Raw genomic sequence first — 144,179 nt, 5'->3', positions numbered from 1 at the left:
CACAGTCTTATTTGGGGGTGATGGTCTCACAACAATGTGAATGTACTAAATGCCAACGAATTGTTCCCTTTAAAATGATTAATTTTAAATTATATAAATTTCATCTCAATTGAAACAATATCTGGGGCCCTCATTCTTAAATCTCAACTACATTTTTATGAGGCCCTATTTAATTATTGGTTTAAAAAAACTAACATTCAAAAAAAAAAGCATGCCTCTTTTTAAACAAAATTGCTTGTTAGCTGGTGCTATGATCTGAGCTGTTGGAAATAAAAATTCTGGCACTAAAAAGCCGTAAGAAATATTTTCAAACAAAAATAAATAAAAGTATATTAATAAATATGGATTTTTTAAATCGCAGGCTAAAAAGTTTCTTTTCTTGGGACTTCCCTGGTGGCTTAGTGGTTAAGAATCTGGCTGCCAATGCAGGGGACATGGGTTCGAGCCCTGATCCAGGAAGATCCCACATGCTGAGGGGCAACTAAGCCCACGTGCCACAACTACTGAAGCCCATGCGCCTAGAGCCTGTGCTCCACAACAAGAGAAGACACCGTTATGAGAAGGCTGCACAATGCCACGAAGAGTAACCCCCGCTCGACGCGACTAGAGAAAGCCTATACGCAGCAACAAAGATCCAACGCAGCCAAAAATTTTTAAAAATTAAAGTTTCCTTTCTTCTTAATACATGCTGTAAAAATGTTTTAAAATAAACTTACAACTTATTACAAGACACTGAGATAAGCTGACACTTTATCTTAACCATAAGACATAAATTATTATAAAACTATGAAAAACCAAGAAAAATGTATGACGACAGTTGGTGCAGGGCTGTGTTTGGGTATCAGAGGTCTGCTATGAGCGCAGTGAGAGATCTGAATTAATAGAGGCCTTTTGGATGTCCTGGAAGTGTGTCTGAAGTGTATCAAAGTCAAAGTCTGTGTTACTGGGAGCAGCTCTGCAATGACTGGGCTCCTGAGCAAAGTAACTGACAAATCTGATGCTTTCGGTGTGGTAGGTAACAGCTAGTCCTCAGCTACACCTGGACTTGTGATTGATCAGACATAATGATGCCCACTGACTTGAACTTGAAAGGATGAAATCTACTGAAGGTTGATATTTTTCCTCAAATCCTCACTGACTCTGTGGGGACACAGTGTACTCGGTTTCATCAGAAGTGCTGGTATATTATAACGTTATCAGCAGCGTTCTGCAGGACATCCTTGTATCCTCCATTTATTTTTGAGCTTAGACGGACAGAATCTTTTTCACGACCTTCATCCATTGCCACTTTCTTCTTCCCCTTTCTCCTTCTTCTCCCTCTAGTTCAACAGATAGTTTTGTTGCCAAGGGTTGAAGAAGGATGTGTTCTAGTTGGTACCCGTTGTTCACAAAATCAGACCCGAGCAGGGAGTCAGAGATGCCATTTCATACCCACTAAGATGACTATAATTTACAAAAACAACAGCAACAGAAAATAACAAGTGTTGAATACATAAAGAATTCTTACAACTCAACAACAACAAGACAACCTAACAAAAAGATGGACAATGGCTGCGCAATGCAACGAAGAGTAGCCCCCACTCGACGCGACTGGTAGCCATGGGAAACATTTCACACCCTCAGGACAGATCTTAAAACAATATGGGAACTTTTTTTCCACCAAGTTTAAGCTAATTTTTATCTGTCTATGATAATTGATGAAGATAATCTATGATAATGGATAAAAGAAAACCCAAAAGTTACCACTAGAATTTAACTTAGGTTCTCATTTTGATGCACTCTTTCCCAAATATTAAAAGGGATGAATTTTAGAGTTTTCCTCCTTGCAACATGTGAGAAATATAAATGAGGTGTGAAATGATAAGGGAGAAAGGTGAGAAAGAAAAATAAAAAAGCTTTGGTCTAACCACAGGTAGAATAATCAACTTCTGAAAGATTCAGCATGAGTATTTTTGAACTCCTATCTTAAGCCAAGCAGTGACCTAGACCCCTGGAGTGGGTAGGACAGGGGGTGCTAAAATGAATAGAGATAAAGAAGTCATGGTCACTACCTTCTAAGAGACAGAATTTGAGCTGGGACTTAAAGTGCATGATTTTTGACAGTTGGCGAGGTCAAGCGTGGTACAGCAAACCAGTAGTAAGCATACAATACCTGGCATAATAGACTCTTAAAAATTGAAGTTTGACTCTTGCTCATTTAGAGGCTGAGCACCTAGTCTGTTTATGGTCTTTAGTCATCTTAGAATTTAAGCTTTTCTTTCACTGGGACAGATTTTCACCATTCCAGCTTTGCATATATTTTGGAAATTTTGTACGGTCTTAAGCACTTTGCTGATTACAGCTGAAACTGATTCTTCCAGGCAGAGTAATTCATTCCCTCTTCGAAGTTCCCACAGTGCTCCGTTCACACCTTTATGGAGCAGAGATTACACTGTATATTAATTATCTGTCTCCTTCACAAGAGTGAGAGCTCCTCATGGACTGTGATTATGTCTTGTTGAGACAGGGAAACATAGCAGTTAGGCATTTGGGCGTTCAGTTCATTCTGCCCAAATTCAAATCTCTGTGCCTTTTCCTACCTTGCTGTATAACCTTGGACAAGGTATTAGTTAGCCTCTTTAGGTTTCAATTTCTTGCTGCAAATAAAAATGAACCTACCTCATGAGGATGTGTTGTGAGCATTAGATTAGATACGTAAGGTACTTTCTACGGTGATTGGCACACAGGAGGGCAATCAATAAATACAGGCTCTTATCCTGTAATCCACAGTTTCCTGCATACAGTAAGTATTGAATAAAGTTCGTAGAAATATGAAATGAATAAATTATTTTCCAAGAGCTGCCTAGATTGGGGAATAGTTTTTAGCCTATTTTTCCTGCCCAATTTCCTTCAGATGAAAAGAGAAATCCCCTTTCAGACTCCATGACGCTGGGGTGAATCACTTATTTCCCTTTGGTTTGGTGGGGAAGTGTCAGTCTCTGTTTCTTCCTCATCCTGCCCAGAAACTGCTGGACTCAGCTGAGAACTGAAGAAGAGAGCAATGGTCAGAGGTACAGCTGAAAAAAAAACAAAAGCAAAACCGTCCTTGGCCTTTCAGTTCTCTGAGGGCTGCTTCTGATCAATCTCACGGAAGAACATACTGTGGTCTGGTAAAGCGGTTTGGGATCTCTGTAAGAAGTTTCACCCACAAGAAAAGTTGTTTCTATACATCTCGATGTTGTGAATAAATGTAGATTACCACCTGCTCCTGAGATGAGCTAATGCTCCTCTCCTGTGCTCCCTTAATACCTAAAGCACAGCCATTACTAACCTCAACTGAGCCCATACTACATGCTAAGTGCTGTTCTAAACGCTTCACATGTATTAACTCATTAAATCCACACACAAATCTATGAGGTTGGCTTCACCCCCGTTTTACAGGTGAGGAGACTATGATACAGCAACGTGAAGTAACTTGCTCCAAATGACACAACAATAAATGGCAGAGCTGGGACGTGAACTGAGGCTGCCAGAGTTTGATGCACACGAAAAGTATATGAAACGCCTCTGCACCTGCTCTGTCACTTATTCCCCTGTTGAGTAGAAATCCTTCAATGGCAGGTTTCTTTATCTGCCTCTATAACCCATGTGAGCCTCTTGAGGGCACAGCCCATATCCCCACCGATTCCCCAGCTCCTGTCACAGTGCATGATGCATAGTAGGTGCTCAATACACATTGAGTAAGTGAATGAAGGATTAAGCACATTGAGGCAGCGTTTCAGGCAGAAGATAATTTGTTGGATTTGAGTAAAGGATGGGAAGCAGAGGAATCATGCCTGCCTCGGGCTCCTGTAACAGCTCGATATCCCTTCAGAAGAAGGCTTAACTCTTCCAGATCCAATGGCTCTGAGATGGTGAAACTGGAGCCCTCCTTTTCATACCCTCAGCAAAACATTTCATACAAGTCAGTAGATAGGAATTATTTAACTGATCTTTCACCACATTGGTTTCAGATCTCCATACGGAGCCTTCACTACAGGCTCTGAACGGTCCCTTGGCCTGTTCAGTGCCTCCTGGTTGGTTCCACTTCTCCATCTGCCATAGTAACTGAGATGCCAAACATCTGCCAAACTCTTTCAAGGGAAATAGTCCTCAGTGGCTGGAGATCAGTTTGTCCAAGAATTTGACTTCTGACAGTCTCTGAAGAAGGCTTCCTGCACAGGTCTTCCTTCCTTCTTTTTATCCCAAGAATTGAGCTCCTTTTCCTGCCTTTGGTGGCTTCTCTCCACAGATGTCTAAGGGCAGAACTGGGCCCTTCTACTAAGCTACCCAGATGGCTACAGATTTCATTAAGAATTTGATGAGGATTCAAGATCCCGAGGTATTTTGCTGAAGAATAAATCTTGACTTGTTTGCAGGAATCCAAGGGTTTACAGCAGGCTTTTCACGAACTGAAACCACATTTTCTCAACAACCTTCCTCATTACCCTCTGGGAGACGGTGCCCTGCTCGGGTTGAAGTTTCATTTCTTTCCAACTTCCTATGACCATACAACTGTTGAACAGAACTCCTTTCCTCCAAACAACACACACACGCACATACACACACACACACACACACACACACACCATGATCTGTTCCAAAAACAGCTGCATCCCAGCCTGACTCAAGTGATTTTGATACACATGTAAGTAAAGTGAAGAAGCCTGGCACGACAAGCATCTTTGGGTAGCCATGGGAAACATTTCTAACATTAACCTTCATAAAATTGAGTTCGCTTAATGCAACATTCTCAGAAAGAATCTCAGTGTTATTTAATTTGTAAAGAAAAAAGACAAATTACCAATTCACTCAAAAAATTTTTTTTTACCCTTCTCCTCCATGGTTTACTGACAGTAAAAAATGAAAATGACCCTTTCTGTTCACCTGGTATCATCAACCTTCTTTTGCTCATCAAATATTTGTTGACCCTCAATATGCAAAGCACAGGATACTATAGTGGTTCTTACCCATTGTTCTGAATAGCCAACTTAGAGATAAAACTAAAGAGGAGTTCATATTAATAATGGATGATAACTAAAGTTCAATGGAGAGGTGGTACCCTATCAGGAAAATTTAGAGAAACTCATGAGACCATCTATACCAGTGGTTTTTCTAAAATTTTCTTTAGCTTCAAAAACTCCTCACATAAAATTCTGTTTGGCAGTCTGCTACATCAAATAAAAGTCGTTTCCTAATTGAGACAGCTGATGTCCAGATAGGATTCAAGATTGGCCAGCACCTCCAAACCAGTTCATAGCGTTCCATTTGGTCTAGTCCTCTTATCTGTAGTCATGAAAGGTTGTGCTTTCCTGTTGAATTACAGGCTCCATTATTGCAATAAGCTGAGTCTTACAATGCTGTTAATAGACTCTGGAGACTTTAAACTCTGCATCCTGACTCCTGGATCTTGGCCTCAGTTACCAATAAAATATCTAATTAGGTTGAGCACTATTCTTCTCAGAACTTAGCAAATGTATCTATGGTTCAGGAAATCTTCTGGATTTAGTGGAAAGTATTTAGATCCTAAAGCATTTCAAGTGAGACTGGAGTGGAATGTAAGTGAAAGAACAGATTGCTTAGATGGCAGTAGGAAAACTGGAATAGTAGTATTATATGAAGAAATACAAAACTGTAACCCTACTTTATACCATATTCAAACATGGGCTTCAGGTAGATTAAGGACCTAAATGCTAAAGATAAAACTATAAAGCTGTCAAAAGAATATGTAGGATATTTTTGTGAAAGATAAAGAAAGTCTTCCAAAGGGACATCCCAAAGTACATACCATAAAGCTAAAAGTTGATGAGTTTGACTCCATCAAAATTAAGAATTTCAGCTCAGTAAAAGACACAATAGACTGAGGACAGACTGGAAGAATGTATTTGCGACATCTGTAACAGTCAAGGGATGAATATCTAGACTATGTAAGGAACTCCTACAAGTCAACAAAAAAAGAAACAGAAAAACAGATAGAAAAGTAGTCAGAGGATATGAAACAGTAATTGGTAAAAAGGAAAGACCTTAAGTAGGTCATTTAAGAATGAAAGGAAAAGATGTTAATAATCAGAAGAATGCAAACTATAGCAATGCAATTCCACTTTACACCCACCAAAATGGCAAAGTAAGAAAGAAAGATACTACCAAATGTTGACAAGGATTTGAGGAGATGGGAAAAATCAGGAATTGCTGGTTTTAGTGTAAAACGTACGGCCTTGTGGAAAGGAATCTGGCAATGCTTAGTCAAATTAAGAATGATGTATCCTATGACCCTACAATCCCACTAATGGGTGTACCCAGAGGATTTCTCCCATGAGTTCACTAAGGGATACATAAGAGGATGTTAATTGTTGAGTTGCTTGCAGTATCAAAAATAGAAGTTACCTACAATCCACAGAGGAGAATAGATAAGTAAAATGTAGTTAATACTCTGGAATACTAGGCTATAGTTAGAGTTATTTAACCAAATAAATATATAGCCACATAGCCTAAAAGCATAATGTTGAATGAAGATTTATAGCTCAAAATAATTAAGTAAAATACATACATAATACAGTATTTGCATAGCTAAGAAAATATCAAATACAGTAGAATGAGCATCTAAGGGAGAAAAAGGACTAGAAATTACAGCTGTGAATGAAAGAGAAAACATAAAAAAACAAGAGAGAGTCTTTGCATGGACTAATGATGATAGATAGTATTCTATGAACCAGTGACTATAAATTAAGTAAATTCTGCAAAACTAGGGTTAAAGAATAGAAAGGAAAACAGGGAAGGCTCTTGTTGGAGAGGTGATGATAGAGCTCACTAGCCCATCCTGTGGGCAGGACACCTGGGTTCCCATCCTGACTCAGCCTGTCACTTGTAGGTCACACGTGCCTACGATGCTCTTCTCTAGAGTTCCGTTTTCCCCATGGATGGAATAAAGATACTAGGCTAGAATTTCTAAGATCTTTTCCAGCTTTGTGTTTCGAGTACTCTGTTCTTCCTTTCCCATCAGTAACCTCCATAATGTCATAAGCAACAATAAAACAATATCACCCATTTAGAACATTTTTATTAACATTGAAAAATAATCTAACATGAGAAATGTCTTTGGCTGAAGGTGTGTTTTTATACTCCTGGCTGACAGAGTGACATCATTTCTTTGTGCAGGAGTTATCTCCTTAAAGCAACAGTTTCCCTTTTCATGGATCAATGAACAAAGGAAGAAAGTTAAAAAAATAATAATAAGACAAATAATATTCAGGAAGATTGGAGGTGCTATAGAACCAAAGAGTGATTTTTTAATAACCTGAGCCTGGCGGGTGATGTTGATGATACGACAGTGATGCCAACAGTAATAATGACTATGAGAGCAACCTAGAAAATTATCAGTCCAGAAGGGTTTCAGCTTGTCTCTGGACACCTAGCCCATAAAGGCCACTAGGCCCCTCTAGCTGACTCTAGGTTCCTTTGTATCCTACTTTACTTTGAGACACACCCATGAGATAAGAGTTGGAAAGTATTATAAAATGAAGGTCACTTTATAGAACTGTGCACTCCATTTGCAAAATAAAATAACAAAATGGAAGAATACAAACTATCAGAAAATCTATTCTGCATTGTGCTAGAAAAATCTTTTTGCCCTTTTAAGAGCTCATTAGAATGCAACAGTGTTCATTTCAACCAATTAATATTTTGGCTATGAATAGGAAAATATGTATGAATGGCCAGTCCAGTATAAACTAGAACATTTGCATAATGTCAGCTCTTTCTTTGGTTGCATAATTAATCATTGCAGATTATCCATTTGTAAGCATAATTTTTCACTGTCAGGGGACATTATGTTTTACTTATTGAAACACTCTAAATCATAATTACAGCTATCATTTATTGAGCACCAATTAAGTTCCAGGTATTCTACATATATTAATTGTTATGCTTACCACAATACTATAAAGTGAATATTATTATACTTGTTTTTAGGATTAGGAAGCTGAAGTTCAGAGAGGTTGATTAGCTCGTGCAAGCTGATAAGTACTTCAAAGCTAAGTCTTGACTGTCCACAAAGCTCATGTTCTTTTTACCATGCTGTGCAACCTCCTCTAAAGATTTTTTTTCTGAAAATTGGGACCCTATATTAACAGCTAATGTTTATTGTGTGCTCACTATAGGGCCACTGCACATACAACTTTGTATGCATTGCCTCATTCAGTTCACCAAACACCCCTATGAAACGTGGATACTCATATATGTGTTTGAGGTAATGAGAAAACTGGGGTTTAAAGAAAGTACCTGGTCCAATATAGCACACCCAGAAAGCAATGGAATCTGGATTCAAGGTCTCAGTATCAGTTCACATTTTTCTTAATTTAATTTTTTAACTAACATATAATGAAATTGACCTTCTTGGTGTACAGTTCCATGAATTCTAACACATGCATAGATTCATATAACCACTACCACAATTAGTATACAGAACAGTTCCATTGCCCTGAAAAATGCCCTCATGTTCGAAGCCACACCCTCCTCCCACGCTGACCTCTGCACTTAACTGATTTGGTCTCTGTCACTATAGGCTTGTGTGTTTTTTTTTTAAGGGAATTCCTCTTATTTATTTATTTATTTATTTATTTATTTATTTTTGGCTGTGTTGGGTCTTCATTTCTGTACGAGGGCTTTCTCTAGTTGCGGCAAGTGAGGGCCACTCTTCATCGCGGTGCGCAGACCTCTCACTGTCGTGGCCTCTCTTGTTGCGGAGCACAGGCTCCAGACGCGCACGCTCAGTAGTTGTGGCTCGTGGGCCTAGTTGCTCCACGGCATGTGGGATCTTCCCAGACCAGGGCTCGAACCCATGTCCCCTGCATTGGCGGACAGATTCTCAACCACTGCGCCACCAAGGAAGCCCCAGGCTTATCTTTTTGAGAATGTGATATAAATGGAATCATACAGCCTAGAAACTTTCAAATGGGCATCTTTCACTCAGTATAATGCCTTTGAGCTTTATCCATGTTGTTGCTTCCCTGTCTGTTTCTTTTTACCGCTGAGTAATTTTCCATTGTATGGATATACTGCATTTGTTTATCCACTCTTCTGTTGCAAGAAATTTAGATTATTTTCAGTTTGAGGTGGTTATGAATAGAGTTGTTATAAACATTTATGTACAGGTTTTTGTGTGAACCTAAGTTTTCATCTCCTTAGGGTAAACACCTAGGAGTGGGGTTGTTGAGTTATATGGTAAGCTTAATCTTATAAGAAACTGCTAAACTATTGTCCAGAATGGCTGTATCATTTTTGCCTTCTCTCCAACAATGCAAGCGAGTTCCAGTTTTTCTACATTGTCATCAAGACTTGGTAGTGCTAGTTGCTTTTGTAAATTAAAAAAAATTTTTAGCCATTCTAATAGGTGTGCAATGGTAATCTCATGACGATTTCATTTTCCTATTGCATCCCTTTATATGCTTATTTGTCATCCATATTTCCTCTCTAGCAAAGTGTTTGTTCAAATTGTTCAAGTTGCCCATTTTTAAAATTAAATTGTTTGTTTTCTTACACTTGAGTTTTAAGCGTTCTTTCCTAGTCTACATAAAAGTATTTTGTCAGGGATAAGATTTACAAATATTTTCATTCATTCACTTTTCTTTCATTATCTTAATAGTGTCTTTCACAAAGTATGAGTTTTTTATTTTGATGAAGTCCAATTTATTTATGTATCGATTTTTTTAATGGATCATGCGTTTGGTGTCATGTTGACAAATGAACTCTCTGACTGAAGGGGAAGGGGTAGAGAGAAAGAGAGAGAGAGATTGGAAGATGCTACAGTGCTGGCTTTGAGGATGGAGTAAGGGGGTTACAAGCCAAGGAATCTTTTAGAAGTTGGAAAAGGCATGGAAACAATTTCTTCCCTAGAGCTTCCAGAAGCACTGCAGCCCTGCTGACACCTTGATTTCAGCCCAGTGAAATCCAGATTTCGACCTCCAGAAATGTAAGATACATTTGTGTTATTTTTAACCACAATAAAAAGGACTGTACCTAACTCCAGGTCAAAAAAAATATCCTGACTTCTTCTAAAGGTTTTATAGTTACATGTTTTACATTTAGCTCTACAATTTGTTTTGAGTTTTCTTTTGTATAATGTATGAGGTTTAGGGCAAAGTTCATGTTTCTGCTTATGGATATCCCATTCTTCCATCATCGTTTGCGGAAAAGACCATTCTTTCTTCACTGAATTGCTTTTGGAACTTTGCCAAAATCAATTGGCCATATTTATATGGGTGTTTCTGGGTTCTCTGTTCTGTTCCATTGATCAATGTGCCTATCCTATCACCAGTCTAGGCCACACTGTCTTAATTCCCATAGCTTTATAGTAAGTCTTTTTCTAAATCTGGAGCTGTGTGTGATTCTTCAGCTGGTTCCTATTCTGAGCCAACAAACTGCAAGGCACAGGTGGATCAGCCTTGGTGCCCTCCTTTTCTTTGCCGCCTGGAAGGTGTTAATAACATATTTTTTGGTGTACAAAGGGGTAGAAAAGCAATGTACCTGGCCTACTTTCCAGCTCAAGAGAGAGAAGAAAGGCTGTCATTTGCAGCTTTTCCTCTGCCTGAACCACCTGGAAATTCCTGCCAAACACACTTACTATGTATTACACATTCATGTCATATATTTGTCAAGTGTGTTGTGTTGGGCACCACTATAGGCTCTGAGGAAGAACAGGAGAACAGGACACACATGGTTCTCCCTCCTGTGAGGTTTATGCCAAATGGTAAATGAATAACAACACGAGAACAACACTGGATGGCTATTCTCCAAAGAACTGCAATTGGGCCATGCCTAAAAGAGTGACTCAGGTATCTTAGACCACATGGCAGGGGAATGCTTCTCTTGAGAGATCTGAATGACAAGAAGAAATCGAATGGGTGAACATCGAGGGAAAGAGTATTCTGGGCTCTTAGTCTGAAGAGCCTTAGGTGAAGACAAGCTTGTTGCATTTAAGAAACAAAATAAATGACTGGTAGAGCTAGGAAGGGGTGAGCCGGGGAGAGGGGTGTAAAATAAGGACTGAGAGGTAACAGAAGCAGGTTGAGGAAGGGCTTTGTAACTGAGACAAGAAGTTGGGTTTAACTCTAAGTGCCTTGGGAAACCATTAGAGAGTTTAAACCAAGATGGGTCATGTGACCAAAGACAGACCTGGGCTCCCAGACAAACAAATGTGGAAAGGGAGTAGAATGAGTCTCCCCAATCCCCATCCCCACAGAAACATGTTCCCTGCTCACATTAACCTGTTCTCTGTACAAGGGTGATGTGCATGAGATTCTAAAGAAGCCAAGTTCAGGGCTTCAATCCTCATAATTTGCATATCACCATTTCCTAGCCTAGACTGCAAGGGGACTAAGAAGAGAGGGGAGAAGTCAGTCTCTCGCTGAACTGATGACTTGCTGAGGAACCCACTACCGAGGAGACTGGTCCCTGAGTCGGGGACAGGAGCCTGCTGTGTCACAGCCCTATGAAAAGTAGAAAGAGAGAACCCTGTTCGCGGGTAGTTGTTTCATCACAGCAACTGCCTCATGGTTTCCAATCTTCAGAAACAGTGAATTATAGGAAATTGGCTTAAAACTGCAGTATAATAAAGAGAAGACCTGCATGGAAGGGTTTTCCAACTATGAAGAGTTATAAGCACTGGATTGAATTTCTGATCAGAGGTGTGTGCAGAGTCTCCAAGAGACTGTGTCCATTCTGTTTATTTAAACTCCACTTTGGATAAATAACCACCTCTGGGGAAACATAAACACAGCACCTCTTCCCCATTATAGAGTCACAATTCCAACTCCATGTCATCCCTTCTACCATCAGGAGGTATATATAATTTTTATAGAGTTATAATCCATGTGATGCTTTCTTCCTAGTGCGGTTTTTTGCTTACCATTGTTTCACATACATTTTTCCATATAGCGGCACCATCTAAGTATGTGCCATTTTACAGAGCTACACAGTGATGCAGTAGATAAAAATAGCTCATACTTACCAAGTAATTACTATAATGTCAGGCACGGTTCTAAGCACTTTACCTATTTTTACTCATTTAATGTTTCTTCCGTTTAACCCTCCAAGGTGGGTACCATCTATCTTAGCCTGGCTTCAAAAGAAAGTAGAGCCTGAAGCCAAGGGTTCCATAGACTACTTTATTCAGGGTGCAATCCCAAGGAAGCAGGGGCGAGGGAAAAGTGAAATGAGGTAAGGAAACAGGGAGAGTCCATTTGAAGGTGGGTTATCAAGCTGGTTACCATCGAGTGTGACCAATTGCTCCATCTAACAAGATGGTCTTCCCATGAGACCATCCTGCAAAAAGCTGCATAAATTGCATCTCAGACGGTCATTCAGGGGGAGGAAGGAGGAACTGTTTATCCACCAGTTCCCATCTGTCACATGAAACTTTTTATTGCCACACACTTTGGGGTTGGCACATGTCACACTTGAGTATCAGCAGGGAAGCCTCAGGGTAGGTGATAAGAGGCAGGCTTAACGCCTCTTGAGGCATTAAGGGCTTAAGGCTAGGTGCTCTGTAGTTTGCCTGCACAAAGTCACGGAGTCAGTCAGAGCCTGCGTAAACCTGGTGGGGCAGCAATGGTAGAATATATAAGGGATTCTCTTACTGCACTGGTTTAGCTGATGGAACACAGAGATTAAGTACCTGCCCTAAGTCACTTAGCCAGTAACTGGTAGAGCCACGATTTGAACCCAGAAAGCCAGGTTCTTAACAATATGTTAAACTAGTTCTTTGATTTGGGGAGATCTGGGTTGTATTTAGCTTTTCACTGAAATGCCTCAGAGCATAGCAGAAAGATTCTTGGACAGAAATCTTAGATTCCAACCCTGGCTCAGAACCTTGGATATTCATTTCTCTGTGGGTCTCCATTTGCTCATATGTTTTTGAAAGAGCTCAGACAGCATGATCTTAGAGGTCTCGAATTCTGAATCACACTCTTCTAAAAATCTTTGAACAAATAATGTTAGTCTTTTAAAATTTACAAATCTTTAGGATGTAAGAATTAGACTACTGGGTCCCAGGTTAGGACCATTTTTATGACTCACGGTTTAAATTAGCAAATTGCCTTTGAAAAGAATCTTATCAGTTTAACACATTTACTATATCTTCAGTGGATGAATGTGCCTCTTTCTTTGCCTGATCATCAAGATAAAATATAATAATATATAAAATATTGAATTTTTGGTGACTCTATAGATGTGAAGTAGTGTCACTAGATTGCTTTGTTTTCTATTTCTTTAGTGACTAATTAAGCCAAACATGTCTCCAAGTGTTTTTCATGTCATTTCCTCTTGTGTTAATTTACTTTTAGCAAGTCATTTCCTCTCTCTGGGGGATCAGCTTTAACATCTCTCAAATGAGAAGGGCGACTGAGATCTCTAAGGTTGCTTTGAGAATTAAGTGAGACAATACCTACAAAAGTCCTACTTCAATTCTCCAAATACATAGGGGAAGGCTTTTCCATCTTTGTACAAGTGTAGAAACCGGTAGGGATTTCCCTTGACCAGACTCTAAGACATGTCTTGGTCAACCAGATCTCTTCTTTCTGGAATGGTTCCTATGTTAGTCCTTCCTAAAAGAAGGACAGATGAACTCAAATGACCAGCATGGTGGTTTTTTCCCCCGAATCTGAACAGTTTGTAATACTACTGTATGATGAGAACACATATCAAATGCCTTTCCCAAGGTAGTGGTTATCTCCATTGGCTAGGACTTCTAGATTTTCTCTAAGCCTAGAGCTTCTGAAACACTCGACACATTTGTTCTGAACTTGTGGTGACCTACTTATTCTAAGTTTCATTCTTTCAGCAGCTGAGATTAAAATGATCAAAGCAATGAAGTCATTGTTGTCATTCTTTGGAGATTTAAAAGAAATAGGACAAGACTCTCAGACACTAGGGGAGTTTGGGGCCTGGGGATTGGGAATCTGTGAGCAGATGACCATGTTTCCATTTTGGGACAGAATTAAAAGGAAAAAAAAAAAAAAAACAGGGGCTGATTCTTGAAGAGCTCCAGCCTCCTTTTTCTAAGCCTTTTCCTCCACTCTGCCAAGCTCCTCCTCTTTGCTTTTCTCTCCTGTGAAAACCTGTCTTCAGAACTAAACTAGGAGGCAGGAGAGATGGGTTCAAGCTCATTACCACCACTTGATAGCACTGTGGATTTCAGTATATCCCTTCTCTCCACTGAGGGTCAGTTTCTTCATCTGTTCCCATGATTACAGTCCCTTTTTATTGATTATTCATGATCTCCCATCAATTAATATGTAAGATTCTTGAGTTAGATGCACTACCTTGTTTATCTCTGTGCTACCAACAAAGGCTCACTATGGAATTTGTCATAGAAAGGTGCTTTCTCCTTGTTAGTATATTGAGTATTTATAAATCTCTCCTTGACCCTGACAGTGATCACCATCATTCGCTCTAAGATTTACCAGGTGGATTAGTTTCCTAGAGCTGCTGTAACAAATTACCACACAGTTGACGGCTTAAAACAACAGAAATTTATTCTCTCATGGTTCTAGGGGCTAGAAGTCCAAACTCAAGGTGTCCACAGAGCTATGCTCTCTGAAAGCTCTAGGGAAGGATCATTCCTTGCCTCTTCCTAGCTATTGATGGTTGCCAATAATCCTTGGTGTTCCTTGGCATGAAATAACATCACTTTAATCTCTACCTCCATTGTTACGTGGCCTTCTTCCCTCTGTGTATCTGTCTTTTCATGTCTTCAAATCTCTCTTGTCCTTGTAAGGACAACAGTCATTGGATTTAGGACCCCACCTAATCCAATATGACCTCATCTTAACTTAATTAGATCTGCAAAGACCTTATTCCAAATAAGGTCACAATCATGGGTGCCAGGTGGATGTGAATTTGGGAGGAACACTATTCAACCCAGCACCTCAGGACATCTCTGTATCCTTACTCCTCCCTTCCCATAGCTTTGGACCTTGTCTCCTGCCCTCATCATGAAGAATCCTTCCCCCAGAATGACCCCTCTTACTGGAGTCATGATGAGTGTATTCATTGTTCTCCTTGACAATCGGCTCTCCCTCCTTCGATCCATGTTCCACCAGAGCCTGCTGTCAGACTAACCTCATGAAAAGGACAGTTTTGTTGTCTTTGATTCCCAGCTCAAAAACTTTTTGATGGCCTCCATTACCTATAGCATAGAAGCTGCACTTCCTCAGAAAGACATTCACAGACTTTACCACCTGATGCCAACTCTCCTGTCCAGTCATAACATGACATCTCTCCCCCATGCACAGTTCAGATTATCCTTTAGCTCTACCATCTGCCCTTTTCCTCCTCCGTCATCATGTCTTTCTCTCCATCTAAAAGCCATTCTCTTGATCACAGGATGTATTATTTCCTTCACTCTTGACAATCTACCTCTTTTCCAAAGTCTACCAAGATCCCCACCCCCCACACACAGGCAGAATAGCACTTCTGCTCCAAACCCCCATAATATTTTGTACGTCAATTGACACTTTTCATCCTTACATTATTTGTGATCATGCTATTTCTCTTTTGATTAAAACATGAGCTCTTAAGAGCAGAATTCCTTTCTCATTCCCCAAGTTTCTGGTTCTTAGGAGAAGATTGTACATTTTGAAGAGAAGAAGGAAATATTCGAAAGTAATAATTTCAGAAGGTGCTTTAGGGGGTGTGCAAAAGTTTAGTATTTCATTAATAGTCACGCTGATAAAAAATTAAAATGCCGGGGCTTCCCTGGTGGCGCGGTGGTTGGGAGTCCGCCTGCCGATGCCGGGGATGGGGGTTCGTGCCCCGGTCCGGGAGGATCCCGCGTGCCGCGGAGCGGCTGGGCCCGTGAGCCATGGCCGCTGGGCCTGCGCGTCCGGAGCCTGTGCTCCGCAGCGGGAGGGGCCACAGCAGTGAGAGGCCCGCGTACCGAAAAATTAAAAAAAAAAAAAAAAAAAAAATTAAAAAAAAAAAAAAAAAAAAAAAATTAAAATGCCATCTTTACTCCTAATTTCAAATTTTCATATTTATAAAAACAGCTCATTTCTTTATACTAAGCAAATGCTACATATTTGGATTTACCATATAAATATATGTTAACACAATGTGTTTCTATCTTATAAGTCAGTTCTGGATAAGATTATTTTTGCATTTAAAAAATTATGAAAAGCACTGTAGCCTTGGGGTCCTGTATTGCCCTTGGAAATGAAGTATTTGCATTTCCTCTTAAATGCTCTTAATCCCCGGAGCTATAATGATGGTTGAGATTTTTTAATCCTACGTGTGAGACTAACGAATAAGGATGCTCTAAGGCCAGAGCAGAAACATAATGGACTTTGGAGTCACAAAGACTGTGAAAACTTTGCCATTTATTAACTGTGTGATTTGTGGGAAATTACTTAACATCCTCAAACCTGGTTTTTTCCTGTTCACATAGAAATGAGCTCTGACTCATAGGGTTGTTGAGAGGATTAAATAATATACCTAAAATGAATAACATATGAGACACTCAATAAATGACATCTACCTTAATTACAAAGATTAGTTCTGGCGAGAGTTGTCTTTTGTTTGCTTGTTTGTTTTTTTCTTCTTTGCCTGGTGAAATGCTGCCATAATTCTAACATCAGCTGAGAGTGGATGAGAAGGGCCTTAACCTCTAAATTGCCCTAAGGGAGAGTTAGCTAATGAAAAGCCACAGGAGTGAATTATCTGCTGACTACACCCTTTTGCTGAGGTAAAAAAATTACTTTTGTATAGATATCCAGTTTGCTAATTATCTTTTAAAAATCAAATGAGAGCTCTTTCTAAAGTCCTGGTAGTGACCAAGAAAATGTATTAAAGGAAAAGTATCGAATTTTACCCAAGAATCAAGAAGAACTCATTCTGCAATAAAATAAGGACTTGAATACTTAATGTTTGGACTGACTCTGGAATAGATAAAATATTTTCTTGATGTGGTCCCCTCCTTTAAGATTTGGGTGGAAAAATTTGACAGATGACTCTGGGAAACAGAGAAATCCACTTCCTGAATTAATTTGGATCTTTAAGAGGAAATCAGTGACTGATTTCTTCTCTTACTAGCTGGGTTTCAGATCGTCTTTTTCTCCTTTCATGAGGCTGCCCTTCTCTATTCTTTTGTGGACATTGGTACCTGTGGATGTTGGAGCCAAGAGTCTGTGTAAGCATATGCTCTGCTCTGTCCTGTAAAGGTCTGACTTCTTAGTCCTAGGGCTCTTACCCACACAACCAGCAACATCCATGAGCCTGTGGATATATTTTCACTTTTATGACCAGAGCATCTGGAAGTATTCACACCCTTATAGGGTTTTTCAGGAACCCTCCCCCTGCTACATGTTTTTTTCTCACAGTAAGTCCTCAGACCCAGGATCTTTTTCATCTTCATTGCCTTAGACCTCAAAGAACTACTGTCTCTCCCTTTCTAAAGGTTCCCACCACTTCCCACTCTACCCCTTGGACAAGCCACCAGAGCTCTGATTTTAAATGTTTTACTACCAAAAAAGAATAAGGAACAGTTATTAGCTAAGAAAAATTATACAGGAAAGATGGAAAGTTTCTGGCATCTTGCAAAGTACATAGAGCTAGTGTCCAGAGTTAGTGTTGATTTCCAACCCTTTGCTTTCTATCCTTTGCTCTCATTATTCCAGTAAATCATGATCCAATTTCCACCCTCGGAAATTACCCGGCCACACTTACATTCACACACACACAGAAGCAATCAGACAAAATAGATGTTCCTGGCTGCTATGAGCATACCCTTTGTCTCTGAAAACTCCAGATGGGGCGTCTCTAAATTTTCCTAGGAATGGTTGACACAGGGCGCTCAGTGCTATGGAGGTGACAAGACTAAAATAACTAGGGGATCAGATTAGTTAGAGGGACTTTATTCTGCTCATTCTTATACCCAGATCTCTTACCATCCTGCAAACCCCGCCATCAAGTTCGATTTTGAATCAAGCCAGCCCCTCCCTGGTGGTTCTTAAGTTGCCTAGCTTGGTGTCTCTGAGAAGTCTGCTGCTTTTCTCCCACCTTCAAACTGCCAGAGGGTACTCAAATCACCAGCTGAACATGACATATCTTCCTGGTCCACACATTCTACTCAAAGATAAGGAGCTTAAAATTCTATCTTCAGATGAAAATAAACACATGTATGTTGTCAATAGAAACTAAAATTCTTATGTTGGACTTTATGCAATTGCCAATATTCAACCATTTTTGACCTATAAAAATGGCAACTGCATATGGTTTAACCTAACACATTTTAAAGGTAACAAATGTTTTCTTTGGGCTTTATCCTCAGGCCCAGGGATAAAACTTCTCTTTCCATTGACATTAGGGATATTTCAAATAAAAGTTTGAAAAGCAGCATTTTGCACAGCATAATTTATTCAATGATTTTTGGAATATTCAGGGATGGTTGGAATAATTCGCTCTAACTCAAAAATGGCTAACTGTCAAATTCACCAGCACTGGATTCTGAGAGCAAACGGGAAGTGATAGGTTTCACTTTTCGAATTCTCTGAGAAGCATCAGCTTCTTTCGAGTCCTTCCATCTCTCACCCCGCACCAACATTTTCCCCGTTTCTCTTTCACGGGTCTTGTTCGTATAGATCTGTTCAGCTTCTCCTATTTTTTCCCCATTACCCAGAGCCTAAGAACTGATGAAACATAGATAAGTCCACATCACATCCGATGTGTCTCCAGGTGAATCTCTCTCTACACTTTCTCCTGGGAGTGAGGCAAACATAGTATTTTCTTAAAGGGCTGAGGGGAGAAGCTGTGTTGGAAAAAATAAAATGTCTTTATGAAATGTTGGCAGGGCAGACTGGAGGGTGTCCAGAAAACCTTCATCTATTATTCAAGTCTGCTTCTCATTTGCATTAAAGTTTTAGTCATGTGATAAGGAATCTCTTTCTCCCCTCTCAACCTCTCTCTTTTTTGTGTGTGTAGAATGTAAGTATTTAACTGAATGAGATAACCCTTCTAGGTTTGGCATTCCAAGACTCTGCAACCTAAGAGCATTCACCCTGTTAGTAAACTAAGAACAGTATAAAAATATATCAGGTGGGCTTACCATCAACAGAGGACATCAGTTGTTGTCTTTGGGGTGGGGTCGACACATTCTTTTTCATATTCTACTGCATATCTGCTTTATGTGCCTAGGTTTCAAGCTGTTTTGCAAAGATTACTAATCCATCATATCCACTAAATGCAAAGGCAAGGAAGGTATTGAAAGTGCTAATAAGAAGAGGCACATGATAATTCTGTAAACGAGGTAGGGTATATTTAAAATTTTTAAGTGACATAATTCACAAGACTGCAGAACATTTTCTGAAGACAAAGAGCTATTCACAAAGCAGGTGCAAGGATCTGTGTCTACCTGGGCAATCAGCAAGAATCACCAAGAGCAATAGAAAGTGACTGATGAACAAAATATCACTTGAGGGTAGGACTCTTAGTTTTAGTGGCAATGTGTTCATTCAGAACAGAGAAGGCCATGAGTTCGTAAAAGAACTTAAAGGGGAAGCAGGGTAAACTTGCTGATGAGATCTGTTACAAGCTATGAATAGTGTGTGGGATGAAGGATCTCAGTGAAGAGGGAGGGAGTGTAGGCACCATAACTACTGAAGGATTCCCCATACTTAGAGGAATTATTAAGGAAGGAGGTGGCCTGACTCGACAGATTTCCTGCATATGAAATAAATTGGTTATTTTTGGAAGCAATGCTGAAGGAAAGGTATATCTGTAAAAAGAAGTGAATACTTGGCTTTAAATTTTGAAGATCACACCCATGATTGTATGTGGTAGAAGTGAGGATGTGGACGATAAGTTTAAACCTCTTCTGTATTTGTTAAGGTAAGTTGCTAATTCCTGTTGGTTTAACACAATAAAGGTATATTTCTCACTCATGTAAGAATTCAATGCGGGTGATGCTTGCAGGATGACATTTCAGGTGCAGAGAGCCAGAAGCTCTGTTTCTCATGACTAAGCTCTCCGTTAGATCCTAGAAGCCTCTCCATTCAGTTAACAGATAGAGACAGGGGCTCTGGAAAAGGCACACCCACCTCTTAACCATCCCACCCAGAAGAGACACACATCACTTCCTCACGCTTCCCACTGGCAAGAACTTACCAGAGGCCTCCCACTCCAGACGCACAGGAGAAGGAGCAAGAAATATAATCCCAGGCTGGGCATCACTTCCTAGTGACAAACTTACACTATGAAGGTGTCTTCGGGGGCCAATTATCTAGCTTTGCTACACCTACTGATTCAGTTATGAACAAAAGTATTTACAACTAACTTTCAGAACCCAACCTATCTATGTATAGAGAAATAGGAAACTTCTGTGGTAGGTACTCAAAAATAGGAGCTATGGGGCTTCCCTGGTGGCGCAGTGGTTGAGTCTGCCTGCCGAGGCAGGGGACACGGGTTCATGCCCCGGTCCGGGAGGATCCCACATGCCGTGGAGTGGCTGGGCCCGTGAGCCATGGCCGCTGAGCCTGCGCATCCGGAGGCTGTGCTCCGCAACGGGAGAAGCCACAACAGTTAAAGGCCTGCGTATCACAAAAAAAAAAAAAAAGGAGCTATGTCTCACAGCATTGAATACCTATAAAATGAATGAATAAATGTAATTTTTAAAGGAACAAGCTACAGTTTAAAGAAAAGAGAGGTGCTCTATTTTAGACTGTAAATGTCTTCAAGTCAAGCTTGGGTGATACACGTGTGTGTGTGGGGGGGGGGGCGCACAGTATCTCTTCCTTTGAGAAACTACTCCACCCTCATTCTGTAAATATCTTACTCACTTCTTGCAGTTAAAGGAGGTGGGGGAAGGACTGACCAGAGCCACTTCCCTGCCTCAGGGCTTGCATGTGACCCAGTCCTGGCCAATCAAGCAGCTTCATCCCTCTGGTCACAGTGAGTTTTCGGAGATGAGCATGTGACCTAAGCTGGGCCAATCAGAGCTCACTTCGGTGCCTTTTCTGCAGAGGCTCTTTCTCTAGGGCCATAATCTCTAAAACCCATGTAAGCCTGGCAGACATTTTAATATTACATGGAGATAGACTAAGGATGAAGCCAATCGGGAGAGCTGATGACATTATTTGAATGCCTGGACAACCAACACCGAAGTCCATTACTTGAACTTCCTGTTATATGAGCCAATAAATTTCTCTACTTATACTTTTTCTTACTTTGCTTAATTTGATTTATTTCTGATAGTAAAGCCTTCAAAATTAAAAATGTCCTAACTATGACACTTGATTTGGATTTTTCATATCTTTTCATCATATTACTATTCTAAACCTTTAATGGCCTCATTAATTGCCCACAAAGCCAAATTAAATCTCCTCTGCTTCATTTTCAGAACCTTCCACAAAAAGTGTTCACCTTCCTAATCCAAGAACATAAACCTTAGAATGCCCAAGCATGTCTTTCTCATATTGACATCTGGTTTTGGTCAGGTGTTTTAACCTGTCTCAACCTCTAAAATTCCACTTGTTAGCACAGCTCCTGTGGAAATTATTACTGCTCTGACGTCAGGGACCAGGTCTCACAGACAATGGTAGTCAACATCGCCATCTACACCCTTACCGCTTGTAACAGTTCAATTCTTAGTGTGGTACAGAACCCATAAAACACTCAGCAAATACTTGTTGAACTACTTTTCTGCAGTGATATTTATTTGGGATGCAGACATTAAAAGTTTGAACAGTCTACATTTTTTTTTCTTTCTGAGAGGGAAATGACTATCTAAGTAGACAATATGGGGAGTAAATTTACAGCTTGAAAAAGGTGCTGAATTGACTGAAACCTTCTTGGAGGTTAGCATTAGGGTGACCTTTTTCTTTATTTCATTTTGAACACAGTTATAGCTCAGATAGCAATTCAGAGAGGGTTTCCCAGTAACTTATCTAAGCAGTCTTTTAAACATGAAAAAAGAAATCAGGTTCTCCATTAGGTCGTCACATGTTTTGGGAGGCAACCAGGAAGGCAGCCCAGTGTGGTGGTCAAGACCATAGAGTTTTACTGAAGTAGATACAGGTGAAAGTCCAGGTGTGCTGCTTATACAATGTGGCCTTGGACGAGTTACATGATCAATTCAAACCTCAGTTTTCTACCCTGAAAAATGGGAATAATCCAATAACCTTTTATGGAGATCGTGAGGTTTGAATGACATGCTGTCTGAGACTCAACAAGAGCTTGGAAATCACTAGCTATTAAGGACAAAGTTGTTGGGGAAATGAAGAGTCATGCAGGTACAGAGAGTGGGTACCACAAGTCTGAAAACTGGACTTCGATCTCCATTTGGATGAAATCAACTAGTTATCGTGTCTATTTGAGGCACTGTAAAGGACTGGACCGCTACTGTGAGAAATGCTCCCTCTCTGGAGGACATCAAGAAGTTGCTGGCATTCACCCTCCCCCTTCCATGGCTTTATCACTGAAATATTATCCCTCGATGAATATGCAAGGGAACCCACCTGAACAAACTCAGAGTAAAGTCTCCCAAGGAGGGCAATGGCAGGATTAGAATCCCGGGGTGGAGGGGCTGGATCTCTGCTAACCCCATTGCCACTTGGAACTTCCTGTTCCCAAAGGAATTTCTTGGTAAAGCACTTGTTGCACTCTCCCCACGTGACAGCACTTCCTCCTTTAATGATCAGCTACGTGGGCAGTTTTCCCACCCAGCTTTGTGGTGTTCTCAAGTCCTGGAAGAAACAGATGCCTCCCCTGGCTGCCACACCCCTGCGCACCCCACAGATGGGAGCCTGACCCATCCGGAAGTGACTTTTGACTTTTCATACTCTTCTAGTTCCAATATCAAGCAGGTGAGGCTTCTTATTTTCTACCTACCTCAGCCCTGATTTTTGTACTTTTCTGAGGCCCTCTACCCTGATGATTGTCTTTGAGAATGTACACTCTTTTCAGGGGATACTCTTCTCTCTATCTGAAGGGATGTGACCTTATCCTGAGACCAGAGTGAAAAACAGTAAGCTAAACCTTGTTACAGTAGATTAAAACCCACTCTTGAAGGAGAAATTTTATTTTATTTAACGTTAAATTTTATTTTATTTAACGTTAAATTTTATTTTATTTAACGTTAAATTTTATTTAACGAAGACCGTCAGTTAGTTAGTGTGATTACCATTTATCTTCACCAAGACGCTCCATGTCTATCTCTCCACACCAGCCCTTCTGAAATATACACAGGTACCTTCCTAGACACACAGCTAACCAGGTTATTCATGTGCTGAGGGTTGAACTCTGCCCTCCAAAATGTAATCCAATAGACTGTGAGGCTATGGTTTGCCTGTCCTACAGGATTGTTGTGGAGATTAGAAATAAGATGATATCGTACACAATACATCTAAAGCATTGTGTACATTTAAAGTAATGGGATTCTAAATCTTTAGACACTTTCTGATTCTCCCCACCCTTGGAAATAATAGGACATCGTCACAAGACAAATGTCCAGGCTATCCACTGAGGAAGTTGAACTTTGATCCCCCTTGAGCGGTCCACACATCTGTGAATATCCACTCCTTGGTGATGTCCATTTATCTAATACCTTTGATCAATAATCTCATTTCTCCCCAGCCTCCCTTTTACTAGCCTCTTTGATAGATTTAATTAAAGTAATGCACTTTATGGAGATATGAAACCAGACACTTGATGATGTCACTTCCTGGTTTGGGTCCTCAGCTTCCCTTTCATAAAGCGGAAAGTAGGAGGGGCAGAGGGGGAAGATAGGTCTACTTTGCTTCTGCTCAATTCACCGTGATATGAAACTGAGTAAAGACTTGCTTGGCAAATGTCTGGAATCCTCTAATTCCTATAATTCTCTTAATTTTTTAAAATGCAATACTAGTCTCAAAACCAGGCACATTGTTTTGAGTGCCATAAAACCATCAGTTTGGGGAACAAACCCACGGCTGGTGAGGCCATTGGTAGAAAACATGAATTCCTAGGTTAGCAAAAAGATGACTGACTTTAATGCAGGGATGGGGGAGGCTGGTAGTGTAGTAAGGCACGGGCAATATCTATTTCATAGTGACTTGCTAGACCAACAGCTATTCCTTGAAATAAGGGAGGGGCTTGGGGCATGGAAACGTGATGGCTGAAAGGAATTGTAACAAGTGGAATATAAAAAGCACACAACTGTGAAATAACAGGAGTCCTGGGTGAACTTGACTTTCTGGTGAACACAGTGGCTCCTATATGTACTTGCTTTCTGCATACCATTCCCCTGACCATGGCAATTTAATTACAGCACAAACCAAGGAATACCCTCGACTGAGTGCTAAAAGCAATAAGTTTTAATTTTATGATATATAAATCCCTGACCATCTTGTTCAGGGCATCGATCCCTATGAAAGCTAGGACCTAATAAATTTCTTCCACTTATTAAAGAATAACATGACTTTTTCAAAGGTAAGTAAATTGAAATAACAAAGATAAAGCATAGTCTCCTTTCTTAGGGATGGTAAAAATCATTTTTGAAGCGTCAGCTGTAGCTTCTGAAAGAAAATGGCACTGACTTGTATGTGAAAGTTTTCTGTGTGACTTTGGAGGAGACTCTTGATCTCTCTGTTTCATCTGCAAATGTTTTAATATCTTTGGAATAAGTACTCGAACAAGTACTGAGTAATCACTAGCTAAATAAAAGAGGTTTTGATGAATGCTTTTTATTTCCAGCCCAACTGAACCACTCCATGTTTCTATATACATCACACATTTTCCTGACTCTACACTTTTGCTTTTGCCATTTCTTCCACTAGGAAGTCAACCTCCTGTTTTCCTTGTTCTAATTTTACCTATTCTCTAAGGACAAGGTCAACTGTCTTTTGTGTTTTCAGCTTTTTCCAACTTCTCTACCTAAAAGTACTGTTTCTTTTTCCAGACCCTCAAAGTGAGCACTTGTTCTTTACCTCTCTTATAGATGTATAGAGCTTCATATTTTTATGTATTTATTGAAGTAAATGGTTTATGCCCTTCCTTCAGAGGGCAGGGACTGTGCATGATGTATCTCAGAACTTGGAATGTGATCAGCACTTAATAGATTTATAGGGTAGATGTGTGATGGTTAGTGTTATGTGTCAGGTTGGCTGGGCCATGGTACCGAATTCTTTTATCAAACACTAATCTAGCTGTTGCTGAGAAAGTATTTTGTAGAAGTGGTAAATATCTATAATCAGTTGACTTTAAGTAAAGGAGATTACCCTCAATAATGTGGATGGGCCTTATCGAATTAGTTGAAAGGTCTTAAGGACAAAAATGAAGTTTTCTAGAAGGAATTCTGCCTCAAGACTGCAAGGATCAAATTTTGCTTGAGTTTCCAGCCTGCCAGGCTGCCCTACAGATTTAGGACTTGTCTGCTGTACAGATTTTGAGTTTGTTAGTCCTCAGGATCACATAAGCCAATTCCTTGAAATAAATCTCTTTATGTACATATACACTATTAGCTCCATTTCTCTAGAGAGCCCTGACTGATATAGATAAAGAGGTTACTTGCAGCACAATATATCCAGTTTATCATTTAAATTAAGTGACTTACCAAAAAATCTCATCCATATCCATATAGACCGTTATTCTCCAAGTAACATTTTCTACTCAACCTGGAAAAAAAATTTAAGTGACTTACATGAACTGTAAACTCCAAGGGGACACGAATTTTTGCTTTGTTCAATGCTGTATTCCCAGTGCCTAGAACAGTGCCTGACACATAATAGAAGTTCAAGAAATACTTGCTGAAAGAATGAAGGAATAAGAAAGACTGCTTTATTGAAAATACCACTTTTGGCTATGTAGTAGGTTTCAACTTGCCCTTACATACTTTGGCTCTTGTGCTGACATATATAGCAGAAAAGATCCCAGTCCTGCCATCCGGTGTGTTCCCATAGGCAGTCACGTGCATTCTTTGTATCAATGCATCATCTTTTTTATCTGAATGATTAGGATTTTGATCTGGTAGAATTCTGAACTCCCTCCTGCCCTTCTTTGATACCTGTGATTTGCATGCATGGTGCATGGCTATAATATTGTTAATTTTGCATCTATTTGTGTTATTATACACATTTGAATATTATTTATTATGTGTTGATTGCTATTTCTTTCATGGCTCATCATGGTATCATCAATTACTACCTGAAATTTAGAAATTTGCTCTTCTCCAAAGTACCTAAAGAAAACTTCAGCCTAGATTTCTGGGACCAGACTTCTTTTATATCTTGGTTGTAAAGAAATAAAAAGCCTCCTTAAGGCTTTTTGCCAAAACCACAATTCCTTGTCTTCAAGCGCTTTATAAACCGGCTATAAAGGCCCATGTACACATTCATCCTGCACCTGAGCTTCAGAACATCAAACCTTTGCTTCTAATTTTAGGGTCAGAAAATTATTTTGTAACTGTTCTGCAGCCTCTTGTAAATACTTCTTAGGGTACTTTCTTTGGGTACCTTTGTTTCCTCTCATCTTGAAGGGAAAATTTCCAGAGTCTGAACATACCTGCTGAGCCCTGGCTGGTCCCTCAGAGCCCAGAGGCCATCTATCTGTGCCTCAGGGCCAAGCTGCTGAGTGAGTTTCCACAGCAGGCTTTGCTCTATCCTGCCCCCCAACAGAGAATAAGAGGCTATTAGCCAAGACATGCCAAGGAGGGGTTCTCCATGCACTTACAGATTCTCCTCTCTTGATTTCAGGTTAATTCTTTTAAAGCTAGGAACCTCAACAAAATTCTTAGGACGTCCAACTATGGAGTGTCCAACTGTGCAGGGAATGACTGGGGAAACATAAACAAACAAAATGTGCTAGAAATTGTACTGAGCACAAGATTGCTTTGCTTGTCTTTTCCTGTCAGAGTCACAGTCTCAGAACATCACAGCTGGATGACACCTTATTCTATTCATTTACACTTGAGGAAACGGAGTTTCAGAGAAGAGGAGAGGATTTTCCTCTGATCATGGAACTAACTAACGGCAAAATCCAGATTCGCATCTGTCTCCTGACTTCTGGCCCTTTGCTTTTATATGAATGTATTTATCCATAATGTGTATCTATATGGCTCCACCACCCCCTGCAAAAATTCTGAGGCACAATAAGGTGCGCATAACTCACATTCGCAGGGTAGTTTAAATAGACATGATTCATCAGAAATTAAATAGAGAAAGGGGGCTGTGGGGTTTTTTCTGTTCTTTTTTATATTTCTTTCCTTTTTTGCCTGTTTTTTTTGTTTGTTTGTTTTTGCGGTACGCGGGCCTCTCACTGTTGTGGCCTCTCCCGTTGCGGAGCATAGGCTCTGGACGCGCAGGCCCAGCGGCCATGGCTCACGGGCCCATACGCTCCGCAGCACGTGGGATCTTCCCAAACAGGGGCACGAACCCGTGTCCCCTGCATCTGCAGGCAGACTCTCAACCACTGCGCCACCAGGGAAGCCCCCCTGTTTTCTTTTGTTTTTCCACTAGATGATGTAGAAGCACTGGATAATTATTTAAGAGGTTTGAGGGTTTTTTCTTTTTCTGCTTAGAAACTACAAACAGGGAAAGTAGAATGAGAAAACATGGTCCAGGAAGTATATTTATGGTTGTGTGTGATAATGTTGTCAGAGCTGAAGGAGTGTCAGCATTTTCCTTAAATGCCCTCTCTCCAGGTTTTGCAACTTGGAATTTAAAATGAGCTTTGGACCACAGCTAAACACGCTGGGTCTCGGACAAAGGGAGACAGCTCCTTCTGTTCTTGTACTGTGCTGGGCATAGTTGAAGGGAAAAAAAAGCCAAAGTTTTCAAATAAACATGTTATAGTGCAGGGCTTAGAGAATCATTTTTTGACAAGCTTTAGAAAACAAAACAGGCATCATTACCATTCCCTGCTCAATTTTACAGGTCTGCTCAGAGAGCCAGCTTCTGTCATTATACGATGTATGTAAATAAATGTGTTCAAGGAAATCCCTTTCTTTTCTTTGTACTGAGAGCTTCTCTGAATGTGAGTTTGGGTGTGGAGTTTGTGTTTGATGTGTGGGACAGGTGTCTATACCAACAGAATTTCTTTGTAGGTGGTGGAATGAAATTGCCTGCTAGATTGGACAGTAGGAAAGCCAGAAACAATGAAATCCATGGATATTTTAAGCCGAGAAAAAGAAAGACACAATCCTTTATCTTGGGAACTTATGTGAAAATGGATATAAAACACCTTGTGTTCAGGGTGCAGAATATAGTTCTGTTTTGAGGTGGATCCTTACAGGAAACTAGTTCTCAGTTATTACATTAATTGAAAAAGTATCACAGTCTTAGGTTCTCAGAGCTGAAAGGCACCTCAGGGGTCATAGCCTATGCTCCTTACCAACTCGGTGACCTCTTCTGGTGTAGCCCTGACAGATGGGTACAGGGCTCTCTGAACACCACCCGTGATGGGGAGTTTACTAATTCAGAAGGCAGCATATTCTGTGCAGAGCGGCTCACGTGGATAGAAAATGCTTCTGTATCCTGAGCTGGAGCCTGCATTTCTGTAACTGCCACCCATCTCTCCTGGTTCCATCCTCTGTAGCCACCCAGAAATAATATAAATTAATTTCCCCTGTGACACACTTCATTTAATTGCTCACAGCAAACCAAACCGAACGTCTCCAGTCTTCACTGATAAGGTAATGTGCACCCTCCCCGCCCCCGCCGTCAGTACCTGACCCAGCACCCAAGGTACATACAAGACAGGATATGGATTGGTGTAGCGGACCCAGAGCCTGGCCTTTTGGCTAGTTCAAGGGCTAAATGGGGATGGTGCAGTGTCCAGGGATTGCTAAGAGGGGTCCCACAGTTTCCCCAGAACAGTGGATGAGGTTAAGTCATTTGTAAAGAAATAGGATTTCTAGGGCAATTATTCCATTTGCTTTTTCTTGCCTGATGTGTGGAGGTCAAGTAGACTTAAGTTTCCCCAAAAGAAGGACATATTGAATATTTAGACTTATTTTTTTGTAAGTTATTTTGTCATAAAATTTATTCAACAAAGGGCCTTCGCTCAGACTTTAAAAGACAGAGGTTTTGTTTGCCATGATGGAACTTGAGCTTTGGGAGCTGATTGTGTATGCGAAATGCTAGGTAAAGTGTAAAGCTTTCAAAAGTGAGGGAAGAGATATGGGGACATATGTATATGTATAACTGATTCACTTTGTTATAAAGCAGAAACTAGCACACCACTGTAAAGCAATTATTCTCCAATAAAGATGTAAAAAAAAAAAAGAGATTGTTGGTGTTTTTCTGGAGGTTCAGTGGTTGCTGATAACAGCGCCAGGGAGGTTTGATGGAAAGAACCTGGGTCGTAAATCAAAGACCTGAGTTTGGGGCCTGAGCCAGCCACATGGTTCATTCATTTACTTTCTCCTTTATCAAACTTGTATTGAACACTTACTGTGTGCCAGACACGTTGGTGCTCAAGAGAGACATAGTCTCTGCCCACATGGAACGTACGCTTTTGTGAGGGAGACAGACAAGTTATGAGGCAGCTACAACGAAGGGATAGAGTCAAAGGCAATGAGTCTATAAGGAGCCTCCAGGACCTACATGGGTGTGGGGAGGGGGCGTAAGATGTTCAGGAAAAGCCCTTAGCAGGAGATGATGTCTAAATAGAGAGCTGACAGACAACAATTTAGTCAGATGATTTCACAAACATCACCATCTCTCTGAGCCTCAGTTTCTTATCTCTAAAATTGGAATAATAATCACAATCCGGACCAACCTGCTTTATTCAGTAGGAGGTTGTGAGGATAAACAGATTTATGTGATAAGTGCTTTGAACCGGAAAGTGTTCCATCATTGGAAGGAAGACAATTGTTAATAATTGTTATCAGATATTGTTATCTCCCATCCTAGAGTCCATTTTCTTCTTTCCACAGGTACAGATTTGGCTTCCTGGGGCACAGCAGGAGCAGAGAATAAAAGGACAGATTTGGGTGATTTATATGCAGTTTCTGCACAGCTAGACCACCTAGGTCCCCAGGGGCTATTAGGGCACAGGGTTCAAGGAGAGGGTGAAACGAGCCCCCATGAACCATGTGAGTGTCAGAGGGGTGGGGCTTCACTCTGGGGTCACCTTGTTAGAACTGAATAGACTAAGTCATGACTTATCCACCCTGCTCTGGGGACCTCACTAACAATTCACTGGCCTAATCTCACAAGAGGTAAAATTAGCAGCTTACCCCAGATGGGGTCATGTACACCTGAAGGACTTTGTGAGATACCCAGGAAATTCAGCTCTAGTCTGGATGACTACCTATTAGTGGCAAAAAGCTGTAGCTAAGTAATTCCAAATGTCAGCAATTCCTGATATATCGAAATTTAAACTTTCAAGATCAATGAGTCCATTTTGCCCAAGGACCACTCTCCTCTTGTTTTTATTACGATTCTGGTCCAATTTCCTAGCATTTTCCACAACCCCTCTGGTGGTCTGGAAACATAAGAAATACCTACTAAATTTGAATTTAGTATGAGAAATAGAACAGCATTGCCTCTACTATATAGGCACACATATGTCCAGCTGTGTCCAGTTCTCCTATCTCAAAGTGAAGGCGATGGATGGAATTTATCCCCCAAGTCCCTTCTGCTGTCAACATTCCACATGTCTGTGGTGTTTGCCTCTCTTTTTCCTGCCTACATTTTCAAATCATAAGAAGCTCGGGCTACCTCCCCTGGTTAGACTTTTATTGAAAATGGAACTGCCCAAGAAGGCCAGATCTTGTAGCCTGGGCTGTCTCAGACCAGAGAATCTTTGTTTAAAATTATATTTTGTTAATCCATCATGTGGGTGTGGAGCTTACTATTTTTAATGCATGGGCTGCACAGCCCAGTTATTCATGGCTGAGAGTTTGCCACGGAACTTGAGAGCCATATTTAAAAACAACCAGCCTCAGAGAAGCAGGCAGAAGGCTTCTCTCACAAGCTCATACCATTTGGGTGTGGGAAAGTAAGGGGCCAAGTTCTGCCTCTAAGTGGGACAGCAGTTTGGAAAGGCAGTGAGTTTCTTTGGTCTGTTTGATGCCACACAAGCAAGTAAAGGAACGACCTACCTTAGTGCTTATTTAGATGGTACACTCCATTGACCTTTCCTGAGTCATCTGCCAAAACTCTAGAAACCTGCGCTTTTATTACAAGTCCGAGACACTCTTTAGTATCTTCTAATAACTTTCTCTTTCTCTTCACCTTCCTCTCCATTTCCCTTCCTTCTCTTAGGCCATATAACATACACAGGGAAAAATAAAAGGCACACAAATAGAAACATTTCATTAAACTTAAGCAGAAATACCTACATTTATAAGAACTCAAGTGATTGTTGGGAAACCATAGATAGCTTGCATTGAGATATTTAATTGTAGCAAAAATCAACTAAATGTTGACTTCCTGGACTTTAAGAGATGGTATTAATTTGTTCATTCATTCATTCATTCAAACACATTAATTAAGGTCATAAGATGAGCCAGGAAATGTATTAAATGTGGTGTTTACAAAGGTGAAGAGACAGCACTTCCCCTTGAGGAGTTCACAGTCTACTAGGTTAAAAAGTCTCCCAGAAGGGGACTCTCACTATGAGAACCGTCCTGTGACTGGTCGTTGGCCCTGTTACTACATTAATTTGGAAGGATGTTAGACAGAAGCTGGCCATGTAAAGTGGTCTGGACCTTCTGAGAGCTTTCATTCTGCTATACAGCCTAATGAAGGGAGGCTACCCACTCAGTGATGGGTTTTTCTTACAGCTTAAGTAATTCCAATTTGGTGGATGAACCAATCTTTGGCAAAAACAAGATACTTCAAAAGAGATCTTTTCTTTTGGTTCTGTGGATTGTGAAGAACATCCAAATCTTTTAAAACTAATTATTTTAAATTAGAAGAGTAATACAAGCACATGTAAAGAATTGTAGAAAGGGAGTAATACAAAATAACCAGTCACTCATAGGTAATCACTGTTGAAAGTTTCTCTCAACTCTTATCGTAGTTACCATTACAATTTCTGCCTATTGATTTATCAACTTTGGGTAACATCTATTGACTCCTCACTATGGGATATGAAGTATTAAGTACAATTGCAATATCATTCACATCCCATCTTCCACAACATTCTCAGTTTTTGTTAGTTATATTTAATTATTACAAAGAATATCTTTGTAATTTTAATGCCTCTACTTCTTGATTTATTGAAATTAGACTTCTATTTATTTCCTGCTATGTCTGGTTTTCCTGTTTTGTTTTATGATTATGATGTTTTTGGTATTTAGTTTGTAATTTGATTTAAAAAAAATTTAAAACCAAAAAAAAAAAAAGGTCTCCCAAAAGACCAATTCAGGAAATTACGGTCTGATCCTCTTTCCCTATTTTGACAATTGGACAAGGGATATTTATATCATCTTATCAGGGTTGTATAAGAGCATATAAAAGGTATTTAGTTTACTATTCAGGACATTCTCCAAATATATAGGCTCACTGAAGGTCAGTGATTCATAGAATTCAGATCTGGCTGATGGAAAGTAAACAGAAAATGTAGAAGAACAGAGAGACCATTTGTTGACTCCCTCATTCAAAACATCCAAAACCCAGGGCTGAGGCACAATAAGGCACAATTCCTGCTAACTACTTGTTTTATCTGTATGAATACAAGTGTCACAAGGGAGGAGCATTGCCTCATTCACACTTTTGGAAATTAACAAAGAAAAAGTGTCTTGACTTTTTTGCCTGAATTCTTTCAAACTGTATTAAGTTGGAGGTTGTTGCTTGCATGGGTGAACTAGAATCATTCTGATCCATGAAATGACTGTGCCTCAGCCAGCTGTCTCACAGATGCCTACCATTGATCATGAGAGAAGCACTGACAGATGGGAGTGGATGGATTTGTGTTGGAGTTCCGACCGCTTGCATAGCTTATCCCACTGCCCAGTTAATGGTAATACCCTCTCAGATGAGAAGTCAGGGAAGCATAGCAGACCTGCAAAAGCCAGAGTTTTAAGTAGCTCCCTCATCAGTGCACCAGCGTTCATGTGGACATGTATCCTTCCTCTTTAATATTGAGTAGGTAAGAAAGCTTGTTTCAAAGAGAAGGAAACCAAAAGCAAAAGAAATAAACTGGTTATGCCAAAGTTCTTCACTCATCACTTGGTTCAATAAACATTGAGGACCTTCCTGCAGGGACAAATCTGAAGATGAGTAAGATGTAGTTCTTATCCTAGGGAAGCTCATAGTTTGAAACTTGCATTAACAATGATAAAGTAGGGTCAAAATTCATCAGAGGCATATGGAAGTTTCTGAAAGGGTGCAGTGGAGGTTCTAAGGAGGAAAATGTTGCCATCAGCTTGGGGGAAGGTCTTAGGGAAGGCTTTCGAAAAATGCATGTTATGGAATTGGTTTTGGTACAAAGTTGGGAAGGGAGTAAAGAGGAGAAAAATCCAGGAGGATGTCAATACCCAGATATGTGTTTTGTAAAAATCACCATGGCAACAATGTGGCTCGGTTGGAAAGAGGAAAGAGTTAAGTTTACAACAACAATAGTAGCAGCTAACATTTAATTAAATGTTTATTATGTCAGGCATTGCACTTAGTGCTTGACCCACTTTATTTAATGTAATCCTTGAAACAACATATGAGACAGGAATTATCATCTCCATTTTATAGGGAAAGGCACGACAGAGCCTGGATGAACAAGAGTTTGTATTATTGGCCATGAGAACCCAGGTAAGAAAAAGCTTTTATCTTATATCAGGGACTGTGGGATAGAGATGAGTTGGATTTTGGAGAATTAGGGAGGAAGATAACCTTTTTTTCTATGAACAAATAGGTCTCCTTAGTGTCTGAGTCAAAAACCTCATAACCACTGAAAACACCTCTGAGATCCTATTCTGTCTAAAGGACCATGACTTAGTAAAATCTGCCTTGTCAAGTGAGTATGACTCCATCTCAGGAACCATGTCCTTTGGCTTATCCCTGTCCACTGAGATTCTGGCACTCTGCCTGGCAAATAGTGGACGCTCGAATTGTATTTGCTGTATGAGAGAATTTTCACCTGCCATTCAACATTCATTGGAACCTGGGGCAATTCATTGTTCTTCCCCCTCCCCCACACCTACCCTTGAGTTTTCCTATTTTTATTTTGGAAGGGGCTGAACCGCATTAAGTCATTGCATGTTAAGTTTAATAGGCTGTTATCCAGGAAAAATTAATTACCTCGAGCAAAGGTTGGGATACTTTAGTGGCTAATGGGCGTGTCTATACGGGACGGGGTGGGCACTGTCTCTCTTTTTTTTTGATACGCTTAATCATATCATATTTGGCAATCTGTGCAGAAATGGCAGAAGATTGGTTTATATTCCTTAAGGCAGGTTCCTTCACCACCTAAAGTCTTTGGAGTTCTAGAGATGGAAACGCTCCCATAGGGATGCCCTCGCCCAGGACACCGCCCTTAAAATCAGACAGAGGAAGGCTCCCTTCATGAACGCGCTTGGCAAGCCCTGCCCCCAAAAGGGGTGGAGGTAGAGAAAGAATAGGTCTACACCTCTCTCGTTTGCCCGAGTACAGATTGGCAAGTGGCATGGGCGCGCAGACCTCTGTCATTTATTTATTTTTCTTTCCACTGGGTGCGCTGTCCCTTTAAATGGGGGACGCTGGTGCTGGCTCCGTAACACCGGAGCCGGCAGCTTGTTGATTTCAGAGCTGGTGAATTTCACATTGTTTCCACTTCACTTTCCTCGCCCGGGGGAGGCTCGGGTTGGCTCTACAACCGCTACCGCAGTTGCCAGCTAGGTCCAGAGGGGAGGGCAGAGACCTGCAGCATCTGGGCGGGCGTGGGGCCGCCGGGAAGGGTGTCGGGGCCACACACGCACTCTCGCTGCAGTCCAGATCCTTCTGAAGCCCGGACGCTCGGAGCGCACCGAGCCGGAACCGCCCGCCTAGACGCCCGCCCGCCAGCCCGCCCACGGGCCGGGGTCACAGCCAGGGAGCCGGCGAGGGGAGGAGACCCAGGGGGGCTGGGTGGGGGGGCGGGGGCGGGGGTGGGTGCTGCCGCCGCCGCCGCGGAGCTGCTACTCGGCGCGTTTTGTATGAAGATGGCGGCTCCCACCGCCAGCAAGGCAGCCTCCCTGGGCTGTAACAACAAGCCAGCGTTCCCGGAGCTGGATTTCAGGTCGGGAGCTCGGGTGGAGGAATTGAACAAACTCATCCAAGAATTCACGAAGCACGACCAGCGGGAATATGACGACCAGAGAGCACTGGAGATTCACACAGCCAAGGATTTCATCTTTTCCATGCTGGGTAAGGAGGAAAAAGAGGGAGGGATGTGTGTGTGTGTGTGTTTGTGAGTGTGTGAGATGGGAAGCGGGGTAAAGAACCCATTCCCCCTTCTCGCGCGCTCTTTCCTTCTTGATTTTCTTCCCGGAGCCGCCGGGTACCTGGGGTATAACCCATCTCTGTTCCGCCTCTTCCCTTCTTTCTCCGCGGCAACCTGAGCTGCCTTCCCTCCCCTCCCTACTATACTTTGTGCCGGGTCCCTTTTCCACCCCATTTCGCTGGCTCTTTTGTTAATTTCTCACCGACGGGGGCCTGGAAGGCAGGTGAAGTGTTCGTGGTGAAACGTCTCACTGTTTGGAGGAAGCCCCTGGAAGCCGCGCGGTCCAGGTGAGAACCGGCTGCGCCTTTCAATTAAGGGATTTGTCTCCAAAGACAAGGACCTGCTCCTTCCCATCGCCGAGTCTCGGGTCCTCTCCAGAGCTCAGAGCGCGGAGACAGCCTGGGGCTCTGGCTTGGCGCCCGAGCGACAAGTTGCTCTCTAGTCTCGCTTGCGGCGCGGCACTGTCAAGCCGGGCCCCCGGTGGCCAAACTTGTTGGGTGTTCCCTGGTAACCAGCTCAAGTAGACTGGGCGCAGGGAGTTCCTGCAACTTTGATTAGCAAGTAGATTTCCCCTTGAAGCGGTCGGAAACATTTCCGGTGCTTCTCCGGGCTTCTTGCTGAGCTCGGAATTCCTAATTCCCAGCTCGAAAACGACCACGCTCAGATCTCTGACCCCGAGGAGCGCCAGCCCCTTCCTCTTTGTGTGCTGTCTATGCACCGGCCGAGAGAGGTGTCCTGGGTTTCGAACCCCGGCGACGTCCGGGTTTAGAATAATGCCGCCCCTCCCAACCCCCCAGCCTGGCACCTACAGTTCCTTACACAACTAAATGTTGTGTAAAGGAAAATAATTGAGTCAGGCCGGGAGATCGAACACCTCCCCAGGTGTCCTGTCGTTCGGATTAGTGCTGTGAGTTTCCGCTGCTGGGAGCCTCTCGCGTAAGCTTGCGGCTCCACCAGTGCAACTCTGCCTGAATGCAGTACGTGGCCTGGCGGTGAACACTCCGCAGAACTGGGACTCCAGTGTAGCGCTGCCGCACCGCGTGTCTCTGTGCGCTCGACAAATACATTCGTAGGCAATTTTCCAGGTAGTGGGAAATTTAATTGAAATAGGTCTTGGACCACAGAGGAAGACTGAGCTTTTGCCTTCCTCCTGCCGTCCACTTGGATTTCAGCCGGCTGTCTGCTGTCCTTGCTGGTTCTATCATCGGGTATTTTCTCTCGGTTTGCTTCCTCCCCACAGCCCAGGTTGGGGGTAATACAAATTGTACGTGTGCAGGCGGTGGGTAGTAACGCTTTGGGAAGTTGGATGAAGCACGTTAAAACTTGGGGCTGGATTTTACTTTTTGCTCCACACTCCCCAAGTGTATCCAAGGTTGTGTATGGGGTTGAAAAGCTCTCCATTGAGAGATTCGACCATTCAACTAATATTGAATTAAATGTGTGTGTGTGTGTGTGTGTGTGTGCGTGTGCGCGCGCGCGTGCGTGTTTAAATAACTCCCTAACCTTGCGGTGGGAAGCTTACAAAGCTTTCAGATCTGAAAACCAGCACAGTGATTGTCAGAAGGGTGGGGATACACAGAGAAGGCTCAGGGCAAGTTATTTAAGTTGCTTAATCATGTCCTTTCTCTTTGACGTATATAATGGAAGTCTGCCATTGTGTTGTTATAGCGCCGGCCTCAATTCCAATGTCTCCTGTCCTAGGTCGTTCACTAGGAAAAGGTGCTCGGTCACCGTCAGTCAGGATAGTCATGGAACAGAAAATGGGAGGCTGTGGGGAGGGGTAGGTTTAAGTGCCCAGCTCATGAGGAAATCCTGTGCTAACCCCACGGCTGATACGCTGATTTCTGAAAGCCTTTATGAAGGGTGAATTATTGCAGGGTGCTTAATTTATTTTGTATTTAATGTCATGAGTGGCATGGTGTTGACAGGTAAACGAAATTCCCTTTTATTCATTTTTACCCAGTTGATCTTGCAAGAGAAGTCTTTCCTGCCCCCTGGGAATTTGATGTTTCCACCTGCGGGAGAGAAAATTCAGGAGAATGTTGTTTAAGCCTCTTGCCCCTCTGGACACTAGCAGGCAGATGGCGAAATGAGCTTGCCTGTGTGTGGTGCTGCATTCATTTGTGCGTTGCTTGCTTTCCTTTAATGAGGTGCTGGCTGCTCTAGACAAGTGAAGGTTTGGCGACAGCAAGGGTCCCTGTGTGGATTTACTTTTCCTAAAGGGGATTTTCGCTTGGCTTGAAAAAACAAAATCTCTTTTTGTGCACTTTGTTTCACTTGCTGCAGTCCACAGTCTTTCATGAATATGCGAATGATGTGTCTTAATGACCCTCAGCTTGTTAAGGTGTTAACAGGGGTGGCACCAGGCCCTTATTTCTGGGAGCTTTTGGCGGGTGGATGTGAGTCCTCTTGGCTTTGTTCTGCTTCTGGCTGAGCGGCACCTGAGGATTGTCAGCAGCCTGAAAACATTATCCCCTCACACAGAACGAAATGGCAGAGGAGTTTGGTGCAAACCTCTTTGATGGAGCTGTGGATAACGCTACCTCTGTTTTTAGGCAGCTGGCAGGGGCAGCCACTTTCTGTGCGAGATTGTTAGCCTGGATTAAAGCCCCCGCCCACGGGCTTCCCAGATGCTTTTTGTTTTATCGAGATTGGAGGCAACTTTACTACGCAGAAGGGCAAAGTTGTGGTAGGCTGTTGTCATAAACAGTGACCCGTCAGCATGGGGAAACTCCACTGTCCTATCAAAACAGGGGTCTGCATAGTCTGTGGAGTTGATCTGAGCCTGCTACTGGTCACCCAGCTGTCCATGGTCTGTCCTGACCTTCTCTGCTTGTCCGGTGATTCTGATTCCTTTGGAGGCAGGTATTTGCGGGAGTCATCTAGACTCACTATTTATTTCTGTACACCTTGGTCTTTCAGGAGAATGATTGCTGTTATTATCTAGTTAATATGTGAGAGCCCAGATTGTGGGAGAGGCTGGCAGTGCATAATAAACACCATTTATCAGAATTCAGGGAAATTGCCAGAATTCATTAATATTTTAATAATATTTGCATAATGTCTCTGCCAGCTCTTTTGTTATCTTCATTCCCTCGTGAGGTCGAATGAAGACTGGTTGTGTCCCCATTGAACAGATGCAGAACAGGGGTTATGAAGAAGCTAGAAGAGCCAGGAAGAAATAAGAAGTCGCTTCCCCTTCAGTCCAAATGGTTGGTACCATGGTGTGGTCATTAGATGAGTAGTTATCACTTACTGACTGCCTTCTCTGTGCCAGGAACTTCACACAACCTTAGGAGTGGTATTGCTTTCCCATTACGCACATGAAGATATTGAAATTTACTAGGGTTAAGAATCATCCAGGGTCCCCTGGCTAATAAATGGAAGAGATGTTGCTAAAACTCTCTTGGCCCGATTCTAAGTCTTTTTCTATCAAGAACTGAGGTATTAAATCCAGAGGAGGGGCTTTGTTTAAAAAAAAAATTGTCTCTCGTTTCAGAATTTGTTTCTGCTTTCAGCTGTATTAGGGTAATCCAATCAGCATTTGACGCGAGTTCTGGAGCAGTCTGAGTTGGAGTATTTTATCCCGTAGAAAGATCATTCGTTTGAATTTCAGGTTAAGACACTGATGGTCATTAGAATAAAATGTTAAAATCTATAGTTCCTGTCTCAGTCTGCCTCTTGCTGGCTAGGTGGTCTTCGGTTTTTCATCCATTAAACACAGATAATAGTATTTTTATCTATTAAACATGGAATAATAGTAATGCACTGTTTCAGAATTATGTGTGTGAATATGAAGTTATTTTGTAAACTGAAAAGGAATGTATACATGATTTTATTATTTAAAGAAATGGGCATTGTTAGAAAATCTAGTGAACTGACACTGGAATTATTTCTGCAGCTTCCTATCAGAAAGACTATAGAGAATGATTAGAGGTGACCTAGGAGAATACAGCTCTGGCTGGAGAGGGCATGATTAATTCCAACCCACATTGCCATTTGTTAAGTTCATACTGTATGCTGGCCCTTGTGCTAGCTACTTTGCATAAATATATTCATGTAATTTTCTTCCAGAAACTTTTTAAGGATACATTCCATCATGCCTGTTTTAGAGGTGAAGTAGGTGGTATTAATCCCCCTTTAAAGATGAAACACTGAGGCTCAAAGAGGTCAAGTACTTATGCGAAGATCATACGGAGTTTGAGTTTGAACCCAAGTATTCCTGACTCGAAAGCTCATGTTCCTTCCACTGTGTGGGCAATCAGATTCTATCACTCTTGGCCAGACAACCAAAAAGGCCCCACCCCGTGGGGAATGCTATACTCAGTACCCTGCTTAGCCTGCACGAGCAGAGATGGTCTCTTTTGGTCTGTCTTTCTTACTTTCATGCGTTCAACAAATATTTACTGAATGTTATACTGTTTGCCAAGCAGTATGCAGGGTCCTAAGGATAAAATAATGAGCAAAAACTTTAATTCCTGTGAGCCTGTGGAGACCCCTCCCTCTTCTGCTTTGCCCATCAACTTTAAGAGAATAGTTTGCTGACTCTTGTCTCCTTTCAAGGCCCATGGTTGTGGTGTTTCTGAGTGCTGTTGGAACTACCATATTTTTAGGTACTTTCTATATCTACAGAGTAGGCCATTTTGAAGCCCTGTCTTTCGAGTGTTTGAATGTCACTTTTCCTTAATGAATTCATCCAGCAATCTTTACTGAGGGAATTTATTGTGAATCTTTGCTTTGTGGGCCTCCAAGTCTTGGTACGTTCCTTAGTTGTGCTGTGGTATCTGTGTAATGGACATCATCTTTGAAGTCTGTTCCAGCTCTGAAAACATCACGCATCTGGGGCAGGGAAGTCCCTCTGAACATTTATTTTTGCTTCTGGTTTGAGTTGGTTTCAATTCTCCCTCCATGGTTCTGGGCGTTTGCTGCCCTTCATGACAGAAGAGCCCTGGAACCATTGATGATCCCTGGTCTTCCTATGATGCCTTGTCGGGCCACCCATTGGATAATGCATTGCTTGTGATTAGACTGGGTCCCTTTTGTATTCACAGAAATAGTGGAGTCTCTCATGTCGAACTAGGAATTTGTCCTTGAATGTTAGCTCTTTAGATTCTCCTGGAGCTTTTTAACAATTTGGAACCTCTGGTCTTGTTTCGGACCTATTGAATCCGAATCCCTAGAGATCCCCAAACTGGCTGCTCAGCACTCTGACATTCTGTCCCGTGTCAGGCGTGATGTTGTTTGTTCCCTGTCCAGTAGAGCTGCTTGTGCACACAACGAGCTGATCCCAGTTGACTTTTGAGACTAGAGCTGGGCTGCTGCGTCTAATGAGCAGATATGTCTGCTGGCTTCTGGTAAAGCTGGAGTCCTTCCCCCTGGGACAGAGACAGGCATAGTGATTGAGATGATTATTAGAATGTTTCCTCTGTGTCAGAGGTTGTCATAGGGTTTCACATCATTGGATCTTTTCCCAAGGATACCATAACCCTTTGAAGTAAAGAAGAATGGAGAACTCTAGGATTAGAAAAATTCAGGAATTTGTCCAAGTTTACTAGCAAGTAAGTGGTATAGCTGGGACTTAACCAAGGTCAGGCTGATGGAAAACCCTTGCTTTCAACAGTGATACTATTCTGCCTTCTAGAGGGGCAGGAGAACTGGATTCTAGCCCCAACTCCTCCAGTTAACTTGCTCTGTGATTTTGGGCAAGTCGTCTAACAGACTCTGAGTCTCAGAGTCTGAATATGTAAGTTGGGGCAAATAATTATACCTACGTCCTGTGTTCAGATGCATTCAATTCTGAAGATGAAGGTACAAAAGAAGGACATTTCTGAGTTCTAGTAAAGCTCTGTTTTGTACTGTGTGGAATGTGTGTTACCCTAAGTCACCTAACCTTTTTTGGGCCTTTTTTTTGCGCACTTCCCAATTGTAGAAAATACAAAGAAGAAAGTAAAATCACCTCCAAATTCTAATTACTGTTAATATTTGATGTACATTTTTTCTGGACGTCTATGTTTATAAAACACGCTTACGGGCTTCCCTGGTGGCGCAATGGTTGAGGGTCCACCTGCCGATGCAGGGGACACGGGTTCGTGTCCCGGTCCGGGAAGATCCCACATGCCACGGAGTGGCTGGGCCCATGAGCCATGGCCACTGAGCCTGTGCGTCCGGAGCCTGTGCTCCGCAACGGGAGAGGCCACAACAGTGAGAGGCCCGCGTACCGCAAAAAAAAAAAACAAAAAAAAAAACCAACCACACTTACACCCACTCATACTTACATGCTTGCAGTTTTACATACATAATCCTATTGGATATGTGGGCTTTTTTTTAGTAAATTTATCAATGTGCTGTCATCTACTACACTTTTGGAAAGGAGCTATAACCTGTGTTAAGATGTTTTCTTGCTTCTTTCATTCATCTTTTATTTGAAAAGAAGATACTGTTCTGGAACTTAGAGCACATTCTGTGGTTTAATGGTTGGGGAATGAAGAACCTTCTTGGTGACTTCTGAGGGTTTGGCCATCTCCTTTCAATGTCATCTCCTATTTATGTCTTTGCGTGTTCTACATGGTCTCATAACATTACCTGAATTTCTCACTTTCTTCTTTTGCTTGGGCTGTTTTCTCTATCAGGATTTCTTAACCTGGGTCCATGGAAACAAAAACTTGGAATCTGTGAACTTGATTGGGGAAAAATTACCTCTTTATTTTTGTTGACCGCTAACTGCAATATTGCATTTCCTTTCATTATAAAAGTAGGTAACAAACCACAGTAGTATTAGCAGTACCTCTGTTTTCTGCTTTTGTTGCCAATAGAAATCACAGATATTTTCACTTCACATTACAGATATTACAGACATCTCAAAAAGCCATTCACTGCTGCTTTGAAATTATGGTAGATGTTAGACTTGCTGCTAGATTTTATTGAATGCATTAATAAAAAATCACATATGGTACTCTACCACAAATTTGTTTTTTAACTGCATTTTGTGTTTTAATACCAGTTTTCTTTGAAGTCCTGTGTAATTTTATCATTCATTTAAATATACTTGTTTGTTTTGCAGGGGTCGCCAGGCTTTTCCAGCCTGTCAAGACATCTGTGTCACAGAAGCAGTTAAGAGTCTCAGCATTCTGACATCTCATCTCTGCTTTGTTTTCTTCTCCCAGCTCAAATACCACTTGACTCATGAAGCTTTCCTATATCTCTCCAATGAGAAAAATTTCCCTTCCCTCTGTGTTCTCCTAACACCTGGTCCCCTTTCATAGCCCTGACCACATGTTCCCCACGCTGTAGGCTAAATAATCCCTGCTCATTTACCTTTGCAGCGCCCAGTGGGCTTACGTAAACAGTAGGTGCCAACAGAGTGTTACGTGACTTCATGCATTTTAAAAGAGGCTTTCTGTGCACAGCTTCTGATTTCAGGCTCTATTTAAGGCATGAGCGCTTTCTGACATTGTCTCTTTATGGTTGCTCCCCTCATTAAGCCATATTCCGTCATCGTCTCTGGAGTCAAGAAAATCTTGATCTGATCTCCTCATGTGGTAGGGGAGTTTTTTCCTAGATTCCAATAATAACATCCTTAAGACTTATCATAGGGCAGTTTAAGAAATGTCCCAATTAATTGCTGTAGCTTGTTGACCAAGAGTGGCAAACCGTGACTTGTGGGAAATCCTCCTTTCTTGTAGACCCTGACTTTTCTTCCCTGGGCATCCGGGGTACTTGCGAACCTCCTGCACTCTCACACTTGGGGCTTTAAAGGATGCACAGAAAGCATAAGTCATCTTTCTCATGAAGGTGTTCCTTGTGCTTATCAGTCAACCTCCAGGTGCTTGGATGGCTATTCTGGCATCCTAATTGCAGCAATTATTTATGATTATAAGCTAATTTGCCATCAATACTTTATCTTTGTGCAGTGCTTTATAGATTCAATACACATTAGCATCTGATACGGTGTGGTATTATTCTTTGGACCAGCCTTTGAGAAAGGACCTAGTAACCCCCATTTACAGATGGGAATACTGAGACTCTGGGAGGTGATATGACTTAGTTGGAGGTTATAAAGTAGGTTGTAGAACAGGACTCAACCCAGATCTCCGGTGTCTTCTGCTCCAGCATATAGCCTGCAAAGAGCTTATGGCTTTTCTACCCAGATATCTTTCACGGCTGCTGGGCTGAGTCTGTGTTCCCAGACCAGGCAAGGGTAGCAGCTTTCATACCTCTCTGGCTTTTCTGCTCTCTACTGGGCCAAGGGTACACAGTGGGTAAGGCTGGCTGAGGGCGGCATGGCTCAGTACATACCCTGTAGGCATGCATTCTCCATGTCTGTTTGTTAGCCTCGCGTATCTGAGGGCCTGTGACAGCATTCACAATGGACTTGGGTGACTACTTGCCAGCTGAGTGATCTCTTTAAGGACAGTTCATAATTATGCCATTATGTGAGGCCCTGTCTCCAGGAAACAGCTATCTGTTTTTTGTCCACTTAAGTGCCTTTTCATGAATTCCCTCTGCACAAGATAAAGAGACAGATTACTCGGGACAGTGCTGCTATGAATAAAGCTGGCACGGCGAGCTGTTGTTCAGTTTGTTTATTTTTTATATTTTTTTTCCCTCAACACAGGAAGACATGATTAATACTTGTGAGTTAAGTCAGTAGTGGGAGTTGGTGTACGGCTTGTTGAGGTTTTTGTTTCTTCTAATGAGTATTTGAATATTTACAGTGTGCATAGAATTGAGTATTCATTCATTAATTCATAAAATCCATTCAACATATGTTGGAGTGCCTACCATGAACTAGTGTAATTACTGTGGTGAAGTTACTGTACTGTAAGAGTACAGAGTGGTGAATTAGAGAAGCAAGGTCACTACCTCATTAAGACTTATGTTCTCTGGGGAATTCAAGATTTAAGCACATGAGTAAATAGGGATGTGCGCTTAAAAAAAAAAAAAGCACAGACCCTTATGATGGAAGGTCACTGGGTAGGATGGAGTGAAGAGTGATAGAGAAGGCCTCTCTGAAGCAGAGACATTTGAACTGGAAAGATAAGAAGGACCTGGCCACCTGAAGACTGATGGAAGTGTATTCAAGTAGGTAACATCATGTGCAAAGGCCCTGGGGTGGGTCCATTTGAAAGCAGCTTTCAAGGCTGCTTTAAATTATAGCAAGTCTGATTTGGTCTCTACAAGGAGGAATGGTCTGTGTTTGGATTAGGCCCACAGTGGAAGGAATGGGCTGTCTGCCTTGGAATATAGCGAGTTTCCTGCAGGTGGAGGTTTTCCAAGTGGGGCCACCCTTTGGCTAGGCTCTTGTTGATAGCATTCAGGGACTGGAGGAGAGGGAGACAGTGTAGAAAGGTTGGGTTACAGATCCTCAAAAGGCCCTTTGTAGCCATGTAATTCTCTGATTTCACCTCTGATAGCCCCAAGCTAACAACAGTGAATTCTGTATTAGATGGTTTATGCGTCAAACTGCAGTTTTCATGGGAAAATGATAAACCTGTATTTTTTCATCTGGACTTCCACAGTGTACAAAATACTTTCATAGGCATAATCTAGTTTTGACTTCTCACAGCAACCATATAGAGTAGGTATTATTATTGTCTCTGTTTTAACATAGGAAGAAACCCATGGTCAAGAGAAGTAACTCACTCAAGGTCACTGAATGGTTGAGGTGGAATCAAATTGAAATCCTTTGAAGTTCACCCCAAATTCTTTGTATTAGGCTGATGCTAGAAACCTCCCTTATCCCACGTCACCTCAGGGCATGGAAGAAGGAGGATTTCGGGTCCAGAGAGAGGCACTGAGGATTGGTAGGAAGAACCAAGCCAATAGACTGCAGGTCTGCACGGGCCTGTTGTCGGTGTGCAACTTGGAAGCACTTATCTAGGCTGCTTCGAGATCACCCTTTCAGCAGCTGCAGCTGTTCCTGATAGCAGCTGCTTGTCCGGATGACGCTGTGATGAATAAAGAAATCTCAACAGTTTGTTCTCAACTGTGCCCTTGGTGTGCGCAGCCTGCTTTAACACAGGCTGTGTTTCTGATCTGGAACAACAGAATCCTGCTGGCATATGGTGCCTCAGGGGCTCATAGCCCAGTTGTGAGAAGGGGCGGTCCCTCTAGATCCGAACCAGGGAGCCAAAGGCCCACCAGGGACTGGGTGGTAAGGAAAGTGTGTGCAGTGTGCCGCGTGGTAGATGCCAGCTGGTTCTTGATGTCAGAGTCAGGGATGCCGGGCAGTAGGGGGCTGCACTGGTGAAGGAGCTCACCTGTCACCTCCCTTGTAGGTCAAACTGTGGCTGCCAGTTTATCATCTCTGACTTGGCATCTGAGGCCCCAGAGAAGGGCCATAGTCCATCCACTACTGTACAGCCAGTTTGGGGGCAGAATCATGGTTAGAAGCCAGGTTTCCCATCTACCTGCTGTGTGTGTGTGTGTGTGTGTGTGTTGGTGTTATTTCTATCATGCCATTTCCAAATAAATTTTCCCTTTGAATGAAAAACTATCTGTGTAACTGAAAATAATAATAACCACACTCAAATAATGTCTTCCATGTTCCAAGGATAGTTCTAAGTGCTTTATACTTTATGTACATTATCTAAATGAATCCTAGCGACAACCCTATGAGGAAGGTATTATTCTTATTTACTGATGAGCAATCCAAAGCACAGAGAGATTAAGCAATTTGCCCAAAGTCACAAAGCTAGTGATAGACTGGCAATTTGAACCCAGGAAACCTAGCTTCAGGCAAAAAATAGCAAATAACTGTGGATCTTTTTTTACGTCATTAAGAAGAAAAACCTTTCCTCCTGCAAAGTGGAAATCATTGATGGAATACTACAATTTTAAAAAAATATATTTATTTATTTTTGGCTGCATTGGGTCTTTGTTGCTGCACGTGGGCTTTCTCTAGTTGGCAGCGAGTGGGGACTACTCTTCGTTGTGGTGTGTGGGCTTCTCATTGCAGTGGCTTCTCTTGCCATGGAGCACAGGCTCTAGGCACGCGGGCTTCGGTAGTTGTGGCACGTGGGCTCAGTAGTTGTGGCTCGTGGGCTCTAGAGCACAGGCTCAGTAGTTGTGGCGCAAGGGCTTAGTTGCTCCGTGGCCTGTGGGATCTTCCTGGACCAGGGATCGAACCCGTGTCCCCTGCATTGGCAGGCAGATTCTTAACCGCTGTGCCACCAGGGAAGTCCTGGAATACTACACTTTTAATGCTGTTAGGAAACTTGGAAGTTAGGTGGCCTGAGTTGCTCCCTCCTCCATTTTACAGAAGTGAAAACTGAGGCCCAGAAGGGAAAGGGAACTTGATCATCCTGAACACTGATTTTACTTTTGGGCAGAGTGGAGGTGAGTTAAATGTCTGGCAAGTGACTGCTTCCTGAGAAAGGTGTTTGTACCTAAGACTGTCCACTCAGTAGCATCTGCTCCCTGGGGAGCATCTGCCTGGGTTTAAAGTGAAGGGGAATCACTTTGAGAGGGCTGTGCTTCTAGATAGGGAACATTTCCCTGCTACAGAGCTGCCTTGTAGTTTGAAGTTTTTTTAAGCTACTAGGTGAAGAATGCTGAATAAATAACCTGGTGGGCACACTGTTTCTGGTGTGTCATGTTTGCTTTTCGTCTTCTGATTGTTCCTCGTCTTTCTCTCTGGTTCCCCCTGCCACCCACCCTGTGACATGTGTCCTTTTCTCACATCTTTGCTGTCTACACAGCTTTGAGTATCACAATGAATATTTTTGTCTCTGAACAGTCTGTATCTACAGTAAGGAAGGGGGCTGGCTGAGTAGACTGTGGGATGCTGGGTCCAGCCTGTGTTTGGGAGGAGTTGAAGCTCCATGGGCTAGTAAGACTCCTGGCAATGGACCTTCCCTCTCTCTGCTGAGACCTCAGAGCCTTAGGAGGATTTAGAGTTGTAATAGGATTCGAAGAATTATAGAGGAGTTAAGCTGGTGGGGATCTTCCTGAGACCAGTTCATCCACCCCATCATGTCGCCGGTGGGGAAATTTAACCCCACGGAGGACAGTAACTTGCTCAAGGTCAAGCTGGTGGTGATGATGATAATGACTGTATTGGGAAACTCTTCCCTGCTGTTTATCAGGCATTGTTCCAAGTGCTTTGTAATCATTAACCCATGTAATCCTCACAACAATACTGCCATGGTAACAATACCGTTACCATCCCCCTGCTTTACCTGTAAAGCAACTGCAGCAGTTAAGTCACTTGCTCAAGCTGGTGAGAGGCTGGATTGAAATCTAGGCAGTTGAGCTCTTAACCCCGTGTACCTTTCCATAACATGAGCGCCATCACCATGCCAGGCGCTGTGCTCGTTGCTGGCATAAAACATGAAGTGATGCTAAACGTTGAGGGAGAGGATGGAAGTGAGGGAATAGTGGGCAGAGTGGAGAAGAGGTTGGTTTGATTGTCCGGCGAGCCAGTTGCTAATATGATTCTTCTGGCTCCTGGTCCAGACTCTTTTCATTCTATCACTTGGCCTTTCTTGGCAGCCCTCAGGACAAACATTCTTTTGATGCTTGTGGTTTATGTTTATTGAAAGTCCTTTGTGTGAAATACCATCTTATCCATGCCATCTCCTCATTTTGAAAGTAAGAAGGTGTGTCTCAGCTAATTGATTCATTTAAGGCTCTATAAAGGTCAACTGGGCCGTTGATGCTAAGTAAATTAGGGCAAGTCTTATGAAGGTACAGGCTCTGCCTCCCTCTTTCCCCCCATGTCGTTCCAGATTTAGAACATTTAATTAGGACATAGTTAATGTAGTCTATCATTGTGGGGGGAATGGGAGCTCATCTTTTTTCAGTGAAAGGCAGATGCCAAACGCACTCTTAAGACAGTTACTGTGAAATCAAAATTTATAAATCGAATTGGGTTTTAAGTGAACTAAGCGATCTGACTCTTTAGTGCAGTAAGTGACTACTATTGAAAAGGGAGTAATTCTTTAGGTAAAAATTGGATCTAGCTGCCCTGCTTTGTAAGGACAGATGTTTGTACGTTGACTTGACTTACAGCACTGAAAGCACATTGGCTTCATGCTACAAAATCCGTCGTTGGGATGAAATCACTTCTTGAAAATCTGGTGCTCGTGATGCAGAGGACTGGAACTGGAATCCTCAGAGAAGCCTCATCCCCAACCTACTTACTCATTTTTTCCTGGAATAAAATCTCAGGGGAATGGAGCATCCGGGATGGGCAAGCCCATCTGGACAGTGTAGAAACTCATGGGAGAGAATTTTATCATCTCTGGTTCTTGGGGAAGAGGATGGATGGGAAATGATCTTTCTGAGTATCTTTGTGTCATTCAGGACCAACCTACCTCTGTTCCTGTCTCCTGGGTCCCATCCTCTCTGCCGGCCCAGCCTTCTTGCCTGGGGATTATTTCTGCCCCTTTTATCTGCAGTTTCTCCTTCATTACTGATTCCTTCTTAAACACTCACACGTGCATTCTCCATATTCCTTCAACAGAGATCTTTGAGGATTTCTGTGCAACAAGCCCTCTGTGAGCAGTAGGAATACAGTGGGGAACAAACCTTCATATTTGGTTACAAGTCTTAGAAGGAGATGGACAGTGAAAAAAAGTTGTAGGTTATGATTAATGCCCTGAAGGAAATACCAACCAGAACAGAACAGGGTGCTATGATTTGTCTTTCCTTCTCCAACTTGCCCTTGTGGACCATTCTCTCCTAAACTCTCTTCCCTTGGCTTCCATCCATCATACTCTTGCTGGTTTTCTCCTTTTCCTCAGTCTCCGTGTAAGGGACAGATCTGTATTTCTTTGTCCAGCCCTTGGTGATCCTTCCGTCTTTTCTCCCCTCACGCTTTCTCTGATCCTCTCGTAGTGTCATTTTCCATCTCTCTTGCTGCCTTCCGAGCCTGTGCCCCAGCCTGGGCTTCACTGCCTCTTGGACAAGTCCACTTGGTTGACCCAAAGGTGCCACGAATTGAGTGTCCAAAGTGAATCTGTCTGTGCTTCAAGCCTGCTCCTCCTGGATCAGCCACACCACCTTTCACCAGAGTCATAAGACGGGGACTCCGGAATCATCCTGAGGCCCTCTCTCGTCCTCCTACCCCGAAGCTGAAAAGGAACTGAGGCCTGTCCATTCTGCCTCATCCTTTAGGCTCTGTTTTCTTCTCTCCATTCCCACCGTCACCACCTTAGTTAGGGTCACTACTGTCAGTTTCCTGGGTTACTGCAATAATCTCCCTGGGTTTTCTGCTTCCAGTCCCTTAAATCCATTCTCCACACTGAGTCACCTTTTAAATAGGCCTAAACCCTCGGGGACAACCCATCATTCTTCACAGTAAAGTTAAACTCCTTAGTGTGTTTTACAGTCTTTGGAGACCCAGCTCCTGCTCACATCTCTGGCTTCACCTCCTGCTACCCCTTCAGTTTCACTGTATGTTTCTTATACACCTGCTTTGAGATGGGCGCTCTGTAAGGTGCTGACACTGCAATCTCTCTTGAAGTAAAGGCCTAAACATTCTGAACAGGATTGGAAGGACTCAGTGCTCTGTTTCCTAAGGCCTTTTCAAGCCCCATCTCAAACCTCAGATGTCCTCACTCTCTTGGTTTCGGCCACACAGGCGTTTCAGTTCTTTGGAAATACCATATCCCTACCACTGAGGCCCTTTGCTGGAATGCACCATCCCTCCTTCCACACACCCATGCAACCAACGCCTTAACTTCTACTTCCCTAGATGACCCCAGCTCAATCCAAATGTCACTTCTCAAGGAGGCCTTTCAGGCTAGCCCAGGACAGGTCACCTTCTCCTAAACCTGCATTCTATCTTCATAGGTGTCTTAGTTGCACTGATCCGTTATGAGTTTGCTGATGTCTGACGTTTCCCATTGTCATGAAGGCTCAGTGATAGCTTATCTCAGACCTATTCTTGCTTGTCTTTTTCTACTTGCCTGAAACACAGTTGTTCAATAAACATTGCTAGTGTGGTTGGCTACTTTGCTTTTGTTCTCGAACTTGAACAGTTAGGTAAAACACAGTTCACAATAGGCATTGAGCTAGTCATTGTGTGCTGAGTTTTAAGGACATACACATACCTTGGTGTGTTCAGGGGACTTCTCTTCCTAGACTCCCACCTCTCTGCAGCTTACAGCCATGGAATTATAAAAATGTACACTTTAGAAATTATCTAGTTCAGTCATTTCCAACCTTTTCTAAACATGAGGGTCTTTTTTTTTTCAATTAAAAAATGATGACTCAAATGGTAGTGGTTATATTTTTACTGTCAGTTTATTGGAGAAAAAATGAGTAGTTATAGAAAGCTACTATGAATTTAGCTAACCATGTGAATTACTTTGAATTTTTTCATAATAGTGTCTATATATACTTGAAAAATAGTAGTATGTAGGCTTGAGAGGTAGTGCTTGGTGGGCACATGGATTTCTAGCACCAATAGCTCCATGCCCTGTGGTCCCTTAGTTAGGAACGAGCCACTTGGTCTCGCCCTTTATTATGCAAATTTACATCAGATTTAGAACTGGTTACCTGTGGGTTTGGTTTCCCCTATATGTGTTTGATTTGACCAACCTGGTATTTTTTTGTTTTTTTTTGCGGCACGCGGGCCTCTCACTGTTGTGGCCTCTCCCGTTGCAGAGCACAGGCTCCGGACGCGCAGGCTCCGCGGCCATGGCTCACAGGCCCAGCCGCTCTGCGACATGTGGGATCTTCCCCGACCAGGGCACGAACCTGTGTCCCCTGCATCGGCAGGCGGACTCTCAACCACTGCGCCACCAAGGAAGCCCAACATGGTGTTTTTAAATATTTAGAGCAAACATTTAAAAGTTGGGAGATTTTTCACAAAGCCAGATTTCCAGCTTGAAAAATGAGAAGGAGTACATTTATTTCCTGTATGGCCATAATCTCCTGGTACTGAATAGCAGCTGTGTCCTTTAGAGGCACCGCACTTTCTCCAGTTTGTCACAGTCCTCGCTCTATCTCTGTCGCTATATAGCAAGTTCATGGTAGAATGGGGACTAGAAACCCATTGACTTCACCTGACGTGAGCGAGTGAGGCCAACTCCATCTCCACAGAGGCTTGTGAGCAGAAAAAGCCCTGGGCCCAGAGGCAGGAAACCTGAATCCTTGTCTGCTCGCTGTTACTGACTAGCTTGGTGACCTTGAACAAGCTACATAACTTCTCTGAACCTCAGTTTTGTCATTTGTCATTTTGTAGTAAATACCTCTTAAGGCTCACCGAGTTGTTGGATCTCTGGACGGAAAGTTGTTTAGTCTAATGGAACATGTTTGTTATTAACTCCCTCATCTTCTCTTTCCTTGTCTTTCTTTTTCCTCTTACGGTTATAGAGGAATCTACCATTTATTTGTTGCACCTTGATGTTCATTTGAGAAATATGAGAAGGGAGCTATTGATTTCTCTCCCCAACCTTTTCTTATCCACATCATGTCTGGAGGCAGCTCTAATCCTTTCATCCCATGCCGCCTACTCCTGCTGGGGGTCCCATGGCCATAAGCAAGCTCCTGCTTGTGACATCCAAGACACCCCAGAGTTGAATTCTGAATATCAAAGAATTGGAGCCCACTGATTGCCTGTGGAGATGCTCAGTAACTAGCCAGCTCTGTCATTGCTCACATCTATGAAATACTAACAGGATACCAGGCTAACATGGAGGATTTCGTTTTTAGTGGCAATATCCTTGTAGCCAGATTTGTGGAACAAACAAATTTCATTGTTTCAGGGGAACCATACTGGTTATTTTTGTCCTTCTGGATCTGGAAGGGAGAGGAGGCATCAGTACCACAAAAGAGGAAATAAATAGGACTGTCAGCCTCTGAGATTACAAGAAGCAGGGTGGATCCTGGAAAACAAAAATGGGGACTTTGGAGTCAGGCAGACCTGGGTCTGTTACTGCATAGCTGTGTGACCTTGACTAGCTTGTGTGACCTTGAGCCAACTAGCCTTTTTGATGCTCTTCTTCATTCATAAAGCAGGGATAAAAGAATGTATTTCATGTTTTAATTTTATACTCAGTTTTAGTTTTTAAGGATTTTGAATAGAATGCTAACTTCATAGGGTTGTTTTAAGGATGAAATTAGTGCATGTTTAATATGTTAAATGAGCAACACAGTACATGAAACTGCCCCCTCTTCCAACTTTTGGCTGAAAATCCTTTTTTACTTCCTTTATATAGGATTAATGGGTCAGCCTGTGAGCAGGGAAGCAGAACATAAAGTTGCCTGCATAAAGGTCTAGTGGACTTCTTTGCGCAAACCTTTTGGTTTAACATTTTACGGAGCAGGTAGAGTGGAGCTCCTAGTGATTTTTTTTTTTTTAAGAAGTTTTGTAAATAAAAAGCTAGGTTTTCCAGGAAACAAAGAAATTTCTTCTGCCTTTATTAGTTTCCCATACGGTTTCAAAAGTGGAGGACTGACCAGCAGCATGCTTACTGTGGCCATCCTGTGAACCCAGCCCGAGGGGCCTTTGCAAGGGGAACAGAACACCCCTTGGCTGGATTAAAGTAATTGAAGTAAAGCTGAGGTTTTCAATCTGATGCTTATATGAATAATTTTCACTTAGAAGAGAGGGAGATAGTTTAGGGGAGACCTGACTTGGAGATGGTTGGGGTGTGTATTCAGCTGTGGGAGAATGTGGAACTCTCACTCAAAAGTCTGCGTATGGAGTTTAAGGTTACACTAATCCTTTTGAGAATTTAGGGTGGTGCTGGAGATTGCGCACCTGCTGGTGAAATGAAGAAGGTGGGCACTGGACCCGAAGTAAAGGTATTAAGAAAAGGCATCCCCACCTACACGTCCCTTGAGAAGTGAGGGCCATGGCGAGATTCCCTAGCAGGTCCCCCAGTCCCTCACCCACCCCCCAGTTCTCTTCATTTCCTGCATCTGTAGGAAATCCCTGTGGCCAGCTGGTTGTGTGGAGAGGGTTGATGAAATTGGATTGATCATGAGTTGGATATGGAGAAGACTCTTTATTTTTACTTGAAGTACACTTGATTTATGATGTTGTGTTAGTTTCAGGTGTATAGCACAAGTGATTCAGTTATACATATACATACATACATATTTTTTTTCAGACTCTTTTCCATTAGAGGTTATTACAAGGTATTGAATATAGTTTCCTGTGCTATACAGTAGATCCTTGTTGTTTATTTTATATGTATTAGTGTGTATCTGTTAATCCCAAACTCCTAATTTACTCCTCCCCACGCACTTTCCCCTTTGGTAACCATAAATTAGTTTTCTATGTCTGTGAGTCTGTTTTGTAAATAAGTTCATTTGTATCATTTTTTTATTAGATTCTACATATAAGTGATATGATACTTGCCTTTCTTTGTCTGACTTACTTCACTTAGTATGATAATCTCTAGGTCCATCCATATTGCTGCAAGAGGCATTATTTTACTCTTTTTTAAGGCTGAGTAATATTCCATTGTATGTATATACCACACCTTCTTTATCTGTTCTTCTGTCGATGGACACTTAGGCTGCTTTCATGTCCTGGCTATTGTTAGTAGTGCTGCTATGAACATTGGGGTGCATGTATCTTTTCAAATTAGGGTTTTCATTTTTTCTGGATATATGCCCAGGAAGGGGATTGCTGTGTCACATGGTAGCTCTATTTTTAGTTTTTTAAGGATACCAAGAAGAATCTTGAAGAGACTGAGAAGGGCTTGGGAATGTGCTCTGAGATTTCAGACAAAGAAGAGATTTCTTACCAATCCTTATCTTTCTTATTAGTCTTACCTTTTTGCATTGTGATTGGATGAGAAGAAGCCTAAAGGGGTCTTCCCCTTGAGGGATAGCTGCCTCATGAAATGGGGGCATCTCTGGTCAGAATGCTTGCTCCTGTTGCTCAGGTGGGAGATGGAGGGGTGGGGTGCTGGGTGGGGAGAAGAGGGCTTCTTAAAGAACGGAGAGGTGGAGCTTCATCTCCAGTTTGAGGAATAGAAGGGGAAACTCTTAACAATGTTCTCAGGAAAAAAATTAGACTGTACGTTATGGACAATGGGCAACAAGTTTATAGGATTCTGGCAGCTTTTAAATGTTCTTGGGTTTGGTGTTCTATTTACCTGTTGTCTCTCTGTTGTGATGAGAGGTTGAGATCTTCCAGGATGAAAAAGGTCATGTATTTGTCTTCAGGGAAACCAGGTAGAGGGTTGGTCAGAAAGCTGGGCGGCACTATGCTGTACTCCGGAATCAGCTGCGGAGAGAAGAGCCCGGGCTGGGCTCTGAGAGATGGTCAGCGAAGCCTGCCTCAACAAGGCTAAGGATTGTTAAGGACGTTTCCCAAGCATTGCAGGAAATGGAGTATGGTTTTATATGACCGGCGTTGGATACCTCATTCTGTTACTGTGTGTCTTCATCTTCAGCAAGGCACTTCCTCTCTCCAGCCCTGACTTTCCCCAACTGTCAAATGAAGAAATTGAGCTGCCCTAGTCTGTGATGCTAGGATTCCGTAAGTAGAATCATCTCTCTCTTAACTGATACCAAAACTTGCATCAAATAGCTCTACTTTTGAATCCTGGGATAGACATGGAGATTTGCTGCAGTGGTTGGTTTGGGGACAGTTATTTATTTTTCGAGGGAGTGTCTGGAGGGCAGTTTCTGTTCTCATTTGAGGCAGTCCCGGTGTCATGTCACAGGACATATGGGGAAGCCCAGATCCCCTCCTGTGGCTCTCAGAAGAGTGACTTATAGATTCCAGGGGGAGTTTAGCCCCTGTCAGGGTTTGGTCACTTGGCCCCTTCTGCTGTCAGTGGTACGAAAGCTCAGGGCTTTCTCCTGAGCAGCCTGTGTCGTTGCTATGGAAGGCCCCAAGGGAGCAGTTTACACTGGAGGTGACAGCCAAATCTTTTTGTGCGAAGTAAATAGGACACCAAATGGGAAATTCATCTTAATCTTCTTTAAATACTTGCTGCTCATCTGCCAAGGTTTTAAGTAATACAGTTTCAAAGGTTCAGAGGTGTCTAATATAATTTCCCCCCTCTGTACATAATTCTGTGCCCATTGTGTAGCTCTATTAGAAGCATTAGAGTAATTATAGAGCCACTTTCTGCTTTTCAATTGCTGTAATGTTAGCCCCAGAGTCTGCCCGGACTGGCCGTATTAATAAGCAATGACTGAAAATTAAAAAGAATTCAACAGAGTTTTCTGAGGCTTTCTCCCTCAGAATGTGCTACTACAGGCAAGCAGTGTGGTCCATGGGGATGCACTTCGGCTTAGGAGTTCAGAGGCTCAGTTTCTAAATCTTCATCTGTAAAATGGAGACAGAAGTCTCTGAACTCCGAGTCACTGGTGGGTGTGAGGACCAGCGAGCCTGTTGGGTGTGAAGGTAGGTACTTTGGAAGCTCATGATGGATCGTACATGTGATAAGCAGTGGGGGTTGTCTGAGCAACCAGGAGCTGCCACTTTCTCATGTGCTTCTTATGTGTGTATTTTGTGGAATAGAAATATTATATTTCATATTCGGGCTAATAATTGTAATATTTGTTTGACACGGGCATAGTGTACAAAGTGCTTTTACCCCCAAACCCTGTGAGGTAAGTGGTTTTGTTTTTTCCCCTCCTACCAACCCAGCAATTAAGGTGTAGATGGGTTAAATAATATGCCTAGAATCAGATTAAACTATTGGAAAGTAATTTGTTAAAACTTTTGCCTTGTGTTCACAGCTTTTGGAGCTTTTCTTTTCTCATGTAGCGCATTTTTACTTCGGGAAGGGCTTCCCCATCACCTCTGTAACAATAGTTGACATTTATTGAAGCTTGGTCTATGCTAGCACATTTTATAGATGGGGAAGGTGAGACACAGAGAGGTTAAGTAGCTTGCCAAAGTGGAAGACCAGTTCGAGCTTTTTCTATACTATTACTACAACTACTAAAAACATTAACGTTGACATTTCTTGTTAACTCCTGTCTTTGCCCCTCTATCACGGTCGATTTGATTTTCAAAATCCCTTTTTTGCTTTTCTCTTACTGATTTGGAAACAGGAAAAGTCAGTGCTTTTCTGACTCTCCTATTAGATTTGTTATTCTAATCCAGATGTTTTGTGTCAGCTGTCTGCAGCCTGAATTTTGCTTGTAGACCTATCGTGTTTGGCCCTGATTGTATTAAAAACAAACACCGTTGAATTAGATGACAGCATCTCAGGCGACTATTTAAAACAAATCTAGTAGCTAGTGGGAAGCAGCACAGGGAGATCAGCTCCGTGCTTTGTGACCACCTAGAGGGGTGGGATAGGGAGGGTGGGAGGGAGATGCAAGAGGGAGGAGATATGGAGATATATGTATATGTATAGCTGATTCACTTTGTTATACAGCAGAAACTAACACACCATTGTAAAGCAATTATACTCCAGTAAAGATGTTAAAAAAATTAATAAACAATATAAGGAGAATCCAGACTTCAAAGGTGTAAATTCAAGCATAGAGGTAAAATAAAGGGAGCGAAGTGGGTAAATTTATTGCTACTGCCTAAATGACCTGCCTTCTATTACCAAAGTCAAAGATTATGTAATAAATCTTTTGTGTAACTAAAAAATAAATAAATAAAACAAGTCTAGATTTCTGGTTTCTCATGTAAAATTGTGGCAATATGGGATCTGCTTATCCACACACTAGAAAGGGAGTAGCATCTCAGACTACTCTCTTTACCCTGGAAATGGTCTTCATTTCTTTCTCCCTATCTCCTTTCTCCATCCCCCTCCTAACTACTAGACTGAGATCCCTAGGAGTATATACTTTATGCAAGAGAAAAAATAAGTAAATTTTGGCATAGAGATGAAATTCAGTAAGTGTATGTTGAGTTGAATTAAAGTGGGTGGCTTAAGAAATAGGCCTAGTTTGGTAACAGAACATTTGCTATTTGTGAGGTGACTCGTTCTTATGGTACTTTTTGCGCAGGTGGGCATATAGAGCTTAATCTGTTATGTAAGGGAATAAGGGCTCTATCCCTCTCCTTGAAGGTCTGTGACTCATCAAAAGTTTTAAAAGGTATACTCAGATAAAGATACACTCAGACCTGCTCTTAATAAAAGTACTTGATTATACTGCCCAGCATTTTGGAAATATGAGGAAACTATTTTCTTTACAACAAATGGTAGAACTGATGAGTCAAATGAGATAACATATGTGAAAGCCCTTTCTATGTTGTTGGGTATGAAACCAATAAGTTATTGGAGACGTTTGGAGAGCATTATCCCCTTATTACCATTTCAAGCTCAAGCTAGCCTTTGAAATCTTTGCTCACTGCCACTTTGTCCCTGGCTCAACAAGCCACTTAACCTCTCTGAGCCATTTCCACAAATGTATGTAAATGTGGCTAATGCTGTCTCCCTCCCCCGCTTTGCCAGTGCCTGGCAAAGAGAAAGTGTTCAGTATATATGCTGAATAAGTGAATGAATAAAGAAATATGGTGATTTTTGAGACCGTATGCACACATTTTTGAGACCGAGCTAACGCACATAAAGCATCAGGCAGAGTGTCCGTGTATATTAGACAGCTTGCAGTTTTTAGTTTAGGTTGGTTTTTAAACCTTTCTCCTGCATGCAGGCTTGAAAATGATCTGAATTCTTGGATGAAGGGAGCTGAGGGCTGGCAGGCAGGTGACAGGAACCACAGAGCCCCAGCTATGTGAGAGACATTGGATAGAGAGGAGCAAACTCATGCTTGTACCAGAGCTGCCCTTGATGCTCTGGTCCGTGTCTTTTCCCACCCAGAGCATGCTGCAGGCAAATAATTAGGCACGGGCAAGATGAGTTCAGACGTATGGAAATCTGGACCTGGACATGAAGACTATTGGAAATAAAATGTCAGATCTGGAAGGGCCCTTAGCAGTCATCAGGCTGAACACTTTCTTTTTATGAAAGCTGTGTAGAGATGTGGAAAGAACAAAGAGCAAGGACTTTGGAGTTGGACAGTCCTTGGTCTAAATTTCTGCTTTGCCTTTTCCTATCTAAATGTTAGCATGAGTCTTAACTTCCTTGACCCTCATGGCAATTCACTGGATGTTTGTGAGGTTGAATTAAGTGTAAAACATTCTTAGCCCAACGCCTGATGTGTAGTTGGTACCTAAGAAAAATGGCCACCATCCTTGTTATGGAAAAGAAATGGAAGCCCAGAGAGATAGGACAAAGGTACCAGCCATGCGGGGTGGAGCTGGTGCTGACACTTCCTGATGTGGGAGTGTGGTGGGAAAGGACAGGGTGAAGGGGAGTGGGGGAGGAGACGTGGACTTACTATGACCAAGATTGAGTTGCCTCTTTGGGGGAGGGAGCTAAGACAGTAAGTTTAGGACCATCAAGGCAGGACCTTACTCGCCTGTTTGAAATAAAATGGCTCAGCCAATTAATTTGAGCAGGAAGCTTCCAGTGGAACTTTCTGTGAGTCAGAAGATGATGTGTGTTTTTTAGTCTAAATAAATCTTTTGTTTCATCTTCCCCTGAGTGGTGTTCTTTTTCTTTGAGATAAGCTGTTAAGAAATGATGAGAAAATGACCTCTAAAAGTACAGCTTTGAGCATGTCACCATCATTTTTCCTCCACTGAAGACAGTCTTTGAATTTTTATTATTATATGTTAAAATCTCCATTCTTCCTTTCCCCATTGCTCTGCCTGGATCTGGTATTTCTGAGAGGCCTGCACATTCTATAACATAACCACCTGCCATGGGAGATGTGAGGGCGGCCGTTATGACTTCACGCCATGTTCTCATGTCATATATCGTTTTTGCTGAAATTCACTTGTTTCAGAGGTTTTTACAAGATAGCACAATCACTTGGCTTCATGGCTTTCAGAATTTATGATCCTCTGCAGTCGGGAAGAGGCATGGTTTGCCAACTGTTAACTTTATAGGTAAGGTATTTTCTTTACTCATTTCTTACAAAACAGACTTTTTCAATACCTAGAAAATTATCTTGCAGGAAGCTCAGGTTGTTTTCCTCCTTCATGTATTATAAGTACCCATATTTCAAGGCCCAGCCTGAAAACCATCTTAATGGAGACCTCCTTAATCCTCTCGTCAGAAGGATTCCTTCTGCCTCCTCTGAAGAGAATTATAGGATGTGCATGTGTGAGGGGAGAGTGAGTAAATAATATTGTAATTTTTCTGCTGGTGACTTTCCACTTGTCTGTTTGTTGAAGGCAGGGACGGTGTGGATTTCTTCCATACCCTTCCTGTGGCTGGTCCCTGCTCTGCCTGTGTGAATGGTGAGGGAGGGGCGTATTCTGAGTCTTTCCGCTAGACTTTAGATCGCTTGGATCTGGAGTTCAAAGGGCAGAGAGCTAGTGCCTTTTGTGCAGCATCATTCCCTGCTGAGAAAAGCAAGAGTGAACCTTTTAGGAAGAATATTTGCAAAGAGGCGAGGGATTTAGAAGCTTGTAATTATATTGCAGAAGACAATGAGTGAAGACAAAGCATTTTAAGTGAAATAATTCATATAAACTGCTCAGTGCTTGCCTAGCACTTAGCAAGCTCTCAGGGAGCTGTGAGATGATATGGTAATGGCTTAATCACATATCATACTGGCTAAAGGAGGGAATCCTCGATTATAAATTATAATCCCTGCCCTCTGGGCATGCCTGGTCTAACAGATAATAGAATAGTCTCTGAGGACCAAAGACTTTGTCCTCAAGTTTACCTGATGACCATAAAACATTAGACAAACTAATTGGATTTTGTGGTAGGATTTTTACAGGTAGAAATTCTTTTTTTTTTTTTTTTTTTTTGGTTCTTGAGAGATTGATGGTTGTTTAGGAACATGCACGCTTAAATGGATTTTTGTTTCTTTTATCAGATGGAATTTACTAGAGTTTCTAAGATATTTTGCTCTTTTAACCTCACAGCTTGTTAATGATTCCCAAGTCTTGCCTTGGCCTCTGAGCTTTGACTTCTAGACACGTTTCTTTGGTTTAGTCATTACTTAATAGATTTAAAAGCAGAAAACTATCAGGGCAGGAATTTTTCATTGTTATTTAGTGAGTTTAGGTGTACAGGACTGGCCCTGAAAAAAACAAACTTGATTCCTGGGATTCTTCTGTTTTTGTCCTGTCCGTTTTGGTGGTTACCACTGGGTAAGTAGTGGTGCCTGGTGCTGGGGTGCAAAGGAGTGAGGAGACCTTGCTCTAGAACAGGGCAGTAGTGTTGGTGCCCTTCTACTCCCCAGAGAAGCAATCTAAATAAAGCTTTGCTGACTTCTCCCCTTGCAAACGCTTGCTGCCTGTAAGCCTTGCTACTCAAGGTGTGACCCTTGGACCGGCAGCATCACCTGGGAACTTGTTAGAAATGCAGAATTTCAGGCCCTTCCCTACGCCTGCTGAACAGAAACCACATTTGAACAAGGTCTCAAGGTGAACCATATGCACACGCATTCAACTTGGAGAGGCACTGTCCATTCTAGAACTACAACAGGTGAAAAAGGTCTCAGAACCATTAGCGTTTGAAAAATATGCTGCTTTTAATTTCTACTTAAAAGCAAAACAACTGGTTAAGCAAGTTGCGGGGAGGGGGGTTGTGGCTGGGCTAAACCCTTATTTAAATTTTCTTATTTTGGAGAACTTCAAAGATACAAAAGCAGGGAGACTAGTAAAATGAATCCCCATTTACCTATCACCTAGCTTCATTTGTTATCAACTCGGCTGATTTTGTTTCATCAGTAACCCCCATCCTACCCTGGATTATTTTAAAGCAAATCCCAGACATATAATTCTCCCCTAAGGATCTCTTTTTCCTTTTTCAAAGTTGGTGGTAAAATATATAGAAAATAAAATTTACTAACTTAACCATTCACAGTTCAGTGGTGTTCAGTACTGCATTCATATTTCTGTGCAACCAATCTCGAGAACTCTTTCCATCTTGCAAAACTGAAACTTTGTAAACATTAAGCAACATCTTTTGCCTTTTTAACATAGCCACAGTACCATCACACCTCAAAAGATGTTCCGGGGCTTCCCTGGTGGCGCAGTGGTTGAGAGTCCGCCTGCTGATGCAGGGGACATGGGTTCGTGTCCCGGTCTGGGAAGATCCCACATGCCGCGGAGCGGCTGGGCCCGTGAGCCATGGCCGCTGAGCCTGTGCGTCCAGAGCCTGTGCTCCGCAACGGGAGAGGCCACAGCAGTGAGAGGCCTGCGTACCGCAAAAAAAAAAAAAAGATGTTCCGTTAATTCCTTAATGGCATCAAATGCCCCAGCAGTGTTCAAATTTCCCAGAGTGTAGTTTAGCTTAAAGAAATCAAAGGCATTCAGTTTGGCATCTTCTCTGTATGAAGTTGGTGGCCTAGTTTGTTCAGTGAAGAATCTCGAGACAATGGTGAGAGTGGTTTTTCTCCTTTCCCAACCTGAAGCTGGGTAGGATTTTGTGTGAAGACTTTGTAATTTCTAATCTTATTCTATTTCCAGGTATCAAGAATTTTGCAGTAAAAAGAGCATGGGACTTTTAAATAAGAAGAATTAAGTCAGAGTCAATCACTGCTTCGTAGAATTGGGCAAAATATTTACGCTGTTATCATTTCAGGCACAAGATGACTATGAAAATTGAATTAAATTCTAATACCGAATAGCAATCAGAATGTATGAACTAGAGTCATATTTTCAACACAGGACAATGTCAAAATCATAACGTTTAGAAGAGAAAGTTGCAGAACGGTTTGTACAACAACACTATAATGTTCAACAAAAAACAATACTATGCATTGTTTATGATTACACACGGAGTAAAAGCACATGAAAACACATGCTTGAGAATGACACGTGCACATATCAGGGTAGGAATCAGCACACTAAATGGAATGGAATAATCGTATCTATATTCTCTATTCAAAAATCTGAAGGAGGGCTTCCCTGGTGGCGCAGTGGTTGAGAGTCTGCCTGCCAATGCAGGGGACACGGGTTCGTGCCCCGGTCCGGGAAGATCCCACATGCCGTGGAGCGGCTGAGCCTGTGAGCCATGGACGCTGAGCCTGTGCCTCTGGAGCCTGTGCTCCGCGACGGGAGAGGCCACAACAGTGAGAGGCCCGCGTACCGCAAATTAAAAAAAAAAAAAAAAAAATCTGAAGGAAATGTGGCAAAGTATCAAGATTTGCCTGATGGATACATGGGTATCCATGGTATTATCTCTGTTACGTACGTTTGGAAATATTGTAAAAGGAAGGCTTTTAAAAAGCTGGTCAATGTTTGTACACATATTTTGTGAACTCAGGTACTCAAAAATGTTCGCGTGATTTTTTTTTTTTTTTTTTTTTTTTTTGCGGTACGCGGGCCTCTCACTGTTGTGGCCTCTCCCGTTGCAGAGCACAGGCTCTGGAGGCGCAGGCTCAGCGGCCATGGCTCACGGGCCAGGCCGCTCCGCGGCATGTGGGATCTTCCCGGACCGGGGCACGAACCCGCGTCCCCTCCATCGGCAGGCGGACTCTCAACCACTGCGCCACCAGGGAAGCCCTCGCGTGACTTATTGATGCACCCAGCTCATCACAAAAAATTGGATGCTGTGGACAAAAATTATGAAAATGATTTAACTGGTGGGGTTCAAGACAAAAAAAGTGAAAAGGGACCACCGTGAAGTGTGGGAAATTTGTCTCAAATTTCCGCTGGTCTGTGCCCTGCCCACCTTGTCTACGTAGATTCTGGTGACGTTCCAAAGAGTTATAATGGTGGGTCAGGCCCATTTTGATTTTATTGGAATTTATAGCTCTGCTGCTTCTGAGGAGGCTTTGAGGTGGCAAAGTCCCAGCTCTGCCGTGGCCTTGAAAGCATTTTACACTCCCAGAGCCTGCGTATTGCTCTCACTTTCATCTGTTGCTGTCCCAGCCCTAGATAGCACTACTTCTGAGTCCTCTGAGACAGATGGTGTTTTTAAAGATCACTGAGAAAGGGGGCTTCTCGGAGGACTGTTTCATATTTAATCACCTCTCCCTTTGGAATGGCCTTCCTCACATCCGGGTTTTCGTGCTGTGCGAGTGGAGACCACTGATCAGTGGTCTCATTATAATAATCCTTGCCTAGAGGATGTGATAAAGGTCACAAACTTGATATTTATTCATGAGCGGAGTATAGAACTGAAACTGATCATAGTGGATCTTCTTTCTGGCAAAAAGGAGGAGGATTTGGGCTTTTAAACCAAAATACATTTGCTGGGGGTGGGAGCAGACACGTTGTTAATTGAGCCACATTGACAAAAATGATAGAATATGTCTTCCCAAGAGTTTAAATACTGTGCTATTTCTGAGGTTGTCTAGAGGCAAGATCCCTTCGTTGTGGATGTTTTATTGTTTGTAATTAAATGGAGCTCACAACTGTAGTCACATTGGTATCTGAAGACAGCCCGAAGGTCTGCCTCTGGTCTAATGTAACCCTTGCTACTATGATTTTATTTGCCTCACAGAACCAATTTTTTCCTCTTAATCATATTTATTGCTCTTATCTCAACTCTCAAATATGTCTAATCTTCCAGAAACATATATAATTATCTTTTAAGGGTCTGAATCGTGCCAGACGTAGCAAAAGAATTGCTTCTCTGCTCTCGCATGTCACTAAATCTTTCTGTACCAGGTTTTACCTCTTTGGAGTAGGAATGATACTCTGTCCTTTCCCATCTCTAAGTGATTCATGGATTTGTCCTCTTATTTAGGTATTCATCAGATGTTTTTTGAGCTCAGAAACATTCATTTGTTCATTTATTTAATAATTATTGAATGTCAGTTTTGTGCCGAGCGGTAGGGTAGGCGTTAGAGACGTGTAACTGAAAGAGGCAGATGATCCTTGCTCTCATGGACCTCAGAGGCTACTCCAATAACATCCTAAAAGGGAGGCAGGGAGTTCTTTTCAGGAATTAGAAGCAATGGGAATGATCTTTGTTGGCTCTCAGTCCCTTGACGTCTCAGTGCTTACAAGGCTGGGATAAAGGGCAAGTATCACAGAGAATGACGACCAGAGCTCAGTACATTTGGGGACAAGAGCAGATAACATTGATGCCACTTCTTTTTGTCTACATCACATTTATACCTTCCTAGTGATAAAATTCCACAGGATCAAGGTTTTGTCATCTGACTCGGAGGGCTCCCACTGGCCCGTCCTGCCAAGTTTCTCCAGAGGCTTCCCTCTGTTTGCCTCCAGAGGTACAGATATGCTTATTAATTTAACCAGTTTGTGACATAAACTTCAGCAATTTCTGTAGCAAAGACCTGCTGGAGAGCCTGCTTTTTCCCAACAGGGTTTTGGTAACTGACAGCTCAGATTTCATGACTGTCAGTACAGTTTTCTTACAACAAAGGTATACATTTATTTAGGGTATTTGGAGAGTTTGTCAGTTAAATTTAATCTTTCATTTCAAAAAATAGTGGTGTGGGGGAGTGGCTGACGTTTCTCTTAGAACCATAAAACACTGGCCTGCCAGGACCTGTAGAGATCTTCCAGCTTCCCCCTTCCCCAGCTAACAGGTGGGGAAACCAAGGTCCAGAGTGGCTGGAAATTAGCCTTTGTTCTCCTGGTGAGTCACTACCGGATCTCTAGTCTTAGGTTCCTTCTTCTATTATGGTGGTTCTCACTTGGATTCATGGGTGGGATATAGAAGTCCAGAAAGGTTGCTTTTGTTTTGAGTTTGCATCTTTGTATCTGTTTACAAAGACAGATGCTGGTTACAGAAAATTCAATTAATACTGAAAGATATTAAGAAAGCAAAAATCCTTTGAAATCCCAGCACCCAGAGTTAATTATACTGAACATTTTGGAGATGTTCATATTGGGGAACATCCTTCCAGGCAATCCTCTCTATAATTTTATACATTTATATCTGTCTTAGTATACAGTTAGAGATGTATGTAATTCTTTATAATTTTCAGTCAATGGGAAGAGCAACATTTTCTTGCAATTATTTTTCCTTTAATCTGAAAAATGATTATCAACTTATTTTAAGTGCAGATGGAAATACTCTCCTATTGGTTTGTATTTTACTCATATTAATATATCCCCAGTAATGTAAATTATATTCTTACTATTCTTAAATTTAATCATAAATATCAAGGCAGGTTATGTCTTTGAAGAGGTGGCTGTGAAGAGATGAGCCACTCGGGTCCCCTTTGAGGGAAGGGCTGGCTGACAGTAGCACAAGAGCGTGGTCTGCAGACAGCCTTGTGCTAGCTGTCCGCTCTGTGAGGGTCCCCTGGGCTGGGCTGCGCAGAGAGCTGCTCACCCTAGGACGTGTCTTCCTGGGGCCACCTGCATTGGGGTAATATCTGGTGACATCAGGCGATAGGAAAGGAGTATGAGGTCTCCCCAGAAACCAGAGCACCCCCTGATAGGCTGAGGCTCTGGATGCTTTGCTGCCTCCTCTTCTGCCCAATCCTGCTTCCTCCTCCCCTTACAAGGGTTGACCCCTAATTAACATCTTGAACCCCAAACTGCATCTCAGCTTCTGCTTCTGGAGAACCCAACTTGCAACTGTGGATATTGTCCTCGTGGTAATCATGGATGCAGCAGGAATGCCTACCGCAGCCCCTCCTGGGAGCCAGTGGAATCCTAGGGAGCTCAGGAATCTCATTCTTTCCTCCTCTCCGAGTGAGCTCACCCTCTCACCCCTCCTTAGAGGTTTGGCATTTGAAGAATTTGGCCTTGGGCGAGCTCACTGCTCTGTGGGTGTAAGGGAAAGCTTAAAGGCTTTCTTGCTATGAGGTATTCTCTGCAATAACGATCTATTTTAATTGTTTATGACATTAGTCAGTTAAAGATTCATTTACTTTGGGGACTTCCCTGGCAGCCCAGTAGTTAGGGCTCCCCCTTCCAATGCAGGGGGTGCGGGTTTGATCCCTGGTCGGGGAGCTAGGATCCCACATGCCTCGTGGCCAAAAAACCAAAGCATAAAACAGAAGCAATATGGTAACCAATTCAATAAAGACTTAAAAAAAAAAAGATTCATCTGCTTTGGGAGAAATTTCTCTAGAACTTTTGAAAGCTCCTGCCTAAGAGTTGATTAAGAAGGGTTTGTTGTTGTTTTGGGGTTTGTTTTTTTTTTTTGCCTCCAGCAGATACCCCTTTCTTTAGCTCTCCCCCTTCTTCCAACCTGCTGCACGGTGATTGGCTTCCTGTCTTGAGGTTTCCTATTTGCATAATCTCTCTAATCATTCTTTCATTTCTGGGAGAAATTAATAATCTCACTAATCAGCTAGAAGGGAATATGGAGATGGAGGAAGCAGTGAATACCTTTTCGAGGCCCGATGGGGGTTTGTTCCAGTCACTGCCTTTGCTCAAATGCTGTGTCGTCTTGGTTATTGTTGGGAGCATCCGTGGGTCCCGCCTCTCCATCTTCTTGAGGTCCCCTTGGAGACTTTTAATTTCAAGGCTGTTTGTGCTGCCAGCCCTTGTGCTGGTGGCATCTGGCTTAAAAAAAGCCACATGTGCTCTGTGGTCCCTTGGAATTTCTCCTTTCTCTTTATTAAATACTGGTGGGGGCAGAGGGAGCCGTTCTTGATCTCTCCCCTCCTAACCCCTAAGATGCAGTTTTTTGGGTGCTTTTAATCTTCAGCCTTAGCCAGCAACTGCTGTTTGCATTTTGGAATCTGTGAATTTTAGGGAGATGAGGAATGCATGCTGAAGGTTTGGTCATTGCTTCTTTACTACCTATTCTGTCTCTTTTTTCCCCCGGGGGTGGGGGCCTGGGGCAGGTGTCTTTTCGTATTTTGCTGACACAGTGATCCTGTTCTTCAGCACGAAATGCCCACCACGTGATCAGCATGCGTGTAGCTTGGGCTGAAGAGTGGAATTGGGATTCTGCAACTGTGCAAGACACAGTTCATATAAATGCAGACATTCAAAAGCCTCACTTGCCTAACGGATGTTTTTTTAAGTCTATAAAAAAGTTAGTTTTTCATGAAAGGGCAGACTAGACCAGAAGATGCTGCTGAATAAGTCTTTATTCTATAGAAGGTAATAGGCAAAAATCTGGTTTCAAAGAAGTTGTTGAGCTTTTTATTTCTTGTCTAGTTTTCTCTATAGGGGGAGAAAGGTCTATAAAGGCACTCACCTGTGTCCACCTTTTTAATAACTTAGTCCTGCCACTGAATTTGCCTGGGGGAAGAGAACTTATAAGTAGATGATGCCTTTTGAAGTCTTTTAGTTCACATTCACCATTTTGGATGTTGAGAGATGGGAAAAAGGGGATGGTAAACATTTGGTTGGGGGACAGTCCCTACCTAATTCCAGGTTTTTTGTCTCCACCATCATGCTGCCTCTCTGCGGTTTTTTCTTCTGCAACAGTAGGTTTGTGTGAAAAGGACGTTATGATTTACTTGGGAACCCTGAATTCCCAACAACTGGTATCTTTGGTCCTTCCAAGTTCTGACAACAAAGATGCCCATCAGAATTTTGACATGGAAAACCCTGGAGAGAAAGATGTGTAAAACCTGTGCATCAGTCTATAATACTTGCATATGAGTAGGCTGGTGCCACTCAGTTGTCATTTATTCTTGTTAATAAAGATGCATTGGGGGCTTCCCTGGTGGCGCGGTGGTTGGGGGTCCGCCTGCCGATGTGGGGGGCGCGGGTTCGTGCCCCGGTCCGGGAGGATCCCACGTGCCGCGGAGCGGCTGGGCCCGTGGGCCGTGGCCTCTGGGCCTGCGCGTCCGGAGCCTGTGCTCCGCGGCGGGAGAGGCCACAACAGTGAGAGGCCCGCGTACAGAAAGAAAAAAAAAAAAAGATGCATTGGCTAGGAGTTTGAGCAAGTATTTGAATAACTACAGATAAATGTTGTAGAATTTGTATGTATAGTATGTAACTACAAATAAACAATATTTGAGTAATTTCAGATGAAGAGTGTGGACCATGAGAAGATCTCTGTACGAAGCTTTGTAGGGGACAGTGAGGTAAACTCTACCTTTATTCTCACTGACATGGGTGGCCGGAGAAGCCTTTGTGGATGAGTTTGTATTTGAGATGGGCAGAGCTTGGAGTGGAGAACTGGGAATGGCACTGAAGAAAGGTTCAGATACTGAAAAAGTACATACATCACCTGTTTGGTGGAGGATGCCTAGTTTGAAATGGTTCTGAACGCTCAGAATAATTGTCAGACTTCCTTATTTGAAAGCTTAATTTCAGATTTAAAAAAAAAGTTATGGCCTAGATAGTTATGAATGTTACTTTAAAGATGAGCTTGGAATCATCTGGAATGATTTGAGGGTAATACAGCTTGAGCACAAAATAATAGATGTAGTAATCTCTGAGAATTCATTCCATCTCCTAAGTTAGAACTCTGAGAAAATGTTAAGTTTGCAGCCAAGGCCTTTATGGAATCTGTGGGATCCTGGCTAACATGAATCCTGTGTGGTACAGGGTCCTAGACTTGCCTACAGATCAGTTGCTTTTCATCTCTTACTTCTTTCTCCCTCTTTCTCTTTCATGCATTCATCCATAAGCATTTTTAATTACTGTGGGCAGACATAGTTCTTGATTCTGGAAATAAGTGATGGGAAAGCCTCTCGAGTTTCACTCAGAAAACAGGCTATTGTATTTCTGAATAATAAGCATAAGGTGCTACAAGGGCAACATAGGGAGACCATCTAACCCAGATTTGGAGCCGTAAGGAAGTTTTCGGAGAAAGCTGGAGCCTTAGGGACCAGGAGTAGGAAGTAGCCAGACCAACATGTAGGAAAAATGTGGAAAGGAAGACCGTTCTAACCAGAGGGCATGTTGTGTTCAGAGGCCATGAGCCCAAGGAAAACGTGGTCCCTGGGGGAGCCGCAAATAGCTTAGAATGACTGACAATGGAGGGACAGGAGGAAGTGGCCGGAAGCAAGGCTGAGAGTCAACGGGGGTTAGATAATGTAGAGCCTGTGAACCGACCTGGAAATATAGGGCATTATCTTTTTTTTTTTTTTTTTTTGCGGTACCCGGGCCTCTCACTGTCGTGGCCTCTCCCGTTGCGGAGCACAGGCTCTGGACGCGCAGGCGCAGCAGCCATGGCTCACGGGCCCAGGCCCTCCGAGGCATGTGGGATCTTCCGGACCGGGGCACGAACCCGAACCCATACCCGTGTCCCCTGCATCTGCATCGGCAGGCGGACTCTCAACCACAGCGCCACCAGGGAAGCCCGGGGCATTATCTTTAAGATAAAGGGCAATTGAAGGGTTTTTTTTAGCAGGGGCGTGAACTGCTCTTTAGGAAGACCACCGTGGCTACCATGTTGATAACAGATTGAATAGACTAACTGAAGAAGACCAGTTAGATGTGTGTTGCAATGGTCCAGGAGAGGGATGACGAGAGCCTGAGCTGGAGTAGGAGCAGCAATTATGGTGAAAACAGGAGAGGGTCAAGAGACAGGGGGCTTCCCTGGTGGCTCAGTGGTTGAGAATCCGCTTGCCAATGCAGGGGACATGGGTTCGAGCCCTGGTCCAGGAATATCCCACATGCCGCGGAGCAACCAAGCCTGGGCACCACAACTACTGAGCCCTCGCTCTAGAGCCCGCGAGCCACAACTACTGAGCCTGTGTGCCACAACTACTGAAATCTGCAAGCCTAGAGCCCGTGCTCCGCAACAAGAGAAGCCACCGCAATGAGAAGCCCGCACACCGCAACAGAGTAGCCCCCGCTTGCCGCAACTAGGGAAAGCCCGCACACAGCAACGAAAACCCAGTGCAGCCAAAAAAAAAAAAAAAAGTAAATAAATTTATTTTAAAAAAAGAGAAGGTGAAACTGATCAGTTGAGGGGGTTTGATGTGGGTAGTAAAGGAGAGGCAGAAACCTAAGGTGATGGCCAGGTTGCTCTCCTGGGCACAAGAATACATGGTGGAGGCATTCACAGCAAAGAAAGAGAGCAAAGGGGAGCAAGGTTTTGTGTGAGATAGAGAGGTTGGCATTGGTCCTATTGAGTTGGCAGTGCCTCGGGAATGTCCTAGTAATTGTATTGACATTCCACCTTTACCATCAGGTGTCCTAACACTCCAGGTAGTGAGCGTAAAATGTCACAAGTATAGGGACTTCCAAGTTTGGCATGGACCCTCTGATTTTCCACATCAGGGAAGTGGAGTCCAGAGTGGTAGAACAACCTGCTGAGGGTCAGTCACACAGCTACTTACTGATTGATCTGGGCCTAGTATCTGAGTCTCCAGCATCTGTGTAGAAGTATTTCCACTCTGACTGTAGCATCTGAAAAATGTATAGAAGTAAATAAATGCGTATAACCATGTAGTCCCTTGCTTGGGAAGAACTGCTGGCAGTAAAAATGTGGGCCATAAATCCATGTGGGGACTATGCCCTGTTTGCATCTCATTTGCTTCCATCTGCCTTGACTTAACGTGATTATGGCAACTTTGTTAGGCAAGTGGTTGCTTAACACAGTGGAAAGTCTTAATTACTCTTTAATGCTATGTGTGGAGGGAAAGTCAACTTTAATGTTTAATCATTTGGCTGTCTCTTATTTTAGTATTCCATTTGTGTACCCATAAAATATATAAATGCATATTTTTTTACATTTGCCTTCTCATTCCAGATTTCAGTGACACAAAAATATTTTCTTTTTAAAGTATTATTGCTATATAAACACTGCAACTTTAATGAAAAATTAAAAATCCACCCACAGTCTTTCCATGATAACAACAACAAAAAAATCAAGCTTTATGTTCTTTTACTTCTTTTCTCTCTATATCCATATGGTAATTCTAATTCATATTCAGTTTTCTGGCTTTTTTCTTACATCAGATATTTTACCATATTGTTCGTTTGTCCATCCATCCATCCATCCATCCATCCATTCATTCATTCATTCATCCATCTCCTTGGCAAGCATCGGAGTATCTTCTAAATGCCGGGTCCTCTGCATGGTGTTAGGGGATACAGCAGCATCAGTCCTCGTGAAGCTGACATTTGGAGAATAGGGGAATGGTTGGTGGGTAACATATTAATAAGTAACAAAACCTAATAGAAAAAAAACTTACAATTGAGTTAGTAAACATGGTGCAGGCTGTTGTTTTCATGTTGTAGAAGTAACATAACTACTTTCTTGTTGTTCAACATGGTATCAGTCGGGGTCTCAGGAGGAAACAGGTGGCACACCTAAATTAGGGAACACAGAGGAGCGTTTCCTAGAGGGAAATTTACAAAGGTGTGGTCAGCGTGTAGGAAACCCCCAGGATGGTGCAGTACTCCAGGGCTGGGGACCATAAAGCACATGTTTGCCTGAAGGGGCCATAGGAGGAGACATTTTAAATGTAAACATTTAAAAAGCATCTTCCAGTATTGTGCCCAGTGCTGAAGAGAAGGGAGGGAATGTTCTAGGGGAGTCTTCTGCTTCCAGGGAGTGGAGCTCACAGAGCAGGACAGCAGATCAGAGAGCAGTAAGGGAAGGATAACAGGGGAGAGGCACTAAGAGGCTGCTTGGTTTCTTCAGCTGTGAAATTGGCTGAATGGTGGGCGTGGGGGGGGAATGGGAAGAGAAGGGAGGGAAGCCTGGGTTGACCTCAGTGGTTCCTTCAGGCAGAGCTTTTCAGACTGGGGCAACGGACGGGTTATAGACGAGGAGGGGGAATGGGCGTGGAGGCCTCCTGGGACTTCTGGTCCTGGAAGCCTCTTCCCCTTCACCCCAGTATCATACTCACTCTCTTTGTGCTGTGACATGGTGACGCTGGGAAGTATTCGGGGGCTCTTTGAGTTAAGTACTGTTATTCTAGAAATTCTCCCTGAGGTGTCTGAACTGACACCCTTGAGTGCTGGTGACCATTACTCAACTCTAATGTAATCATATCAATAGTTACTTCCTGTACCGTGGCTTTCCATTGTCGAGGTGGGGGGAGGCAGATGGTGCCAGGGGGAAGGGCTTGGAGCGAAGCACATAAGCACTGCCCCCCACTCTTGGTGTATAGGACGGGTGGGGGGTTGCTTCCTTGCGGTTTGTGTCTTCTAAACTGGTGAATTTCATGCTTGCTGCTTTGCTGAGCATTGCCCGTTTGGGGATCTGTTGGGCTTGGGGAGCTAATCACTTAGGCTGAGCCTCAAGGAAAAGGCAATAGAGGTCAGGATCCAATGGCATGTTTAATAGCTGTGTGTGTGTGTGCACCTTTGTCTTTCTGAAACAGGGAAACCTTGGCTGTGGCCTCTGTTTTCAAAGACATAGTGTGGGGTCTTTAATGTTATCAAGTTATTTATTCGTCCATTGTTTTGTTCTCTGCCTCACCTCATGCCTCTGGCCTCTTGGTGCTCTCCACTTGGGTTCCTTCAAGGTCCTTTAACCCGACTCATTTCCTCTTGACTTCAGACCTTGGAACATGCTCTCTCTGCCCTCTCTCTCTCTCCTCTCTCTCTCTCCTATTCTTCAGGTCTTTCCCTGACCCCACAGATGAGGCTAGATTTTTCGGTTCTATTCCCACATCTGTACCTGTACTTGTCAGCTCTTCTCCATAGAAGATGCTCCCCATGAGGACAGGTTTTGTGGTGTTCTTGGCACCATTGTATGCCTAGCTTCCTGCACAGTGTCTTTGTTGAGAAAAAGGAAGCATGTTTTACAGTAGTCAGGTTTTTTCTGAGATTGTTCATCCATGTTTAGTAGGTCCCATCACCTCCTAGATAACCATAATTTTTAATGTTAGTACCCTTCCTTTTCCAAAGAACCTGGATACCTTCGATCTGCAAATAGTTGTAACTTTCCACGCTAGGGGACTGTCAGCATGGGTGGCATGGGCAGAAGGTGGATTGTGTATAGAAGTGACTGACTCATGAACATGCTCACCTTCCATGTGAATTAAAGTTTTATAATTGGAAATTCTTATTTGTATAATATCCACTGGTGGCCTCATAATAACCTCTGAAAGTTCTTTATCCACATCTTACAACTAAGACATGTTCCTGGTAACTGAGTAGTGTCTGGTTGAGAAGTCACATTGGATATTTGCTCTGGGGATGGAGATGACCCATTTGGCCACATTGATTAGAAAGAAAGCAGTATGGAGTTATAGAAGGATACCATTCTGTTCAGAAGTAATATATTTTAACCTAAGCAAGGCATGTGATGAGAAGCTATCCCTGGACCTGCCTGTTTCAATGTGGGTTTTGTATTTTTAAATATAAAGGTAGCATGGTCAAAACACCCAACTGATCTAGGGCACTCACTCATTGCCCTCACTATGCTGTAAATGTTCTGGTTTATTTACCCATTTTACAGATAAGTAGCTGAGAGTCAGAGGATATCATTTCCCAGGGAGACTCAGTTGGGGGGATGGAGTTGAGGTTCAGATCCAGGTTTCCTGACTCATGTTGGGGAAATCCTCTCTGGGCACTTGAGAGTAAAGGGCAGCCCTGATTGCATGCTTTGGGCATCATTGTGTGCTTGAGCAGTTCTGGGCCAAGATCATCAGATTTGGTTGTATGAATGTATTTCATGATGGTTGTTAATCGGTCTCCTCCAGAAGGTCATTCTGACAAATCTCAGGCCCTTGTTCCACTCGAGCATCATCCATCCAAGTACTATTGCTGTACAATTTATTTTCCTCTGGGAATTGCTTCTCATGCCTCTAACAGAACGTGAGTGCTGCAGCTGCCCTGTTTCTTGCTGTTCAGTTCCCTTTGCTTGCTAAGTTCGGCAGTTGTAGGCAGTGCTGGTGGCTGCCCGAAGAGCCGTGGTCTTTTCCATTATTCATGATGTTAGTGGCAGGTCTCTTGCTTTGGCCTGTGCAGGCTGGAATAGACTCATTGGTGGCACGGGGTGCAGCTACTTCTCTTTCCTGTGGAACTGGCCATCACCCCAAGTGCAAGCCGACGTCTAGGGCTATTGGGGTGGGGTTTGCAGAGTGAAGTGTCTCATCTGGGTAATTGGCAGCCTTCACTCTCCCTTGGCATAGCCAGGAAACCCAACTGTGATTAGAGTCTGGGCAGTGTAAGCCACGTACTGTGTTGTGCTTGGGGTTTATTCTAGTGATGTGGGAAACAGGATTTGAGCATCAGACCTCAGCTGGAGCCAGCTTTCAGATTCTGGATCTCTTCCTTCACCACCCAATCCAGCCACATTATTCTTCCTCCTCTTATCCCATTGTTAAATACAGTATATTTATTTTAACAGCTAGTCTGTGGCTTACTTAATCAGTTAGTGTTTTATTAGATGGACACATTTTCAGTTAGTAACACAGTCCCCAAACTCTCTGTTTCATTGCCTCTGTCATTTCCCACTGTGCTTTCTATGGTAGTTTGCTTAGCTATCCACTAATACCAGTCTGCTGGGTTACCTTCAGTTTTTAATGATTATATGATGTAGTGAATAGCATGGAAGTGTTGCCCTCACAGAATCCCAGGGATGTTCTTCCTAGGATTATTCTTTCCTAAGAAAGAAAGAATTCTTCCTTCCCTCAACATAGCTCAGTCCAATCTTTCACTTTAAAGACCAGAAAGTGAGGTCCTGATGTGTTTTATTTATTTATTTATATTTTTTGTAAGATAGGGTTTTTTGGTTTTTTTTTTTACATCTTTATTGGGGCATAATTGTTGTACAGTGGTGTGTTAGTTTCTACTTTATAACAAAGTGAATCAGTTATACATATACATGTGTTCCCATATCTCTTCCCTCTTGCGTCTCCCACCCTCCCACGCTCCCTATCCCACCCCTCCAGGCGGTCACAAAGCACCGAGCCGATATCCCTGTGCTACGCGGCTGCTTCCCACTAGCTCTCTACCTTACATTTGGTAGTGTATATATGTCCATGCCTCTCTCTTGCTTTGTCACAGCTCACCCTTCCCCCTCCCCATATCCTCAAGTCTGTTCTCTAGTAGGTCTGTGTCTTTATTCCTGTCCTGACCCCTAGGTTCTTCATGACATTTTTTTTCCCTTAAATTCCATATATATGTGTTAGCATACGGTATTTCTCTTTCTCTTTCTGACTTACTTCACTCTGTATGACAAACTCTAGGTCTATCCACCTCATTACAAATAGCTCAATTTCGTTTCTTTTTATGGCTGAGTAATATTCCATTGTATATATGTGCCACATCTTCTTTATCTATTCATCCGATGATGGACACCTAGGTTGTTTCCACCTCCGGGCTATTGTAAATAGAGCTGCAGTGAACATTTTGGTACATGACTCTTTTTGAATTATGGTTTTCTCAGGGTATATGCCCAGTAGTGGGATTGCTGGGTCATATGGTAGTTCAATTTTTAGTTTTTTAAGGAACCTCCATACTGTTCTCCATAGTGGCTGTACCAATTCACATTCCCACCAGCAGTGTAAGAGTGTGCCCTTTTCTCCACACCCTCTCCAGCATTTATTGTTTCTACTGATGTGTTTTAAAATGTTGCATGTATGTCTCCCCCTACTTCATTTACCTCCAAGATGATGTCTTTCTCTGCTACTGATGCCTGATTGGCTAGGAATGGAAGAAAGCAAGGTCCAGTGATACCCCTTTCTCCATTAACTGGCAGTTAGGAATTTCAGCAGCAGCAAAGTGTCAGAAAGCGCAACATAAAGCTGCTTAAGCAAAATGTGAATTTATTGACATGCATCACTGACAAGTCCAGGGGTAGGTTTGCTCTACCTGCCTCTTCTCTTTCAAGTTCATTGAGGGAACCTCTGCCTTATTTATGTCTCATTGGCTCTGAGTAAATCAGTTACCCACTCCTGAAGCAATCACTGTCATCAGAGGGATGATCAGGCTAATGGGCATAGATAGGGGGTGGGATTACCCCTGGAGCAATGGAAGGTGAATCCCTTCCTTTTATGTGGACTGAGAGTGGAGAAGGGGTGGTTCTTCAAATGAAAATCTTGTTCCTGGGCTATGGGGAGGATGGACGCAGAGGATGATGGTCCACCATAAACACACACCCAACCCTTCCAGCTTCTGGATTTGGCTGTCCTAGCGAGGATGGGGTAGGAAGTGGAGGACCACCAAAGATGCACGAAGGTCACAGTATCAGAGTTGTTCGAGCTGGAAGGGCTTTTACAGGTCTCTGTTTCAGGTACTGATTGCTGCATGAAAAACTACCGTAAAACCTAGTAGCTTGAAGTAAGGACTTTTGTATTAGACGACCCTGTGAGACAGGAATTCAGACTGTACGTAGGGGATGGCTTGTAATTGCTCTATGGTTTCTGCACCTCAGTTGAGAGCTGGCCAGACACCTCTCTGCCTTGCTCCTTCCAGCCTCTCCCCCACCTCTAGTCTTTCTTTGTGACTAGTTTGGCTTATGTCATAGCATGACAGACTCTGTGTAAGTCAGACTTCTTATGCGGAAGATGAAGGTTCCCAGAGAGAATGCTCCAAGAGGCTGAAAGTGAAAGCTGCTAGCTTCCTAAGGCCTGGGCCTGAAAGCCCACAGAGCCTTCGTCCATGGTATTCTGTTGATCAAGTGGTGGCAGAGTCAGCCTCGATTCCAGGGGAGAGGTCCTCTTCCATTCATAGATAAAATAAAACACCTGAAGCCCTAAAGGAAGCAGTGATTGACCTCATTTCTCAAGAGCCCTCTTTCCAGAAATAACATGGAAACAACAACCAGGACCAAGTCCACACCCTCTCCAGCCAGAATGCCTGCCCTCACCACCTTTTGCTGCCTCTCCTTGTGCCATCTGTGAGCCATGGGGCCCAGAGCAGGGGAAGCCAGGGCATAGGGTTTCCTCTCTGCAAATAAGATGCTGACAAAATGCCGCTCGTTGGTCTGGGGAGCCACTTTACATCAGCCTTAGGCCGCTTGGCTCTGCTGGGACTCCTTCCTCAGCCAACGGCAGGAGCATGTCCCCACGAGCCCATCTGAATTGTGCTACAGAGGATTCCTTGTTGCATTTTTCCTCCCTGCAAGGGTTGTGGGTGTTGGGTGTGAGGGACTGAGGGTTCCACAGCTTGGCTTATCTGAGCTGCCTTTTCCTCCTTTCACCCCAGCTCTGCTCCCACTAATTAGTGAGGCACTGACATTCCTGTTTGAAAGTTAGTCACTTCATCACCTAATAGTTCAATAGTTCTGGGTTTATTGTCTCCGTGCAACCCCTGGCTTCACACCATCAGAGTGTGTACCTGCTCGGGAGAGGAGATGAGGGGGAAGGGGAAAGGGTTTCTCCAATCCCTCTGTGTTCTCCCTTCTCTTCCGGGAGGAGGGGAAATTTACCACCTTTCCGCACACAGGGTGACACATCTATTTCTAGGTATGTGGGGTTGGAGGAGAACGATGGTCAGAAAACATGGTTGTGCCTAGTATTTCAGCAATTTCCCAGGAAACCAGTGGACTCCTCTAAAGATGGGAACCAGCTTCTCTCCTTCTGAATTATCTCATACCTAGTATGAGGACAGATTGTTTTTTATATCCTTATGTTTCATGTGATCCCCCAAGTGCCTCAAAAGCAGGTGCTGCCTTCATGGAAATGCAAGACAATTAAGTTAGTTCAGAATTCATTTACAACCTGGGGCACCTGGAAGAGAATACATAACAATTCAGAATGATATGAGCATGTGTGTGTGTGCGTGTGTATATGTGCCTGCACTCATGTATGCTGAGGTGCATTGTGTCTTTAACATTATAGATTAGGCAAAAATAAATCCCTGAAACACACATACTGGGCTACGGGATAGGATGAGGTAAAGAGATTAATTAAATGTAAACTTCATTTATTTCCTTGCATTAATTCCCTCTTTAATCAGAGAGACATCTTAAAACAAGAAGATGAGATCTAATTGATGTTCTTTTTGTTTTTTTAATCCTCATAAAGAGACAACACCAGTAGTAGTCTCAGTTCTTTCAGGAAGAATGTGATTCTGGTTTACACTTGTATGTTGCAGCTTTAGTCTGTATTTAAATTTTGCAGTTACTTTCTTAACTTGAGCATTTGGGAGCAATTCTGAGCCCTGGATATGAACAATTAGTTTAATAGAGTGATAAGGAAAAGTCCATGGGCACAAGGGTCAATGACTCTGTTCTCAGTTTCTGATGAGTTGATTTCCTCATTACCATTGGTATCAACAACTTCAAGCAACCTCCCTTGCTTTTTAAAGGAGGCAGATATAGTCATCTATTGGACACAGAAGTCATATATTGAACATGGGAGCATGGCAGGGGTGGCAGATCAGGGAAGGGGTTAGAGGGGTCTGCTGGACCAGATCTGCTCCCTGAGCTCTATCACAGCTATATGCATCCCACATCTTCAATTCCTACTTTACCCTCAAGTCGTTTCTTAAGACACCCACATTCAGAATGTGGAGATGTAGTTTTTTTTTTGTTTTTTTTTTTTGTGGTACGCAGGCCTCTCACTGTTGCGGCCTCTCCTGTTGCTGAGCACAGGCTGTGGACGCGCAGGCTCAGCGACCATGGCCAACGGGCCCAGCCGTTCCACGGCATGTGGGATCTTCCCGGACCGGGGCACAAACCCGTGTCCCCTGCATCGGCAGGCAGACTCAACCACTGCGCCACCAGGGAAGCCCGAGATGTAGTTATTCTGATGGTATGCATGAAATCTCTCTCACTTATAAGATGGAGGAAAGCAGGACTTGCTCTTTTTGCCCTTCCAGTAGACTCTTCGTGTAAGTTGAGTAGTTTCCGTTTACTCCTGCTGAACCATCCTAGGAGTCCTTTTACATGCTTCAAAAGTCAAATACGGGCTTCCCTGGTGGCGCAGTGGTTGAGAGTCCGCCTGCCGATGCAGGGGACACGGGTTCGTGCCCCGGTCCGGGAAGATTACACATGCTGCGGAGCGGCTGGGCCCGTGAGCCATGGCCGCTGAGCCTGCGCGTCCGGAGCCTGTGCTCCACAATGGGAGAGGCCACAGCAGTGAGAGGCCCGCGTACCGCAAAAAAAAAAAAAAGGTCAAGTGCACAGAGCTACAAAGGCAGGAGCACCCTGGGGTCAGGAGACCGAGGTCTAACCTTGGGGGAGCCTCCAACTTGCAGTTCACCTAACCCCTGGGCCACCTCTTAACCTCATAGATGTTACTCGGCTCCCATGGTTGTTATAAGAATAAAACCCAGTAACACATGAGAGTGCTCTGGAAGGGGGGAAACTCTCTACACCAGAGGTTATATAATTATGTTCTGAGAGTGCTCACAGCTGTCATGTGTGACACACTGACGTCTTCTTATGCTCCTCCAGTATTGAGAAGCAGCTGTTAGTTTCATTTCTGCTTCTCCCATCTCCATATGCCAGAGTGAGGAGAAATGAATGGATTAAAAATCTGCTGGGGTGCAGCGGGAGAGGCCACGGCAGTGAGAGGCCCGCGTACTGAAAAAAAAAAAAAAATCTGGTGGGGGAAACCATCTGATGCGTCTAGCTTTTCATCCATGAGTATTTTAAGTGTTGACATCCCCATTAGAACTACAAGGTGGACATGTATATGTATGGCTGAGTCGCTTTGCCGTGCACCTGGAACTATCACAACATTGTTAATTGGCTATACTCCAATGTAAAAGAAAAAGTTAAAAAAAAATAAAACCCTGAAAAAGAAAAAAAAAACAAAACTACAAGGTGGTATATAACCAGCCATGGGGGAAGGAATCTAGCACTCCAGTTACTCTAAAATGAAACAATAAACATGACATAGTGTTCTGGGTGTGAGGGGCGGTAATTGAATAGGACTCTTAAACATTGGAGTCAGGGTTGTCCAAGCACTTGTGAGGTTTCCTAGACTATGTCCTGTACAGGTTAAGGTGCTTCCCCTTAGGTCTTATTTTTTGTCCCTTCTTAGGCCCTCATCTACCCGTATCTGGAGGAGTTAGTCCAAGGCCTTTGTACTGGGCTGTCATGTCTAGAAAGCACTTCCTTATCTGGTTCACCTGGAGAACACCTACTTTTTAAAGATCTGCTTTTTAAAGATCTAGTGCAGATGTAACCTTTGCAAAAAGTCTTCCCTGCCACCCACTGTCACGGATGACATTCTACTCTTTTGCTTACCTCTGTGTTTATAAATGCCTCTGTTACAGCACCCATCACTGATGTAAAGGCATCTGTCAAGTTATGGTAGAAGGTGGATGGTGAGTTCTCTGAGGGCAGGAATCATGTCTCCTTTATCCTGTGTCCTCAGGGCTTAGCAGAATTTTTGTCACATGTTAAGCACTCAGTGAATGAGTTTTTAAAAAAACCCAACTAGGGCTTCCCTGGTGGCGCAGTGGTTGAGAGTCCGCCTGCCGATGCAGGGGACACGGGTTCGTGCCCCAGTCTGGGAAGATCCCACATGCCGTGGAGCGGCTGGGCCCGTGAGCCATGGTCGCTGAGCCTGCGCGTCCGGAGCCTGTGCTCCGCAACGGGAGAGGCCACAACAGTGAGAGGCCCGTGTACTGCAAAAAAAAAAGAAAAAAACCTAGCTAAACCAGTTTCCTGCCATTCCTTCTGATTCACAAATTAATGTTATTACTCCATCAAAATTCCCGCTTGGAAAACAACTTTCAGTTCCTAAGACATAGATAGAATGTCACCGGGTTCAGGGATTGCTACGTTTATCAATTCTGAAGGGCTGCAGTAACACATTGTTGCAAATTGGGTGGCATCAAACAAATTTATTCCCTCACAGCTCTGGAGGCTAGAATTCTGATATCAAGGAGCTGGTAGGGTCGTGCTCCCTCTGAAGGCCCTAAGGAAAAATCTTTTCCTTGCCTCTTCCTGGCTTCTCGTGGTCCCTGGCCATCCTTAGCATTCCTTGTCTTGTGGCTACAAGATTTCAGTGTGTGCCTCCATCTTAACATGCCGTCTTCTCTGTGTGTGTCTGTGTCCAGCTTTCCCTCTGGTCACTGGATTTAGGGCTCACCCTAATTCATAAGGACCTCCTCTTCACTTGATTACATCTGCAATGACCCTATTTCCAAATAAGGGCACGCTCATAGATAAGGGAGTTGGGGGTTTAGGACCTGATCTTTTTTGCAGGACACAGTTCATCCCAACTTGCACTTTAACCTCTTATGGAATGATGACTCCTTAACTCCTCAGCCTCCTTTCTCAGTGGTTGTCCAGACCCTGCTTCAGTGCCTCTAGCCCTGGGGAGTGATTCTTCCAGAGGCAAATTTTCTATATTTGGGTGGCAACCTTTGGGGAATTTCTTTCTTTAATGGGGGCCCATTCTCCCTCCCGCCATCTCCATCATTCAGCAATCGGGGTGAACATGGAGTAATAAGCGTCCTCCTCTCGAGGGAGGAGGGGAGGGCTTTCATGCTTTGAAGATGGTGTTCCTGGCTTCCAAGGCTTCTCCTCTCTAAATTTTCCCAGTTTCTTCAAGTCTTCGTCCAGGTATAGTTTCATCACCAAGCTTCCTCCACACTAATGGAACTTGCTATTTGTCAGTACGTTGGGTGAAAGGAAATGAGAAGCTTCCAGGTGTAGTGTGGGCACAAGTCAAAGCAGACACATCTACTTCCAGAGAATCCACTTCTGTTCATGCAGCTTCAGTGACACAATCTTAGTGGTCAACACACACCCTTGAAACATTTGAATTACTCTCGGTTGCATGTGGTGCTGCTAAGCTCTGTTCTTCTCATGTAGCATTTTGGCCCCTAGAGCAGGGCCTGGCCCTGGTGTAATTATACTTTTCTCTGTTGCACTTGGCCTGTGGCCCCAGCCTATGGAAACAACTGTTATCACAGAGTTGTCATTGCACATTGGCTGATAATGTCGGATGATAATGGACTGTGATGGGGGAGGGTGATAGGAGGGGCTGTCACTAGAAATGGGTTTTTGTTAGAGGTCATGGTACTGCTTCTCTGTCCCCAGACAGCTAATCAGAACAGAACCCAGGTATTATTTGGGGCTTTAAGGAGCTTTTCACTGCTTCTCTGATTTGCTACTGAGGTGGCAGACACCTTTCATACCATTAGGTGGGAGGTCTCCTCCCATACTTGGGTGCTATTTGAATGAAAGTAGACGCTGGTAGCCTCAACCCCTTCTATTTGAATGAATTTACACAGATGTATAAATGAGTGCCTTAGATGAGCAGAACCAGAAGGGGCTTGGAGATGATAACCTGAGGGCAGTATAGGGTTTGGATTAAGAACATGAGACTGGGAATCAGGCAGATTCGCGGTCCTGGCTCAGTTAGCAGATATTTGATCCTGTCCAAAATGCTCATAAGACATTTGGTTCATAAAACATTTGGTCCATGTCAAAAGGGTTTTGATATTCGGTCATATTTGGTCCCGTCCAAAATGTCCACGGAGATGGAGACAGTTGATCCACACCCAAAGGTTCTTGATATTTGGTCCTGTCCGAAACCATTTGGCATGGAACAAATATGCTCATGGACATTTTGGATAGGACCAGCTTTTAAGGACCTTTTGGCGTGGACCTAATGTCTTATGGATCTTTGGACAGGACCAAATGTCCAGTGAGGCCCGGCTCTTCCTCTTGCCTGTGAGTTTGGAAAAATTATTTTGTTAAATGGGGTTAATAAATAGTATCAACTCAGAGGGTCATTACAATTCAATGAACTAATAGTATCCATTTAATTCTCAGTAAGATGCTGTCAGGAAGGGAAGCTGAGGCCCAAGGAAGCCTAATGATTTGCCCAAGGTCACTTGGTGTGCGCTGCCCCAAAGCAGGAACGAAGTTTAACCTTTTGGTTTTTCCTTCAAGACACTTTCCTCTAAACCACTCCAGTGCTTCAGAAATCATCAGCTTACGTTATTTATTTACCAATCTGCTTTCGTTTACGGAATAAAGAGAGAAATACAATTGGTATTTAAAACCTTCCTCATTAGAACATCGATTGTATCCCTCTGAGTGTCTATGGATTTATTTCAGATGTGTTTAGATGACTTGTGGGAAATGGCTGCCTTCTGAGTCAGGGACGTAAGTGGAAAAAGTTGTGGTAGACGTTGGTAATGTCGCCTGCTTGTCCTGGGTGGCTCTGGCAGTGCTGGCTCCTGGGGCGGGCAGGCAGACAGGGCACAGAGGCTGTCTGTGCCCACTCAGCAACCGAGGCCATGTTCTCTCCATTTAATATGCAATGTGGACTGTATTTTCTCTCAATTTCCTGTGAATTGGAGAGGTACATCGTGCCAGCTTTCCTAAATTGCCACAATCAATATTCTACTGCCTTTATTTTTTATGCATGCTAATGACTTTTCTCCTTTTCAGATTTACTTGTTTCCCAAATCAGTCTTTGCAGCGTTAAAAAATATATGAATAAAATAACTAGAAAAGAAAAGAAAAAAAAGCCCTTTGCATCCCCGTGAGTTTCTGCCCGGTTTTGTGGCATGAACCTGAAATGGGGGTGGAAAACAATGCAGGAGAGACCCTGGCTGGCCCTTCTGGGCTGTGGCCAAGGCAGAGTGAAGGGCGGGGCAGCGCTCTGGCTCAGGAAAACACTTGGCCTCGTGAACAACAGCTTGAAGGCCTGTGCTACATTCAGTGGCTTCAAGCATCATTCTCTCCCCCTACCCTCCCCGCCTCCCCAGCTGAATTGCTTTTTAACAGGGTCTGTGTGAGATTGGGGCTTCCAAAGTGGCCTCCTGAGATTGGGTGGTAGCCTTCCAGCTCTATTTATACAGAATTCTGTGTATACACTGTCCCAGACATTTTGGGTTTCCTTGTATGGTATTTCTTTAATCATCTTGCATTTAGGACAAGGAACCCCTCACTGGTGTGACACTGCTTCCTCCACCTGTAATGTCTACTCTGACACCTACTCATGTCAGCATCTGTTTTTTGGTGTTTTTTTTTTTTTTTCTGAATACCATCCATCATTTCAGGATGAGGGCAAACGATGTTTTCTTCTTGAAGCCTCTGATTTCTGTGTTTATTCATTGTTTTCAATAAACATTTCATTGGGTGTCTAATACACGCTTGGTGCTGTGGATGAAGCTCTGAGGAAAACGGACAGAGATCACTGCCCATGGCCCTTCCATCCTACACAGGGGAGAGAGAGAAAAAATGTGTGCATAGGGTGTCAGATGGTGGAGCAGGGATGGGGTTGTCCTTAATCATACTGGTCCAGGAGAGAGGGCCTCACTGGGAAGGTGATACTTGAGTTGGGATATGAAGATGGAAATTCTGCCTTCTCTGACTGACCTTCAGGCACTCGCTTAGCTCTGTTGTGGGCAAGGAATCCTTCTGCGGGGTGGAGGGAGGAGGGAGAAAGAAAGAAACACGAGAGAGCATGTGTATGTGTCCGTGTATGCACCCACTTGCCACGCGGTCTAGCATTTTGTCTCATGGTGGTTAATAAGTGACTTTGGAGTAAAGATTGATGGCCAGGCTTGTTTTACTGCTGTTCCCAGTGAGGTGAAGTGAGACCAATTCTGTATTGTGCAGTATTGTTCAGCGAGGGTCCATGGTCCTTGGTGGTGCTGCTGCCATTGCTGTGTGAGCCCAGTACCCAAGAGCCCCTTCCAAAGGCTTAGTTTTTCTCAAGCTTAAAATAATAGAGTTGAATAACTGACTTTTTAAGAGCTCTCCCAGATCCACAGTCCATCCATTCTGTGTTATGAAATCCTGGTTCAAGTGTCATCCTGTGTAGGATCTTTGCGGATGAGTCCAGCTCACAAATTTCTCCCCTGCCTATGCTGTGGTCTGTATCCTGTAAGTAACATCTGCAGGTGTATCGTCTTCAGCCCTGTGTGTCCTGAGAGCGTGTCTTCTCCACCTAGATTGTGAGTACTTACGAGATAGGTCCAGGAAAATATCTTGTCCCGTTTATAACCTGCAATAGATGATACTGAATTGAGGGTTAGCTGATTCATAACTTTATCCATGGATCTCCATTATTTATTGAGTGCCTGGAAAATCTGTCAGCCTCTGTGTTAGATCCTGGAAATACTCCTCCGTGAGTCCACAGCATATGAGATGAATAATATTACTGTAAAGCACTTGGTTGTTTTCACAGTGCTTTCACGTCTCTTTTACCTTCTTGGTCTTTAGACATCCCTCTGATCGAGGCAAGACTTATAATATGATGTTGTATTTTGTGCCCTTTAATTACAGAAGTGTAATAATATGACTTGGAAAAAAATAGAAAGAGGGCAAACAATTTAAATGGTGCTGGTGACTTGGAGTCTGGAGTCCCACCAGGAGGCAGTGTCCTCAGGGGCAGAAGATGGCAGATGGAGACAGAAGTGTGCGCTCTCCTTTGGCCTCAGGTCCCATGTGCTCTCTTGGTATATGCATTAAGACATGTTGACCCTACCATCTGGGTGAGTGTAGGGATATCCAGGGCTGCTTTTTTTTTCAGTTTTAATATTTTTAATTATTTTTAAATTTTCTTTTAGTTTTAATATTTTTTAAATTGAAGTATAGTTGATTTAAAATATTGTGTTAATTTCTGCTATACAGCAAAGTGATTTAGTTATACATAATATATATATATTCTTTTCTAAATATTCTTGTCCATTATGGTTTATCATAGGATATTGAATATATGTCTCTGTACTATACAGTAGGACCTTGTTATTTATCCATTCTGTATATAAAAGTTTGCATCTGCTAATCCCAACCTCCCACTCCATCCCTCCCCCCAACCCCCTCTGCCTTGGCAACCACCAGTCTGCTCTCTATGTCTGTGATTCTGTTTCTGTTTCATAGATAGGTCCATTTGTGTCATATTTTAGATTCCACATAAAAGTGATATCATATGGCAGTTGTCTTTCTCTTTCTGACTTACTTCACATAGTATGATAATCTTTAGTTGCATCCATGTTGCTGGAAATAATTTTGTTCCTTTTTATGGCTGAGTAGTATTCCATTATACACACCACATCTTTGTTATCCATCTGTCGATGGACATTTAGGTTGTTTCCATGTCTTGGCTATTGTGAATAGTGCTGCCGTGAACACAGGGGTGTATGTATCTTTTTCAGTTATAGTTTTGTCTGTATATGTGCAGGGCTGCTTTTAACATATTTGATTTTTGCCCATTGACTTAGGAACCGATATCCTGATGTGATGTATTCCTCCTGCCTTTTCCCACATCACAGGTGAGGAAACTGTCTCAGAGGGAAGAATTTCCCTCCTCTCTCTGCATGCGGGGCAGAGTGAGAATTGATCTCATGCAGCCAGGGCCTTTTCCTCTTTAGCCACATTTCTGTAATTCCTCAGCGATAATGGACATGTGGACTAGCAATGCCTATGGGAGGAAACCAGCCCAGGAGCTGGGTAAGATGCACAGGCTGGATGGGTTAATCAAAGAGTGGTTTTCCTTTGAGTCTTCAGCCAGCTCTGGGCTGCCTGGGGCTCCTCCTGGCCTGGGCTGGAGATGCCTGTTCAGAAATCTGCGGCTGCTTCTCCTCTGGCGTCTAATGAATTCTAACTCACTTTGAATGCTCCCTCGGCTCAACTGGAGTTCTTTAAAGCCCATCTTCCACGTGGAATAGGCAGGTTCATTTAATTGTTTGGGAGCCAGATAAAAACGCTTTGTTCTTTGTTCCTAGGTTATGCCATTTCAGAATATTTCTTCTCCCACAAATTGCTGAGACTGTTTAATTTGGGCTTTCAGTCGGTTCTCTCTGAGCAGATCTTTCAATTTATATTCCAAGGCCTGTTCTTTTTGATTACACGTTTAGGATATCAGTTAGATTTCTTTACTTATTCACATTTCTTTTTGCCTTTCTCTTTTCTTCCTTTATATCTCTTCCGTTGTGAAAAGTGTGCAGTCATGGTAGCGGTAATGAAATGCAAATACTTCTTTTTCCTGTTTGCCTGCTGTAGGATGTTATTTTTAAATTTATTTTTGCTTAATTTTTTTTCCTTATGTTTTAGGGTGGTGGTAATAATAATGATAATGACGAATATGACGATGACGTCTTCATTATTTTTAGATATCACGTAGGCAGCAGGTGATTAGTGGACAAGAGAAACACCCAAGAAACCATGATTCAGACTTCAGAAAATGTGCCAAGTGCAATGCCAGGGGCAGGGGTAGAGCTGTGAAAAGGGTAAACTGGATCTCTTTCCTTGTGGTGCTTGGGGTCTGGATTCCCTCGTGTTTCCTCATTTCTCCTGTGAGATAGGCATTGGAATTCTCATCGAACCCGTGACGTAACTGAGACGCAGAGTGCTGAAGTGATCTGTACCAGCTCACAGTGTTAAAAAGTCTGGAGGCTGGGGGTTAAAGCCAAGTGCGGAGGCTACGGAGCTGGTGCTAAAGGAAGGTATCCCACATCTCACCTCCTCAAACCTGCCCTCTCATAAGACGTGGTGGGGGCAGCCCGTCCTGTGTGTAATCAGAAGCTCTTCTGATTTCCTTTATTCTGAGCATAGATCTCTGCCGTCTTTGTCTTGCTTTACAACTTCTCCAAAGCTCCATTTTCTATCCATTAAATGGTAGGGGGTGGGGAAGGGGGAGGGCAAGAGGGAGAGGGGGTTAATGTTCAAGAGAATGAGTTCTGGAATCAACAGACCTTGCACAGAATCCTGGCACTGCTGCGTTTTGACTCTGATCTTAGAAGCTGGAACCCCAGTTTCCTTATTTGTAAAATGGAAATGATGGTACTTACCTGAAAGGTCATTTGAGGATTTAATTAAAACGCACACGCACGCACACACACACACACACAGAAAAACAAAACCAGAAACGTAGGTGAAGCATTTAGTATAATGCCCGTCATTTAGCATAGTGCAAAATAAATGTCCACAGACATCATATTTCTGTTGGGGTCCCTTATTCATTGACATAGTCAGTGGGCATGTATTGAACGGCGCTCAGGTTGTAACCCTGATACTATTGTAACCCTTGTGTTGGCCCATCATAGGTACTCAATAAGGAATTGTAAATAAGACATGGTTGCATTTGTGGTGAACTGAAACTTGGTAAGCATCAAATGATAAAAGTCTCATTGCATTAAATGCTACCTTAGTGTGAGAAACGACTTGCCACAGAAGTGCCCTGCAGAGAAAGGAGTGTTGAATTCTGACAGGGTCATGATGGAATAGAATGGCTGTGGAATGGTGTGGAGGTGACGAGTCAAGTGGCCTTAAGTGGTAGAGGAGCGGGTGTGGGTGTGATTGGTCTAAAGGTCAGGCTGAGGACTTCGGGCTTCACTCAGGTATGCTCACATGTATTCATTCATTTGCTTATTTGTTCATTTATTTATAAATATTGGGGTGTGTAGAAGATAGATCAAAGAGCTATACAGTAAGATAAACCAGGTCAATGGCGATTCAAATAGTCTCAGGGGGAGGGAGATGTTGAGGGCTGGATTCAGGGTGATAATGGGAAAGAAAAGTAGCTGAGAGAAATCAGAGGCGATGAGATGGAAGCACTTTTAAGAATCTGGATTTCTGAGTGCACTGGAAAATAGAAACAGGCAAACCCAGAGTAATTTGGAAATGGAATAAGATTGCTACAGGCAGAGAAATGGGCATCTTGATGAAAGTGACCTGGAGACACTGTCCAGAGAGTCTATGGTGAGGAGTTAATTCTGAAAATTCTAAGGCACAGTTTGAGGATTTGCTGGATGACTGGGCTTCGCTTGTTTCTTTATCCATCTTCTAATTATGTTGGCCGTATGACACATTTTCTTTGTTCTAATTGTTTTAAATTTCCTATATGTAGAGCCTTTGGAGTCTGGAAAATGCAAGAAAGAACATTTATTTTTTTCTCTCCATCATAAAAGGAATACACTATTTTCCTTTTCTTATTTGAGACTATAGCGCATTTCCCCTTCCTCTGTTTATTTCCTCCTTAAAAAATTTCTGTGGGGAAAATGACCTCTAGAACGTGTGTATGGGGCAGGTGGCAAGGATGGTTCAGCTGAGTGCTAGAATATATTTAAGAATTCTTCACTGCCCGCGGGTTCCAGAAAAGAAACTGTTGCTTTGAAATATGTGCCAGTTTGTTTCCTATGCATTCTGTCCTTACAACCCTCCTTTCCAGTTCATTTATTTTTGTAGTCATTACATTGATTAAAGGGAGGCGGTATAAAGAGGCATGTTGAAAATTGAGGCTGGGCATGCTGATGGAGGACTCTGATTATGACCCCAACTGAAAGGATGAGATAGGCTCCGCCTCCCCAGCCCCCTTTTTAATCCTGAACTGATGCGTCCAAGTTCTGTTGTTTGATCATTTCCCCTGTTGACACAACCTGCTTTGACCCTCAGCCTCAGTGAATGAGTGTGTGCTGGCATGACTCCAAATGCCTGGGATACCAAACTTGGCCCAAGTTGGCCAATCATTCCTCGTAGCTGCTCAGTTGTTCTAGTCTTTGTTGATGTTTCCTAGAAAATTTTGGCTCCGCATTTGTCATCGGTTAGTTTATCTGACGTTTAGCTTGTCTTGCTTTTTGTTGGGGACTTTGAGGGATACGATGATAAGACTTGGGCATAGTTCTGGAGGCCGTAGAGGAGGAAGAGGAGGGATAATGCCCTTTTTCTTTGAGGGGTGCGGTTTAACGGTTTTAGTCTGCGTTGTACAGCGATCACCACTCTCTAATTCGAGAACATTTGCATCACCTTGAAAAGGAAGCCCATACCCATGAGCAGTCATTTTCCTTTCCCTCCTCCATAGCAACCCCTGGCAACCACTAAATCTACTTTCTGAATATAGATTTGCCTATTCTAGACATTGCATATAAATGGTATCATATAACATGTGGCCTTTTGTGTCTGGCTTCTTTCATTTAGCAGGTTTTCAAGGTTCATCCATTTTGTAGCATGTGTCAGAACTTCATTTCTTTTTATAGCCAAATAATATTCCATTGTGTAGATATACTTCATTTCGTTTATGGGAGTATCTTGAGTATTTGCTTGGGGTGTTTCTATGTTCACTGTTCCACGAGCTTTGCCTTCTTAAGGTCGTCTGTCCTCACACTTAACCTATGGTAGGTGCACTTGCAATCACCATTGTAAACCTAGTAATTGGCACAGCTAGTAACTGGCAGAGCAGGCTTGTTTTCACTACAGTCTGTGCTCTTAACCCCCACCCGCATTACAAGTCAGAGGATATGAAGCATTTTAAAGTGATTATAAACATGGAAGAAGGTTGCAAAAGTCTTAAACTGCTGTATGGGTCAGTAGCTCGGAGTCCGGGGTGGCTCGTGGTTCGAGGGTGGCTGATACAACGTGTGTTGTACTCTGAATCGTTCTTACATGCCCTTTGGATGATGGTGCACCGTGGATTTAGGTCAGCAAAAGCGATCCAGGCCGCATGGCTGACTCAGGCAATGGGCGGGGCAGAGCCTGAGGTCCTCAGACAGTCTGTGCACGTAGGTGGGGCTGGGGGCAGGCAGGGGCAAGCAGCTCTTTCGGTGGCATGTAGAGGAGTACATGCAGGGCTAAGGGTGGTGCCTGGCTCACCACACATGTGATGAATGACGGAGTGAATGAGATACCATGGCTGGGTGCCAGATTGGAGAGCCTTGAACCTCGAATCCATGCAGTAGGGTGCCTTGGGAGGTGCTGAACCCTGCAGGGATGAGATGCTTGCTTTTTGGGCGTTGTACGTCTTGTCCAAGTCTGTCCATATTTCTGTTACTCTGCTTGAACTGTTGTCCAGCATCTTCCTGGGGTCCTTTCCAGGAGTCCTGTCCAGGTCCTTTCCTGTGGCATTGTAGAGTAAACGCCCTAGGAGATGGAATCTTCAGGCCTAGTCTCTGCCTTAGCAGAGCCCCAGGGAGTCGTTCTGTCATAAAACACTTCCGTCTCTGGCAGTTCAGTTAGTTATTCATTCAGCCAATATTTGAGGCCCTGCTATGCATCAGGAAGTGTTCTAGGCACTTGAGACACACATCATTGAACGAACTGGAGAACGACTCCCACTCTCTTGGAACTTAAACATTCCAGCGGGGGAAAACAGACAATAAACAATTGACATGGTAATAAATTATCATTTTGCTTTTTATTTATTTAAATTTTTTATTAAAAAAATTTTTTTGGCTGTGTTGGGTCTTCGTTGCTGCACGCAGGCTATCTCTAGTTGCGGCGAGCGGGGGCTACTCTTTGTTGCGGTGTGCGGGCTTCTCATTGCAGTGGCTTCTCTTGTTGTGGAGCGTGGGCTCTAGGTGTGCGGCCTTCAGTAGTTGCAGCACACGGGCTCAGTAGTTGTGGTTCACGGGCTCTAGAGCACAGGCTCAGTAGTTGTGGTGCACAGGCTTATTTGTTCCGCGGCATGTGGGATCTTCCCGGACCAGGGATCGAACCTCTGTCCCCTGCATTGGCAGGTGGGTTCTTAACCAGTGTGCCACCAAGGAAGTCCCATATTGTTTTTTATTGAATACAGTTAAGTGTCATGAAAAAAAAGGAAAAGTAGAGCAGGGTAAAAGGCAATGGGAAGAGGTTGCAATTTTGAACAGAGTAAGATGGTGATGCTAAAGCAAAAACTTGCAGACGGTTAAAGATGAGCTGTGAGAACATTGGAGAAGAGTCTTCCAGCCAGGGCAGAATTCTGAAGATGTTCAAGGAACAGCAAGGGGCAAGTGTGGCTGGTGTGAGCAGAGCAGAGGAAAGTAGTGGGAAAGCAAGGCTTGTCACCCCTCTGACCATTGGGAGGACTCCAGCCTTTCCTCTAAGTGGGATGGCATTTCAGGACTGAACAGGGGAGTGACACATTTGCACGTGTGCTTTAAAATGACCTCTCTGGCTGCAGCACTGAGAATCTTATAATGGTATTGAATCTGTAATATGTTAAGTACACTTCTTTGTGTAGACAGATTAACTACTCAAGAAATAAAAAAATCATAACTGTGGTGGATCCAGAACTTGGGGAATTCTAGAGTTCTCTGTTAGGCTCCCAGGGGCCCTCTGAATACACTTGCTTTTCCTTGTCTGTGGTCAGTCAGAGCCTCAAGGGGAAATAACACTTTCTATAGCAGAAGCTTATCCAATGCCGTGGTCATGGGGATGGGTTTTCCTGCTGCTTGGCTGTACATGACCAGGCTTTGGATTTTATTCTAGGAAGATTTGGCCATTAGTACTGAATCACTTGTATGCCTTAAGTGTATATTTTAAGAAATAGAGATGTGTATATATATATATACACACATATATGTATATACACACACACACAGAGTATGTAGCTCCTGGATGCTAGTGTATTAAACTGTTGTAGGTTGGCTTATTCCATTTTACAAGGTTTTCTTCAGGTTAGAAATATGAACTCAGAAGTATACTTTTAGTCTGCAAAATAGTGGGTCTGTCACAATCTCAACTTACTTTGTTTGGAGTAGGAAGTGGGTCAGGAATTATCTCCTATATGAATGGACAACCTGTTGTGGCATAAGTGTATAATAATATTAAAGTACTGATGTCACTTTTAAAAATCTGGCTTGATATTGGGCCTTCTCTGGGCCAGAATATTTTTGAAGACACCTCCAGTGTTTGAAATTCGTGTATAATTGTTGTATTCCCTTCTCCCCTCCCCGTTAGGGATCTGTGGGATAACTCTTTGGCAAAATGTCAATGCAAATGTTTGTAGAGGTGGGTGAATGAATGAGAAAGCAGAGCAGGCATGTAACTGGCAGGTTGAAAGGAAAATGTCAGTTTTTGTGGGTTAAGCAGTATCTTTGCAGCATATTTGCACTTGACTTCTTCCAGAGTTGTCTACATGAAATAACCTCTGTGTTTTCATATAGGAAATATTTGCATAACTTTAAAATATGTGTGTAATGCTGGGTATGTGACCAGATGGACGAGCATTTTTTGGCTGAGACATGTAAACAAGCCGCCGCTAATGTTAATGTCACAGCTGTAGACATAAATATATTTTGGTTGGTTATATTTTATTTTTGAGAGTGTACAGTACTTTGAAACTAAGCCCAAATGGTGTTTCTGTTTGAATCTGGTTGATGGAATTTTCATTTGTTTATCAATTTTGCCTGCTGTGAATCAGCTAGAGTATTTCAACCCCATGTTAAATGGATGTAACTGTTTACATTTTTCAGATAGTGTCCAAATAATCATTTCTGTGTCTAGATCCATGGAAGACAGTGCTCTGCAAACAGCTTTAGGATGTTGTAGTCAGTGAAAAGTAAGTTGTTGACTAGGTTGATGGGGTACTGAGTTTGTAAAAAGTCTGAACAACTGATGTGCTGCTGTGTTGAATTGGGAATTGTTTGTCCTGCAAGAACTCTCATTTGGGAGGTTATGTTCCATTGTTGTATAACCTGGGAATGAAGGAAGATGAAGTACCTACTGTGTATCAAGAAACATCCTGTCATGTGCTATCTCATTTAATCCCAGCTCTTCATGAAAATGGATATTATTTCTATTTCATAATGAGGAAAATTACCCTTTGAGAGACACCATTCCTAAGATGCCTGACTACTAGTTAGTGGCAGAGCCAAGATTGGGAATCAGTTCTAATCTACTCAGAAGTCCCTATTCTTTTTTACTGTCTTTGGTTGACTTTAGGGAGGGAGCAATCTGACATTTGTCAAGCATGTCCCAAAAGATTGGGTCTGACAGGTCTAATGTTTCTTAATCTCTGGATAATTAAATGGAGGGCCTGTGCCTTTGCCTGATTGTGAGTTTACTTTCAACCCTTAATCAGCAAAGTAATATAGGGTCTCTGAGACCCAATCATCTGGATCTTGTTCTGACAAATAATTGTGCGATTGTCTTGGGGACTAATAAAGCCTTAGGTTCCTTCCAGCTCTGTGACCCTGAGACCGTGAAGACTCAGGAATGGCTTCTCCCAGGGGATTCCCGGAGACGCTGCTTCCATGTGGTTAGTTTTCCCTGCATCTGGGCTCTGGTTGCTACCTCCAAATAAAGGGGTTCAGGGAACCCTGAAATCAGGTCATCTGGGAGAGCTTAAATTAACTGGCATTTAACAAAAATGTTTGCAGGGATCAAGGTCCCATGCACACAGCTGCCTATACCATAGTCTCACAGGCCATTGCCTGAGTTAGGGATGGTGTAATGTGCTTCCTGAGACTAGTAAGGAATGAAGTGGTTGGAGTTGCTTTTTCCCTGGCTCTTAATTACATATGGAAAGAAAAACCTTACTCAGTAAATTATGTCATTTGAAGAAAGTGCCATTCACCCCATAATCCTTCTTTTACAATTCTTTAGGCTTCTCATCACTTAAGTCTGCAACTTCTGAGCTTCCCAAGGAAGTAGGACAATGAATACATGTGTTTCTTTTACTTTTGAATCCGATTTACTTAGCAGTCAAATCTTTGGTGAGTAGAGGATCACTCTGGTTAAGAGGGTGTTAATCACCCATTGTAAAAGTTCCAAGTGAGAACTAAAGGGCCAGAGCTTTAATCTTGTTGCCCTCCCTCTGGAGGAAATGAGGGAGGAGGTTGCCAACTGTCTGGCTGAGGGATGGGAGGCTTGGAGGTAGACTTTCTCCTGCAGATCAAAGAGGGGCTCTTTGCTTATTCAGACTTCTCTTTTTTAGGCGAAACATGGGCCGTGTGTGAATGGTGTCCTTGTGAAGGAGGAGGCTGGAATGGGGCCCTGGGGGTTAACGTGGGGAAGGGGTCATGCGCGGGGAAGGGTGTTGAAGCATTTCATCTCCCTCTGGGGTCCCCAGCCTGTCGGAATGTGGGAGCTTTGTCACAGAGGCACTTAAACCTCCACCCCGTCTCCCTCAGGGGGTTTTGCTGGCTCCACTTGCCAGAGGAGAGAAATGACGGGCGAGATCTGCTGGGGAACAGAAGTGGGTGCTGCCATTTTGTTTACCTCCATCACCTGTGTTTCTGGATTGCATGGGCGCTTTGGCATCATGTTAGCAGTGTGGTGTATCTGCCCATCAGTCTTTGAAAGGGCAGGAAAGGGCAAGGTGAGCAGCACCGCGGGGGAGAGGTGAATGGAGATTGCCAAAGGTTTTAGGGAAAAGGTGCTGGGCTTCCCTGGCGGAGCACTGGTTGAGAGTCCGCCTACCGATGCAGGGGACGCGGATTCGTGCCCCGGTCCGGGAAGATCCCACATGCCGCGGAGCGGCTGGGCCCGTGAGCCATGGCCGCTGAGCCTGCGCGTCCGGCGCCTGTGCTCCGCAACGGGTGAGGCCACAACAGTGAGAGGCCCACGTACCGCAAAAAAAAAAAAAAAAAAAAAAAGGTGCTGATGTCTCTGAAGTAACCACATGATTGAGGGCATCCAGCTCACACCAAGGCAAGGAATATAGAGAGAGTTAATCATATGAGCACTAACTAGCCTTTCAGGGTAATAAATATTGTCTAAACCCATTCCTTCCAAGGGTAAAATAAACTTGAATGTCGATGGGCATTGTGTATCCAGGCCCGACCCTGGGACGAGGTAGAGTGTCTCCTGAGACTTGGCCGATGGGGAGGACCCCGTTCAGGTGGTTTCAGTGTAGGTTTCTGATCAAGGGAGGCACAACTAAGAAGGAACACAACTGAGCAGAAATCAAAACCTGGACGACAGCAGCGTATTTCCTAATCAGCAACGGAGAGTGGTCGCTCCGGAGCTGGGAGGACAGGAGCTCTGACCCAAGTCTGGCAGTATGGGACTCAGTCTGCAAAGGGGGAGTCCATTTCAGGAGGCTGCTTGTCTGACTGTGCTAGGAGGGTAGCTCTGGCTGCTTACATCCTGGGCCTGGGCACTGCGTGAGCGCCTCTCTCCCTCAGGCTTCTTGACATGTGGGCAAAGAAGAGAGCATTTATTTCCGTTTAACGGATGAGGAAACCAAGGCTCAGGAAAGTGAAATAACCTGCAGGTTAGGCGGCTGGTAAGTCGCAGAGCCAGGATGGAAATACAGGCATTCCCTTCCAACGTCTGGAGCTCTTTCTTCCCTGACCCAGCTATAGTTGTTTATATGTATGCACCGTACGTGTGCCCTTTGGCAGATTTCACTGTTTCCCAAATAGAGAGATGTTTCTCTTTCTGTGACTTTATCAAGTCCAATTTTCAGGAGCAAACGTCCCTACCTCTATTGCTTTTGAACCAAGTAGGATGCCTGGCATCTCTTTAGTCCTGATACGGCATGGTGTTAGCAGAGTTGTCCCTAAGTGGTGATGACAGTCCTGTGTCATCACAGCAGATGGAGAAGCACGGTTACTGAAGCTGGGTTCTTAGTACCTTCACTCCCTGGAAGGCTAATTGGCATTCTGCTAGGACATGTCAAAGACAGGAAGGAGGGCTTCCCTGGTGGCGCAGTGGTTGAGAGTCCGCCTGCCGATACAGAGGACACGGGTTCGTGTCCCAGTCCGGGAAGATCCCACATGCCGCGGAGCGGCTGGGCCCGTGAGCCATGGCCGCTGAGCCTGCGCGTCCGGAGCCTGTGCTCCGCAATGGGAGAGGCCACAGCAGTGAGAGGCCTGCATACTAAAAAAAAGACAGGAAGGAGCTTGCTTTCAGTCCTTGTCTTTTGTAGTTCCCCTGAAAGGACAGCCTTAGTGACAGACGATCTTGTTTAGCAAGCTACAGTTGGGGCTGATGGAGCCCCGCCCTGTCTGGGGTTGAATAGCGTTACCCTCTTTGTAAAAGCATCCATGTCTCCCCATTACCTGAGAGATAAAGTTCACATTTCTCTTGGAATTCCAAGCCTCCCTGTGCACCTGGCCTCCCAGTCATCTCCTTCTCAGGCCTCCCTAGAGCCAGCCTTCCAGTGTGCACCATGGCTTTCCCAGACTTTCTGAATGACCGCTGCCACCGCCTCCCCGTTAGGACCCTAACTGCACTCTGAATGTCACCTTCTCCAGTAAGTCTGCTCTCCCCTCACCCTTGATAGTCAGCCTTTGGTTAGTCAGCTATGACCATCTTCTGCCTCCACTAAAGTGCCCCATCCCTGCTTCCATTTGCTCACAGACTCATCTCTACCTCACAGGACCTGGCAGAGTGCTGGGTGTAGGGTAGATGCTCAAAGTGTGCTGAATTGAAGGGTTCAACTTTTGTTTCTGGGTGGAAGTGAATGTCAGAGCACTGTGCATTCCCTGGAGGCTCGAAGAATCTGCCGTCATCTTCTTCCTGTCCACCATGGGGTGGAAGGAAACGAGAAGAGTGCCGGGCTGGGGGTTAGAGAAACCAGGGTGTAGTCCCAATCGACTCTCTAGGCTGTGCGACCTGGGCCAGTAGCTTTAAGTCTCTCTTAAGTCTCTCTCACCCTCAGTTTCCCTAGCTGTCAAATGGGTGTGCGCCAGACGACCTCCCACACATGCTAAACTACATGGGCGCTAGCCTTGTAGGTCTGGGAAGGGATGGCCACGTGTGCTCTTCCCACCATGTGTGGCATGCTACTCGCTCTCCTCTGGGTCCTTGGAGACTCTGTGAGTCAAAGACAGTCAGCCAAAGGGTGGGGCCCCTTTGTCAGCTGTCCTGCTGTAATTTCACCAGAATGGCCCTCACCGCTCGCAAAATTAGCAGCAGCTTCGGCAGCTTCTGGGTAATTGGAGAGTGTCACTTCCCAGAGAACCCCTGGGATCCCACAATGTAAATGTTGTCTGAATCTCCATTGGCATTTTGGTGATTTTTCTCCTGTTACGTAGATGACGGGGCGAGATTGATAGTACTAATATTGTTTCTTAGGGCTTTCCTCCTCCCACCTATCGCTGGCGTGAAGGATTGTTTTTGAATTTTCTGAGCATCACTTGCACAGTGCCCTCTTTTACTAGTATTTGACGTTATTAAGGATAACAGTGTAATTTGGAGTCCATTCTTGCAGTCGAGGTGATTTAAAAGGAAACAAAGCTTACACATTCACTGTAATTTTGTGTCTAAATCATCTCCAATATTTATGGCATTAATTTCATAGTGCAATGTGTCGTATGCCAGAACAGCATGTTACGTGAATGACTGAAGGCCGTGTCCTGTGGTAGTTGCGTCCTCAGGCATGTAACTGACTCCGCAGACAGATTAAATGACCAAGTGGAGATTCAGACACCTCAGGCTCTGGCAGACGGCCCCGCTCAACATGGTGGACCACGTTCATGATGTATCTCACATTCATTTCTTCTCTCCATTCTTACTTCAGCTGCACTCGAGGGCAGCTTCTTATTTCCTCCCCTGGGGCATTACAGAAGACTCCTGCTTGACTTCCTCGCCTCTGGTTTTGTGTAGCTAATTCATCTTCTACTACATGCCCACCAGTGGGAACTCTCAGCCCTAGTTACTGTCTAGGCATCTCCTTACTCAAGGATCTGTGCTCACCCTCCACGGTCTGAATTAGAAGTGGCAGATGCCCTGGCTGGCATCCTGTCTCTCTCCGCACGGCACGTTGAACCTGTCTGATGCTTTCCTGCCTCTCTGCCTCGTTCACTCATGTCTGCAACGCGGTGCTGCCCCCTCACCTGTCCAACTCATCCTTCCTTCCAAACTTAATCCTTTGACAAACAACTCCCAGCCTTCAGGGATTTCTTCCTTTTCCAAACCTTGCACCTTTTAGTGTAACCTACTGTATTAGTGATTTATTGTGGTGTAACAGATTCCTGCATAACTTAAAACAACAGACACCTATTATCTCCCACAGTTTCAGAGGGTCAAGCATCTGGGAGCGGCTTAGGTAGGTGCTTGGGTCTGGCTCAGGGTTTCTCAGCCAGGGCTGCGGTCATTTGAAGGCTTGACTGAGGTTGGAGGATCCATTTCTAAGCTCAATTATGAGGCTTTTGGCCAGAGACCTGAGTCCTTCTCCACTTGGTCCTCTCCAGAGGGCTGTGTGTTGATATGACAGCTGGCTTTCCCAAAGTGAGTGATCAGAGAGAGAGAAAGAAACACCAACTTAGATGGAAGCTGAAATGCCTTTTGTTACCTAACCTTGGAAGTGAAAACCATCACTTCTGTTGGTCGCATTGACCCGCCTTGGTACACTGTGAGAGGTGACCACTCAAAGATGTGACTACCAGAAGGTGAGGTCATCAGGGGCCACCCTGGAGGCTGGTTACTGTACCTGCCTTGTCTTTTTCATTCATATACTCTGTTTTTCCAGCTAGCCTGGGAGTTGTGGAAGTTCAGGAGCTGGTGTCATTCACTGTTGTGGCCTCATTACTTCATTCAAAGTACTTTTTCATGGAGATGCTTATTTTGTCTTCACAATAAGCTGCTGGCTTTTTAAAAAAAGGGGGAGGGGGAGGGAAATGCAAGAAACTAAGGCCCCGGGGGGTTTAGTTATCTAAATCAGTCCATCAGCTACTATGAGGCAGAGCTTGTGAATTCAGCCCTAGGTCCTTCTGATCTAAAACCTGTGTTCTTTCCATTATACATGTGGTTTGCTGATTCTGATTTCTGTACAATATTTTCTACAGCCTGCTTCCTGTCTGTAAGCTCTGGTGAAAATTAAGAGACAACTCAGCAGCACCCAGTGATTGCAGGAAATATTTGTATGTAACAATCCCAAATTGTATGAAAGTTTCTAAGAGGTTGTGCTAATCAACTGAAACCTCGTCTTCTAGGCCTTCATTTATTCAGCAATTGCTTCATCAAAGCCTCTGATATCTGGCTGTTCTACTGGACAGGGTCGCTTAAGAGGCCCTTACCAGTGCCGTCTTTCAGCAGGATTTTTCTTATTTGGTCACCTGGGGAGATCCAGCCTGTCACCTCCCACCACAAGAAACTTCCTACCGCAAAACCTTGCTCATCTGTTTCAAACAACGAAGGCTCTTGAGAACGAACTCTAGATTTTTTAGGTTTGGTAGGATTGGGCTATAATTTAAATGGGAATAACTCCTGATCAATTGCCCCAGATACTGTGACTTAACTTCACAGGGAGGGTGGAGGGTTTGTGGGGAGGGAAGAAAAGCAAAAAAGCAAAAAGGAAAAGTCCTTTCTGTACCCTCAAGCACAAAGTTATGGTGGTTGAATTAAAAGAGCTTTGATTTTCTTTTTCATTTCGAACAAACTCTGTCTCCCTTAGTTGACTTTGAAACTGTGGGATGAGTATAAGCGTTTCTAATTTCAGCCCTTCTCCCTTTATTCTCTGCAAAAAGGGGAGCGCGGCAGGTGGCTTTCTAAAACTTGAACACCTCCAGTTTTTGTGTTCCCTCTCATGATCACCTTTTATCTCCGCAGGGGACCTTTACACTTATTCTTGTAATGCTCCTTGAATTTTTGACTTATTAACTAAAGATACATTTAAAAAAATACCTTTGATTTAGGTATGTCCTCCAGGCCTCAGTGCTTGGAAGAGTTCCGAGTATTGTTTTTCAAGCTCTTTTCTTATCTCTGCGTGGGTATGCTTTTTGTTTTTTATTTTTTTCAAGGCCACGGGGTGGTTTAATATTACATGCCTTACCACAGTGAGTTTCCCCCAAACCGTGGAATTTCTTGGATCTCTTTAAAGAGTCTGAAAACCGTGGGGAGGAGGAGAAAGGGATTTGAAAAAGAATTGGGAATGAGCTTTCTCAGATGCGTTCCTACACCTCGGTGGTTATAAGTTTGTTTTCTGTGTAGATTGACGTTTCCTTTGGCAGCCGTACTCTGAGTCAGATTCTTCAGAGCTGCAAGGAAGTTCCCATTCTGATTACAGTAGAATTCTGTCTCACTATTTTGTTTTATTTTTGCATATAGCAGGTTTAGACAAATAATACCTAAATATGTATATATAGATATACCCACAAGCACAAAATATTTCCAGATGTGTCCATATTTATTTGCAGTTCTTCTCACTCTCGCCTTCAATATGAATGGGCATTTACAAATTCAGGGGCACAGTTGTAAGTCCTTGAGAGGCATTACCTGATCAGGTAGCAGGTTTAGATACATTTTGCAGGGCCTGTGCAGACATAATTGCTAGGAACGGCACAGGTAGGATGTGTCCGCCAGAAAGAATTTAGAGCAGGGACATGAGTGTCCCTGTGGGTGGGATTTCCTTAGAGAGTGCTAAGGGGCTGCTTTGCACCTAGAAGGAAGGTATACAGATCCAGAGAAGGACTGTGTAAAAGGAATTAAGGTGACCTGGGTATATTGGCCTCATCACCTTCTGATGTGCATACCTTTGCTTATAATAAACATGCTAGTAATCATACTTATTAATATGTCTAGCACTTTGCTGTTTGTCCCGCACTGTCATGGATTTTATCTTCTTTGCCTTTGTAGGGTCTCTGCCCCCAACTCTGTCCCTTTACCACTAGTGAGTAAAAAATAATTTTCATTTTCTAAAGAAAGAGGGTAGTAGCTCAGTGGCTAAGTGAGGTACAAAGCTAAACCTGGGCAAGTCGGGTCTCACACCCAAGTCTTTTTGACTTCTAGTTTATTACATTTATGTGCCTCTGCCCCTAACCTAACTGACTGTTTGCTAGCTTGACTTCATAAAAGGAGAATAATGTATTGGGTACCCCAGTCCTTTCTTCTACCCCTGCTCCCAGATTCCACGAGGGCAGCATCAAGACCAGAGATGCTTCTGTATTTCTAATTTCTATTCCATTCTCAGAGTATGACATATATTGGAAATTGTAGCAGTTTAAAATACGTCCACAAATTCTTTGACACTTCCTTTAAAAGATGAGGCCTATTCTCCATGAATGTGAGTTGGACTTAGTGACTCATTTCTAATGAATAGAAAAAAGTGAAAGTGATAATGTGTAACTTCAGGGACTGGATCAGGAAAGGCACTGTGGCTTCCTCCTTTCTCTCTCTGTTGGATTACTTGCTCCTAGGGGAGGTACCTGCCATGTCATGGGGACACATAGGATGTCTTACGTAGAAGCCTAGGTGGGGAGGAACTAAGGCCTCTGGCAGCAGTCGGTGAGAAACTGAGGCCTCAGTTTGGAAGTGGATTATTCGGCCTCAGTCACGCCTTCAGATGACTGCAGCCCCAGCCAGTGACTTAATGGCAACCTCGTGAAAACCCTTGAGCCGGAAATGCCCAGCCCCACCACGCCTGAATTCCCAACTTACAGAAACTGAAAGATAAGGAATGTTTGTTGTTACAACTCACTAAGTTTGGGGATGTTCTGTTATCTAACAGTGTATAAGCTAATATAGAAACAGATGGATGGTGCATCAAAGAGCTCCAGGCTTAGGATGTTTGTGGTAGTTAATGATAATGACTCAATGATATAAGCTATTATTTGCAGACACCAGCTACTTCTCAGTTGTTTTCTTTCAACTCTGAGAAATGTAGAGCGGTTTTGAGTATTCCCCAAATTTTATACTCACCCGAGGATCACCTAAAAATACACAGTCCAGAGCCCCACCCTAGACCCGTGAAATAGCACAGCCTAAGGATGAGGTTTTGAAGTTTATATTTAAAAAAAAACCAAACCCTTTTAAGGTGATGCAGACAGCCTGAACATGTCCATTTGGGAACCAGTGAACTAGGACCTTTCGCTTTTTCCTTAAGCCAGCTTTGATAATCAGGGTTTGCTATGGATAATTTCATCTGAGTTCTCTTTCAGGGCCTCCGTCTTCTGTGGTGGGGGAACATGCAGCTAGGTCCCCCCTGGAGCCTCATCTCAGGCTTGGCATGGAGCCCATGTCAGCCCAGGGTCCCAGGGACTGCCTGGTCAGGTCTTGTGTGTGACCAGGAGTAGAGAATGGAGATGGGTTCCAGTGCAAATGTTGAGTCTCATGCCTGGTATCAGTCTCAAAAACAGTCATGCTTATGTTTGAGTGTCTCTCCCTGTACACAGACTTCAGGAGTCCCCTTTGGGAAAGAATAGAGCACAAAGGAAAGTCATTAGCTAAGGTGAGCACTCCCTGGAGGAAAGTTGTTAGCCTTCTAGAGTAGAAGTCCTAATACCTCCTGGATGCTGACAGAGTTCTGGGTAAAACAGGGCATGTTTTAAACATGTGTTTTCAGTTCAATGAAATACCATAATTTATAATTGGTCACTCAAGCATATTATGACTGTACACTGAGTATGAGTTCTTTGATGCATATGTCTATGCCAAGTTTCAGTGTTTTATTGTATGCCATGGATTGTTTTTAAGGAAAAAGTCCAGGCTGTTGAATATACCTATTTCCCTCTATAAGCTCTGTTCTAGTGTCTCTTCAGGCACTAAGTACCTGTGTGACCTTGGGAAAGTTACTTTCCTGCTTTAGAACTGAAGTCTTTTCATTGGAGAAAGGAGAGATATAGACAAGAAGATCCAAGTTCTTATCTAAACAGGTGAATCAGTTCAGCATTGTATTAGTTGACAAGGGCTGCTGTAACAAAATACCACAGACTAGGTGGCTTAAACAACAGACGTTTATGTTCTCACAGTTCTGGAGGCTGGAAGTCCAAGATCAAGTGGTCAGCAGATTTAGTTTCTCCTGAGACCCCTCTCCTTGGCTTCTCAATGTGTCCTTACATGGCCTTTCCTCTGGGTCTCTTTGTGTCCAGTTTCCTGTTCCTATAAGGACATCAGTCTGCTGGGATTAGGGTCAAATAGAGTCACATTTGGAGGTACTGGGGGGTTAGAGCTTCAAAATATGAATTTGAGGGGAGCACACTTCAGCCCATAACAAGCATCCAGATTACCTTTAGATGTGAGAGGTCCACTGTGAAGCAATGGCCAGGGTTCGGTGCAGAGCCCCCATGGGCATCTATAGCGGAGGCAGAACAGACAGTAAACCCCCCTCTAGATATCTGGTCCTTTCTCTGCTTTCCCGGAAACAAGCTCTGAGATTTTCTCTCTGTGTTAGCAGGGTCAAAGTTAGAGTCACAGGTTGCTAGTGATAACCGGGACCTTTGAGTCATGCCCTTTATTTAATAATAGAAGAAGGTGAGGTCCAGGGAAGGATGGTGCTATGTTTATAATTAGATCTCTTGATTTGTGACCCAAGTCTATTCACTCAAAACCAAATCAGAGCATATAACCATACTCTCTGACATCACTGTTGCCTCACTCCAACACCTCTGAGATAACCCAGCTTAGGAGAGGTAGGACATTTTTTTCAAGCTCCAAGGAGGGGAAGATATAATGGTTTTTCATAGGGAATGTGCTAAGAACATTCCAAAAATAGTGACATCCTGTAATCAAAGCTTTTTGTCCAAGGGAGGGCTTTTCTCACCACTTTGTTCTTGGTCTTCCAAAGGAGGGCAGGTTTTTCACCATGCGTTGTAGGATCAAGGCTAGTAAACCTTCAAACTGACAAGAGTTTTGTTCTATTTAAACAGGTGAAGAAGAGAGAGAAACAGAAGTGAGCCATTTACTTCTTTAGTTTAATTCCAGAGTTAGAACTGGAAACGATTTTTGATATCTAATTAAACTGTTTTAGACCCAGCAGATTGTCAAAGTGTTCTAAGCAATTACATCAAATTGTCATATTTCTTTCTGGAATCTGTAAGTGACTTGGGGATCAGAGACGTGACCTGGCCCTTTCTCTGGGTTAAGTGGAAAAAAATTGCAAATATTGCTACACGCTTTTAAGAAACTTTTTAAAGATGCAGGGGCAAATTGAATTAGAATAATCCTCTCAAATATCCATACCTGTTGTAGAAAGCAGTTATCTACATAATCCAGATATTTCTGTCTATCCTGGGAAAGTCTGTGAGAATCACGCTGCTGGTCCCAGTTTGTCTCAATCTCATGCTAAAATAACTAGCATTTCATTGTGAACCCATTGAAAGAAGAAGGCTGCCCAGATTTTTCCCAGATTCTGAAACAGGGACATCCGAGTTTAAGCATCAGTTACATGTTATCTATAAAGTGCGTTATCTGAACGCAAAAATAGAGATATCTTTTAATATTGTACAGGAAGGATGAGCGGCTTTTGTTGTATCTCTGCTGTTCGTGAGACAGGATATTTGTACGACTGACCCACTCCTTATTTTTGGAGAGTTTTTAAATGATTTATTCATTCAACAAATGATTAGTTGAGTGAGGCTTCCTGCACTAGGGATATAGCAGTGCATGGCAGCAACAAATACATGTTTCTACTCTCAGGGAGTTTAGTGAGAAAGCTGGACCTTCATAAAATAGTTTCACTTTTGAAAGTATAATTGCAGGCTGGGATACACTCTCCACAGGAAAGAAGCATGGTTCGAGGAGGTATGGGAGCAGATAATGAAGGAGCCTGCCCCAGGCTGGAAGGTTTCTCCCTGAGGACCTGATTCTGGGTTGAGAAATGATGGATGAGGGAGAGACTAACTAAATTGGAAGGTCCAAGAAGTGGTGGCAGAAGACAGGGGTCTGACAAATAGGTCAGAGGTCGTGTAATAGGTCCGGTAAAGGAGAATCAGTGGGTTGGGAATGAGAAAATTTGGATTTTTGTCTGTCTTGTTTCCTTTTTTTGGTGTAACTCTGGGAAAGGTGGGTTCTTTGGGCCTAATGTCCTTATTTGCATAATGACTGAATTTGAATCAGAGAATCTGAGGGACCTCAGAGTCCCTGAACTAGATTCTTCCATTCATACAAATTGACCAAGCACCTGATGGGTACCGGGTAATCTGATTGGTCCTGCAGTTCAAAGAGGACTTAACTAGGATCACTGACCTCAAGCAACTTGGTCCAGCAGCGGAGACAAATAGATAAGGCAATCCATTGTGTTGCCATGTTGTGAGTGTCACAGGAAGACAGATGAGAATGGGATTAACCCTGATGGGAGGAGAGGGACAGTTGGGAAGACTTCACAGAGTAAAGGATCTTTGACCGAAAAAACAGGGTGAAGTCAGCTTGGGTAGGCAGATGGTATGAGGAAATTCGTGGAGATTGGAAATATTTATTGGAACATCAATGAGTTAACACTATTCCATACTCTATATCGATAACTTAGTCACATCCTTTTGAGCCTCTACGTGCACCTCAGACTCCAAGGTTGATTATGAAAATCCTTGCCCTGAGTCTCCTTGCTCCATAAGGCTGGGGAAGAGTAGAAGCAATTTCCATGTTCTGTCTTGGTGTCCCATCTGTCAGAAAATGCCCTTTACACAGCAGGGTTGTGGTGAATTAATTATTGTTTGGGAGATATTTAGACATTCAGGTCAAGGATGAAATTCTGTTGCAAAACTGAAAGCACATGAGTAAAATGTTGGAAAATGAAGTGGAAGATTTTTTTGTGTGTTTTGTTCTTATGGGGAAAGATTTTAAATGGCCTGACTCTGCTGCCATAGTTGGGTCAGATTGTCAGAAAATTATGTTATGCACCAGAGAAAACAAGAAGAGGCTTTTGAGGAGGTGCTCTAAAATTATTTTCTGTTTATTTGCATAAGTATTTGGCTTGAATAGGAAATCAACATTCCTTGCCAAGATGGGGTTAGCATTCCTATGATGTTTTAAAAGCTGGCCAAGGGATTGGCACAAGAGGAGACAACCCACGTAACTCAGCGAAGAGTTGCTAGAAATTGGATTGTGGTCGTTTAGTCTAAACGTGATTAGAAACAGAACAAAACAAAACGAACAGTATTCATTTTAAAATCTGTTTCTTGCCTACTTCCAAAAAGACTTGTGAGTATTAAGAAAAAACACATGACTATAACATGACCATTAAAATATACAACAAACTCAAAATCTCCCAAGAAGCTTTGTGCAGCAGCAACTATGTTTCTGACCAAAAATATTAATTATTTTTAATGTTATTATCATTTGGGAGGCATGGATTTTAGGTGAAAGATTCCTGGCAGTCTAAGCAAAAATGGAAAATATGGTTGCCTAGCAACTCTTATTGACTGATAAAAAAGGAAACAGTTCACAAACTACTATGTATAAAATAAATAAGTGACAAGGATATATTGTACAGCGCAGGGAATATAGATAATATTTTATAATTATAAATGGAGATTAACCTTTAAAAATTATGAATCACTATGTTGTACACCTGAAACTTATATAATATTGTACGTCAGCTATACCTCAATTTTTAAAAAAGGAAACAGATCAGCCTGTTAGGAGATACATTCTTTAATATATCTCCTCTAATATTATGCAGGTCTTTACACTATAAGCATTGAATAGTATAATTTTCCATGACTTCAGTAAGTTTTCTAGTGATGGCAAATTCCTTTGTAGGACAGTTTGTTTGTTTTTACATTGACCTTCAGTAAAATCTTATACCAGATCGAGGGCCTTTTTTATATGGGGACATAGCTAAGGCGATCCAGACTTGTACTTTCCTATTATGATTTGATGCAAGGAAAAATATTAATAAGGGATGAATATAATCTTGTTTTGATCAGTGTTTTAAATCTTGTGTGTGCATAAGAACTGCCTGGGGCCCTTGGTAAAATATAGATTCCAACGCTCACTCCAGATTTACTGAATCAAAGTCTCTAGCAAGGGGTCTGGGTGTGTATTTTAAAAATGCACTGAGTCATTTCTTATGCTCCAGCAAGTTTAGGGAGCATTGCCATAGATGGTTTTCCTTAACTATTTTTCCCTGTCAGTTGGGCTTTGTAGCAGTCATTTCGAGCATAAATTGTGATAGGAGCCCGAGGCAAGAGCATTAAAAGTGAAATGATGAAGCCCAGCAGAGCCAGTTTAATTAGCTGGTCTGGAACCATAGTGTCATTTCCCTTTCTCAAGCAGTGGTGCTTCAGTACGCTGCCCATCACTTCCCGCCTTCTCATCTGTTGTGCCGTTGATCCTTTTACCATCTCCACGTGGCAGGCGGAATGCACATCATACTGTATTTCATCAATTTTAAGATGCACATCTTCCATCAATTTTACATCTCTCAAATTTGTATGCATTTGAGGACCTAAGATGTACTACTTTGATGACATCTTTTTTTCCTGTCTTAGTGATATATAAAGTAATGGTGCATCTGTATGTTCAAAGGGGTTGACGATCGGATGAACTGTGGTTGTTCCTTTTGTAGATGAGGCATCTGAGGCACTAAGAAGATGATGTCAGCGTGGAAAACCCCTGCTAGTAGGGGGAGCCCAGTCTCAGACCCAGCTCTCTGTCCTAGTACTAGTTATTTGTCACTGAATAAGCAATACTGCAAAATTCAGTGGCTTAAAACAGCATTGAACATTGATTCGCTCACACGGTTTCTTGGGATCAGGCATTTGGGAGTGGCTTAGCTGGGTGGTCCTGGCTTGGGGTCTCTCATGAAGTAGCAGGTAAGGCATTGACTGGCTCTGCAGTCACCTGAAAGCTTGGCTGGGCCTGGAGGTCCCACCTACAAGCTGGCAGTCGGTGCTGGGAGGCCCCAATGTATCCCCATGTGGGCCTCTCCACCAGGTCTTGAAAGAGTCCCCCCACATAGTGATGGGCTTTCCACCCGCCTCCCCTCCCCACCCCAGCAAGTGATCCAAAGGACCGAGCCAGGAAAATGTTGCGGTGCCTGTTATGACCTTGCCCCAGAAGTCTCGTGCTCTCACTTCTACACATTCGATTTGCCACACAGACCAACCCTGACTCCGTGTTCGCGGGAACTACACAAGGGCATGAATATCAGAAAGTGAGGGTCTTTGGGGCTGGCTGTTTCCTTCGCACCACGTTGCCTTTCCAATGTAGTTTTGTCCCGATCTGCTTGGCCATCTTATATGCTTAGGTCAGGCTCTTGGAAAACTCGTTGGGGTTTATATCCCATTCTAGCACTTCTGAAACTTTAATGTGCCTACACATACTTGGGGTCCCCTGATTCAGTAGGTCTAGAGTCCGGCCTGAGATTCTGCATTCTAATGAACATTCTAACATAATACCCTTGCTCCTGGTCCATGAACCACACTCTTAGTAGGAAAGTGAACTGAGCCAGGCAGGCCTCCAGTGGCCCTCTGCAGGGCTGCCCTGCAACCGGAACTCCTCTCTCCTTAAGGGGTACTTGCTCCCCCTCCTCTTATTTTGACTGAGAGACTAATGGTTTGGGGGAGGGAACTAGGGAAACCAGCCCACTTCACTAAGTTGGTTAAGGGAAGGAGAGGCATGAAGCCGATAAGAACCCAGGCATTACTAGGTAGACAGCTTGCTGCAGCTGTCAGCCTCTTCACAGTGAAGGTCAGGTTTCAGACAGCAACAGCTGGGTGCTCGAAACAGCAAGGCAATTAGCTTGCAGGGGGGTGGGGGGGACGGGATGGAACACAAACAGCGCTTAAAATGAAACGTGTTGATGCATTGCTCAGAGCTCAGATGCCCACCAGTGGAATCCCCATCCTCCTTTCTTGCCTCTCTCCTCTCTCCCTCTTTAACACACACGTGTGCGCGCGCACACACACACACATTAGCATTCAGGAAACCTTTAGACCTACAGTATATTTCCCTGAATAAAATGGAAGTTAGAGCTGCAGCAATCCCATCAATGCTGCCACACTTTAAGCTGGCCCTGGCACTCTGCCTTGTTTTCCTTGCCCATGGCAAAACTTCTGTCCTGTGTCTTTCTACACATCAGTTAAAAGGAACACATTAGACTCTAAGCTCAACAAGAGAGGAACTCTTTCTTTTGTTCATTTCTCTCTCTCTCGCTGTATGTACCTATTTAATACATACACGTATACACACGTGTATACATTATAAATAAGGAGAAGAATAAATACACCAACATGATGAGTGGAGAGAGGGAACTCTTGAACCGTTTGAATCTATCAGGAAAACATGGTGAGGCGTCTGCAGGAACACAGGGCACTCCAGTCTCACATTCTAGCTGTTGTTGGGCACTTTTGGAAGGGGGTCAAGTTTATCACCTACCGTTTATTTATCAGCCATGCCAGTCTATAACTGTAGAAGCTAAAAACTGCTATTTACCGGGCACTTACTGTGGGTTGAGCACACATAATTACATCATTTAATCTTCTGACAACCTGCGCGGAAGGTAATGATCACCGCCAGTTTGCAGAAGAGGAAATCAAGCCTGTGAGAGGTGAAAGTATTTACCTCACACAGCTAGTAGGTGGTAGTTTTGCAGGCCGTCCCAGACCGATTTCAGCCTAAAGCTGGTGTTTAGTGTCCACTGTCACAGAACAAGATGTCCAGAGAAGGAATAAAGAGAATGATAGGGCTGTCAGACCCGGAAGGGCTCCCGGCGCTGAGTCCATGCACTTACTTTGCATCTGTCCTTGGTGCTGTGAAGGCTACTGAGATGCGTTTCATGGGACCTCTGCTCTGGAAGAGTCGATATATTCATGGGACATTGATAGGAATTGCAGTCATCTGAGGCTACCCATTAAATAGCACCCAGTCCATATACATGGCTGGTGGGAATACACAATGGCACAGCCACTTTGGAAAACAGTGAGACACTTTATAAGAACGTTAAACACACACCCCACACTTAACAAATGGCACAGCTATCATACACCTAAGTATTTACCTAAGAGAAATGGAATTTATGTTAACACAAAGGCATAGGTTTTTTCATATTAGCAAAAAACTGGACACAACCCAACTGTGCATCACCTGGTGAGTAGATAAACAAAGTGCGTCATATCCATACAGGGAAATACTGCTCAACAATAAGAAGAAGCCAAATGTTGATTTGGTGAATTCAACAACATGAATGAATATTAAAAGTTCCATGCAAAGTAAAAGAAGCCAGCCATGAAAGGCTAAATACTTTGTCAGCTATGTGCCCTTCAGGAAATGGTAAAACTATAGGGACAGAAATCAGATCTGAGATTGCCTGGGGCTTGGAAAGGGGATTGACTGCAAAAGGGTATGAGGACATTTTGGGGGGTGATGGAAGTCTTCTGTGTCTTAATTGTGGCTATAGTTATCAAACTGTGTACCTTTGTCAGACTCATCAAACTATCTGTCAAAGGGGTGAGTTTTATTGTAGATCAGTTATACCTCAATAGACTTGACTTTAAAAAATACATCAGTCCGTCCAAACCCACCATTTTCCAGATGGGGAAACAGGCCCCAGATGAGGGGAATGACTTGCTACAGTTGTGAGTTGGGAATACAGGTTTCTCGGCCCCAGTCCTGAGGCAAAAGCAAGCTGGAACCTTGGCCTCCTGTCTCGGTTCATGGCACATTCCAGGGAGCCCTGGAGCACTGATCCTCCTGAATGCAGCTCCATGGGTGGCTTTTAAAAAACTCACACTCCACTGTGCCGCTCATCGGACTGTTGACCTGCAGTTTGGCTAGAGGTCTCCTCATTAGAGAATAAAGTAAATTAGCATTCAGCCGGAACGAAAGCTCCAGTGATGAATTTCTGTGTACATATTCCATTGACTCTGTTGGGAAGAAAAAGCCTCAGTGTCATACCATTAATTTATTCGGAAGAGTGCCCTGCAAGGCTTTGTCATCCAGTCTAGAAAGAACAAAATATCCCAGAGATTCACACCAACATCTCCTTGCAGAAAGCTGGTGAGACTTGGAGTGAGCCAGACCTGGTTTTAGTTCCTAAATTTCTTACCTCCTCACTTCATGCCCTTGAGTAACCACTTCTCTGTCAGCAAATTAGTAATCCTAATACCTACCTCTTATAGTTTCTCCAAGGTTCAGGTAGGAGATTGGGAAATTAAGCACCTAGCCCGGCTATGATAGACTTCAGCGCGGCCAGCCCGGGGGGCTTGTGCTTGACACGCATTAACTATCATCCTGCCCATTGTGGAAATGATCAAGCCCGGGGTAAGTAATCTGTCAGCCATTGTACCACCTGGCCACAACCACTGGGCTATGTGTAGCTTTCAGTAAATGATTATGGATCTGAGTCAAGTCCTATTTATAAAATAATTGATTACAGAGTTTGGAAAGGAGTGGAATTTTGCTTCTTCATCTGAGAGAAAGCCTTACTTTAACTTTTTCGCTTTTTAGGAAAGAATGGGAAACCATTGAAAACAAAATTAGGGCCCTGAGTGAGTGCCAAACTCCCAGTTGAAGGGAGGGTATTTTTCCCACTCAGACTCTTTTATCTTTGCCCAGAAAAAAATACCCCAACCACTCAAGAGACCTTGAGCTATTTAGGGCCCAGGGAGACTTCCCTCCCACCCCTCAGCAGGGTGGGTCTCTGGGGACATTCTCTGTAATCACAAATCATTTTGCCTTCTAAGATTGAGTCTGGTTTAATACTAATGGAATAGGGTCAACTAGGCTTAGGGTTGACTTTTCTTAAACTTAATTGTTTTTCCTCTTTTACAATTGTAATAATATACCAAGTAAGTTTTTCATCTTCACTTGAAAATACGTCTCATTCTGTCACACAGCCAGATTTACAAAACACCAACTAGTTTTAATAACCCAAGACAACTGGCAAAATACCAACTGGCAAACTTACCAAAGACAGTAGAATTAGTTTCTTTCTTTTTTTTTTAAAATTTTTATTGGAGTAGAGGTGATTTACACTGTTGTCTTTCAGGTGTACAGCAAAGTGAACCAGTTATACACATGCATGTATCCACTCCTTTTCAGATTGTTTTCCCATAGAGGTCATTACAGAGTATTGAGTAGAGTTCCCTGTGTTATATAGCAGGTTCTTACACGCTATGTCTGTTTAAATCCCTCCGTTATATGCTTCATGTGTGTGGACTCAGTTTTCCTTTCCCAGCTACTGTCTTCCAGTATGACGCGGTCAGTTACAGATTCTAGTGCATTCTCTCAAGCACAGTAATAACAGTGGTTTAGGTGCCAGAGATTTCTCCGCTTCTCAGGGCAGAATTATCCTCTTGGGTAGTTAAGAGCCTGAGGACTAGAAAAACTGAAGTCCAGGCTAGTGGTCAAAGTGGGACAGTCTCCCAACACCAGCTCAGAGCTGTTTCCACTAGCCCACGCCACATTCCCTTTGTGTAGGTTATTTAATAAATTCATTTCACAACCCGTAGAACACAGTAGGAAACAATGCAATTACTGAACCATAGGAACACAGCTGCCAACATCTTGTTGATTCAGAATTGTCCAAACACTTCCATGTGTGGGCGGGACTGATGCAATTTGCTGGTTCAACAGTTGACATTGATAAATTGGAGTTTCGTTTCCTCAGCCTTCTGTTGGAGGTGCTAATGAGCATGAAAAGCTGGAGAAACACAGGCGGGAGAGGAAGAGAGAATCTTGCCTGATCTACATACTAAGTAATTGAGCCTGGATGATGTAGACTTGACACTGCCAGGTAATAGATGGACACTTCTGAAGGCGCTAATAGAAGCCAGATAAAATTAGCACTGTGAACATTTTAATTAAGTTCTGCTTGCAGATTGTGTGGGCTGGTATCTTCATTAGAGAGAATGTTTGCTTTTCCTAATATTCTTTCATATGTTTTCTGAAATATTCTTTTATAGTTCATGCAGCCCTAAGCCAAGATTACTTGGCTTCTGGAAGCTGAGGAGGTTGGGCCAGATGATCTCTGAGGTCTTTTCTGCGCTCCATGTTTTTACTTGCTGGGCAAGAGAATTTGTCTGAAATGAATTGCATTCCCCACACACACATTCATCCAGGCCTCTGTTCTCACCATTCATTGTTTCCATTCATCCAGTAAGCACTTGGATGCTTTCTCTGTGCCCGTTACTGTGCTAGGCACTAGAACAGGCCACAACGCCACCAGGCCCCTACACCCAGGAACTGACATTCTAATTGGGAGCTAGGTAAGTAAGTAGAGTGTATCAAGGATATGCCTGGGGCAACACATGGCAGCAACTAGACAGAATCAAGGAGGGCTGCTCAGAGGATGTAATATTTTAAGTTGCTCCTTGAAATAAGGTGGAGACTGGGGGGAAGAAGAGTGTTTGGATGGACTTTGCTCTGTGTACCTCCCAGGACTTTTTGCCCTAAAGGTCATTTGGCGATCTGCGAGATGTCCTTCCAGTAGAAGTATTTCTGTTAATGCTTTGGCATAGGAGTCAATGATTACTTCCATGACTTCTATATTTTCTCAACCTCTTAATCTTATTCAGAAAAAAATTTATTTGAATAAAATGGGTTGGCAAAAGTACTGAACTTTTGGAATTAACCTTTTACGTATACATATGTGAAGTCCAAACCAGCCATGAGTAATCTTTTTCCTATCCTTTCAGCTCTCAGCCAGGAGAGTACACTTATCTTGGAGAGATGCATTTTGTTAAGCCGTGATCACAATCCAGTTAGGAATCCTCCAGCTACAAGTCATTTTAGAGATTATCAGACATTTATTATTATTATTATTTTTTGCGTTACGCGGGCCTCTCGCTGTTGTGGCCTCTCCCGTTGCGGACGCGCAGGCTCAGCGGCCACGGCTCACGGGCCCAGCCGCTCCGCGGCATGTGGGATCTTCCCGGACCGGGGCATGAACCCGTGTCCCCTGCATCGGCAGGCGGACTCTCAACCACTGCGCCACCAGGGAAGCCCCTATCAGACATTTATTGACTCAATGTTTTTAAAGCAAATTGGATTCATTTTTGTATGGCATTAGTCAAAATTAAATCTGTTCTAAACAGAATTTCTTTGCAGGTAATCCTGATTTTTTAAAAAATGTTAAATGTGTTTGGTTAAAGTTACCTATAAATAGAGAACTCAGGATATTCAGTGTGAAAATGGTGTTTTAAAAGATGCCAATTTAACTTTGAACGAATACTTAGTAGCTTCTAAATGTGTCAAAAACAACTTCTATCATATTATTATATTCTATCATAGCTGTTTGGTAGAAACCAGAGAAATCAAACGTTAACTGATTATTGGCATTAGTGTGATGGCCAGGCTGTCCTGTAAAGGATTTAGGTTTGTATATTTATAGCCCATCTCAGCAACTCTGTGTGGTCATACTTTACTCTTATACCAGAGTGTCAGTGCTGATCCAAGACTTAGGAGACCTTGACCCACTCCAGACTCTGACACTCACTAGCTTTGTGGGTTTTAAGTACTTGTAGTCCTGCTTTGGCATTCTTGTCCTTAAGTGTTCTCATCCCTACAATGAAGTGGTGAGACTAGATGCTCTAAGGACCCTGGCACTTTTGAGATGGATGAATGTGAGTGACGAATGCTTCCTTCCCATTTGCACGCAGAGAAGCAAAGCCATGAAAGAGAAAATGATCCACTCGCGGCTGTGGGGAGTGTCACTGGCTCAATAAGAATAGGTCAGCATGCTCTCTCTTAATCACCCTGATAGCACTTACTTGATATTGGATTTTACGGTTCACAAAGCCCAGTGATTTGCATTTGCTCTTATGTTTGTGGGATAACTTCTAGGTGGATATTTAAAGGGCACGAGAGTAATAAAGTTAGTTGGCAAGATCTTGTTTTAATAGTGAATTCTATCCCACCATGCCTATCAAAATGGGTGTCTGAAATGAACTAATATTACTTTTTTTTATTGAATCTTATTTCGAGGAGAAACGAATAATTAAAGTGCAACAGTAAGAGTTACTCCCCAGGGTATCACAGGTTCTCCTCTTCAACCACCTTTAGAAACAGCTTCCTGTAGGAGTGAAGAATTGAAGCAGATTCCCCCACTCCCCATTGCCTTTGGATGGATTCTGTTAAGCTTGTTTGTGCTCATGTAATTGGCTTCTGTATGACTTGCTGTGAATAATGTCTCTCGGTAGCCTCACATTTAGGAATATGATGAATATATATTTGTTTGTTTGGAATCAGATCACATATTTCCATGTAAAAACACCCCAAATAATGCCTGGGTTCATCGGTGCCATTTTAACTGAGTCACCCGCTGAGCCCTAATACTTGTCTTCTTAGCGTGGGTTGGGGGTAGGAGTCCGTGTGGTAGGAAGGAAGAGCAGTTTTGAAACCAGCACATCATTTCCTTGGCCCGGCCTCTGGAGGCCTCCCTGTCTCTGACTTCTGTCCTCAGGGCCTTCCAGCGCAAATCACAGTCCAGTGAATCAAAACTCGCATCCCAGCCAGGCAGGTGGTCTCCACTGTGGTGAGAATGTCTCACTTCGATTGAACACATTTTATACTAAGGAGTAAATGGTAATTAGCACCTTAACTTCCAAGAAGCAATTTCCGTTTTCTCTTTTTAATTGTGAAAATGAACCTAATGGGTAGAATTTCAGGCAAGAGGAGAGGGAAAAGACAGAAAATCCAGGCCTGAAAATCTGTCTCCAGGTTCAATTCTCCCTAGATTTCCCAGCTTCTTTCATTTCTGGACCCCTGGTATTTGAAAGCTTTAGTCCCTTTGCCATCTCCCTGGAGCTGTGAGAAGGAGCTTAAGAAAAGGGGGAAACGGGATGTGGCTAGTCATTCCCACTGACCTGTGTGAGATGTTTGTAAGTCAACTGTCTTCTTCTTTATATATATATATATATATATATATATATATATATAAAATACACATTGGTGACACTGCTTGGCATGCAGGGATCCCAATTCCCTGACCAGGGATCGGACACATGTCCCTTGCCTGCAGTGGAAGAGCAGAGTCCTAACCACCGGGCCGCCAGGGAATTCCCAAGTTTACTGTCTTCTGAATCAGACACCTGGGTTCAAAGTTCAGATCCACAGACTATGTAACTTTGGGTAATTATTTAACCTCAGAATCTCCCTTTCTTCATACCACTCAGGGGCAGTGTAAAGGTGAACAGTAATACATTAAAAATCCTTGGCTCAAAGTAGATGCTCAGTAAATGGGCTATGTTATTAAGAGGCTAGGAGTGGTTGGATGATGGCATTAGCAATATCGGGAAGACAGCAGCATCAAGAAGAATTTTCGTATCAGTGACATGGACATTGTTATTTCAAGGAGGCATAATGTCAGACTCTTCTGTGTGTGTGTTTGAAATAGATTGCTGGGAATGGAAAACAGGTGGTGAGGCTGCAATGTAGGTACCCCAGGAGTGATACCTCCAGATGTGTGCAGGTGAGGCCAGCTGAGCTGCTTCCGCGGGGAGGGGGATGGGCCTTTGCAGTGAGAGCCCGGGGAGGGGTGTGCGGGGGGGCCAGGATGCTGGGGAAGCTTTCAGACACAGGCTGAGCAGCCACCGAGGCATGCGTGCTTTCATCTGCAATCACTTGTTGTCTGTCTGAGGCGAGAATCAATACCAGAAGGAGAAGGCGACAAATCATTCATTGCCCAGAGACTGGCTGTAGATCCAGCGCCCGCTGTTTTCTTTCTAACCGCTTTAAAGAAACTTCCCCGCACGTCCTTTCCCTGAAACATGGAGCCTCACCGCTGGACGCGGAGAGGTCCTTGGAAAGATCTGAAACGACCTTTTGTGTTGTTAGGCATTACTCTCTCGGGGGAAATTCAAGATGGATGTATTCTGTCCCATTCTGCTTCAGTTATATCAGCACTCATCATATTTCGCTTTCTTTTTTTGCATCTGTTCCTTACTACTCATGAAGTTTAGAGAAACAACCCATATGAAAGGTCTGTATTTGCCTCTGCGTGTGTCAGTGAGGCATGTGCTTTACACCCATTACACCCATTTGCTTGCTATAAACTCACTCTTAAGACATCTCCCCCTCCTTCCCTCAGCTCAGAAACACACTCTTTTCAGTCAGGAAGAACATTAAAGAGCATCTTGTCCAGCCAGTTCTCTTGGTGGCAACCAGCTGGCCTCTCTTAGGGAGCACCAGGACTGGGGGTCCTGCTCAGTTCGGAGCTGGTTCGGATCCACCTTCTCCATAGGGCATTAGCTGGAGGGTCTGCCCTCCAGGCTCCTGCACCTCTGCCAGCCCCCAACCTGCCTTGCAATGTCTGGAAATGGGTAGAGAGTCAAATGAGCGAATAAAGTGGGCATAAAGTGAAGTCTTTTTAGAGCTTTGGAATGATTAGAGCAGGGAATTTGGGGGACCCCCCCCCCCGCAATCCCACAACAGCATTCTGTATAGAGTAGATCTTTTGTAAGCAACTGATTTATTTTTCTGCTGAAGGCCAGCCTCAGGCAGAATTGGGAAGTAGCCAGCTTGATAGGATGCAGTGATTTTCAACCCTTTTTATTCCTCCCTTTTAAAACTGTAGGACTCTTACTTCAGATAGAAGCATCAGAGGAAGCCCAATACGTAAAACAGATAAAAGTGATTCTGGGGGGAGCGGGAGGCCCAGGGGCTGCCCATCTGGCGCAGGCGCAGTCTCCCTTACCCTTCACACGCCCTCACCCTCCACTAGCTACAGGACCTGAGAGGAGGCTCGGCCCTTGGCACTCAGTGTGGAAGCCACCATAGCAGTGAAGAGCGCACGTGTGGGGCTCGGGCAACCCTGTGTGAGTCACCACAGCAAAACCCTTAACCACTGAGTCTGACTCTTTTCTTGTAAATTGAGGGTAGAATGTCAGACTGAAAGATTTTGCATATTAAGTAGTGAGATAACATATAATATACTTGGTTCGTAGCAGACACTCAGGAAACAACAGGGCTTGTGGGGAAAACAGGGTGAGGAGCAGATCACTCCAAACCTATTTGACCTTGTAACCAGGAAATTAACAAAAGCAGTAGCAATACTGAACAGAAAAAGACAGAATACTCTAATACAGAAGTTTACTGTTGAAAAAAGATTAGAAATGGCTTTATGAAAAGGGTTTTAGGGGGAAAAAAAGGAGGTAAAGTTGTTGAATTGTGGAGACAAGGATGAAATGCACTAAAACCATACAAAAGCATTTCCATGACAGATCACATGCCAATTTGAGTCTCGAAGAATTTGAGCGTCATTCGTTCTGTGGGTTGATGCATTCTGCTGTGTTTGAGCATGTTTTGTTTGATGGCTATTCCTTGGTTGTACAAAATATTAACATTCTTGGGAAATTGCGTATGAACTACTAACAGTACTTTTATTCTGCTGACATAATTTCGCTGTTTGCAGTCCGAACTAGTTCATATTATAAGGACACATTCTGTATCAGGATGGACTGTTTCTAGATCTCAGTAGCCTAACCCCCAGGATTCAGGGGGACACGGGTGAGTCTGTAAAAAACTTATCTTGTGTGAGACTTGGGAATGAATTCAGATAGCTGTAATACAAGTCACCTCATAAATATCATAAAATATCAGGTTAATCAAAAAGATGGTACAAAGAAAGAAAGGAAATAACACGTGTGAACGTGGGGGGTTAGGAGGCAGAAGCTTTTAGATGGAGTTGGCCGGATTTCAACAGGCAGGGATGGAGGGTCAAAAGGAGAGAATGAGCAAAGACTCGGGAGCTGGAAAGCAAGGACATAGTTAGGGGACCAGTAGAGTTTGGGGGATCCACTTTGGGGCTGGAGCCACTGAGGAAGATAAGGGAGCAGTAAGACCCATGTTGAAATGGAAGTTGGCCTCAAAATGTGGGAGGCCCTTTTTAAAATAAATAAATAATTGATTTTTTTTGCGGTACGTGGGCCTCTCACTGCTGTGGCCTCTCCCGTTGCGGAGCACAGGCTCCGGATGCGGAGGCTCAGCGGCCATGGCTCACGGGCCCAGCTGCTCCGCGGCATGTGGGATCTTCCCAGACCGAGGCACGAACCCGTGTCCCCTGCATCGGCAGGCGGACTCTCAACCACTGTGCCACCAGGGAAGCCCAATTAATTATTTTTATCAGTAGTTTTTGGCTGTGCCTCGTGTCATGTGGGATCTTAGTTCCCTGACCAGGGATCGAACCCGTGCCCCCTGCAGTGGAAGCACCAAGTCTTAACCACTGGACTGCCAGGGAAGTCCCCTGGGAGGCCTTGGCTACAGGGATGGTGGCCACCCTATAGGATTTGGAGCAGGTGTGATGCAATCAGATCCGACCTTGAAGGAGTTCCTTTTGGCAGCTTATGCTGGGTGGTGGTGAAGGGGAGTGGAGTCCAATTAACAGGGGTTGCAGTTGTCCTTGTGAGAGACATGAGGGCTTAAGCTCAACTGTGACAATGACATACAGTGGCAATAGGATGTATGGGGAGGGCATGACACAGCAGACATTTTAGAGACAGAATCTCAAGCATTTATCAACTGAATGGATGGTGTAGGGCTCTGGTGATCTAATGATGACACATGTACTAGTTCAGTAATGATAGCCAATACGGAGCTTGGTTTTGGAATGTTTGAGAGCTCAGGCTGAGGGCTGGCAGGGCTATGGCACACCTGGGTTCTGGGACTGGTCTACACTGAAGTGTGGGCCAAGGTTGTGGCCCTTAGGTTACTGCTGGGTGATCCATGCAGACAGAATAAAAGAACTTGCCCTCAGCTCTGGGAGGGGAGATGGTGTTCCCTAGATTGAGACCTGCCTGAGCCCCCAGTCACTGCTCATGTTCTGATCCTAGGACCATAGCATTTGTACATTGAAAGACCTTAGGGATCATCTCATCTCTAAACCTCTTGCTAGATGGAAAACTATGACCCATAAGGGTTAAGTGTGTGTCCAGGGTAAGTCAGAGGCAGAACCAGACTAGAACCCAGGACTGTCACTTTCCAGTCTTTTAAGGAAATCTTTTAAGTAATGGCTGTGTATTAGAGTTCTCCAAAGAAACAGAACCAGCAGGATATAAAAGGAGATTTATTATGAAGAATCGACTCATGCAGTTATGGAGGCCGAGAATTCTATCTGCCGATTGCAAGCTGGAGACCGGGAAAGTTGGTGCTGTAATTCAGTCTGAGTCTGAAGGCCTGGAACGAGGGGAGCCAATGGTGTAAATCCCAGTCTGAGGATGGGAGGAGATGAGATCGAGATGTGCCAGCTCAAGCAGTGAGGAAGGAAAAAGAGGGTGAATCCTTCCTTCCTTCCTGCACCTTTTTGTTCTGTTCAGGCCCTTGACAGATCAGATGATGCCCACCCACATTGGAGAGGGCCATCTACCTTACTGAGTCTACCAATTCAAATGCTAATCTCATCTGGAAACACCCTGCAGACACACCCCCAGATTTGGGCATCCCCTGATGCAGTCAAGTTGGCATCTCAGGTGAACTCTCCTAGGCTTTTAGAATTGTTGATCCGTTTCTTTGTTCCTCCAGAGTAGTGTCTAATTTTTCAAAGTTTTCATTTACCCATTTCTTCTTTTGACCCTCATTTGATCTCATCAGCAGAGAGACATTGTTCCTCTTTCCAGATAAGCAAATTGGGCATGACAGGTAATGAACCTTCCTCACCACACAGTGAATTAATGGACCATCAGGATTAGAGCCTAGATTCCTTAAACTGATTCCATTTTCTTTCCTGTAATTGGATTGTAAATTTTGTGACGGTGCTAAACCAGTTCTAAAAGAGTAGTCCTGGACCAGCATCAGCATGAACCTGGAACCTGGAACTTGTTAGAAATGCACATTCCCAGGTCTTCCACCAGAACCACTGAATCAGAAACTCTGGTGGCCGAGGCCCAACAATCTGTGTTTTAATAATTTCTCCAGGTGATTATTCTGCATGCTCATTAGAGAACCACTGTAGTTACAAGACAGAATCTATTCAGTATCAAGGATTTCACTACCTTTTGTTCATATACCAAATTCACAGAGAACAAAAAAGATGGTATTAAGCTAAAACTGACCATAAAAATCAGCACATCTGTCTTTTCTTGTTCCTCCCGTTTCCCTCTCTGCATCGCTCCTACCAACCAGGTACTTCGTGCTGACTTTTCATTAAAAATGCTTTTCTGTCCCCTACGAAGCTGGCAGAGTTGTCTTGAGCTTTGATTCATTCAACCCACATTAGTTGACAAACGTGGGGAAACTAAAATCAAAAGAAGAAAACAAGAAGGGAGGGAGGGAGGGAGGGAGATGGTTGAACAGATAGGCAAATACTGGAACATTTCCTTAAAAAAAAAAATCACCTTGCCCAAACAGCAAGGTAAAAGCCAGTAAATATTAATTGACCCAGAGAAGTATGAACAGAATGCTATTTTAAAAAGAAAATTACAATTTCTCAGCATCTGCAAAGTTCCGGAAATTGTATTGGGAGCTTTATTATGTAACTATTTCAGGCAAGTCTCATAATAGCCTTGTGAAAGAGGTAGTATTATCCTCATTTTTAATTTTTTTTTAAATGGGGAAACTAAAGTTTCAAAAAGTTCAGTACACTTACCCAAATGTCACAAAGGTAATAAATCATGAAGCTAGGGTTCACATTCAAGCTTTTCTATATCCTAAAATTATGATCTCTCCATCACATCATCCACGTTATCTCTTAGGGTATCTTCCTCTTCCATATGCCTTCTTTACCTTAAAGCTGTGGAAATTTATCAGTGAAAGTATATGACATCCATCCCACTATTTCAAAAGAATTGCTGCAAGCAGCACGCGGACACTGGGGAGTCACCGATAAGAAACACTGTATCTGAAACCCAAATCCATTTCGGACTCACTTAGAAAGCATATCAGGAAAATCAGGTATGAATTTTAAAAATTTATATCCAACCTTCAGGCCTTTCTCCAGTCCTTTGGCTTGGAGCCAGTCCGAAACCTTAAAGAAAAAGGAAGGCACGACCTCTAGTGGAAACATGGAAAATGTCCTATGGTTTTGCTCGAGGGTTTCTCCCCAAACCACCCTTCCCCCCTTTTAAAATGAATTTATGGAATTTTTCATCTGAAAGGTACTCTCATGACAAGACTTGGGTCAGTGCACAAATGTCATTTTCGTAACGACCTTAAAATGAGATTCCTACATCTCACAGTCACATCACGCTTGGGTGTGAGTCCTTTAATGACGTCTCTCAAGCTGGCACTACTTTCTAAAAGAATGCTTGTCATTTGGTCTTTTTCCCGCTATACTAGAAAACCTAATCTCACAGGATTTTTGGAAGGGACACGGTATGCATATGGGTGTCTAAATTCACCTCCCGGTCAGTTGATAGCTTTGGAGATTGTACACTTCTGTCTAAACGGTGTGATCTTTGATTTCAAGGACTGAGCTGTGATTGTGCCCATGGCCACAGGTGTATGGCTGGGTTGCCGAGTCATACCCCCTGACCCACATACGTGCTCCCGAGCGACGGTGGTGCTTGGGCAAAGTACCCTTAAGGATTTCGGTCGATTCTACAGTTGCTTTGTCCAAGTTTAAGATTGAACAGAAGACAAAAATCAGCCACTGTCTGATGGGTACAGGGAGTTAGGGGGGTTGAAAAAATAATTGACAGGAATCTAACAAAAATATCTTTTCCATTCAAAGCAAACAATAACTTGGAGGTTGGAGAGGTAAATGAGTTCCCCAGGTGTGAGGCATGATAGATGTCTTGTCTTTCCCGAATCTCAATTACTGGCATGTTTCCAAAAGTCCCGCCAAAGTTGTATCTCTCCTGATTTGAAGGGTGGTTAATCTCAGCTCTTGAATGTTTTAAAGTATCACTGGTCCAGTAAACCCCTTCCTCTAACCGGACAGCTCTGCCTTTTCTTGAGTCCATGTAATAAAACTTCCTGCTTTGAAATTGAGGGAGGGAGCAGGCAGCCTCCACTTTTAAAAGCATTTAAAGATTTGCTAGTTTAAAACACATATGTCTCCTTAGAGATTATGCTTCAGTCCTTCTGGGGTGGGATGGGGGGACCCATATTTTCCCACCGTTTGGTTAGTGACCCCGGCATGGAGTGGAGAGAGCCCTTGACTGAGGGTCAGGACTTTGCGTTTGCTTCTCAGTACCTGTGCCAGGTGCTGTGCTGTGTCACCCTTGCCCTTTGGGCCTTAGCAACATGTTCTGTCCCATGACAGTTGGAGTACAGAACTTTGGAATTCATTTCTGGCCCCAATAATCTATGATCCATTCCCATTCTTTGTGCAGGGTACACACAAGTTCAGCTTCATCCCCTGGAGTCCAAGAGTTACCGAATTGGCAACTGATTCAAACAACATCCTTCAAAAGTATAAAGCTAAAAAAAAAAACCAAACCAACCCTTTTATATCTTTCTTAGCCACCATTTTAGTTTACAATCTCTGGCTAGAATATCGAATTTCCCTTTTCATCCTCATACCATTGACTCTTGCTCTAGTTTTTGATGGTTGGAGGAAAAGTAGGTGAAATAAGCCATTTTCAAAGTATCACTTGTGCTTGTCAGCATGACGAGACTCCCTTTTTGACTTTCTCTTTGACTTTTTTTTTTTATTGTGCCAGCCTGGATTTAAAAACACTGCAACAATTTGACCCTCTTTCAAGTGATCTACTCATGCTTTTAAACTGCAAATTTCAACCTCCTGCACAGGGCTTTTTGACTAGTTGTTTTATAAGTCTGACTTCTTTTGATGTGAACATTTTCAAGCCCAAACAATACAGTATGGTTTCATCCAGTCATTGAAAGTAATTATCAGGTAGACAATTGTGTCTCAGAAGTAGATTCTGCTCTTTATTAGTGTGTCAGGCTGTCAGTACTTTTTTCCAGGTCTGTTTTCCTTGGAAATATTTATTTGATCCCCTCGTCCTTCCTTAAATTTTAGGTACGGGTGTAATTGTACTAATCTGAACTTTTGTATGGAATGTTCCAGCTGTATACGGTGGAAAAACTTTTAAGACTTGTTAACTGAGATGTTATTTTTTGAAGTAGCAGATTTTTAGGATTTTACTACTTTGTTGTTTGGAAACTTGATTGAGGGTATTAGTACAATGAAATAACATTTTTTTTTCAAGTTAAATGAAGATAAAGACAATAGAGACAAGGGGGTCATCACTAATAATAGGTGTTATAACAATATGTGGATGATTAATTACTAATCTTAGGTATCTCATTATTTGAAACTTAAAGACGAATTATTTTCTAGGAATGATGTGTGTTTGTTTAGCAGGTGTAGTTAAGGAAAGAGGGGCATTTTGTCAGTAACCCAGTCACTCTAGGCGTAACTCAGACCTCTAGGTGTATCATCCATAGATTGCCCCTGGCAGAGCAAGCTTTACATTTTCAGCCCTTTCTTTCTCCTTCTGCTAACTCTGTAAGAAACAAATTGATAACCTGGTAAAGACCCCAAGTAACACCCCCTTCCTTCTTTCAAAATAATTGTATGTGATCAGACTAGTTTTTAATCTTGTTCAGGCCAAAGAACTCTGTGAATATTTTGTACGCTTATCTTGGCTAGTCACTTAGCTGTCAAGAGCCAGCTTCCATGCCTGTACAATGAGAACTCTAGTGTTCTTCACAGCATTATTGCTGGGAACAAATGAGAAAAGGATCTGGGAACTGCAAAGCATCATACAAAGTAAGGCAGTGTTTATTTGGATTATTTATTGATTGAAGCCAGGTTTAAAAAAATCAATTCCATCTTGGCTCCTGAAATCTTTGAGTGTGTTATTTGTAGTCAGAATGAAACAGTTTTGCAGCAAGAGCGGTGCCTTAAACCTCATACCATCAAAAACTGTTTACTCTACCTTCTCTCTCCCTTATTCCTGGCACCTGAAGCTTTATTCATGTTTTTTTTATTCTGTTTTGTTTTCATCTCAGCTGCAACCGATGAGAGCTGAAACTGTACTTTGCAACAAGGTCTTCAACATACTCTTTAAGAATCGTTTGCCAACCATGTTGCCTGCCCAGACAAAGCATCTTTCAGCCTGGGCTCTACCTAGGTGGAGCACATCATCTCCCGAATAACCAGATTTCCTCTGGGAGACCAAAAGACAAGGTTTTGAGTCGCTGAGGGCAAATAGGCCCCGGAGTGGTGCTTTAATATAGTCTTAGCAAGTCTTAGCCCTTTGCTAAAGCCTGTTTCCCTAGAGCTTTCTTCGGAGGATTTTATGACTTTGGTTCCAAAAACTCTTAGTAAATGAAATGGAGTGTGGGCGCCACCTTCTGGCAGTTATTGGGAATTGCTTTATAAGACGGAATCCGTTTATTTACCTGCTCTGTTCTCGGGCATCAAAGGAAAAATGCATTGTTATAATCCTTTTTAAAAATCAGGTATTAGATTATTATCTTAGCTCACACTGTAATTATATAGTAGCTTTAAAAAAATCTCTGGCTAAGGTTGTTGGCTGCAAATTGGTGCTTTGGAAAATGTCCTAGAGTTAAATTATTCTCAGAGGACAAGAGGAGATGCCTTTAGGTAGTTACCATGTAGTTTATAGTCAGCTTATTAACAGGCTCCTAGTTTCTCCCTTCCATCTCTTCTGAGTATGTAATAGGAGTCCCTTGGTTGCAGATATAGTGGCTCTGGGGTCTCTCATCATGTCAGGAAATAACAGTGTCAGACTGACAGTGTCAATCCAAGTGTATCACTCTGAAAATTTTCACCCTTGAAGATTCCAGTAAACTCTTGATGTGGTAGCTCACTTGGGAGGTGATTGTGAGAAGCACGAGGGAGGGAGTAGAGCAGTTGAGACGGAGAGGGGAGAAAAGCCAATTAAGGGACTGTTCATGAGCAGATTGATCTTGTGGGACCCTCTGGGAAGTTGTGTAGAACTCAGAATTGTCCCACCAGAGTCTGGGGAAGCGGGGCACTTGTCTGCTGATTCCTGCCCTCCCCTGCTGTTGGATTAAAGTCAGTTCTCCTGCATGAACTCCCCTGCACTTCCCAGTGGTGCCAGAGCAGAGATGACCCTCAGGCCAAGGAGCAGAATCATTGGCCTTAAGGAGGGAAGTTGCCATCTCACAGGAAACGGCCTACCGTGGCTGCAGGTGCAGGGCATCAACAGCCTGTCCTACACATACACACTCATGTATCCACGCATATTAGGAAAAAGGTAAAATCAGTGAAGTCAATAATAGTAATAATAAGTAATCATTTAAAAATCTCCTTTAGATATGAAAATGGTGGTTACAGTTTTAAAAGGTCTTGTCAGTTAGACAAGCATTTTGAAGTGTTTTATGGGTGAAATGGTATAATATCTGGGCTTTGCTTTAAAGAACTACAGCCAAAAGTGTGTGAATAAATGAAACAAGAATGGCAAGCATAATTGTTGAAGCTGAGTAGTGGGTACATGGTGATTCATTATACTATTATCTCTACATTTCTGTATGTTTGAACATTTCCAAAGTAAACTAATTTTAAGGCAGGACTTTTGCTAGCCAATGAAGTTTTAAAATCCTTTAGCTGGGTCTTTATATAAATTGCAACCATTTTTGAGCTAATGTAGCAGCTCTGAGTGTGTCGTGTAGACCACAGCTACACTACTCCACACTGGAGTCCCTTTTTAATCCACAGTGACATCGTTTCTCAGGCTGCTGAGTCACAACGGGCATATCTCTTATTGAGACTCAGGATAACAGTTAGGTTGTTTAGGTTTGATTTGGGTTTGGGTTTTTTTTTTTTTTAGAGAAGGCACAGAATTCGTCATGTTTCTTTCCCCATGGCTCAGTGTGCCTGAGCTGAGTTTTGCACAGAGGAAAAAAGTGACGGTGGTAGGGCTTCCCTGGTGGTGCAGTGGTTGAGAGTCCGCCAGCCGATGCAGGGGACACGGGTTCGTGCCCCGGTCCGGGAGGATCCCCCATGCCGCGGAGCGGCTGGGCCCATGAGCCATGGCCACTGAGCCTGCGCGTGCGGAGCCTGTGCTCCGCCACGGGAGAGGCCACAACAGTGAGAGGCCCGTGTACCGCAAAAAAAAAAAAAAAAAGTGACGGTGATAGATACTGTTGTGTCCACAAATGAAAAAGATTTACAACTCAGTAACAGCTTCTGGCTTTGTGGTTAGTATTTCCCTTGGTAATGATGTTCTCAGCCACTCTCTGTCCCCCAAGTCTAGTAGTAAAAACTTAGGGGATAGGACTCTAAAATTTAGGCTTTGCTGTTGGATTAAAGTAAGCAAATTAAACTGTGCATCTGAATATATAGGAACATTTTCAGAGTTTGTCTTGGGGGGACTGAAAGAATTCCAAGGATACCCTTGGAATTAAAATACTTGTGGAATGCTCTTTCAGAATTGTCTGAGTTAAGTTTGCAGCACGCATGCACACATGGCTGTGTGTCGCAGCACTAGATACTCACTTTTAAAAAATAAAAAAGTCATTTATAGTCTTGTCTTTCCTATAATCCTTGACCCATTTTGCTTATAATACTTCATTTCCCAGGGACTGCTAAAATGAGCTTTTAATCTGCTTTAAAAATCATTTTACTCCAAAATAGAATTTGTTTTATTTTCGGACAGAGAAATAAGCTTCCACTAACTGTTTCTTACAGTGTTTCATGTGGCAATTTTAAAAGGTCCAAAGATATTAAATTATTTATCCTCTCAGGAGAGCCCATTTAATGCTGGAAAGCATCACTGGGATAGTGAAAAGAGTATGGAATGAACCTGAATTTTCATCCCATTTTAGTTTTTATGGCCATGAACAATTTATTTGACTGTTATTTATCTTGATTTCCTCATCTGTAAAATGGGGACAGGATGACCTACTTCCAAGCGCCAAGAGGATAGAAGGCTGAGACATTCAGCCTATGCCTTAATGCATAGTAGAGCCAATCAATGTTTGTGCCCTTCTCAGAGAGCCCTTGACATGAGATGTACATACTTTGAAAGTGTGCTTTGTAAAGTCAGTCCTTCTTTTGTTCTGATGTGTGTTATTGCTGCTACTGTGATCTCTTCTTTTAAAATCGGTGGAGTTGGTTGGAGGATTGTGATAGCGGCCGGGTTGCAGATTAGAAATGACAGAGTAAAACAGATGAGAGGGAAGAACAGCCTCCTCCACTGGAACATAATAAATGCCCCCCTGGATTTCTTCCTGCACCTGTTATGGGGCCCCCATTGCACGGTCGTCGGTGGCTACGGCAGGAGGAGGCTTTGGTGTTGGGCAGCCACCTTGAAGGACACCCATACTCAGACCCCGTCCCATGTTAGTATTTTTAGTCGTCACCCCTGCTGAAAATGCTGATTGGTCATTTCTTGGGACAGGAAATGTACTCCCTCCACAGGCAGCCTTGCTAGAAGATTCTACTAGATAGGTGAGCCTTTCATTTACCGATGACACTGATTTTTTTTTTTTTTTCTCTCTCTGTACACCTTCTACTTATTAGGATCCTAAAGTCCGTTTCTCCTTTACCAGGACAACTCATCACGTATTTGAAGATGGATCTCATGGTCTTCTGGAATTTTTCATTCTCCAGGCGAAACAATTTGCAGTCCTCTTCATCCCCTTCTATGTTTTGGCTAGGACCTTTATTCACTTCCTTCAGAGTTATTATCTCAGCTTATAATTATATGTTCGTTAGTGTGTGCTTGTTTGGTTAGTGTGGGAGTTGTTCATGCTGCTTATCAAATATTTCTGGCTCTCTGCTTTCCCAGCATGAGGTAGAACTGCAGTGTCTTCCCTGGGGTTGGATGCGACTAGTTTTGGCCAGTGATGTGTGAATGAAAATGACATATGTCCTTCCCAGGCCAAGGCATTTAGCTGCCGGAAAGAGATCCCCCAGGGCTTCCTTTTCCTCCAGTAGAGGGCCTGTGAGTTTCTAGATGCGGGGTACTGTAGCCACCTGGGTCCTGGATGAAGGAAAGAAGAGCCCTAGCCAGCAACCTCTGATGGTCACGTTGCCTGAATGAAAAATAAGACTTTGTTGTTTGAAGTCACTGAGGTTTTAGGTTTATTACTCAGCATAATCACATCTCTCCTGATTGATACAAATGTAACTGACACAAACGTAACTGGCTTTCTCACTCCACATAAGGACCATGCAGTGGGGACAGTGTGTTTCTTTTCACTGTTGTGTCTTCAGTATCTGGCATAGTACTGGCTCAGAGGAGGCACTGATACTTACGGGTCACATGCATGAATAAATCAAACCCAAGTTTTGAATCCCACCACCATCCTTGCAATTTCCCAGACTTGGCCTCCTTCATTATTCCTCTTCTAAAATATAGAGCCTACCCCCTGCCCATCAAACCCAGACTTCCAGTTTCAGAGTACTTAAGTAGTTGGCGTATACATCCCCAAATGAGAAAGGAATGCAAACCAGACTCAGCTGGGTCACAGGCTGAAGGAGGGTACATTTGACTTAATGCTGAACATCTCCATTAGAAGCTCCTTGCTGCTTCTGAAGATCAGGAGAGAGGTAATCTGGTCCTCACTGGCATATTTCTGTATCCTTAGGTAGCCTTAAGATACCGTATTGGCATCACTCTTACTTTTCACTTGCTACTGTTTTTATCTTTCAAGAATGAGCCTTCTAAAATGGTCACTCCTTTTGTAAACTAACAACCTATCTTTCATGCCCTGTTGTAGCTGTAGGCGGCTGCTAGGTGGGGCTAATGAGACATTCCTTTGAGTCTTGCCAATAAGTCTTGATCGGTAGAAACCATGAGTTTTTAAACTATCCTAAGAACTGAAAGGAGGAAAAGGCAAGACTTACTGGATGGGAAAAATATTTTGCTAATGTGGGCACATGCCCAGAACCCTCTCTTTATTGACTGCCAAGTGAGTACCAGACCACACACTAAGTAATTTGGTGTGCATTTTCTTGTTTTAACCCCATGGCCACCCAGCACTTTTTTTTTTTTTTTTTTTCCCCCAGTACGCGGGCCTCTCACTGTTGTGGCCTCTCCCGTTGCGGAGCACAGGCTCCAGACACGCAGGCTCAGTGGCCATGGCTCACGGGCCCAGCCTCTCCGCGGCATGTGGGATCTTCCCGGACCGGGGCACGAACCCGTGTTCCCTGCATCGGCAGGTGGACTCTCAACCACTGCGCCACGAGGGAAGCCCCCCAGCAAACTTTTAATTGTTATTCCCCAATGTCATTTAAGGAAACTGTTTAATTAGGTTGGTCCTGGATGAATCGGACTTGAGTCCAGGTCTGACTCATGTTCATTCTGTTCAAAATAGCTTAGTAAACTTTGCCGAGGCCCACCAATTTTTAGAACTTGAGTTTTTTTTTTTTTTTTTTTTTTTTTTTTTTTTTTTTGCGGTACGCGGGCCTCTCACTGTTGTGGCCTCTCCCGCTGCAGAGCACAGGCTCCGGACGCGCAGGCCCAGCGGCCATGGCTCACGGGCCCAGCCGCTCCGCGGCACGTGGGATCTTCCCGGACCGGGGCACGAACCCGCGTCCCCTGCATCGGCAGGCGGACTCCCAACCACTGCGCCACCAGGGAAGCCCAGAACTTGAGTTTTAATTTTTAAGAAAGAAAATAATGAAAGATGAGAGAGGCGCTTTTTTTTCCAGCCTGACTTTTGGATGATTTTATAGAGATATGCTGGTAGTATTTTCTGTTACATTATGTGGCAAATCTCATGATTCCCCATTTGTGACTGATGATGTGGTCAAGTTGACTGAGCTAAATGATGCACCCAACCCACAGCTGCCTTCTAATCCCAAGGTCTGTATTAGCCCCTGCAGTAGTAAAACCTTGACTGCAGGAGCTCACATGGACTGTTGACTGCGAGAGCATCTTTCATTTACTGACACTCTTTGCCAATCACTGTGCCAAATGTTGTTATCTCATTAAGGAGGGACAATAAGCCATGAATACAACCCACTATGATTATAAGTGTAGAAAGTGCTAGGGTAAGAATTCAGATCAGGGTCCTTCACAGGGGTGTGTAGGTTGTTCATTTTGCAGGGCGCTTGTTCTGAGGGAACACGAAAGGGCTGGAATCCAGCCTGCCCTCTACCGGCCAGGCTGTGCACCATGCTACCCGATGGCAGCCACTAGAGGAGGCATCCCTGGACTAGCTTCAGTCTGGGTGTGGCTGGAGGAGAGGGTGCTCCATTCGTTTCCGTTCATCTAACATGTTTTGTAGGCCTTACACGTGCTTAGAGGCTTTCGATAGATTATCAACTCTGTGGAATAGGAGTTGTTTGGCCAAGCCAGTTTTATAGATGGTGGAGAAAGGGAAGACTATATGGGGAAAATGAACTAAATATCTACAGTGTGCTTAGACATTTCATATCAACCCTAGAAGTGCAGTTTTATGGTTTTATTTGTTCATTTTGAATAGGTGAGGAATTGGAAGCTCAGAGAGGTTAAATAACTTGTCAGGCTTACTTAAGTAGTAAATGACAAAACCAGGATTCAAACCCAAGCCTGTCTTGCTCTGACTCCAGTGTTCTCGCAGACATTATTAGTGTCAAGATGCAAAAAGATCAAGGAAGACTTCTTTGAGGAGGCATCTTTTGAATCAGTCCTGTTATTATATATATTTGGTTAATAGGTTATTACCATACGTGAATTAATCAGGTCTCTAAACAGTTTAAATAACATTACCTGCAGTTGTCTCAGAAGTTATGCCAAATAAAAGACTCTTTGACTTACGAAACATACTATAACATTTTTAATATTAATGATCACTCAGCAGATAATTGAAAAGCTAGGAAGCTCCACTGGTGTCTTGCTTCTGTATTTCCTGTGTGTTATAGTGTATTTATTTGGGAATATGGGTAGCTTCTTGTAAGACAGGTCAGGTGCATCCTTCCTTCTGATAAATGTGGATGATGGGGCATGTTCTGCTGACGGTCCAAGGTCACACGAAAGCTGTGACCAACAAAAGTGCAAAGCTGGCACTTGGCCTTGAGACCTCTGCTATTTTCCTTCCCAGCCATTCGACATTCATGTCAAGTCGGGTCATTGTCATAGGGAGAACAGTGTGCATTTGCCACTCTGACCGTCACAGCAAACATGGGAACTAAAGGCAATGCTGTAAATCTGTCCCCAGGGCTGTGTGACCTTGAATGAGTTATTTCTCCTCTCTGAACTCAGTTTTTCACCTATAAAGTGAGGGACTTCATATAGATGATTTCTGGCTGTGAATAAAGAAAATGAAAAAACTTTCCCCAATTTGAAGTCATTAAAAATCTCATAGATTGGTGACTTTTTTAGAAGAAGATGGCCATGCCTACTTTTTAGAATGTTGCTCAGACTATCAAATAAGTTTGACAAAAATATTTGAAACATAGATGATGATATTTTTACAGGAAGGTTTATATTGTTTATTAACAGCTAAGGAGACTGCTACCCTAAGGGAATGTATCGAAATCACAGAAGGGGGCTTCCCTGGTGGCGCAGTGGTTGAGAGTCCGCCTGCCGATGCAGGGGACACGGGTTCGTGACCCGGTGTGGGAAGATCCCACATGCCGCAGAGCGGCTGGGCGCGTGAGCCATGGCCGCTGAGCCTGCGCGTCCGGAGCCTGTGCTCCGCAATGGGAGAGGCCACAACAGTGAGAAGCCAGTGTGCCACAAAAAAAAAAAAAAAAAAAAAATCACAGAAGGACTTTGCAAAATCATCCCATTCTGTACCCTTCCTACTATTAAGGATCAGTGCCATAAAGGCACTGTTATTGGTATTTCACATGAGTTGAGGTGAAAAAGGTAATACTTTTTTTATGAAGCAATGAATATTATTGAGATATTCAGGTCTTTTTTATCTACATAGAAATCTTTTATATACATATGTATATAAAATAGATATAGATATAAAAATAGATAAATATAGATTAAAATAGATTAAAATAGATAAAAATAGATTAAAAAATAGATATAAAGATACATACATGACTATGTATCTTTTTTATATACATAGTCAAAGATATATATATATATATATATAAGGTATTCTGTAGCTTTAATTACAAGATGTAAAAGTTTTCTCTCTTTGATAGATCTTTATCTCTTCAACATAGTTAAGAATTCATTTTTTTAAAGGAATCTATATAAGTACTAATTTCACTTATCTATTTACTAATTGAGTTCTCATAGATGTTCTTGAGGGAAGCTGTGAAGATGGGAGAAGACAAATGATACTTAGTTCTTGTGCTCTGGTGTCAACCAGCTGGCATTATACGTTTGAGTGATGGGAATTAGTAATCTGAATTCAACAGAATGTGATAAAGTTTTGTTCTCTAGAATACAAGGGAGTCCAGGACAGACTTCAGTTTTTCACTTGATGTTCTAAAGGCAGTCAGCAAAGAACTAAGTGGATGATAGGGAACTCATTCCTTAAACTTGGGGCCCCAGTACCTAAAGCAGTAGTTTTAAGGTCTTCATAAGTAGATACTATGAAATAAGCTGAAATCAAGGAATCAGTTACAGGAAGGGAGGCTGGGAGGCACTTTTGCTTTGTGTTTTTAAGAGCAAACATATGCCAGTTCTTTCCTGAAAAGAAGAGACCCGCCCAGGGGAATAAGCTACTTCTCCACCTCTCCTTTTCTCTGCTGCTAACAAGCTCAGTGGTGTGTGTTCAACCTTTCTTTTGTTCCCACTCACTGTTTCTGATAATTTACTAATAGCTAAACAGCCAGAGGCACTTGATATCACACAAATCTCCTGTAATTACACAAAAAAACCTTAGATCAGTTCAGAGATGGCATCTGTTGGAACTAATGCCTACAGCCAAAGCGTACAGTAGAATTTTTTTTCCCTCTCAGACCCTGCCTGTGTTTTAGTTGCCTGGCAACCCATCTGGGATGACAACTAATGTCAGCTGATTTTTACTTAAACTTAGCCCAGGAAAGTTTTCAAGGAGGGCCTTTGAGTTTGTGCAGTTCTGGGGAAGGCTCCAATTTGTGCTACCAAATGATCTGTAAAACTGTAGACTAATGGGCTCAGGCAGGCTAAATGTAAATGTGGAGGTCTCAGGGGATCAGCTTCCGGAACAGTATGGCCTTAGGGATTTTGTTTCTAACTCTTAGGAGCTTAGCAAATGAGCTTCAGCTATATTCTCACTACTGCTCAAGTTCTGTCTGCCCTTTTTAAAGGAATAAGAAATGTCCAACATTATCCTAACCCCTGAATATTAGAATTTAGCCAAATACTTTATACGGCTCTTTTGAAAGAAGGGCCAATATTTTAGGTGCGTAAGCAGCAATTGGGAGGAAAGAGGAATATTCTAACAAGTGAAAATATGTTAAAACTTCTTCTTTAATCCAGTAGAGGGCAGAAAGGAATTTTAGCTTTTTTTCTCACCTGTAATTATCCGAACAAAACTGTGGCAATCCAAGGCAAAGTTCAGTGACACGTTTGTAAACAAGTTTTCCCCAGCCCATTACTACACATGTTAATTCTGGTTGTGTAGACAGGTTCTGGCTAGTGTGCTCAGAGCCAGTTGGATCCTGTCTAGGAGAAAAAGATGTATATAATTTTGAGTTATTTATGCCTAAGAGGGGACAATTATGTAGTGTCCATATAACAATACTACTAATCAATTCAGATCTTGTTTACTACTTACAACCCAGCATGTCCCGGTTTTCCCCAGGTGTGTTTGGGGCGCTCCAGATGCTGGAATGAAACAATATATGAAATAATGAGTAAATTATTTCAAGATCACATGTTTCCTTTTGTAAGTATCTGTACCTCCATGTGAGCCTGTAAAATAGTAAAAGTGATTTTCACCACCTACTTGGGATTCTGAAAGTTCCATCTTATCCTTTTAGAGCTACAGCCAAAACTTGTGGTGGTAGTAGCTGTTACTTTGTAAAGATGAGGTTAATACTGAAACATGATGACAACTGAATCTTTTTCTCGGTGTTACAGTTTCCACACTGGTTGCTGTCTGGCTTTTAAAAACCACTTTTAAAAGGAAAATAAATTGTTCACTGCTGATTTGTAGTGAAGGCTGCTTGGGTTAGTATGTAGTGTTTTAGATTGGGTTCCTCAGGAAGCAGCCCCTGAGATGGAGTGAGGATATTTACAAAGGAGCACCCTTGGGATCTGCACCTGTGCAAGGGAGGGGGCGGAAGCACGGTCAGGCGGAGGGAGAAGTGTGGTGTCCTTCTCAGCAGGCCCCAGTGGGAACTCTGGATGCCGGAGACTCATCGGAGTACCCTGAACTGGGGCACTTCTACACTGATTGGTTACGGGATGTTTACCTCCTACCCTAACCCTAACCACAGCCCACGGTCTTAGTTGAGGTGGCTCTTTGGGGTCAGACCATCCTTGAGGGATAGGCACTGACAGCCTCAGCAGCTGAGACAAGAAGTCTTTATTGAAGAGGGATCTGGGTGCCATATCACAGCACAGGGAGCGTGAGAAACAGCACCACCACCACCCCCCCCCCTAAAAAAAATCAGGTACACTGAATTCTCTTTCTGATGAATTGTTGGCTCTTTAATGCTGGATAACTTATTGATTGCTTTAAAAAGAAAGTGATCGTTCGCTCTTTGTTGTTTGGAAAATAGGATTTTAAAGAATGAAAAAGAGCACATTTTTATCAAAGAGTGTCAGATTCTGAAATATAGTAGGAGCATAGACACATATACATGGTTTATTTATTTGCATTGGTATTGCCTTATGAATAAAAAACTGTGCTGATTAAAAGTAACTACAATGACTAATGGAATCATAGTTTGTGGTCATTCTTTACGATCTTTCAGGAAAAGTTGTTAAATAAGTCACGGAGTGATGCTGGTAGTTTGTCAGATAATGAAGCACAGGTAAATCCATAATAAAAAGACAGGAAGCAGGGAAGGTAAATTTGTATGTTGGTCGTGGAACAGTCATTTCCATCGCGCCTTATGTATTTCATATTTAAGCCTATTAATTTCATCTATTTGTTCCTTTGTCATTCAGTCATAGCTTCAATTGTGTGCCTGCTGGGAGCAGACCCCTGTGGCTGCTTCATACATCTTTGAGACATGGTTCTCACTCTCAAAGAGCTCATAATATCATCCCTAAAAGTCACATTTGTTCTATCACCACCAATCTCATTAGAAAAGTATACGATTTGGGAAGATGTTAAGTTTATGGTGCAGGAGATAAGTTTTCTAAAATAATGTTTTTTTCCTGAAAGGTCTGATGTTTTCATTGGCAATAAATATTTCAGTTGTTTTTGTGAAGTCAGTCTTAATTTGTTCAGTTTTTAAGAAAATGTCTGTTGCATACTGAAGTCTAAATACCCATAGTTTATATGTAATTCTTTAAATTAAAAATGGCGTTCCATGAAGAAAGCAGCTCATTTAGCCTCCAACTCAAACATGAGTGCTTTTCTTGAAGACAGAGTTTGTATTTCAGTATGCAGCAGAAGTGCTTTATGGTTACTTCCTATTTTGTCACATAAAAAGGAGGTTTGAAAGTTGGGATTCAACAAAATTAATCCAGTTTTCTTTTCCATTTAGGATTTTAAGTGAAACTGGATTATTACTAATTTTTAACTGCTAGTGCATGCCAGTAAAAAAGAATCAAACGGGGCTTCCTTGGTGGCACAGTGGTTGAGAGTCCGCCTGCTGATGCAGAGGACGTGGGTTCGTGCCCCGGTCCGGGAAGATCCCACATGCCGCGGAGCAGCTGGGCCCGTGAGCTATGGCCACTGAGCCTGCGTGTCCGGAGCCTGTGCTCCGCAACAGGAGAGGCCACAACAGTGAGAGGCCCGCGTACCGCAAAAAAAAAAAAAAAAAAAAAAAGAATCAAATGACTGTTAGAACAGTTGGTGCCACTGTCTTGACTAATGCTAAGGCACCAGCAATTTTGCCCTCCTTTATACTTTTGTACCATTAAATGTCAGCTCAAGTGTCAACACAGTGAAAAAGGCAAATAATGTATTAGCATTATGAAAGGAGTCATGACCTCACTGTCCTCTGAAAGTGTCTTACTTTCAGTGTCCACAGCCCACATTGAGAATCATCAGAACAGAGGAAAGTTTAAGCTGGGGGAGGTGTGGGGGAGAGAGACGGCTTTGGCAAGAGATGGAAGAGCCAGGCATTATATGATGGCAGCAGAGATGGAGAACAGGGAAGGAACAAGAAATGTCGCAGAGGCTATATAGATAAGATTTGGCAGTAGAAAGGCAAGTAAGACTTGGAACTTACTAAGGTTTTTCAGCCTGGGTGACTGAGTGGATGGCAGTGCCATTAACCGAGGTGATGACTGGGGGAAGGGGAGCCCAGGTTTATGATTGAAAATGATACTGCTTTCACCACGAGAGAAGAATCTGCATAATTCTCCCATTTGGAAAAGGATGGATTCTAGCACCGATGAAAATGAACAATGTACTGTTGGCTGGGTCCGTGCAGCAGCCTGAGATCTGGTTTTGTATTGATAACGAATGGTGGCTCTTAGAAGCTCAGCACATTCTCGATGGATGCATAAGACTCTTGTATCTGTGCTTCCTGTAATAGTGTCTTCTCCTTCTGTTTTTAGGAATGGTGCAAAAGCTGGACCAAAAACTTCCAGTGGCCAATGAGTATCTATTGCTTTCTGGAGGAGTCCGGGAAGGCGTGGTAGACCTGGACTTAGATGAGCTTAATGTCTATGCCCGAGGGACCGACTATGATATGGACTTCACTCTTCTGGTGCCAGCCCTGAAGCTTCATGACCGTAACCAGCCTGTGACACTGGATATGCGCCATTCAGCCTTGTGCCACTCGTGGCTGAGCCTTCGGCTCTTTGACGAGGGGACGATCAGTAAGTGGAAAGACTGTTGCACCATCGTCGATCATATCAATGGTGCCACCAACTACTTCTTCTCCCCAACCAAAGTGGCTGACTGGTTCTATGACTCCATCAGCATTGTCCTATCAGAGATACAGAAGAAACCCCAGCGAGGGATGCCAAAGGTGGAAAAGGTAGAAAAGAATGGGACCATCATCTCCATCATTCTGGGTGTGGGGAGCAGTCGCATGTTGTACGATATTGTCCCAGTGGTCTCTTTCAAGGGTTGGCCGGCAGTGGCCCAGAGCTGGCTCATGGAGAACCACTTTTGGGATGGGAAGATCACCGAGGAAGAAGTCATCAGTGGGTTTTACCTGGTGCCTGCTTGCTCCTACAAGGGAAAGAAGGACAATGAGTGGCGGCTGTCCTTTGCCAGGAGTGAGGTGCAGTTGAAGAAGTGCATCTCCAGCAGCCTCATGCAAGCCTACCAGGCCTGCAAAGCCATCATCATTAAACTCCTGTCCCGGCCCAAGGCTATCAGCCCCTATCACCTGCGGAGCACGATGCTCTGGGCCTGCGACAGACTTCCTGCCAACTATTTGGCCCAAGAAGACTATGCAGCCCACTTTTTGCTGGGCCTCATTGATGACCTGCAACACTGTCTGGTCAACAAGATGTGTCCCAATTACTTCATCCCGCAGTGCAACATGCTGGAGCACCTGTCCGAGGAGACGGTCATGCTCCACGCGCGGAAGCTCTCCTCCGTCCGCTCAGACCCGGCGGAGCACTTGCGCACCGCCATCGAGCATGTCAAGGCAGCCAACCGGCTGACACTGGAGCTCCAGAGACGAGGGAGCACCACTACCATCCCCTCCCCGCAGTCCGACGGAGGGGACCCCAACCAGCCCGATGACCGTCTGGCCAAAAAACTGCAGCAACTAGTGACTGAGAACCCGGGGAAGTCGATCTCCGTCTTCATTAACCCTGATGATGTGACAAGGCCCCATTTCAGAATTGATGATAAATTTTTCTGAGCGTTTTTGCTGCCTTTTTTTCCCCTCTGGTTCTAAAACTCTCATAATATGTAGTGTGGTTTGTGACGCCGTCTTTCTGTTTTTTACATATCCAGCCTCGGTTGGATCTGTTAAGAACACATTTTAAGTTTCCTGGTTCTGCAGGATGGTGCAGGCTCTGAAACAGTATATTACTATTTCATATTCTGCCTCTGATTTTGTTGTTTACTTTTTGTAGTTATTACACATTGTTTTGGTGTTTGGTCTTGTTTTTGTTTTTTTTTAAGGAGAACTTGAGCCATAGGTGAAAATACCCATGAATTCTCTCACTTTTTTCTGTTTCATACTTTGTGCTTTCATACCTTTGTTCATGGGAGCGGGGAAACAAATCTCTTTCTCATGCTTCAGGATTCTCTTATTTTTTTGTTTTCCTTTTTTTGTCTTTATTTTTTTTAATGAGCGTTCATCACCACAGATATTTGAAAATCATCTGAACCTGGGAACTACCTGGTACGTTAGTTGGATTTATTTCTTTCGACCAGTGGCCAGGGTATTTTCTCCCTCTCTGCCAAACAATGTAGACTTTGAAAGTGATAATGCTATAAATTGTGTTTGGAGCAACTTCACTGAATGTAATTGTCCTTAAATCAGAACTTTGGATGGTTTGGAAGGGTGTCTTTGACAACTTACCAGATAGAATTAAGGTTTCCAAATGGTAGTTTTAGTGTGTGTAATTATTTGAAGCCTTATTTAAATCCTATTAAAGAATATACCATTATAATTGTTATTTGCACTAATGAGATTTTTGCCATTGTCGGAGTTCCAATGCGTGTATTTCAATATAAATTGACATCCACTGTTGAAGTGCTATCATTTCTTCATTTAGCCCATTTGTCTTCATCAATAGAATGATTCTTTGTATTTGTTTAGTTCTTTAATTGTGGGGTCCTGTTTTGCCCTCCTTGATATTCCTGGTTCCTGTATTACTGAGAAATTTTTAAAGCTTTATATCTGCTGAGTGACTTTATCTGAAGCTGGGGAAAGTACATGCTTGATAAAGTAGTTGTCTTTGTATGTACAGTTGATCCTTGAACAACACGGGTTTAAACTGTGTGGGTTCACTTATACACGGATTTTTTCCACTGAACGTGTTAGTTGAATATATGGATTTGGAATCGTGAATAGAAGGTCAACTGTAAAGTTATATATGGATATTCAACCTCACAGGGGTCGGTGCCGCTGACCCCTGCATTATTCATGGATCAACTGTATTTCTTTTGACATTAAAGAGGTAAGCTTTTTTTGTAAAGTCTCTTTGCTTCTACTGAGAGTTTTGAGGAAAACTGGAAGGAAAAATTAATATCAGTCCCCACATAGAAGATACCATGCCTGTTCAAAAGCAGATTTTTCTACAGAGCAGGAACCAGGAGATAACTGTGGGTGGCAGCCTTGGTGTAGAGGTGTCCTGTCTTCATGAATGAAATTACTTGCCAGGTTTAGGTGCTGCAAGGCATCGATCGGCTCCCTGTTTTGGTATGAACTCATGGCAAACTGTAGTGTTTGGGAGGTCAGGGGCCTGCCGATCTCTCAAAGGATGACCGTGATGTCTACTATTGGAAAGGTCAAGCAACATTTTGATTTTGATCCTGAATGTCCAGTCTTACGGGTTGGATTTTGGCCGATTGAAATTAGGCATATACGGTCTTGGTTTTTGCATGGGAATTATTGTAATGCTTATAAATGAAAATGAAATCATTCAACCATCTTAAGTCAAACAAAAATAATAATAAAAGAAACATACTGGCCTTGGAATTTTGTTGTTGTTTGTTAGTTTGTAATCTGGAAACTATTTCCTTATTAGTAATCCCAACAGTAATTTTCAGTAGATATAGCCCTGGGCTTGCTGTTGTCTTTCAGGCCAGATGTCTATGTAGTGAACAACCAGTATTCATTCTTCCCTTTCTCCAATTTTCCTACTAGTATCTACCTATCCTCCATCTAATGTGTCCTTCTTGGGAAATGACTTAATCCCCAGCTTCAGACGTGCACCCTGATTGGTGTAGGCCAATCAAAATAACCATTTTCCTGGCCACAATCATTAGTTAGGGATTGGGCGTACGATGTCAGCTGCTCCATTCGGGGACATGCTCAGGATTCTAGCTTGGGATGCTGGGGGAGCAGCATGCACCCTGGATATGGAAGAGGAAGTACTTGGATTTGCTATCAGTACCGTAAACCTAGGGCTGGTAAGTCAGACATTGTTGAAGGTGAGTAGAAATGAGACGTAGTCTGATACCTTTTCTTGTCTGAAACATAAGCAAATCATTGACCTACTAATCCTCTGTCCTTTTGAAGCCCGAAAGGTTGGTTAAAATAATGTTTCAAGTATAATATAAAATGCCTCAAGGGAGCAGTCATCATTTTAATGTTACCTACATATACTTCTTTGGGTTGTGGGAATTTATAATTCCCACAATCCAGTTCTCTGATGGGACATGTTTTTACATATTTCAAGAGTAGATTATTCTGGACTGTATGGCTTTCTCATCTGAAATGGAAGATCCAAAGATGCAAGTAAAGGTTGGTTTCAGAGTGGATGGAGCCAAACAGGACCAGATATTTTAAAAATAAGAATGTCCCCGAAATTACTGTGCAGTTATTTCAGAGAAAATGAGAGGCAGGTATATGTGGCTAATTTTACTTTCAGGTGGAAATGTGAGCAAACAGGGAGGAGGCTTTGGGGGCTCATTTGAAGAGCCCCTAGTGACTTCTTCACCAACCCCTTATAAACATGCACACACATACACTTGCTTTCACATCATGAATTGGAGGTTTCTTTAGGGTGTTTTGTAACACTTCCTGGAAGGATTAAGCCCATTCGCTGGTCACAGCTAAGTGCTGATTATTTTGGATCAGATCATTACCTTGCTGAGAAGAATTTCCTGACTTGGAGTTCAGCCTTGGACAGGATGGCCGGGAAGGAAAAGGAAGGCTGTGATTAGCAGCAGCTGCTGGGTCAGGGGGCTTCCTGCTGCTCTGTACCTCAGCGGTGGTCTTCGGGGAAGGTACTGAACTCCATCTTTATAAGCTCTCTCCAGAACCTCTTCCTTTGAGTCACCCAAGGGCTATTCCACTCCCCATCTGGTCATTACTGGGGGTCAAGGAAAGAATCCCCATATTCTTATCTGCAGGTAAAACTTTTTACCATGAAATGGAGCACTAACTACTACCTGTACTAAAGGAAGGGGATGGACATTATTTCCTGTTCCTGTTATTTTAGTAATATCAGGTAAATACGTATATAGTTTTAAACTGATTGAATCGATGTAGTTAATGCTCCTCTCTGAGAAAAACAGCCAATTTTGAAAATGTACCTCTTAACGCTGTAATTTTCATTAGCTAAACAAAAAATGTGTGATCTAAACCTTGTTTAGAACAAATATTTGCCAATGGAGAATTATTTGCAATATGTCTAAAGTTCTCTAAATTTCTACCTTCTGTTAATTAACGGGAAAAATCTCATTTTTTCATTTTTTAAGAAAATATACATTATACGTGGTAGAAATCAAGCTGTAAAAATTTTAACTAATTCTGTTTCTTTCTCTATGCCCATTTAATAATGGTACCCTATTAGCAGTAAGTTCAAAAGCAGCATGTTGAATAAACTGGGGCATTTGCCATATGGCACTGAACTCATACTAATGTAGTGTGACCCTGGCTTTCTAAGTGTGGGCTGGCGGTTTTCAATCCGCACTTGGGTCCTGACATTCATCAAACTTCAGGGAGTCCATATGCCTGGGTCTGTGTGGTTTAGGGTAATGAAGAAATTTCAGAAAACTCAAATATTAATCTCCCATATAAAAGCATTGTTTTTCAAAGATCTTTAAAGACACATTTAGCCTTCATTTGGCATGGCAGCTGAGATGAAAATATTTGCATTTCTAGACCGCATTCCCTCTCTTTTCAGGACGAATGGATTCTTAATGTGGCTTGGGAAGGGAAGGCACCTTTTTCATCTGCCATCTTCGGTTCTACCAATTTATCACAGATGCTTAAGTGGGGGCTAAGTGTGGGTAGAAGCAAAACCTTGTTTCTTTGACTTTACATTCTTATCTGTAAAATGCAGAATTGAGGCTGTTCCCTGCCTTTCTGGCTTTCACAATCTAAGATTAATTACCTCTGTTTCCAAAATAATCTCAATTTTAGATTTATAAATCCATCTATTTACACACATAGAGTATTCATTTCTGCAGAATGTCATTTTAAAAAATCTTATTTATTGCGCTGGCATATGTGGGGGGCCCAGCAAACATTGAATACTTGCTGGTCCAGATCTTCTTGCTAGATGCTTTTACTCATGAACCTGTTTACGCCTCACAATAACTCTAAACGTGTAAGGAAACCACAATTCAGACATTAGATAACTTGTTCCAAGTTCCAAAGACAATTAAGTGGTAGGGCAAGGCCAACATTTGAAACCATTTGTCTGGTTCCAAAATTAAGAACTTTTTACTATGCCACTCTGCCTCTGATATTAGTATCTATTCTTATTATTTAGATTAAATTCTGTGCATTTGTACAGGATCTTCATTTAGTTAAAAGGTAAACCATAAATAACAGAACCTGGGTTAAACTTTTCTTCAGAGCTTTTCATCAGAGTAGATGGATCATTTAGAGAAAGTTAATTTTCTGTCACTGACAGATCCTGGGAGAAGAGAGATGACCATTGTGGGAAAGTTTCCGGCTGGGATAGGAAATGGACCAAATATGAAGTAGCAGTATCACCTATGAAGTATTCTTGCCAGTAGTGAGTTTATTCAAATTTTTGTTACACCTTCTACTTCATACAGAATTCAGAAACTAGACAAACAACTAGCACCACAAGGAAATAAACAAATCTAGGAGGCAGGTCATCTTGTAGACAACTGGTCTGGACTTTTCAACAATTAATACCATGGTACAAAAAGAGAGTGGGGAGGAGGTGTTTTAGAGTTACATAATGAGCAAATGCTATCCATGACCCTTCAGAGGATGCTGATTTGAACAAACCAGCTATAAAAAAATTTTTTGGAGCAATTTGGGATTTTTGAGTATGATATTAAGGAATTACTAGTAAGCTTTGTCAGGTATGATAATGGTATTGTGATTATATAAGAAAATATCCTTATTTAAAGACACGTGCTGAAGTATTAGGGAGTGAAATCTTTCTGTAACTTATGTTAAAATATTTCAACAAAAAATAAAGCAAATATGGCAAAATGCTAAAGAAATTTATTTTAATTCCTGAGCTCAAAGGAATGGGCAGTAGGAGAACTACTGTTAATAGC

General features: G+C 43.0%; 1 protein-coding gene across 1 annotated transcript; it reads left to right on the top strand.

Annotated features, from left to right (window-relative positions):
- The first annotated feature begins 35,092 nt into the window (after positions 1-35,092).
- Positions 35,093-138,873, top strand: MB21D2 (Mab-21 domain containing 2). The gene is made up of 2 exons (XM_065876921.1): positions 35,093-35,303; positions 137,609-138,873. The coding sequence occupies exons 1-2, from the start codon at positions 35,093-35,095 to the stop codon at positions 138,871-138,873; spliced, it is 1,476 nt and encodes a 491-aa protein (XP_065732993.1).
- The last annotated feature ends 5,306 nt before the right edge of the window (positions 138,874-144,179 follow it).

The sequence above is a fragment of the Phocoena phocoena genome, chromosome 4, assembly GCF_963924675.1.
Source record: "Phocoena phocoena chromosome 4, mPhoPho1.1, whole genome shotgun sequence".
NCBI classification, from domain to species: domain Eukaryota; kingdom Metazoa; phylum Chordata; class Mammalia; order Artiodactyla; family Phocoenidae; genus Phocoena; species Phocoena phocoena.
The sequence above is the reverse complement of the archived record's forward strand: the minus strand, read 5'-3'. Positions and strand labels throughout refer to the sequence as shown.

Coding starts and splice junctions, on each gene's coding strand:
- MB21D2 (XM_065876921.1), top strand. CDS start 35,093: ATGAAGATGGCGGCTCCCACCGCCAGCAAGGCAGCCTCCCTGGGCTGT. Junction 35,304..137,608: donor TTTCATCTTTTCCATGCTGG/GTAAGGAGGAAA, acceptor TTCTGTTTTTAG/GAATGGTGCAAAAGCTGGAC.